At 37.6% G+C, this 144,179-nt stretch overlaps 2 protein-coding genes across 2 annotated transcripts in view; one reads left to right on the top strand and one right to left on the bottom strand.

The window, feature by feature from the left end:
• Naa80 (N-alpha-acetyltransferase 80) overlaps positions 1-20,267 on the bottom strand; it is a 43,652-nt gene extending 23,385 nt beyond the window's left edge. Inside the window, exons 1-2 of the mRNA XM_090370155.1 lie at positions 20,076-20,267; positions 11,754-11,890 (exon numbers count right to left, since the gene is read on the bottom strand). Coding sequence (XP_090226281.1) covers positions 11,754-11,890; positions 20,076-20,167 — 229 coding nt within the window. The 5' untranslated portion in view covers positions 20,168-20,267. The remainder of the gene's footprint in view (positions 1-11,753; positions 11,891-20,075) is intronic.
• Positions 20,268-50,516: 30,249 nt separating this feature from the next.
• On the top strand, positions 50,517-134,765 carry LOC150088434 (damage-control phosphatase 1-like). The gene is made up of 5 exons (XM_090370774.1): positions 50,517-50,596; positions 62,587-62,692; positions 96,658-96,890; positions 115,032-115,200; positions 133,934-134,765. The coding sequence occupies exons 1-5, from the start codon at positions 50,532-50,534 to the stop codon at positions 134,699-134,701; spliced, it is 1,341 nt and encodes a 446-aa protein (XP_090226900.1). The 5' UTR covers positions 50,517-50,531; the 3' UTR covers positions 134,702-134,765.
• The last annotated feature ends 9,414 nt before the right edge of the window (positions 134,766-144,179 follow it).

Here is a 144,179-nt window from a genome sequence, read left to right as displayed (position 1 = left end):
GTTGCCCTCTAAGACCAAGGCTATGCAAATCTTTTAAAATGCCAAATCTCGAAGTTGTATAATATACCTTCTCCATGTCAAAGAACACTGACACCAAGTGTTCGCGTTTTAGGAAAGCATCCCGGATGGATGTTTCCAGTCTAATTAAATGATCAAGAGTGGATCTGTTTTTTCGGAAGCCGCACTGGATGCTGGAGAGAAGATCATTCGATTCCAAATACCACACCACATTAATCGAAAATTAACCATTCTCTCCAGGATTTTGCACAGGCAGCTAGTCAGAGCTATAGGATGGTAATTAGTAGGGAGTTTAGGATCCTTTCCTGGCTTCGCAAATGCAAGCACAAATGCCATGCGCCAGGAATCCAGAAATTGCTGTTTTATATAGATTCTGTTATACAGAACAAGCAGGCGATCCATAGATGCAGGTGACAGATGCTTAAGCATTTCATAATGGATGCCATCTGGTCCAACAGCACTTGCCTTGGAATGATAGAGAGCTCTTTTTAGTTCCTGCAGAGTGAAAGGCAGGTTGTAGGGAAACAAGCCTTTCTGTGTGAAATTTAGTGTCTTTTTTATGTTTCAGGACCAGAAACTCTGGGGAATAGGATGATATCCCAGAGATGTTTGAAAATGTTTCCCCAAGGGCATTGGCTATTGCAATGGGCTCTACAATAGTGCATCCATTATAGTCTATGATCGATGAAGGGTGGGATGTACATTTTCCCTTCATTTTTCGGATTTTATCCCAGACTACCTTAGAGTTGGTAGACTGGCTAATAGATGATGTAAAACGGATCCATGATTCCCTTTGACTCTGACGGCGAATGTAGCGTACTTTGGCTCGTGCACGCTTGAAGGCTATTAGATTAACAGTGGTAGGATATCGGCGGAATATCCCCCATGCTTTGTTTTGAGCCTTTTTTGCTGCTGTGCATTGTGGATTCCACCATGGCTTGGGAAAAGGTGGAAACCGGGCAGATGTTTTCAGTATGGTATTCGCAGCTGCTTGGACGATATTTTCTGTAATGTACGTTACTGCATCATTGATAGGCTCCTGACTGACGGTACTGAGGTCAAAACTTGCCTGATGTTGGAAGGCAGTCCAGTCAGCCTGATCAGTCTTCCACCGTGGTAACCTGAAAGGAAAATATGGTCTCCCACTGTGTAACGAGGTTATCACAGGGAAGTGATCACTTCCGTATGGATTCTCCTCCACTTCCCAAGTGAGTGAAGGGAGTAGAGAAGGGGAGCAGATAGAGAGATCAATGGTAGAAAACGTACGGGTAGGCACGTGGAAGAAAGTGTTTGTTCGTTTAGCATACGCTCTATGACTCGTCCCCTTCTATTGATGTTAGCACTACCCCCACAGGGTGTTATGTCCATTAAAATCCCCGAGAAGTAAGAAAGGGGGAGGCAACTGCGTTATAAGATCATCAAGGTCTTCCTGGGAGATGTCAGTCCCAGGTGGCAAATAAATTGAACAGACAGTTAACAGAAATCCCACTGTAAGGCAAATTGCAACAGCCTCTATGCCAGTTATAATTAGCAAGGGCTGAACTGGGGTCTGGTTCCCCACAAGGATAGCCACTCCTCCATGAGCAGGACCATCCACAATTCTGTCCTTACGGAAAAGTGTTATATTATGCATGGTTGGGTTATCATTTGCCTTTAGATAAGTCTCCTGCAAGCAAAAGCAAACTGGCTCGTGCTTTTGCAGGAGGGCCTTGATGTCATCAGTATTTCGCCGGAATCCACGACAATTCCATTGTAGGAATTTAGCCATTATTTTGGCTTGGTGGGTCCGTCAGGCGGCTTCCGAGGTGCTGAGGGCTTACTTTTGTCAGTCTTGGATTTATCTTTTTTGGGGAAGAATGGACGCTGTCCCGTGTCCATTTCTTCCTCCGCAAAGAGTTCCAAGACTGATTCTACTGATTCAAAGAGTTCCAAGACTGATTCTCTGGTGTTACGGGTGGTTCTTCCAAACTTTTTAGCTTTTCTTTACCACTTTGTTTTGGTAGTGGTGGAGCACTAGGAGGTACAGATATAGGAGTAGCAGCTGACTGGGTTTTTGTGGTGGGCTTTTGTGAACTTAATAAATAGCGTGCAATCGGCGTGAATGACTCTCTTGGTGGTACAGTCATCTCTGTTTGTGTACCGATAGTGCACTTCGCAGAAACCTTCTGAGCGTATGAAGGCTTCCCGCTATTTATTGTTGTATGCATTTTCTAGCCTCTGGGTAGGATATGTTAAGCTCCGTTTTTAACTTTTGTATCTCCTTTTCGTCCTTCCACTGCTGGCATGCTCGAGAGTATGCAGGGTGCTCTCCTTGGCAGTTAATACAGTTAGGCTTAGGAGCTATACATTCCTTGCTCTCGTGATCTTTAGCACCACATCGAGCACAGGCAGGGTTGTGACAAGCTGTTTGTGAGTGGCCGTACTTTTGACATTTAAAACACCTCAGTGGGTTTGGAACGTAAATCCTCACTGGGCAGTTTAAGTACCCTGCCTTGATGGAACTTGGAGGCCTTGGGGTGTTAAATGTTAGGATGACAACTCGGGTAGGGCCGAGATTCCCATCCTTTTGCATGGATATTCACTTGACAGCTGTTATTCCTTGTTCTTTTAATTCAGAGCAGATCTCTTCTTCAGAAACGTGAAGAAGATCCCACTCTGATATGACACCTCGTGAAGAGTTCAAAGTTTTGTGAGGGGTTACGATAATGGGTATTCCCCCTATAGATGTGGCTTTCAAAATTTTTTCTGCTTGATTTGTGTTCGATGCTTCAATTAGAATATCTCCAGAACGCGGCCGTTTTACAGATTTGGGTGAACCTGCCATCCCTTCTAATCCTTTCTGGATAAAGAAAGTTTTCCCGATTGACTGCTCTCCGGTGGAATGGAGAATGAGGAAAAGCGGTGTCACAGTTGGTGTTTTCTCCTCAGTTCTGGATCTTTTAGCAGAATTGCTCTCCCTTTCTTCCGACGATCGATTAGGTAGGGGCATTGTTGGGGCCCCAGAAAAAGAGGGATTTAAATTACTCATGAGAGTAAAGAGAAAGTGTCTGATGCCTAAGTACCTCACCCACCACGGAGCCCTATGAGGGGACACCCACTCGTGAACTAGCAGGTACTGCGTACACAAATGGGACGCCGAGTTCGCTTAGGAGCACCATACCCATGTTACCAATAAGTTTTTATCCCGTCCCAGGACCATAGGGAGGGAGACTTATTGGAACACAGTTGACCCTAGCAGTAAAATACCACCCACCGATTGATCCCAGTCGGGCCGGTCCGGGACCTCCCATCTTGACAAAGCAGGGGCCAAAGTGGTGTATTAAGGCTGGGCCCCTCAACCACCAGGTTCCCCCTTTCCGAAATCCACGGGTCGGGCGCACGGCTGCACACGCCGGATTCCAAAGATGTAACCCTGGAACCAAGGTATGGGCGTTAGATCCCAGTGATGCTAGTCTGGAAGTCCAGCAGCGTCACTGGGAGTCCCCTCCCATGTACAGGTGCCCATGTCGAGGGGGGCCGCACCTCAGCTCAAGCTGGGGGGGAGGAGGGGAAGGCGAGAGTTTTTAAGAAATGGAATAGAGCGGGAAGGTGTTTATTAAAAAAATATATATATATATATTTTTTGAAATATTATTTATTAATACTGAAAAACCGTAACAAACATCCAATTAAATACAAATTAATGTGACTTTTGCTAATGAACTTCTTGAGCGAGTCTCTCAACATCATGCGAGTATTATAGTTCATGTTCAAAAATATTTGCTCGCAGAAATACGTCAAACCAAAAACTGAGAGAAGTTCAAATGCATATATTTTCAAATTTATATATGGGTCCAGTAAGCTACTCCATGCATCGAACACAATTTGGTCGGCATTTTAAACTCATCTATCGCCGTCCATTTGTGTAGAATTGCAAGGGCAGCTGTTTGCCTCTCCAAATCCTGAGTTTAAGTTTTAAGGCATTTTAGTCTTGCACTCCACATGTTCTTGATTTTTAAGTCCTCTTAACTCCATTTCAAATTGTGTTTCATGTGAACTGTAAAGTTACAGAACTGCAGTTACATGTTAAAGAGCTGCATGCCGCAGATTGCCGACTCCTGTCCTATGACGACTTCTTTTCTTCCTCTTTGTGTGTCGGTTGCTGAATGACGTTTCCGAAGCAGCCATGAATTGAAATATTTTGCTGGATCGAAGTGGGTCAGCCGTGGGCCTACAATTTTAAGAAACAGTAGTGAAGAAACCGTTTTTCATCAATGAAGCGCTGGTTGGGCTGGCGATCAGATTCATTTGTGAAAATCATTGTTCACATTCACTCGATGAAATTGGTATCGTACTCAGAGTTCTTCAAATGATTCAATTCTTCTGAAACCTTCTTATGAATTAAGTATACCCGAAATCCACGAATTGCATCTCTTTCATTTAACTTCACTTTCACTAAATGCCAACAATTCATGTTTAGAAGAATTAATACCTTCGTAGTCCTCGTTTTCCTTCTCTCGTCATCAGTATTGTCACTAGTTCTTAAATTTGAATTTTTTCTTTCCTTTTTTTTTTTGAAACTGTCCAAAATGTCGGTGTCATTCGGATATTCAGGTACTGTGATCATGTAAACAGAGATAAGGAAAATTTATGGAAAAATGTGGATAACGCACTTTCGCGAAACAACAGATGATTACTTATTGGGGTTAAAGAAAATCACTCTTCTAACTAATTCTCGAACGGGGCGTTTACAGTTGACTCACAAAGGTGTCCAACCGAGGAAAATGAACTAAAACAGCATTTTAAATTTAGCTAATTATCTAAAAAATTCGCAATAAATGTTTTGTTCAGTAAATGTAATTGTGTATTGTGCTTAATGAAATTTTCGAATATTTTCAATTTTACTTTTACATTACATTTGTGCAAGAAAGCAAGCTTATGCAGCATCAGCCAAAAAAAAAAACAAATAAATAAATAAATAAAAAATAACCACTTCCACTTCACCCCTCTGTTCATTCGAAATACCTGTCCAGCTGAGCCTTAAACTTATTTAGGCTATCAACCTCCACAACAAGGGATGGAAGTCTATTCCAGCAACCAACCACCCGCTGGCTAAAGGCAAATTTCCTCACGTCTATCCTACATCTGTCTTTCCTCAATTTGAATTTATGCCCTCTCGGGTGATGAACAAGAGGAAGAATCCCATCAGCACTGAGCATGCTCAAACCATTCAAAGCTTTATACACCTCTATCAGATCACCTCGCCGGTGCCTAGTCTCCAGACACTGTAATTTGCAAAACGTAAGCCCTTCTTCGTAAGAGCACCCCTTTGTTCCCTTAACTAATCTTGTTGCCCTTTTCTGCACTCGTTCCAGCATCTCTACATCCTTCTTGAAATGAGGCCTCCAGACCTGTATACAGTACTCTAGGTGCGGTCTGACCATTGCCTTATACAAGGGAATAATCACCTCCTTATCCCTGCTAGAAAAATTCCTATATATCATTGACAATACACCATGAGCTACTCTTGCAGCCCGTCTGCACTGCTCAGAAAACTTCATATCTGCCTGCACAACCACCCCCAGGTCCCTTACATTCTCTACCACTGTCAGTGTAGTACCACAGAGTTGATACGTTGCTCTGGGGTTGCTGTTTCCCATATGTAGTAGTTTACATTTGTCAATGTTAAACTTCATTTGCCACCTCTCAGCCCATCTGCTCAACCTTTCCAGATCCTATTGCAGTAGCATAGTGTCAGTAGTGTCCTTGACAATCCTGCCAACCTTCGTATCGTCTGCAAACTTGGACATTAAGCTTGATATACCATCATCAATATCATTTATAAATACAGAAAACAATAATGGACCCAATACTGAACCCTGAGGGACTCTACTAATAACATTAGTCCACGATGAGCAGTGTCCATTGATTACCACTCTGTCTCTCCCCCTCAACCACCCCTTTATCCATAGCAGCAATTTGCCTCCAATGCCACACTGCTCCAATTTGTGCAGCAGTCTTCCATGTGCAACAGTATCAAAAGCCTTTCTAAGTATATAAAGATCCAAGTATATAATATCAAAGTTATTCCTTGCATCCAGTTCTTTTGTGACTGCATCATATTGCAGTCACAAAAGAATATTGCAGTATCCAATCAAATTGGTCAGGCAAGACTTCCCCTTAACAAAACCATGCTGTGTCTGAGCTATAACTGAAGCCTTGTCTAGATGATCCTGCAGTGCTTCTTTAACTAGTGCCTCCATTAATCTTCCAGGAACAGAAGTTAAACTAACAGGTCTATAATTACTTGTGTTGCCCTTTGATCCTCCTTTGTGAATTGGGGTCACATTTGCACATCTCCAGTCCATGGGTACTTCCTCTGAGTCCAAGGAAGCTCTCATAATTATGGCTAAGGGTTTGCTTACTTCCTCTGCTGCTTCCTTTAATATAACTGGATAGATCCCATCCAACCCAGGTGCCTTTCTTGTATTTATCTTTAACAATTTTTCCTCCACTTTACTCTCAGTTATTACAAGATTCTCTAGCTTACTGCCAGAGTTGAATACACCTCCGGCATTCCCCTCGCTGAATAACTCCTCATGTGTGAATGTCGATGCAAAATATTCATTCAGTTTGTTAACTACCTGAGCAGGATCATCAACAGTTGACCCATCGATATCAAGTGGACCAATCTGATTCATCCCCTTCCTTCTAGAGTTTACTTAAGTAAAGAACTCTTTGCTGTTTTTCTTTGCATCCCTTGCCAAAGATTTCTCGTAATCTGCCTTCGCCTGCCTAACCTCCTTTGTAACTTGGTTACAGATCAACTTGTATCTATCATAGGCTTCTGTGTCACGTGTTAATTTGTATGTATCCCATGAATTTTTCTTCTCTGCCATATGTCTTATTAGTTCATCTGACATCCACTTAGGCCTAAACCTTGAACAATATTTCTTAGTTGGTATGTAAAGCCTAGTAGCTTCCAAGATAAGTTCTTTGAATGCTTCCCATTTTGAATTTGCTGTTGGTAGCATCATCAGTTGGTCCCACTGTACAGAATTTAAATACTGTCTCAGTCCATCGTAGTCGCCTTTACGAAAGCAATAACCCTTCCCTTTACCCCTAATGGTAGTTACCTCTTTGAGTAAATCCCACTTCAGCACACTGTGATCACTGCCACCTAGTGGTTCATTTACCTGCAGATTCTTAATGCATGAAGGATCACTACTGATAATCAAATCAAGAATATTACTCCCTCTAGTTGCCTCCTGAACATGCTGCTGTAGAAAACAATCATCCAATAAATCCAGAAAAGCCTTGCTAGTGTGCTAGTGATTTACTGGCCCACTCTATTTCCCCGTACAGTTTCTTATTATACTCATCAGAGTCATTAGGCCTGTAGCACACTCCTACTCTCAATTTTGATCTCCCAATGCTTATGTCACACTAAACTGACTCGACACTGCACTGTCCAGCAATGTCGACTGGCTTCACTTCCTTGGATTTTATGTATTTCTTGACTAATAGCATAACTCCTCCTCCCTTCCTATCTTGTCTATCCTTTCTGTAGACATTGTACTCCCCAAATTCCAGTTCTGCATTCCTTAGGGGATTGTGGGGATTTCAGAGACGTGGTGTCACACACCACGTCTCTGAAATCCCCACAATATCTGCCTTTGATGTTTTGAGCAATACCTCAAATTCATCAAATTTATTTACTAAACTCCTAGCATTGGTGTACACACAAGTATACATGCACCTGTTCTTTTTCTTAGCTACCCTAACACAATCTATGTGTTTATTTGTACCCCAATGATTCCCAGGAGTCTCTGAAATATCCTGCATCTTATTTTCCAGGCTGCGGCTCATTCCAATAGAAGCAGTGCAAGAATCACTTTCAGCTCTGCCAGTGGCTACTGTTAATCTATTAGTCCTTGTATCCCCCCTACATGCAACAAGATACCGAAAATGTAACACACTAAAGAAATCTAACTTTGAATTTTTTTGAATATGGCCCCTGTACAGGAAAAGGTTGGACACCACTGCAGTAGAAGGTGGGCAGAGCCCATTGGGAATACACCTTGATCTGCTCACTCTTGACTAGCGCGACTCCTCCATATGTGGGACAAGTCGACCACGTGATAGGTTTTACCAGGTACCACTAAGTTGTAGAATGCTTTAGCTCTCTTAATTCACGCAGCAACACTAATTGCCTGAAGGCCAGAAATGCGAACAGTTCGTACCGAGTCAATTCTCTCCTAATCCGTTCGCTATATGAAAATTTTCTTCGCTCAACGAAAAATATTTTAAATGTAAATTCCAAGGGAATTCAAAATAATTCTCTATAAAAGCACTTTATTAAACGGAGGTCCGACTGAGTAATTTAGAATTATAAAAACGGTTATACAATTTTATATAGAAAATATCAAAAGCACTGCTGCTACCCATATGCAGTACTTTACATTTGTCAATATTAAACTTCAGTTGCCACCCTCAGCCCATCTGCTCAACTTTTCTAGATCCTGTTGTAGTAGTGTACTGTCATTACTGTGATTAATAACCCTGCCAACCTTCAAACAGTCTGTAAACTTGGACATTAAGCATGATATACCTTCTAAATGGTGAGGAGCTGAAAAAAAGACAGTAAAGGGCTGGCTTTAACAGCAAGATTTATTACTATTCTTCGATATATAACCATAAGCTATGACTGGAGATACCATCATGATTTTTTAAAAATATATAAGTATCAGTTTAATAAACTATTTTATATAAGAGTTCAATCATAAAATTATCATTATCAGCCATATGGTGCAAGGAAGCCTGAGGCTTACGCTGCACCAGCCAAAAAAAAAAAAAAAAAAAAATTTCCCTATTACCCTGAGAGAGAAGTAGAAAGGAATCACCAAAAAAGAGAAGAATGATGATATCCAGCTCAGGACCCTGGGTGTGCCAAGCCCATACTCACCAGATGTGAGTCCCTGGGGGTGTTGAACAGTATCTAAACAGCAGAAATAGCATGAACTATAATGGAGAAAATCTAAGAAGCATAATAACATCTGGCCTGACCTGTTCACATAAATTTCAAGACCTACAATAATATGACTCTTCCAAAAATTTTAAAGTATTATTAATCCAGTAATTCAAGTACAGTATTACTAAAATCAAGTACTTCGGCTATTACAATCTTGAAAAATAAATAATGAATTCTGGATATTTCCCTATTTTATTTATTTTTTTTTTTTTTACAAAGAAGGAAAAAATTGTAATAATAGTTGGTCTGTGGGATCCTTTTTGAGTATAACGCTGAGAAAGTTACGATTTCCAAAACTGCTTAAGTAAATCTACATATACAATTTGGAAGACAGAGTTTCAACCAACAGTCCTGCTCCACCAATTAATGTGAAATAGATATTTTTCTGAGGGTATCTGCCAGATTAGGCATCACTGCTGCCAGGTGCCAGCCTTGTGCCAACCATCTTGAACTTGTCCTAAAAATGACAACCAAATAATGTGACATAACCACTGTCCTGGAGTTTACATTTCAGATCGTGATTTTATCTATGCCTACTGTCTTCTTATACTTGCTATTTTTCATACCTTTCCTACCTCGATATTTGACCCAGCATCCAAAATTTCTACTATTTCAATCTTTTCTTATTCTTCAATGATGTCTTTGGCTCCTTCATTTAACAATTCAAAAAAGTATTAACTACACACTTTAAAATATCTTTATCATTTTTCCTTACCTTAGTTATAATTTTTTCCACCTGCTCTGACATTTTTAGCTAAGTACCAAAGCATTTTGTTTTCCATGTCTTTCTCTAAATCTCCCTCAGATTTTTCTTTATTTTATTTATTCTACATACTTTAGCCCTCTTGCACTTTTCATTATAATTCAATAATGGCTTAATAGTTTTTTGCCAAAATAAAACTACTAAGCCAATTTTTTTATAATATATTTTTTTTCATTAACTTCTTCTTTAACTTGAGTCTACCATGGCATTTTGAATTTCTTGCCTTTACAGACCTTCTCTTCACATATCCCCACTAAGGTACACTTAAATTTTTTTCCATCTAAAGTCACGTTAGCATTAGGAATGTTTTTTTTAGCAAGAAGGTTCTACATTTCATGATTATTGCAAAATCTGAGAGTTTTTAATTTTTGTCTGTTTTAATATTCAACCTTTTTTTTTTTTTAACACGTATTTTGGCACTAATTTCCACTTTCATTTACACAACACAAGATAATTATCACTTCCAATCTCAAATGTTCTTTATACCTTTGTATCTTCAACCAGTTGTTTAAGATCTTTTTTTTTTATAATAAAATATAGTCAATTGTGCTTTTCTTGTTTCTATTATGTTCCATCCGCGTAAACTTGTGGCAATTTTCATGCTGAAAACTGTATTAGTAATTAACCTTCCATCACTTGTGTCCTCAATTTATCATGATGCCACCTCAATTTAGTATGATACTCCTTTTTGTTTTAATTATAAAAAAAATTTAGCTTTTTTACTGAACTGAAAATGGTGATTTATTAATTATGGTTTGCTAAACCCAATTAAAAAATATTGAACAAAAATAAATGAAAGAAACCAATAATTTTAATATAGTTTAAAGTATATTAATTTAAATTTAAATTTTAAGTAGTTTAACATAGTTAAAGGATGATTAATTTACCGTGGGTTTTAAAATAATAATACTGAAGATGTATTTAAAGTAGTTTAATATGGTTAATATAGTTTCAAGCTGGGAGATCAATAACTGGAAGGTCATTGATCTCCCAGCTTGAAACCGAGATGCTCATGTGGTTTCTGGTAGAAGCATGAATATCTCTATTTTTGTCAGCTATTTACATTCAGCAAGCAAAATCAAAGCTCTATGGCAATATTAGTCACCTGTTCCTGGCATCTCACAGACATCAAGTGGGAATGGGAATTGCTTAGAGAAAAAAAAAAGAAAGATGCCTTTGCTTGCCTGGTGTCCATTAAATGCCACACAAAAAATTAACGTCTCATAATTCAGAGTATATCAAAATGAAAACAGAAAATACTATATAACCAGGTAGAGATACTGGTGAACAAAAGTTACTGGGAGGATTTGATTTCATTTACAAATTTAAAAAAATAGCAGAATAATTTAAAAAGTGATGCCTATCAGATGCCATACTAGCAATGGAAAGTTAAGAGAATACAGCATTCACAAAATTTCAGTAGTTTTTTATCACCATTGTTACATTTATTGTTCTCTCCAAATTTTCCTAAACAAAAATATCAAAAGTTTGAAATTGATATGAAATATCAACTCCAAACCAAAATCCAAAGATAGTGCCCCATTCAACTTCCTAGCTAAAGAGTTCTTTAGCTAGGAAGTCCTTTGATATATTGAATTATTTAAATATAATGACATATTGAAAAATTGGGATATATATGAAAAATACTGTCAGACTTCTATTTGTTTGATTTTATGAATTAAATTGCTTAAAAAATCTTTCTAAAAGAGCTAAATATAAAATTTCACAAAATCTATTCAATGTTAGTCAAGGTGTTACATGTGGACAGAAGGCACACTAAAGCTAATAGGCATTTAGGTATTTGTAAACAAATCTAAAAATAGATGCCAGCTTTTTTCTGAAGTGACTATCTCCTAAAGAAAATTTTTCTTTAGATTATGTAAAAAACTTCACATTATGTAAAAAATCAAAAACTAAGATATTCTATTTTTTTAAATAAAAACAAACAAACAAACATCCTACCAGATTCAATCCAACAAGTATGTGGACCTTCAGATACTCGGGAAAGTCTGCTGTGTCCTATAACTAAATTGTTTTGTTTTTCAATCAGTATAAGTGATACAGGCAAATTTTTGTTCGACTTCTCCAAACTGTGACATCTGAAAATAAATTATATATATATATCTTGTCTAATCATATTAGCATTTATCAATATGAGTGTAGGTATCCTTTTATAGAAGATTGTTTTAAAGCTTTTTTTTTTGTAGGTAACATATTTAAGTGACACTTTTAATTAGTGTTAGTATTGCCTCTATCATTTTGGCAGGCAATTTATTCCAATAGTTTACAATTACAAAACACTGTCAAAGGGTGTTATATTATTAGAAGGAAGAGGGTTTTTTTTTTGCTGTTACTATTATAAGATTGCTTCCTTGTACCATTTGATGAGTATTAATGATAAAGCTTACTGATTTTACAGAGGTTCACAGTAAAAAAAGAATGAAGAAAAATCTATAGGCTAAGCCAAATAATTTTAAATTAAATCAAATTAATATAGCTTGGGACATCCATTCTTATGACTTTTTTCATGTAATAATTTTTTAAAAGTTAAGGCTTATAGCTTAAAATTTTGTTTCTAATATTTTTAACTTGCATAAAATGTAATAAATAAAAATAATGAAACAAACAAAACCAACATGAAGTCCAGCTGGAAGACAAAACATCACAACAGGGACCGTATATGTCCACATATACAAAAATCTAAAGGCAACACAAATAATCAGAAAACAATACAAATACTGGACAGAAGAAAGAGTGGCCTGCCATGCACGGCAGGCCACTCAGGACAATGGTACAAATGGCAACTTGTCAATATATAAGCCTGTGTGTAAGCATAAGAGACAAATCATTTGCAGTGATGGAAATGCCAGCATTGTCAGTGAATGCCCACAAAACATGTAATAGGGCCAGATGAATCACAGTTCAGTTTGTTTAACACTGATAAATTATTATTGGTGGAGCAAACCCCACAAAGGCAATAGATTCCAAATGCATCATACCCTCTGCTGGCTGCTGTTGATGGTGGTAGTGGTCAGTGCAGGTCCTCTTGTTATTCTGGTAGTCCTCTCATGAGGATGTATCTAAATATTCTTGAAGACCAAGTTCATAATGCTCTTATTTATTCCCATGGAGTGACAAACTGTTCGAAGACAACATACCCACAGGATGCAAACTGTGTAGGAATGATGTATGTGCAGCATCAGACAGAGCCTACACAGTTGCCAGACATTAATTGCTTCTAGAATCTGTGATCTCATTTGAACAACACACCTAGGGTAGGTCTCAGTAGCTGACAGATCTAAAGGTCATTCTCAAAAAGGTGTGAATTAACATTCAGGGGCACCTGTGCACACCTAGTTGAATACATGTCACACATGATTACTGCTGCTGTAAGCAGAGCTAAATATAGACCTATATGCTATTAAGTTTGTTCATAACATAAAGACTGAAAACTGAACAGAAGTGAGAACTGCTTGTTGGTCACAGCTGACAAAGAATTTACATGTTTAAATAAGCCACACATCACAAAATGTTCTTCATCTTTTTTTAAGTTTCCCATAGTTATGAACATAACTAATATATATAACTATCCACTGCAATTAATGTGTGCCATATGTGGCAGCTAAATCACCAACTTTTAAGCTTGGACCAAAGCCCATTTAAGCATTCTTTGGGCTTGAGACTCTAAATCAAGCATGTAAAACTGGCACATGTGGTTTTGTTATGTTTTAGTTGTCTGTGGCAGTAGTACTAGCAGCAGCAGTGTACTATGTTGTGTGGTCAAGTATGATCCCAATTCTGTAATCTTGGCAGAAAAGACTGTATACAGGGTGATTCACTACCAGTGCGACAAACTTGCAGGAGGTGTAGGGGGCACAAAGACGAATCGGAAGCACATAGCATTGCAGGGTCCGAAATGCCTTCGTCGTGCGGTAGAGGACGTTGAACGGGAGGTTGCGTGAATAGCGATCCCGCTGGAAGTCAGCATTTGCGAACCGGTTCCCGAGGCAGTACGATGGACGAGTATTCAAACGTTGAAATGCCCGACATGCACCTCGCGTATGGAGCTGCGGACTGTAACGGGCGCGCCGCTCTGCGCTTGTACCAGGAGCGTTTCCTGCACAGGCGTGCTCCTCATCATACGATTTTCGCACGTGTGCACAGAAGGTTACGTGAGACTGGTTGTTTCACGAGAGGTACCATGAATCGAGAGCGAACGACGAGGACGCCAGACAATGAGGAGAATGTCCTACGTCTTGCAGAAGGCAATCCGAGTACGAGTACTCGAGCGATAGGCCAACAATTGGGTATTTCCCAATCCATTGTATGGAGGATACTGTCAACAAACCAAATGAGTTCATACCATCTGCAACGCATCCAATCATTGGAGCCTGTGGATTATCCACTCCGGAGGACTTTTGCTACAAAAACGGTTCACAAATGCTGACTTCCAGCGGGATCGCTGTAATGCGACCTCCCGTTCAACGTCCTCTACCACATGACGAAGGCATTTCGGACCCTGAAATTCTATGTGATTCCGATTCGTCTTTGTGCCCCCTACACCTCCTGCAAGTTTGTCGCACTGGTAGTGAATCACCCTGTATGTGATAGCGAACATGCCAGGCATATCCAAATGACTGGTAGGCTGCATACAGTCCTCAAGTGTTGTTGTCTCTTACAGATTATGTTAAACCCATATGATTCTTAAAAGAGAAACATTAATATAAGATTCATAAACTACAAGAGCTTTCATAAATATTGCTGGTCATAAGAATGCATATTTTTATGTGGTGGATGAGGGTGCATAAAAATATTTTGCTACATCAGTGTGTTGTGTGCATGCTAGTACAGCTTAAGACTCTTTTGTGTTTGTAAATTTTCCTGATCTTCTTTTGTTTTTTTTTTTTTTAATTTTCCATTTAAAAGACAATTCCAGTTATCTGGAATTTCATTTCTCAAATCTTTTCACTTTCTTTTTCCACCTAAATTCACTGAAAGCAGTTGACACATTTTAGCATTTATATGTTAGAAACAGAACTATCACATGAATATAATAAAAATCTTAATTTAACTTATATAAAAGCATTATGAATAAGGCAAGCTGTGCATTAGCTGAAGGTTGTTTTTGTAACAATCTATTTATGTTAATGACATGTTTGTAACAATTTGCTAGAACTGTTTTTTTGTCTTGATGCAATAAATGGATACTGACTGAATGTTGATTGATTGATCCAATTATCATTTTTTGACAATCAAGTTTCCATAAATTGTAATAATCTGAATCAAACAAAAAACAAAAAAATGAACAAGGACATTATAATGAATATGCTCCATAGAAACTAACAGTCAGTGATAAATGCCCTTCAGATTGCTATCAGATTGGCTAAAATGCAAAAATAATTGGATTAAAACCAATTTACATGTTTGATGAAAATACAGAATCTTTATCATTACCATTAGTAGTTGCAAATGATGCAAGAATACAAGCTTATACAGCATCAGCAGCCAAAAAAAAAGACACCTCCCATTCCATTGATTCATTCCCTCAATAGTTTTGTCTAATTCTTCTTTGAATTTATTCAGGCTATCAACTTCCACAATAACAGATGGAAGTTTGTTCCAGCAATCAACTACCCACTTGGCTAAAGGAAAACTTCCTCACGTCTATTCTGCAACCATCGTTCCTCAATTCAGTTCTGTGTCCCCTCATGCATGTAGTCTGAGCAAGAGGATTGTTTGTTTGTTATTTGGTTTTTAGGAGCATTAGCAACTAAGGCCATATTGCTCCGGGATATGCGGTGGTCATTCCCTGACCTTTCCGCATTCTCCGTATTTGGTGGTGACGGGCTCGAACCCCGGTCTAATCAAGAAGCGTGTGCTATGCACTGGAGCAAGAGGAAGAATCCCATCTGCACTGAGATTGCTCGATCCATTCAAAGCCTTAAACACCTCAATCAGATCACCGATGTGCCTAGTTTCCAGACACTGCAATTTGCAGAACTGAAGCCTTTCATAAATGATATTTTCAAATGACATCAACGAAGGGATAAAAGCAGTGTTGAAAACAGAGCATTTGCACACAGGGGGGTGTAAACTTTAGGGGGTACATGTAGTATATGTGTATATTTTTTATTATTATTTAATATTTACAACATATGTATATGTTACAAACAAATCTGTATATTTATGAATGTTATATGAGAATATGAGAAAACAAAATAGGAAACAAAAGGAAATATTTATTATTTAATATCTAAATGCTAATAATCAGTTCACAAAAACCACATTACTGACAATAATCACAGTTTAATAATATGAAAATAACTGATTAAAATTTGCAAAAAAAAAAAAAATTATACAAATTATAATCAAACATGCAAGTACATACAGTATTGTAATAATCTTATTCTTCTTTGCATGTGTATCAGTCATTTCATTTATTAATTTTTCCAAAAACTCATTCGGGCCCTCTTAAGCTTATCTTTATATAAAAAAGATTATAATAAAAATGTATATTATATAAAATGTAATAATATAATAATATAATATATATTATATTAATAATATAATAATATAAAATAAAATAATATAATATAATATAAAATAATATAATATAAAATAATATAATATATATTATATAAAATGTATTGTTTATAGGCTGCGACCAAACCGTCTTGTTTGCGGTATACAAAAGAAGAATTAGCCATAAGTAGACTCGTGCTGTGAAAAAAAAAAACACAAATACAGTAAAGGTAATCTGAAAATCATAAAGTGAAACTGCCAACAATTGAATTAGTGCTTGCAGTAAACTCCCCTCTCTGTCCAGACATTTAGCACTTCTTTTGAAAGCCGCGGGACACTTTATAATTATGATAGCATCTGTCAGGAACCAATTCATGCAAACCTGTTCACGGCCTGCGATCTTGTTTGCGATATACAAACAAAGAATCAGTTGCAAGTAGACTGTTTGTGTGAAACACTATCAAGAGATGGTTTGTGTGAAAATAAAGGGAACCTGAAAACCATAAAACAAAAATGTGGCTTTTAGTTACAATGCATGCGGCCAGAAATGTTGCCCATTTAATTATTTTTACTGGTGGTAAGAGTACTGCACCTTGGGGAACACTGCTTTAGTTGATGTGATTTTTGTATTGTTTATTTGACATAAATTTTGTGAATTCGTATCTTATAATTTCAACACTGTGTAAACTGATAAAATGGCCCCTAAAGAGTGCAGTAAGAAGAAAATTTCAATTAAACAAAAAATGTGGTGAAAATTTAAGCATCCAGGGTCTTGGAACGAATATTAAAATAAATATTACTATTTTTTGCTGGTGGGGGGATTTTATTCCACAGGGGTGAAACTCACACCACCCCAGATTCAACACTGAATAGAAGGCCTGATGTCAAAATTTGTAATGAAATAAAAATTGGCACGAGTTGTTAATGATCAGTGTTAACTAGCAGTGCTCCTTCAGGATGACTTGAATGACCTCAGAGATGGTAAGAGAAATGGCAGCTATGTTTTAATGCTGCTAAATGCAAGGTTTTACACTTGGGGAATAGAACCCCACAAATAAACTATACACATGGTGGGGCTGAATTATAAATAGTGAAGGAAAGAGATCTGGGAATTACAATACAGGCAGATATGAAGTTTTCTGAACAGTGTAAACAGGCAGCCAGGAAAGTCTTTGGTGTCCTATCAATGATCTATCAAACACTATCCTGTATAGATAGGGAGGTCATAATCCCACTGTATAAAGCAATTGTAAGCCCACATTTGGAAAACTGTGTTCACGTATGGAGACCTCATCTGAAAAAAGACACTGAGCTTCTTGAAAGGGCCCAAAGAGACTTGAGGAAAGACTCCGATTATGTGGGCTACAGAGCATGGCAACCAGGCACCTCAGAGGTGACCTGATTGAAGTTTATAAAGCTCAGAGAGGGATTAGTAAAATTAATGAAGCTAGAATTCTCACTGTTATAATTCCAGAACTAGGGGTCATAAATTCACATTAATTCAAATTCAAAGGTCAACTGGATAGTTACCTGTACGAGGAGGGAAGCATATAATTTGTATTTTCTCATCTACTTGGTGGGTTTTTGGCCAATGCAACAAAAGCCTGTGGCTTCCTTGCACTATATAGCAAATACTATTCCTTTCTTGGTAAGAGCACCCCTTTGTTCCCCTCACTAATCTTGTTGCACTTCTCGTTCCAGCAGCTTTACATCGTTCTCATTTTAATGAGGCCTCCAGACATTTATACAATACTCAAGTTGTGGCTTGATCATTGCCTTATACAATGGGATAATCACCTCCTTATCCCTGCTAGCAAAATTCCTGCATATCATTGACAAAACCCCATGAGCTGTCCCGGCAGACTATCTGCATTGCTCAGAGAACTTGATATTTGACTGCACAATTACCCCCAAAGTCTTTTTCATTTTCCACTACTCTGAGTGTAGTACCACACAGATGGTGCATTACTTTGGGATTACTGCTACCAGTATGCAATACTATACATTTGTCAATGTTAAATTTCAGTTTACATTTCTCAGCCCGTCTGCTTGTCTAGATGAAAAGTCGGATCCTGTTGAAGTGGCATACTGTCATTCCTGTCATTAATCACCCTCCAACCTTTGTATCATCTGAAAACTTGGACATAAGCTTGATATGCTTTCATCAATATCATTAATAAAAGTAGAAAACAACAATAGACCCCATATACAAAAAGGGACTACCTTATCCATATTTTTGCAAAAGATTTGCTGCTTTACCCTCCTATTTACTCTTACTTATTTTTAAATTTCTTTTTCTTCCACAGATATGGATAAGTATAGAAATGCAGTTTTTGATACATGATCAGGTGTAGACCCTGATGAAATACCTGATTATGTATCAATATTTATTTTTAGCTTGCATCAGATTTTAAATTTTGTAATTTTCTCCCCCCCCCCTTTTTAGACCTTTAACCAAATTATCCCACCCATATTAGCATTAGCATTAGTGGAGGCATATGATGCAAGAAAGCAAGCTTATGCAACATCAGCCAAAAAAAAAAAAAAAAAAAACCGCTTCCACTTCACCCCTCCGTTCGTTCGAAATACCTGTCCAGCTGAGCCTTAAATTTATTTACGCTTTCAACTTCCACAACAAGGGATGGAAGTCTGTTCCACCAACCAACTACCCGCTGGCTAAAGGCAAATTTCCGCACATCTATCCTGCATCTGTCTTTCCTCAATTTGAATTTATGCCCTCTCAGGTGATTATTCTGAGCAAGAGGAAGAATCCCATCAGCACTGAGCATGCTCAAACCATTCAAAGCTTTATATCTGATGCTTGCTATTACTTCATATATTAAACTGATCATTTTTGCTTTACAGTTCCCTTCTCTCTAATTGGCTATTCAATTCAGCCTATAATTTTATTTAATCCATTATATCATAGAATATTCACATTATTTTTCGCCTTCAATATTTCCAATTTCTGCTATCCTATTAATTTTGGCATTTTGTGTAATTTACTCGTCTTCTCACTTTTCAGTAGATTTATTACTTCTACCTCATTGCATAAATATATATATATAAAGGAAGGAATGATAATCCTTCCTTAGTATTAGCATTTCTCTCATACATTAGATAAGACTGATTTAACTTTTTACTCTCCACGTTTACAATAAATTAGTATTGCTAATTATACAAAAATAAAAAGCTGACTGGGGTCTCTGTTCAACTAATTGTGTTATGTGGGTTTTAGGAACTTTAGCAACTAAGGTCATATTACTCCCGGGATATGCGGTGGTCATTCCCTGACCTCTCTGCGTCGGGTGGCCATGGGCTCGAACGCCGGTCTAATCAAGAAGCGTGTGCTACGCACTGCTGCTGCTCCTGCCCACCTAGCTACGGAGGCACCTGTTCAACTAGTTCTGCTTTCGCTGACAAGATGCATCTTTGACTTATCTTGTCGGGAATTCAATGTATAAGAATTGTGCAACTTGCAACAAATAATGCTAGAGGAATGATAGATGCAACCTACACTTCAGTGTTGGTAGCAAAGGGAGGGGTTGTTTGCTTAGATTAATTAAAAACATTTTTATTAATAATACATACAAGAAGGTATACGTTTAATTTAAATAGCTGTTGACGTTCAGCATTGGTAATTACTGCTTTTTTTCTTTTCCTATCTTTTTTTTTTGTTTGTTTTTGTTTAATGAAATCATGCATCACTTAATGTTTCTGCTGCAGTACTGAGAAATGTATATAACAAGTAACGTTCGACACCTCGCTGATGTGCTCCGCTTCCACTGTTCATTCAGTAAATCGCAACACTGCGTCAGGTACTCTGGATACTCATGCAATTCTAAGAGTTCCATTTCCGCATAAATCGCCAACAAATTTACATCAAAACACAAATGTCTAACAATACAAATACCGAAAACATCCAATGAAACTTCAATCCGAGAGAGTAGTACCCTTGTGGAAACTATATGTACCACTATACACAAAATGTCACTTCAGAGAAACTGAAGTCGGAGCTCCATATAACGAAATCGATAGTTCGCTTAAAAAAATTCATTATACAGAAATTTCGTTAAAAAAAATATAACCTTTTCAACGATGAAAAATACTGCATTTCAATTCACAAATACAGCAAAATATGGGAAATAAATCAGAAATAAGTGGGAATGAAAAAATTTTCTAACATTTAAAAACAATTTATTAATACACACATATTATGTATACCTATATTAGTACACTTTTAAGAAGTATGTCGTAAAATATTTGGTTAATTTTTTGTTGTGCTTTGTATTTTAGCATTAGCATTAGTAGAGGCATATGATGCAAGAAAGCAAGCTTATGCAACATCAGCCAAAAAAAAAAAAAAAACAACAACTTCCACTTCACCCCTCCGTTCGTTTGAAATACCTGTCCAGCTGAGCCTCAAATTTATTTAGGCTATCAACTTCCACGACAAGGGATGGAAGTCTGTTCCACCAACCAACTACCCGCTGGCTAAAGGCAAATTTCCACACGTCTATCCTACGTCTGTCTTTCCTCAATTTGAATTTATGCCTTCTCAGGTGATTATTCTGAGCAAGAGGAAGAATCCCATCAGCATTGAGCATGCTCAAACCATTCAAGGCTTTATACAACTCTATCAGATTTTACTGTACATCGTTCATAAAAATGTTCGCATTTGTTTAAGCACTCAAATATATTTTCTGGCACATTTTCTTCACACTGAAAGCCTCGACGCAAAGTTTCAAATGCTGTCAACATTTCACGCTTGGAAGGTTTAACATTGCCCCAAGTTTCATACAACTCATAATCGATATTCTCACTAGTTTTTTCAATGCTCTCCAAAATGTTGGAGTCACTTGGATATTCAGATACTATGACATCGTTATCAACTCCTAAAAATTCTTCAAGAACAATTTCCCTACTGATCAAACCTCTCGCTTGGAGTTCTTCTCAAGATTACTCAATATACTGTAGTAGTTCATCCCTCTCATTGCTGTTAATTGGCGTTTTAGCAAAACCTGCTTTTGCGAAACTATTCTTAATCGTTTTTTCCATCACATACTGACTCCAAACTTTTGCCAACTCTGATATGCACATCCGCAAATTTATAACAGGATCTATAGGTTGGTTGGTTTCTATTCTCAGTATCATTTTTTTTCAGTATGTGCCTTCAGTAGTGCATTTTCAAATTCTTGATAATGCCTTAGTCCATTGGCTGCAGTTTAGACGAGGTATTCGTAGGGAAGAAAACAAGTTTCACACTTGTAAGTTTCGAAATTACCTAGTGAAGGTGGGCAGGACAGTTGTCGACAATCAAAGCGATTTTTCTGTTTTCTTTCGTCATCTTTCTACCAAAATTTAAAATCCACTGTTCAAAAATTTCACTTGTCATCCAAGCTTTTTGTTGTTGTCGTCGTCCAACTCTAACGACTTTACTCCTTTAAAACATCGGGATTGTTTACTTTTGCCTATTACCAAAAGCTTCAGTTATTCATTACCAGCTATATGTGCACCAACCAAGACTCTCCTTATTTTTACCACCTTTAAAAGTCAGTGTCTTGTTCGGCAAACATTTAAAAATTAGACCTCTTTCATCAACGTTGAATATGTCTTTGGGCTCCTAGTCCTCCATATTTTTTTTTTTTTTTTTTTTTTTTTCAAAATTGTTTCTTTCCAATGGTGACAGTCTTCTTCAATTAAAACCCCACTTTTAACCAGAAATAACTTTTTCAAGTAAGCCATGGCGCTTTTTAAATTTGTTCAGCCAACCAGAACTAGCTTGGGAAGTTTAATGTCCGAGAAAAGATATGTATTCCATAGCCTTTTCTTTTATTAATGGCGCTGATATCGGCTCTTTTTGGTCTCGAATCAATTTCACCCACTTAAAAAGACTTCATATGTATCTTCATACAGGCATAATTTCGCACGCTTCCGACTGGGATCCGTTTCCTCAAATAGTTTGAGAATCGAACACGATTTTCTGGATGGCTGACACATTGCTGGCAGGGACACCAAATTTTAAAGCGGATTTCTTTTTTTTTTTTTTTTTAAAGTCGCGATGTAGTGGAAAAAGTGGAAGTACTTGATATTACTTAATAGTAGTACTTGATAGTCGTTGTTGTTGTTGTTTGGTTTTTAGGAGCATTAGCAACTAAGGCCATATTGCTCCGGGAATATGCGGTAGTCATTCCCTGACCTTTCCACATCCTCCGTATTTGGTAGTACTTAATAATAGACGTAGTGGAAAAAGTGGAAGTGCTATTAAGTACTTCCACTTTTTCCACTACACTCAAGGATTTCCTCTAACGGTTACTCGCACAGCAGCTAAACAAAAACTGATTTAGGGACTACTTGTACCTACCATACTGAGATATGTGAAAATTAGTGAAAGTGTGGATGATTCATTTCTGCAAACAACAGATGAATTCCGGGATAAAGGCAAATCACTCTATCCTAGACTCAGTGGTTTTCAACCGGGGTACCGCTGTATCCTAGGGTGCCGCTGTACCCTAGGGTGCCGCAACAACATTCCAGGGGTACCACGTAATTTGGGTTTAAGTTACTCAAAATTATTTTTTTTAATTTATGTATTAATTTCATTATAAAAAAGTGTACGGTATATTTTGAATTTTGTGGTGATCTATAATTGATTTTTATTTAGAATAAAATTATACAGTACATATATAATTTTTATTATGAATTGTAATTTTGTTTATAGCTATATTATTGTAATACCTATCATATAACAATTTTTAAACATATATATATATATATATATATATATATATATATAGAGAGAGAGAGAGAGAGAGAGAGAGAGAGAGAGAGAGAGAGAGAGAATCGGTTCTAACAGGAAGAAAATTGAGTAGGGGTGCCACAAAATAAAATAAATTACTTAGGGGTGCCGTTACTAAGAAAAGATTGAAAATCACTGATCCTAGTTCTCTAATAGGGTGCTTATAATAGAAAACAGGTAGACCAGAGCCAATGTCCGTGCAGGGAATATGCTCTAACCTTTGCCAATGGTGTGGAACACATAGATATATATCTATGCTATTATATATAGATATATAATAGCAGTTGACTAGCGCGACTTCTCTGTACAGTAAAGGCTTTACAAGCAACACTAAATTGTGAAATGCTCTTAAGAATTAAACCCTTTAGCTATTAAAAGCTAAAGTGATTAATTTTTAATCCTTTTAGCTTTTAATTTGTGCATTCTAAGCGTCAGCTCTATTGCTTAAAGGCCAGAGGTGCGAACGATGCGTACCCAGATCTCTCGAAATCAGTTCGTTATAGTGTACAGTATAGTATGTCGATGTCAAATGGCACCAGGGGTTCCCCTTATTCCCCCATCTCCTCATTTCTTTTATTGTAGTTGAACCAGTTCACTGGAAAGAGCAGAGATTTAAAAGTTCGTTATACGGAAACTATTTTCAATGTAATGACCAAAGGGAAATCAAAAAAGTTCGCTACAGAGAAAAATTCACTGTATGGAAGTTCGTTAAAGAGAAGTCCGACTGTGTTTAAAATAAAACTAACTTAAAACTAAACTGAAACTTTTACATAGTTAAAATGGAAAGTATCATTTCTAGATTAAGTTGTATTTTCGAACTTTAGGCTTACGACGATATGCCTATGTAAAAAACCAGTTCTGTAAATTTTATAGCCATTTCTTTGGAAAATCTGAACGATCCATTAAACAAGTGGTTTCAACCGGGATGCCACGGTACCCTAGAGTGCGGCAACAACATTCCAGGGGTGCCAAGTAATTTGGGTTTACCTTACTTAAACTTATAATTTTTTTTTATTTATTTATATATTTATTTCATTTTAAAAAGGTACATCCTTATCTTACCTACGTGAGATAGGATTTTCTGTGCCTACTACTATAAAAACTAACAAGACGAAAAGACTACAAACGATTAAGGAAGAAATGAGTCCATGTCTCTCTAATATTCCACCTAATATCAAGATCTGAGAATCACACCAGGCCCAGTTATCTCACTGAAAAGTTATATAAACCAAATGTTTAAATACCTTCCATTGTATCTTTTTAATTTTGTGTTGATCTATAAGGACGTTTATTTAGTATTTCTATATAAAGAATAAAATTAGTATACATAATTTGTATTATGAATTGTAATTTTGTTTATAATTATATAATTTTAATAACTATCATATAATATATACAGGGTGATTTACTACTAGTGCAACAAACTTGCAGGAGGTGTATGGAGCACAAAGACGAATCGGAATCACATAGCATTGCAGGGTCCGAAATGCCTTCGTCATGCGGTAGAGGACGTTGAACGGGAGGTCGCGTGAACAGCGATCCCGCTGGAAGTCGCAAATGCTGAATTCCAGCGGGAAGTCGAACTGGCCGATATGCACGTCGCGTATGGAGCTGCGGACTGTAACGGGCGCGCCGCTCTGCGCTTGTACCAGGAATGTTTCCCGCACAGGCGTGCTACTCATCATTACGATTTTCGCACGTGTGCACAGAAGGTTACGTGAGACTGGTTGTTTCACGAGAGGTACCATGAATCGAGAGCGAACGACGAGGAGGCCAGACAATGAGGAGAATGTCCTACGTCTTGCAGAAGGCAATCCGAGTACGAGTACTCGAGCGATAGGCTAACGATTGGGTATTTCCCAATCCACTGTATGGAGGGTACTGTCAACAAACCAAATGAGTTCATACCATCTGCAACGCGTCCAATCATTGGAGCCTGTGGATTATCCACTCCGGAGGACTTTTGCTACTTGGTTTCTTCAAAAGAAACGGTTCGCAAATGTTGACTTCCAGCGGGATCGCTGTTCATGCGACCTCCCGTTCAACGTCCTCTACCGCATGACGAAGGCATTTCGGACCCTGCAATGGTATGTGATTCCGATTCGTCTTTGTGCCCCCTACACCTCCTGCAAGTTTGTCGCACTGGTAGTGAATCACCCTGTATATTTTTAAATATCTTCTTCTTGGATTTCTCGATTGTATCAACAGTTACCTTCTACCTAACTTTTCATTTTATTCAATTTTTTTTATATATAATTTAATTTTCTTCCTCCACTGTTTTCTGTCCTCCCAGTCTCCATTCTTCAATTTCCTCTTTTCCATAGCCTCACTGCCTCCATCCATGTCCTTCTAGGTCATCCTCTCCTTTTCCTTCCAAGGGGTGTCCATTCTTTTGCTTTTTTAGGTAATATCTCTTACCCCGTTCTCATAACATGTCCATAGTGTTCTGTTGTGTCGATGATGTTTATTTGAGCGTCCATTGCTTTTCTTATGTCTACATTCCTAACCCTTTCGAGTTTAGATTTTTGGGCTGATCTTCTCCAAAAATACATCTCCACTCTAGCAATTTCTTCACGTCCAAATCTCAGATCCGTATAGTAAGATACTCCGAAAAATTGAATTATATAGTAATCGTTTGTTTTTGGAAGAATGTTATTGCTATATAATATTGGATTCAACATTCCCAAGACCTTTCTTCCCTCATTAATTCTCCTTGTAATCTCATCTTCGGATGAACGATCCATCTACACAGTAGCTCCTATATATTTAAACAGCTTCACATTCTTTATTTCTGCTTCATTACACTCAAAATATCCCATGCTGAATTCATATTATTATTATTATTATTCCTCTTATATTATTTCTCCCTCATTGGGGGATCCACCTCGTGACGGGTATTGCTGCCAAGTACATATGGTAGTTGTTCTTGTGTCTGGTGTTATTGTTGGTCGAGGAACTCTCTGACTATCCTACATGTGTTCAGGATTGCGACTTTCTGGAGTTCCTTGTAGCTGTTCCTGGGAGCCTTATTGCCTCTAGGCTGTTATGTAAAGCTTTTGGCACCATACCTGTGGTTGACACGATGATCGGGATGGTCGTTACTTGTTCCATATGCCACATCTCTTTGATCTCCTGTCTTAGATTCGTGTACTTCGTATGTTTTCCCCATGAGTTTTCTGCAGTTTGCCTGTGTTGGGTACCGCTATGTCAATCAGATAGGTAGTCTTTTCCTTCTTATCCACAAAGGTTATGTCCGGTCTGTTGTGCAAGATTGTCCTATGGCAATCTTGCGTTATTATGGCGCGGTACCAGTACGGCCTGTGGGTTGGGGTCTCTAGTACTGCCCGTTGTTCGTACTTGTATTATGGTACACTTTCTTTGGTCAACTGGTATTTCCTCGATAGCTTCTGATGTATTATCCTTGCTACCTGATCGATGAGTGTATTCAGTCTGGGTGATTATCTTGCATCCGGCAGTGATGTGTTCGATAGTTTCTGAGGCCAGGTTGCATCGTCGACATGTATCATCGGACACTCCGAGCTCCTTGGCATTGTATTTTCTATAATTTCTGTTGTTTATTACCTGGTCTTAGATGGCGAGCAGGAATCTTTCGGTCTCGGGGAAGAGCGTCCCGCTCGTGAGCCATGCATTGGAAGTTTTATCCATGTGATCTTGATGGAGATCATTGTAGTGTCTGCTTTCGAGTGTCTTCTCTGCCCATCTTTCTAGCTTCGTTTGTATCTCCTGGTTGGGGGAACTCCTCGATTTGGTTGAGTGTGAGTATACCGCTTGTCTATCTTTCGAGATTCGAGTATTGGCATTCGAGGTGAGCGGACGCGCTTCGTCAGGGCTCCTCAGTTAAGTTGATTGGATTACTGTTGATTCGTGCTTTTAAATATTTGATTTATTTAGATATTGTTGGATTATTTTGTTATAGGTTTTCCTGTAACAGTTTGATTTTAATAATATTATAGATATAATTTTTTAAAGTTAATTTTCATTGATATTTAGCTAATTTTATAATGGTAGTTACGAGATCTGCCTTAAACACGTCACAGGGTATCGTGACTCACACGGAAATAGCCGATGGCGATTACCGGGTGAGTCATGATTTAATCCGTTGAGGAACCTGTGGAATGTTTTCCAAAGTCGACCTGGTGACTAACCATAGCTCACCTGGGGATTCTTTCTTTGTAATCGATGTAAGGAGTGCACCGATCTTAAATTACAATTTGGCGCACTGATGGAACAATTTGAGTCCATGAAAAAAAGGTGCTTGCCTTCGAGAATAATGCATCTGGGAGCTCGTCAGGGACTCAAGACTCCAGCAATCTACCAAGTGATGCACACCCAATTCGGGCCTCAAAACAGAAAAACCAAGTGCAAACTACTCTGGTTAAACAGAACATTGTTTTATCAGGAGACTCCATTGTCAGGAAAACTAGGAATATTTTTTGTAATAAAGATAGTTGGAGTAGAACCAGGGTTGTCTGCCGGAAGCAACTATTAATGATGTCACCAATTGTCAGATTTTAAGATTAAGATTGTCAGATTTTAAGGGGAGTAAAGTGAATATTATTATTCATGTGGGGACTAATTACATTAAACAAACAAGATCTGACCATTTATTGGAAAAATACAGGACCATGCTGAGGAAATGCCGCAAGCTAGGCCACAATGTCTATGTGTCTGCAATTCTGCCCAGATACGATAGGAGGGATTATATGTTAAAAGCCTTGTGAATTAACTCAAGACTTGAAGGAATCTGCAAGGCTTTAGGGGGGAAATCTCTATCAGCATGGCCCACACTTGTAGGTAGAAGGAATTGGTTTTGTAGAGATGGGATACACTTAAACAAAGGTGGTGCAAAGGTTTTTGCCAGTATTATTGATGATACCTTAAAGTTTCAGGCAACCTGCTAGTTAGGAGGGGATGTGGGTAATACTGACAGGCGTGTATCTGATAATATTGGTCAAAGTAAGTCTTGCACATACCTCAAGAGTTCTTATCTGTTACCCCAACTAGGCATATTATCTAGATGTTCTGGGGGCAGAAACGTTTCATGTGAGCGGGTAGCTAATGCCAGGGAAGAGAGCCTAAAAAACTTAAAGTGTTGTGTTAGGGTTGTTAAATATACAAGAACAGTAAGTTTTAATTGTTTATATAGTAATGTTAGAAGTGTCGTCAATAAAATGAGAAATTCAAACTGCTGGTTAAAACAAGTAACGCGGACATAATCGGGCTTACGGAGACGTGGTGCCACCCGGAAATTGGGGATGATGAGTTTCAGTACGGCTTGCATAATGTATTTAGGAAGGATAGGGTAGATAGAAGGGGTGGTGGGGTACTGCTTCTTATCAGAAGCAGCCTGAGTTCGACGATAGCTCCCCGGATTCAGATGTTTCACATGCTAGTATAGAATCTGTATGGTGTGAGATAGTTGGAAACAAAGGCATAATGCGAGTAGGAGTAATCTACAGACCAGGTGATTGTAAAGATTATGACGAAAGCCTCTACATGCAAATGGAATGGGCAAGTAAGCGTCAATGTCTTATTATGGGTAATTTCAATTTTCCTCTAATTGATTGGAGAAAATGGCAAGGAAAATCGACATGGGGAACAAAATTTTTAAATCAACAAATAGAATATCCTAGACCTCATCATCACCCATAAATCAGATAACATAACAGGGCTAACAGTAGAGAAACCAGTAGCAGGAACTGATCACGGAGTTCTACGGTAGATCATGATGATGAGAGAGGTATCAGTAATAAAAGGCAAAGGAATGGGTTTTAATTTCAGAAAAGGAAATTACGATGCCTTAAGGTACTACATGGCCTCTATTAACTGCGTAGATATTTGGGGAGAACAACGTCTACAGAAAGGATAGACAGGATAGGAAGGGGGGAGGGGTTATGCTATTAATTAAGAAACACATAAAAACCAAGGAAGTGAAGCCAGTTGACATCGCTGGACAGTGCAGTGTGGAGTCAGTTTGGTGTGACATAAACATTGGGAGATCAAAATTGAGAGTAGGAGTGTGCTATAGGCCTAATGACTCTGATGAGTATAATAAGGAACTGTACAGGGAAATAGAGGGGACCAGTAAATCAGAGTGTCTTATAATGGGAGATTTTAATTTCCCAGATATTGACTGGAATTTGGGGGCTGGTTACACACACACTACCAGGGCTTTTGTGGATTTATTGGATGATTGTTTTCTACATCAGCATGTTCGGGAAGCAACTAGAGGGAGTAATACTCTTGATTTGATTATCAGCAGTGATTCTTCATGCATTACGAATCTGTAGATAAAGGAACCACTAGGTGGTAGTGATCACAGTGTGCTGAAGTGGGATTTACTCAAAGAGGTAACTACCATTAGGGGTAAAGGGAAGGGTTATTGCTTCCGTAAAGGCGACTACGATGGACTGAGACAGTATTTAAATTCTATACAGTGGGACCAACTGATGATGTTACCAACAGCAAATTCAAAATGGGAAGCATTCAAAGAACTTATCTTGGAAGCTACTAGGCTTTACATACCAACTAAGAAATATTGTTCAAGGTTTAGGCCAAAATGGATGTCAGATGAACTAATGCGGCATATGGCAGAGAAGAAAAATGCATGGGATACATACAAATTAACACATGACACAGAAGCCTATGATAGATACAAGTTGATATGCAACCAAGTTACAAAGGAGGTTAGGCAGGCGAAGGCAGATTACGAGAAATCCTTGGCAAAGGGATGCAAAGAAAAACAGCAAAGAGTTCTTTACTTATGTAAACTCTAGAAGGAAGGGGATGAATCAGATTGGTTCACTTGATATTGATGGGTCAAGTGTTGATGATCCTGCTCAGGTAGCTAACAAACTAAATGAATATTTTGCATCGACATTCACACATGAGGAGTTATTCAGCGAGGGGAATGCCAGAGGTGTATTCAACTCTAGCAGTAAGCTACAGAATCTTGAAATAACTGGGAGTAAAGTGGAGGAGAAACTGTTGAAGATAAACACAAGAAAGGCACCCGGGATGAATGGGATCTATCCAGTTATATTAAAGGAGGCAGCAAAGGAAGTAAGCAAACCCTTAGCCATAATTATGAGAGCTTCCTTGGACTCAGGGGAGGTACCCATAGACTGGAAATGTGCAAATGTGACCCCAATTCACAAAGGAGGATCAAAGGCTGACACAAGTAATTATAGACCTGTGAGCTTAACTTCTGTTCCAGGAAAATTAATGGAGGCACTGGTTAAAGAAGCACTGCAGCATCATTTAGACAAGACTTCAGTTATAGCTCAGACACAGCATGGTTTTGTTAAGGGGAAGTCTTGCCTGACCAACTTGATTGGATACTATGATGCAGTCACAAAAGAACTGGATGCAGGGAATAACTTTGATATTATATACTTGGATCTTAGAAAGGCTTTTGATACTGTTGCACATGGAAGACTGCTACACAAATTGGAGCAGTGTAACATTGGAGGCAAATTGCTGCTATGGATAAAGGGGTGGTTGAGGGGGAGAAGACAGAGAGTGGTAATCAATGGACACTGCTCATCGTGGACTAATGTTATTAGTGGAGTCCCTCAGGGCTCAGTGTTGGGTCCATTATTGTTTTCTGTATTTATAAATGATATTGATGATGGTATATCGGGCTTAATGTCCAAGTTTGCAGACGATACAAAGGTTGGCAGGGTTGTCAAGGACACTACTGACACTATGCTGCTGCAACAGGATCTGGAAAGGTTGAGCAGATGGGCTGAGAGGTGGCAAATGAAGTTTAACATTGACAAATGTAAAGTACTACACATGGGAAACAGCAACCCCAGAGCAACGTATCAACTCTGTGGTACTACACTGACAGTGGTAGAGAATGAAAGGGACTTGGGGGTGGTTGTGCAGGCAGATATGAAGTTCTCTGAGCAGTGCAGACGGGCTGCAAGAGTAGCTCACGGAGTATTGTCAATGATATACAGGAATTTTTCCAGCAGGGATAAGGAGGTGATTATTCCATTGTATAAGGCGATGGTCAGGCCACACCTAGAGTACTGTATACAGGTCTGGAGGCCTCATTTCAAGAAGGATGTAGAGCTGCTGGAACGAGTACAGAGAAGGGCAACAAGATTAGTGAATGGAACAAAGGGGGGCTTTTACGAAGAAAGGCTTAAGTTTTGCAAATTACAATGTCTGGAGACTAGGCACCAGCGAGGTGATCTGATAGAGGTGTATAAAGCCTTGAATGGTTTAAGCATGCTCAATGCTGATGGGATTCTTCCTCTAGCTCAGAAAAATCACCTGAGAGGGCATAAATTCAAATTGAGGAAAGACAGATGTAGGATAGACGTGCGGAAATTTGCCTTTAGCCAGCGGGTGGTTGGTTGGTGGAACAGACTTCCATCCCTTGTGGTGGAGGTTGATAGCCTAAATAAGTTTAAGGCTCAGCTGGACAGATATTTTGAAGAACGAACAGAGGGGTGAAGTGGAAGTGGGTTTTTTTTTTTTTTTTGGCTGATGCTGCATAAGCTTGCTTTCTTGCATCAAATGCCTCTGCTAATGCTAATGCTAATGCTAATATCGCACAGAGGATGAATACAATTGAACTGTGGTATGCTTTTAAAACATTAATCACAGATGCCTTGAATGCGTATTTACCATTAAAAAAATACTCCACGAGGAGGTTTCCAAGTTGATGAATAGTGAAGTTGCCACATTACGTGAGCAGAAAAAGATGGCATGGAAAGGTTACAGAGCAATAAAAAGTACTGAAGCCTATAACAGCTACAAGATGATCTGTAATAGAGCCACAGAAAAGGTTCGACAGGCAAAGGCAGTTTATGAGAAATCACTAGCAAACAGAGCAAAGAGGGGGGGGGGGGGATAAGGAATTCTTCACATATATAAATGCCAAGAAGAGCAGGACAAACCAGATCGGACCTTTAGGTAAGGGAAAGGGGATAGTATTAAATACACCAGCTGCCGTTGCAGGTGAACTCAACAGTTATATTGCATCGATATTTACAAATGAAAAACCTTTTGTGGCAATGGGAAATTGTGGAAGCGAAGTTGAAAAATATGTAATTAATGATTTGAAATTTCGCAAGATTATTTAATGAAAAAACTTTCGAGCCTACAGGGCCAGTAAGACTCCTGGAGTTGATGGAATATACCCTATAATCTTAAGGGAGGCGGCAAGTGAGTGCATTGAACCATTGAGGCAAATTATGCGAGCATCACTAGACTCTGGGGAGATTCAGTTGGATTGGAAAAGTGCAAATGTATTTCCCATACATAAGGGTGACTCTAATAGTGAAGTGGGAAATTATCGACTTGTCAGTCTGACTTCAGTGGTAGGGAAAATCATGGAGGCAATGATCAAGGGTGGAATTCAGGATCATTTGGATAAAATTGAAATTCTCAAGGATACTCAGCATGGTTTTGTAAAGGGAAAATCATGTTTAACAAATCTGGTTCGCTATTTTGAAAGGGTCACTCACGAGCTGGATTTAGGGAATAATTTGGACATTGTTTATTTAGATTTCAGCAAAGCTTTTGACTCATTCCCACATGAGCAGTTGCTTTATAAGCTGGAACAGGTAGCAATCACTGGGAAAATCCTTAGATGGATAGCAGGATGGCTTCAGGGCAGGAGGCAGAGGGTTGTGATAAATGGCTGTTCCTCAGATTGGGTTGATATAAGAAGCAGGGTTCCCCAATTATCAGTATTAGGACCACTGTTGTTTTTAATTTTCATAAAGCGACATCGATGAAGGGATAGAGGGTGTGATATCTAAATTTGCAGATGATGTTAAAATTGGTAGAGTAGTTAATGATCACTGAGCTTCTTCAGAGAGACCTAGATAGACTTCAGGAATGGTTAGAAAAATGGCAGCTATGCTTTAATCCAACAAAGTATAAGGCATTACATCCGGGAAACAGTAATCCCAAAATAACTTATTCACTTCGTGGAGTTCAACTAAACCCAGTACTGGAGGAAAGGGACTTGGGTGTTACGATACGGTCAAACATGAAATTATCTGAGCATTGTAAACACGTTGCAAGGAAGGCCCATGATGTCCTATCGATGATCTACCGAACTTTTGCAAATAGAGATAAGGACGGGATAATTCCATTATATAAGGCTTTTGTTAGACCACACTTGGAATACCGTGTTCAAGTATGGAGACAGCACCTAAAGAAAGACTTCGAGCTTTTTGAAAGGGTGCAAAGACGGGTAACTCGCCTGGTGAGATCGGCAAAAGAAACTGGACACCTTAGAGGGGATTTGACTGAGGTGTTTAAGGTTCTGAGAGGCATCAGTAAAATGAATGAGGACGAAATTTTCAAGATTATAAATGATGCTAGAACTAGGGGACATAAATTCAAGTTACGAGGGAAAATATTTAGATTGGACTGCAGGAAGTTTTATTTTAGCCAGCGAGTTAGAAATTACTGGAATAATTTGCTACATGGGTGGTAGAGGCTGACAGTTTGGGAAAATTCAAAGGTCATCTGGATACTGCCTTCTGGTCAGGGAAGCGCATAGGATGATAGGTTTAATTTCCTTTTCTTTTATTAATTATTATTATTTATTATTTTTTTTATCATTATTTTATTCTGTTTTTTTTTTTTTTTTTGGCAGGAGCAGCATAAGCCATAGGCTTTCTTGCACCATGCGGCCATTACTAATACTAATACTAATCTTCCTTATGGCCTGGTGGAATGCTGCAGTGTGTTTCTGGAAGTAATAAGTAATCCTTCAGGTTAATTATCGCTGTCTTCTGTTGTTCAATGAGGTCTATCCCGCCCGTTCCTCCTTCTTCCCGGGCAATTGTCAGTCTCTCCACGGCAGATCTCGGGTGATGTTGGCGGCTCTTGGTCATCATTGTCCTTGTCTTTCCTCATGATATCCTCCAGCTCATTGTTAGTCCAGTCTATGACACCGAAGGAGTATGTTAGCACTGGGACTGCATAAGTGTTTATGGCTTTAACTGTGTTCTCTCCATTCAGCTTTGCTTTTGGTAGGTTTCTGAGCATCTGATGGTATTTTTCGGTCAGGCAGGCCTTTATTTCCTTATGCTGTAACTGCTGAGTCTGCATCATTCCCAGGTATTTATAGGCCTCTCCATCTGCGAAGGCTTCTATCTCTTTACCAGTCTGCAGCTGGTAGTTTCGGTTGACTAATATTCCCTGGTAAAATCCGTGGGTCTTGCACTTGTGAAGACCAAATTCCATCCTAATATCATTGCTGAATTCTTCGGTGATCTGGAGAAGTTGCTGGCGGTGCTTCACGGTTCCCGCGTAGAGTTTGATATCATCCATGTGGGTGAGGGGGTACAGGTTCTTCCTTCCTTCTTTCAGGTTATATCCGTACTTTCTACTGTTGAGTATGGTGGATAGCGGGTTAAGAGCTAGACAGAACCACAAAAGGTTAAGGGCATCTCCATGAAAGATTCCTCTCCTGATGGGGATTGGCCTGGATGTGATGTTTTCGACCTTAATGGTGGTACTCCATTTCGCCATCGTTTCTCCTAGGAAGTTTGTCACTATCGGATTGACTTTGTAGATGTTCAGCACCTCTATTAGCCAGCTATCAGACACGGAGTCGAAGGCCTTGCGGCAATCGATGTAGCCTGTGTACATGCTGCGGCGCTTCTTCTAGGCTTGCTCCATAATCGTGACATCTATGGATAATTGCTGCTTGCATCCTTTGCTCAGCCGCTTGCATCCTTTCTGTTGTTCGGCCATTATGTTCTGGCTCTCGAAGTGGTTTGATATCTTCCTGGTTATGCAGGTGGTTAGGATCTTGTACATTATTGGGAAGCATGTGATTGCCCTATATTTCGCTGGGTTTCTTCTATCTTCGTCTTTAGGCTTCAGATATGTCATTCCTTCAGTGAGAAACTTCGGGATTGTCTCTGGGTGAATGACATATCTTCGTCTTTAGGTTTCAGATATGACATTCCTTCAGTGAGAAACTTCGGGATTGTCTCTGGGTGCCTTATCATTCGGGTGAACTGCTCTGCCAGATGTTTGTGTGTGCAAGTGAGCTTCATGTACCACTAGTTTTGGACGTTATCTATTCCTGGAATTCGTCAGTTGTGAGAGTTCTCGATCGTCTGTTTTACTCCTTCTTTCCGAATCTCCCACCCTCTCATTTCTTCTACATCCTTGGTTTTCTTGCGTTCTAGTTCTATCCAGGTGGCTCGGCTGTTATGTCTTAATTCCCTGCTCCATGTCTTTCTCGAGAACTGCTCAATTGTGTTCTTCTTTTGTGGTCCGTTCCCTTCTTTCCCATCTTCTGTGAGATTCCTGTAGAAGCCTCTTTGGTTCTCATCGAAGATTCGGTTGTTTATTTTTCTCCGGGAGCTCTCTTTGTATCGGTGTAGTTTCTTGCTGAGTGCAAGGAGGTTCTGCTTCAACGTGTCCAAGTACTCTCCTATTCTCTGATTTTTTGTCTCATGTTTGTTGTGGACGCTGTCTGCTTGAATATGTGTTTTTTTTTTTTTTAATTCCTAGTGTGGGCAGCCAGGATGCTGGGAAGATGAGACCTATCGGTATTGCACTCATCCTATGGGTGTGGAGTTCGTGCATTGTGCACAGACAGGAATAGTTGATCCAGACTCTGCTCTTGGGAGGGGCACCCGGAGGCAATCGCCAATTTTGGTATTTGCTTCCCCGGTAGCAGAGTGACTTTTTTTTTCTTTTATTTACTATTGGTAGATGTTCTGCTTGATACTGATTATACGGTGGAGATGGACTTTAAGTCTAGGTACCACCTTACATACATAAATATACAATGTGGACGCTGTCTCTCTTGAGGATGCTCTCCAATTTTCGAATTAATTTCTTACTCCTATTACCCCGTTGGTACTGGGTCAATTAGCCTATCCTGACTCTTAATTCTTCTATCTTCTGCTCAAGTCTCCTTTCCCAAGCTGGTGGTTTCTTCTGTTTTCGGTTCGTCTGCTGCTGGTCTCTCGCCTCCTCTTCCATTAATCCTTGTGGCTGCTACTGCAGCACAATACACGGCTGTTTGGATGGCCTCCAGTGTTGCACCATTGCTGTCGACGTAATGCGGTATTATGTGCCAATTCAGGTGGTCTGTGACTCTCCACAAGGTTCTATCTGGCCTCTGATTTGGTACCACATGAGTCTTTGTGGGGTCCATTCCTGTTAGGGCCTTCTTCCACTCGTCTTTAATTCTGGATATCATGACCTCGTCTGTTTCCACTTCAGCTGCTGTGGGTTTTATTTCCTCTTGCTCTTCCTGCTCTGGTTCGTGGAGGTATGTTTTTCCTCCCCTGGTTCCATATTCTTTATCCTTTGTAGTTGATCACTCAAGTCCTGCTTGAATTTTTCCAAGATTGCAGGAAGTATCAGGTTCTTCGTGATGATGGTCCTTTTCTCGTCCGCTATTCGCTGTTCGGTGACCTGAATATCCGGGAATCGTTCCAGCCACTTTGTATGTAGTCTCGCCCTATAAGTTTTCATATCAGTCTCCAGCTTCGTTATTTCGTAGTATGCTTGCATAATGTACGTATTCATTTTGGTGCTCCACTTCATGCGTTAGCGTTTTCTCCCTTCCTGGGTGGTCACTAGAACAATTGCGCAGGAAGCACTTCCAGTTGGTGGAGCTGAATAGTCTTGCTCTTTTCTTATTATTATTAATTTGTTAGATAACAAATTTGTATGGAAAAACTGTTGTATATGAAGAATTACAACTTGTTGTCAAGAAATTTAATTTTCCAAACAAGTTCATTTATTGTAAACAAATTCTTTTGATGAAAATAAATTGTATTGTATTGTATTGTATTATTATTATTATTATTATTATTGCTCTTATATCAAGAAATTTACTTTATTATTATTATTATTATTATTATTATTATTATTATTATTATTATTATTATTATTATTATTCGCCATATGGTACTAGAAAGCCTGAGACTATGCTGTACTAGCCAAGAAAAAAATAAAAATAAATTTTGAACTACCCTGAGAGAGGGAGAGAAAAAGAGTCACACTTAGAAAGAAATCACCAAGAAAGAGAAGAATGATGTTATCCAGCTCAGGACCCTGAGTTTGGCATGCGCATTCTCACCAGATACGAGTCCCTATATATTCCGTCTTATTAAAATTTATTGTCAAACCCCATTCTCTATATTGTTACAATAGCTTTCTGCACATATAGTCAGCATCCTCCGCAATCAGTACCTGGTTATCTGCGAACAAAAGGTATGAGAGGTAGTTGTTTTTAGCCCACCCATAATCCCATTGGTCTGCATCTTTGGGACCAAGCCTCCAGAGTAGCTTCGAGGTACAACTTGAATAACGTGAGGATAAAAAGCACCCCTGTAGCAAGCCTTTTGGTGTTTCGAATTTCCTTGATATTTCTGACCCAATTTTAATGCAGAAAGTGTTATTTTTGTCTATTTTTCTAATTATGTCGATCAGTCGTTGTCGTATTGATATTTTTTCCATGTCACTCCACAGTATCTTTTTGGGACACTGTCATATGCTTTTTAATATATTTAAAAATATATTAAATACAAAAAGTGAATCCGATCTAGCAGGCAGAAAATGGAGCAGGGGGGCCACAAAATAAAATAAATGACTTAAGTGTGCCATTATTAAAAAAAAAGCTCGAAAACTATTGCATTAAAGTTGTCAATCTGTGGCGCTTTCTTACTGTTGAGACTTTGAGACATTTTATGAAGAGCAGAATGGGAATGGGTGGTTTCAAGAGACCTTGAAACGGAATGGACGGTGAAAACCTAAAACCTAATGGCTGAGGAAACGAAAAAATCTTGGTTTCCCAAACTGTAATGCAATGTCAGATCTCTTTCTTCCGAAAGTTCAATATCAGATTACTAAAAGCTTACTACTTGCTTGACGAAATTAGCAGAGCATATAGAAAATGTGATGTAATTCGTACAACTTGCGATGAAGTGTGACAAAATTTCGTATGGCGGTGTACCATAGAATAATGATTAAATGAGGGAACAGCTGAGGAACAGTTCAATATCAGATTACTAGAAAAGCTTACTACTTGCTTGACGAAATTAGTAGCAGAGCATATAGAAAATGTGATGTAATTCGTACAACTTGCGATGAAGTGTGACAAAATTTCGTATGGCGGTGTACCATAGAATAATGATTAAATTAGGGAACAGCGGAAACTTCGGACGGGTATAAGGAACATTTATAGGGATTGTATAAAAATTAGCAAAAAGATCACGTTACAGAAATCGATGCTAGAAGCTCGAAAATATGGTCATATGACATCAGTACTACGTGTATTGCTTCGTATATACTGTATGTACAGTGCATGTGTTCTGTGGTCGATTTCTGTTTGCTGGATAAAAAAGCCGAGTTTTTCCGGGAGAAAAACAAACCATGCTACTCTTGCCTGAGATCAACTAATTCAGCCACGTTGTGAAAAAGGCCCATAAAAATTCTTCACGTCATCCATGGGATTCAAACTTAGGTCTTTTCCACCCCGTATGGACGGCAATTCTACCAATTGTGCTACTTACAAGGGCCCTAACAGTCGTGAACCATACTCGATATAAGGGTGTCTATAAAATTCTATGATTACAGATCCCATTCTTCTGCCAGCGCAGACAGTCTTAACTCATACAGTTAACTAGACGTTGACTGTCGGCATGCAATGTGACGTCCAAGGGTTCTCCAAACATGTTCGATTGGATTTAAATCTGTGACCGTGCTGGCCACGACAGTCGTTGAATATCTTCACTTTCAAGATATTTCTCCCCCACTTGAGCGCTATGTGCACTGGCGTTCTCCTGCATGAAAAGAAAATCTGGGCCAACTGTACCCCTAAAACGTTGCACATAGGGATCGAGGATCTCTTCTCGGTATCTCTGCGCAGTTACGGTACCCCTATAAAAAAGTAAACAGGGGTGCGACCATTGATCATTATTCAGTCCCACGCGAGAACAATACCTCCACCGTAAGTGTTCCTTTGTCTGATGTTGGAGGATGGTACCGCATTCTTCGTTGTCTCCAGATAAAATAAGATCTAGAATCTGTTTGTAAACGAAAACGGCACTAATCAGAGAATAAACCTGTACTCGATTTATCAGGGCTTCAAGTCACATATTCATGGTGCCAGTTTTTATGAGCTCTGCGATGGTTTGGGGTTAATGGGATACAGACCACTGGCTTCTTTGCGAAGAGTCCACTTGAATTGAGCATTCTGAACATAGTTCTGTTAAAAATATTTTCATCTGTGGCCGCAGCAATCTGAAAAGACAGTTTAGGACATTGTAGGGTCCCGTCTTGCTGTCCCAGCCAGATAGTGGATTGTTCTGGTTGATGCAGCCCTCGGACGACCTTGGCCAGCTCTTGTAATGGTTCCTGTCTGCTGAAACTGCTTCCATAGTGGCAAGACGACACTGCATGACACATTAAGGTAATATGCCATCTCCACCTGAGATTTTTCAGCTTCAAGCCGCCCAATGGCCTGCTATCTCAAAGAATGAACTAAACGACGATGACTTGCCATCCTGAATAATGGAGATGTGGCTATCCCAATGAACAAGCCTAAAAGAAAAAAAAAAAAACTGGAATGAAGTGTGTATTTTTATAAGCATGAATAATTTTCATAATGTGAGTCTCTATAAGGTGGCAGGTCGATTTCTATTGGATACTCGGAATTTGCATGCCAAGATGCTTATCTTATCAAATATTCGCCTTCGATGACACTGTTACCGATAACATATTCATGATAAACATTTTGCTCTGTTAATTTTATACAGCAGAGTATTATAAGCTTCTATTCAATTAATGTTATAATATTAAATCTGAAATAAATAGAGAAATTTGATACCTCATGTTTATTTGTATACAGATTTAGAACTTATATTAATTTCAGTTAAAATAGCAAAGTCTTAAGCGAAAAAGTGTAGGTCATAAATTAAGGGTATGCAAAAAAATTAAGTAATATTGTTTTTAAATAATTTTCAAAATAATTTCATGCAAGGGTGTATCCAGGCAGCGGCTATAGCATTCTTTATGATCAAGTAAGATATCATATTAGGGCTACCCGAAAGCTAATTCACCTGCTGATGTGTATTGTCCATAAATTGCGTGTGTTTCTCTGGTCGGTTTGCCTGTTTTGCTGAAAGAGAAACCAAAGTTTCCGAGAAGGGCAAACTTTGTTGTCCACGCATGAGACCGACTAACTCAGCCACAGAGTGAAAAAATAAACAATAAAACCCATAAAAGTTCCTCACGTCATTGACGGGTTCAAACCTCGGGCCTTTGCAATTCGCTGCGGGGATAGGCGATTACAACCACTGTTGAACCCGAGCAGACTACCTTTATGATGAAACTTTTCTTTCGATGGATGTCGATTTTTAATTTCTACATAATAATTAAAGCTTAATGATTTCCTGAAACACTGCTTTAGTTCCCCACTCTCAACTTTAGAAATTCCTGAAATCACTCCTAATTTCAAAGCAAATATTAAATTAACGAATTTTTTAAAATTTTTACCGTATCTTTGACTTTTGTGTTATTTATATACATATTTGTCATTTTTATTTTTGATATAACTATTAATAAAAATTTTACATGTAGTTTGACTTATACTCACTTAATAAATAAACACTTCTAAAAAGAGACTACTCTTCTTATTCTTCTTTGATGCCAATACTTCCCACTTCCAATTTGCAAATATGCATTAATGTTATAAGCTAGTTATTATAATTTCCTTTATTATTCAGGGGAAAACAATTATTTGGAAAGCTCTAAACACATTGTCCTAATCTGAACACTTAATAGAAATTGTTTTTTTTTTTTTTTTAGCAGAATTCATAATTCAACGTATGGACATCAGAAATAACTTTGCCCTCTTGGGTAGCACAGTTGGTAGCATCGCCGTCCTCCACACACCGGATGGAAAAAAACTTAAGTTCAAGTCCTGTAGATTACGGGGGAGTTTTGATGGGCCTTTTCGGAACGTGGCTGAGTTAGTCGGTTTCATGCGAAGGCGGCATTGTTTTTCTCCGGGAAACTTGGGTTTTTCATCCAGCAAACAGAAAATTCACCTAGAACATACGCAATTTACAGTCAATATACACGGAGTAATACGGCCTTAGTCGCGATTGCTCCAAAAAACTACAACTACAACAACAAATAACACCAACAAGCAGTGAATTTTTAATTGATAAGAATACTATGATGTAGTGATGACTGCAGGAAACCCATTCTGAGGATAGCTTTTGAAGTCCTGGAGAAAGAAATAGAAAGGGTTGGGTTGAAAGTAAATGAAAATAAAACGAAGTTTATGATTATCGGTGTGTGAGAAAGAGAGAGAGAGAGAGAGAGAGAGAGAGAGAGAGAGAGAGAGAGAGAGAGAGAGAGAGAGAGAGAGAGAGAGAGAGAGAGAGAGAGAGTACCCAACAGATCTGACAAACAGTGAAGCATACTTCAAATATTTGTGAGATATGATTCAACATGATAGCAGTAACACTCCAGAAATTCAGTCTCATCTTAATACTGGTAACAGATTCTATTTTTCCTTGCAGAAAAATGATCACAACTTCTCTCTAGAAGAACGAAATTAGTGTTATACAAAACGGTGGTACGTCCTGTAGAGACTTATGCTAGTGAAACATGGGTGCTTAAAAAGAAGGACGAAAAAACTTTAAATGTATGGGAAAGGAGAAAAGGAGAAAGTTAAAGAAAATCTTTGGCCCAATAAAAGTCAGGGAAGAGTTTAAAATAAGGACAAACCAAGAGCTGAAGGAACTGTATGGAGAACCGGCTGTAGTAGGAGTGGTAAAGAGCTCAAGTCTTAGATGAGCGGGCCACGTGATACGAATGTAGGAAAACAGATGGACAAGGAAAGCAATGGAAGAGCAACCGGAAGAAGAAAATTGAGAGGAAGACCGAGAAGGAAGTGGATGAATGACATAGAAAACGACCTACGACGACTTAGGGTGAGACAATGGAGAACAATGGCCAGGAAAAGAGACAGCTGGAGGAATATCATTAAGGAGGCCAAGGATTTACAAGTACTGTAGCGCCGTGGAGTAAGTACTACGAAAGGCACAACCAAATATATATTATAAAATATTTTATATATATTTGATTGTGTCTCTCTGACAAACTGCTGTATATTGTATATATATATATATATATTTTTTTTTTTTTTTTCTTTTTATTGTAGCTGTACTTTTCACACGAAGCCTTCCCCAACAGTACTATTTCGAGGTAAACAGTAAGTCGACTTATGATGTGCTCGATTGAAAAGCTCCAGATTTAAAAACCCGCTATATCTATAGGTAGAGTTAAATATGTAAGTGTATGCCTAGCAGTTAGGTATTAATTTCTTCTATTCTTTAAAAGTATTCATTTCAGATAGCAGAGATAAATCTTCAATTTCAAAATTGGTCTTGGATATTTATTATTGTTACTCGATTATTGTTACTTTAGTAGTTTTTCTATATAATATTGGGGTAGATACCCTGTAGTTTACCCATAAAATTAAACTACATGCATAGTGTAAAGGAATCATTTTAATTTTATCTCGTATTGTGGCTACCTTCACAATGAGATATTAGGTATTGCACTACTTAGAATAAGTAACGCTTCTCTAGTAGAAAAGACTATTGTTACTCATCCTTAAGTGTAAAGTAAAGTGTGTTTATGGTCAAACGGCACCAGGGGTTTCCCCCCATCTTCGCCTAGTTTACATTGTGGTGTGATACAGTTCACTGTAAAGGCCAGAGATTTAAAAGTATATGGATCTTGAAGTGTGTGATGTCGTGTACCGTTGTTCTTCTGGCTATTTAGCCGCCAGACCCCTGCTGAGGCCCGACGTTGCCCACACTTGGCCCCGTGGAGGCAGACCAGGTACCCAGTAGTTGTAGTTTACTCTGGCAGGTCCTGCCATCTAGTTTCCTGATATTTCAGTGGCTAGAACCTAAAAAAAAAAAAAAAAAAAAACGTTTGCGTGGGTTGATCACTAGATTGAAAGACCGAAATGTGAGCGAACTTAATTTGGAACTATTAAATTTTGACCTGTGGGATATACGCTGGCGAATAGATAGAGAGAGGAGACTGAAGACTGGGGGGGAGAAAGACAGAAGAAATGGGGTAAATAGAGAAGACGACCCCACTCATCCTTAAAGTGTAAAGTGTAAAGTGTGTTTAGGGTCAAGCGGCACCAGGGGTTCCCCCATCTCCGCGTAGTTTACATTGTGGGTGAACCAGTTGACTGGAAAAGCCAGAGATTCAAAAGTGTATGGACTTTGTATACGTGTGATGCTTTGTACTGTTGTTCATCTGGTCATTTAGCCGCCAGACCCCTACTGAGGCCCGACGTTGTCCCACTTTCGCCCCCGTGGAGGCAGACCAGGTACTCACTAGTATATAATTCACTCTGGCAGGTCCTGCCACCTAATTTCCTGAGATTTCAGTGGCTAGGACCTAAAAAAATAAAATAAAATAAAATAATAAAAAAAAAAATAAATAAAATAAAAAAAAAACGCGTACGCGTCGCGGGGAGCGCTAGAAGTCCAAAATGTTGGGCAAAATTAATTTAGATTGGTGATTTTAGATTGTCTGGGGCATGTTCAAGTTGCTGTCAGATAGAGTGGGGTGAAGGCTGAAGACTGGGAGGCAGATAGACAGAAATATGGAGCCGAAAGGAAGGCAACTCCAGTTTACAGTGGGGCGTGCCCATGCCCCACCAGAGGGAAGAAATAGGGTGGCAGGAGGGAAGGGGACAGCAAACTGTCCCCTCCCCACTCTGCCAGGAATAGGTAAGACAGTGAGCCAAACAAGGGAGCTGGCTCAAGTTGCCAATGTGGCCTGTGTGCATGAGTGGGATCAAACGAAACCGTAGGGTCAGGTCCACACCATCCAGAAAAACTTGAGGCCCAGCAGAGGCGATCCAATGTTGGTTTGGCTGAATAGGTTTTGCAAAATGTCACAGTTGGGAGTCATTCATGGGACTGTTGTCCCGTCCGGTAGTCAATGTTCTGGGAAGTGGAGTTTTCTCACTTCTCATAAGAGTTCCAGTTTTGTCTTGCATGAAGGGTCAAGCAGTGAAACCTGTCATCTAGTTGGGAGTCTCTGAGAAGCTTTGTTTGACACATCTATTCGAAGTTTGCAGGCATAGGAATGGTCAAGCGTCTAGCATACAGGTTCTGGGCAAACTTGGTGAATGCTATATATGAGGCTTCATCTTCCAGTAAGTAGTGTTCCCGGTTTTTGGGATTAAGGCGCACTTGGATGATTAATTCAACACGAAGATCTTCATAAAATTCGCAGTCATACATCTGGTGTCCCCAGGTCTCCACAGAGCCACATGCACACATTGGGTTGTTTTCGAGTCCGAGAAGGTGTAATTCGTGGCGGATCGCTCCATGTCCTGTTAGGAGATACGTGCTGTACAATCCAGGGCAAAGCCATACCGGATAAAAAAGGTAAAGTGCAGCCATTATCGACCCACTGCAGGATGGAAGCCTCCTCAACAATTCATGCTGTGGGAAATGGACCATAATCTGCCACGCTGGTCCAGTGCGGGTTGGCAGATCGACCGTATTCAGCAGTCAGGGGCTTGAACCCCGGTCTACTCAAAGAACGTGTGCTACTGTACTCCCGCTCCTGACCACTCGGCTACGGAAGCCATACCGGATACTGTGGGTATATTTGTTGTAGATCGGAGAGGAACCTCCACGTGACTTCCCTTTTTGTGGAGGTCGTTGAGCGCTGCTGCCATATTGATCGCAAATAGATCTGGAGTCTTTTCTTCTCCACTGTCCGATTTGCAGTTGGGTCTGTGGTGTGATCCTGGAAGGTAGTTGGATTTCCGCGTCTAAGCTGCTGTAACATGCCTAGGCGAATCACTTCAAGATCAAGAGGGAGGGTCCCAGTGAGTACTTGCAGCGCATGAGTAGATACAGTGCGGCACGCTCTGGTGATGGTTAATAAAATCGGTCGGTGAATGATGTTGAGTAGCCGACGATTTACCGCCGTAGAGGCGGTAAATCTAATAGCAAGTTCGGGGCATACTCGGCCACCTTTTTACCAGTTCCGGTTCAAGCATGTCCAGTCCTGGGGTGCCAGACACCAGAAGCATATGCAATCGCAGGGATAATGGCTGCTTTGTAGAGTATTGCTAGGGTTCTTCTTTTCAGCCCCCAGTCGCGGCGGGTAATCCTGGCAAGCATGACAGCGTAGTTTTTCATTTTCTTCCGGATGTATTTTAAGTGGGGTGTAAATGATAAATTTTGGTCCAGGATCACTCCTAGGTACTTGAGTTCTGTGGCCAACTTGATCGTTCTGTTGTAGATTTTTATCTGCGGTGGTCTGGTAGGAGTTAGATATCCCTTTATTAGAATAGATTGGGTTTTGGTGGCAGAGATATTAAGGTGATGAGTTTCAGTCCACTCTCTTAGTGTAGAAAGTGCTGAGTTGGCAAGCGTTTCCAGTTGTGCCCTTGAATCAGCTGAGAGGATTAGGGAGAGGTCATCTGCGTATGCGAGCGCTTGCACGCCCCCCCCCCCCCCAAGTTCCAGGGAGAGGAACTCATCCAGCATGTAGTTCCATAGGAGGGGACCCAGTACAGAGCCCTGAGGACAGCCCCTGTGTACCTGGCGTTCAACCTTGCAGTAAGGAGCCTGCACTAGGATCTTCCTATTGTTCAGGTAGCTCTGAATGCATCCATATAGGTTTGTTGGCAGGTTGGCAGCTCTTAGTCTTGCGAGGATGCTCTGCCACCAGAGGGCATCGAACGTCCCTGCAAAGTCCACAGAGATGAGAGGAAGGTATTTGGCAGTTTGACGCGGCATTCATGATATATTCTAGTGCATCCAGAGTGGATTTCCCCGTTTTGAATCCGAATTGTTTGTCTGTTGTTAAATTTGCTGCAGTGTAATGTACTTCAAGCCTCTGTCTAAGAAGTTCCAGGACCTTGCTGAGTACAGACAGACAGACAGAAGGGCTATAGGTCGGTAGGACTCCAGTATATGTGGCTGCTTTGATGAGTTTTTTATGATTAATTTTAGGCTGGCTACCTTCCAATCCGAGGGGAACCAGCCTTGACGAAGACAGTGGTTATATAAATCTAATAGCAAGTTCGGGGCATACTCGGCCACCTTTTTACCAGTTCCGGTTCAAGCATGTCCAGTCCTGGGGTTCTTTTGTTTTTTATTTTTTGTACGGCAGTTTGTAAATCTTGCAGAGTGAATGGTTGTTCCACTCGGGCCGATTGGTAGGTTTTGTTGGCGTGTCACAGCTGATGCTGTTGAGGTGTGTTGTCCTCTTCGATGGGTTTGAAGGTGGCATTGAGAATGTTGTTGACGGTGTCGTGCCAGTTGTTGGTCATGGTGCCTTGTGGGGTGATGGTGGAGGGCGTAACCTCTCCCCTTGGTAATTTGTTTGTGGTTATTCTATATATGATGCTCCATGGGTCTGTATTGCCGACTGTGGAAACCAAATGCTCCCAGGACAGTTTCTTCCGCTGCCTGATCATCGCAGTGTAGTTATTCCTGGCCTCCCTGTATTGTTGTCTGAGGGGTTCAACTCAGGAGGTGGCCAGAACCGCCTGGCTCTTTGGAAGGTACGTCTTTTCCTTTTCATATCTCTCCTAAGTAGGTCAAGTTCCTGCGACCACCATGGCACAGCGCCTGCCCGGGGGAACACTTCTCCGGATCGACTGGTCTGCTGCTTGTATTATGGCGTTAGTGACAGCACGCTGGTATTGATCGGGGGTTTGGTTGTTGAGATTATTGGAAAATAGGTTCTCAGTGTTCCTAATTATGGCTTCTTTAAAGTTGTTCCAGTTGGCCTTGTCAACGGCATATCTGTTGAGTTTGTAGCTGTTTGTTGGAGCCCGGTGAAGCGATCTGTGCATCGTGAAGGTGATAGCCCTGTGGTCTGAGGAGGTCCAGTCTTCCTGCGCCGTCCAATCATTCAGGTGCCCAGCAAGGGATCTGGTAGCCATTGTTGCATCTATAGTGACCTCCCAGATAGTTGAACTAAATGTGGGGAGATTGTTTGGTCGATTTAGGACAACGAAGCTGCTGTTAGCCAGGAATTCCTCCACATATTGGCCATTCCTGGTTCCTCGACCTTCAGGAGTCTCACTATGCCACAGTGGCGAACGACAGTTTAGGTCCGCAGATACGAGGCTCCTTGAACCCAAAAGTTCCGTTTGTACTTGATTTAGGTATTGGATGGCTGGTTGGATGTCTGCTCCTCGGTGGCAGTACAGAGAGATGATATATAGCTCTCCCAATGGAGTAACAATGCGAGCGCAGGCCGCCCACTCCGAGCACAGGTGTGTTATTCTTGTTACAGTTATGTCGGGATTCCTGACAGCCACCGCAGCCCAAGGGGTGGCACCCTCTACCTGAACAATTTTGTAGCTGAGTGGGTAACCCCGGACAGCACCCGCGCAGGTGTAGGGTTCCTGCAGCAGAAGGATGTCCAGATTCTCTTCTTCAGCGTTTTGTCTAATTTGACCAGCTACGGCAATAGCCCGCTGCGCATTCAGTTGAAGAAATTTGATACAGTTGTTATTGTACCTTTTAGGGAGAGTTCCCATTCATCCTTAGTGGGCACCACTTCCCAGCCGACCCGGTTAGCTGGGTGGGTAAAGTGCCTGCCTGGCAACCCAAAGGTCGCGGGTTCGCATCCCGCCTCGGGCTTGGATATTAAGATGGTGCTATAAAAATGTTTCATTTTTATCCCTTTTGGCTTGCCTATAAGATGCAATCTTTGCTTTAAGATCCCCCTATATTTCTGTCACTGCCTGTATGTGTAAGACGATCGGGAGAAGGCTGTGTTTTACTTTCGTTTTCGCACGTACAATTGCCACAGCACCAGGAAAAGCAGTCGTGACACATTACACCACAGTTACGTGTCCGCTAGTTGGTAGCGAGAGGTCGTTATTCGTGATTGTTGTCTGGAAATAGGTAGAAATGAACAGACTTTGCATCTTGTGATTACCGCTGGACAGTCTAGAGACGCAACCCAGTACAAATATGAAATTCCCATTTGCCTCTCATGAATTCCATTTTGATTGCGTCAGATTTCTTTTCCCCACGAAATTAGCCTTTTGACCAATACGAGGATTCAAAACCCAAAAAGGAGGAACATATATATATGGACAAGGGGAAAATGAAAGAGAGTCGTCATGGAGACACAGTGTTGGTGGTTGTGGGATGTAAGACGGAAGAAAGCAGAGAAAGGGAGGAAAACGAAGAGCATCAGGAAAGTCAGAAAGAAAAGGAGAAGCAAGAAAAGACGTTCCTGAAAACCGTAATCGATGGACTGCTGCTTTGAATTATCAACCCCTGACGAAACCCAGAGTCTACGGGTAAGTCAACCTTAGTTTTGATAGTTAACCTAATGAATTAGTCCAACAGACATTTCTCCTCCTAGGTATACACTATGATGAATGTTTATTTTTTATCGCACTTAGACCCAATTTGAATGTATTATTCATACTTAGAATGTATTATTAATGCGACTCATTATTAAAAGTAGTACTATTAGTTATTATTAAACTCATATGTCATATTTACACTAACACCTAAATACTTGGACAGGGAGATGTTCGTCGATTCCGCAGAGTACGAGCAGTGGTTATCGGCCAAAGATTACACGAAGAACATAAACCAAATAACACACATGTAACATAGACATTTTAATCTATAGCCACGGTGTAGAGGAGTATTGAGTTTTACTACCTGTTATTATTCGTTAAGTTACCATTCCTAAGTGTCCTGTAAGATATACGTTTGGGTTTAATAAATCATGTTTTATTTGTTCATTTTGCTTCCTAGCCATTCTCGTGCCCCGCCCTATCCATAGCATTAATAATAGAAAAAGAACCACCATTTGCGGCCGCTCTGGAGTCCAATCACCTTGTAGGACCCCTTAGTGGAAATCACAACGCATTCTTTTGTTGCTAGTCTATTCTCCACGTCCTAGCATAGGTCTTGAGGGCACGAGACTTTGTCCTATTATAACCGACTAGTTGATCACATAAAATCCAGGTTTCCTGGAATGCCAATATTAGTAATAGAACTTGTCTGGTAACTTTTTTTTTTTTTTTTTTTGAACAAATAAAACATGATTTAATAAACACAAACATATATCTTACAGGACACTTAGGGATGGTAACTTAACGAATAATGACAGGTAGTAAAACTCAATACTCCTCTACACCGTGGCTATAGATTAAAATGTCTATGTTACATGTGTGTTATTTGGTCTATGTTCTTCGTGTAATCTTTGGCCGATAACCACTGCTCGTACTCTGCGGAATCGACGAACATCTCGCTATCCAAGTATTTAGGTGTTAGTGTAAAATTGACATATGAGTTTAATAATAACTAATAGTACTACTTTTAATAATGAGTCGCATTAATAATACATTCTAATAGGGTCTAAGTGCGATAAAAAATAAACATTCATCATAGTGTATACCTAGGAGGAGAAATGCCTGTTAGACTAATTCATTAGGTTAACTATCAAAACTAAGGTTGACTTACCCGTAGACTCTGGGTTTCGTCAGGGGTTGATAATTCAAAGCAGCAGTCCATCGATTACGGTTTTCAGGAACGTCTTTTCTTGCTTCTCCTTTTCTTTCTGACTTTCCTGATGCTCTTCGTTTTCCTCCCTTTCTCTGCTTTCTTCCGTCTTACATCCCACAACCACCAACACTGTGTCTCCACTACGACTACTCTCACACGATGACGACTCTCTTTCATTTTCCCCTTGTCCATATATATATGTTCCCCCTTTTTGGGTTTTGAATCCTCGTATTGGTCAAAAGGCTAATTTCGCGGGAAAAAGAAATCTGACGCAATCAAAATGGAATTCATGAGAGGCAAATGGGAATTTCATATTTGTATCGGGTTGCGTCTCTAGACTGTCCAGCGGTAATCACAAGATGCAAAGTCTGTTCATTTCTACCTATTTCCAGACAACAATCACGAATAACGACCTCTCGCTACCAACTAGCGGACACGTAACGGTGGTGTAATGTGTCACGACTGCTTTTCCTGGTGCTGTGGCAATTGTACGTGCGAAAACGAAAGTAAAACACAGCCTTCTCCCGATCGTCTTACACATACAGGCAGTGACAGAAATATAGGGGGATCTTGAAGCAAAGATTTCATCTTATAGGCAAGCCGAAAGGGATAAAAATGAAAGCATTTTTATAGTGCCGTACTATCCTGTTGGGTCTCACGGCCACGATACACGAAGAAACCAGGGAAAAACTGTTCCTTCGTGTATTGCTCACATCAAACCATAAAAAAAAAAACAAAAAAAACCACATTCCAGACAGTGCCGTCTTAGTAGTGGTGAAATTTAGCAGTTTTTCTATTAATATTCACAAGAGGGCATACGTGTTAAAGATGGCTTCTACGAAAGCCGGCGAGATCTCTTTCGTTCCTGAGCCGTTATCAGCGAAAGATAAGAAGTAAGTCATGGAGTTGTATTTCACTAGCAATATAAATTTGAATTAAAAAAATCAAAATATTGCTAGTGAAATTCATATTAAAGGATGAATTTCTTATTGCACGATAAATACCAGCTTGAAAACAACTCGAAATAAGTTGCGGCTGACTGCTGTATATTGTATATATATATATATTTTTTTTTTTCTTCTTTTTATTGCAGCTGTACTTTTCACACGAAGCCCTCCCCAACACAATTATTTCGAGACAAACAGTAAGTCTACTTATGATGTGCTCGATTGAAAAATCGTGGTTAAAGTGAAGAACTTCCTTTAGAGGGTGCTCGGACTCATATGAAATGTAGGATGTTCCCTTCAGTTTTTCATCACTAAAACACAAATTGGTTACTTGGCATTGCAATATAAAGACTGGACTGGTATCTTACAGCTTTCGTTTCCATGTCGCTAATTCAAATCCAAATTCATATACAATACTATGTTTTCACGTCCCCAATTGATTTAACGCACTTCCAGCTCTAACTTGTTTGGAGAATACATTGACGTCATTATCGTTGCCCTGGCAACAGATCGGTTCAGTGTAGTAGCGGGAAGTTAGATTTTGTAGATGTGTTAGTTTCCTGCGGTCGTGAAGTTTTTTTGTTTTGTGACTACTTTTGATATTGTCATATAATCTATATTTGATTATTTTCATCCGGTGTTTTCTTCTGAGAAGAACAAAACATTCTCAAGCTCATGAAGTAATTAATCCATGGATTGCATTTTAAATCAAAGAATCTAAAGAAAAAGCACTTAAGAGTATTTAGCACTTGACAATTTCTGTGTGATAGCAGGTTAAAACCCAGTCATTGCCGTGTTTTGGCACAAGCCAAATAAGCCATTGCTTGGGTCCTAGCCGTTTGGAGGCCCCACTTTAGGAAGGATGCATATCTGCCGGAATGGGTGCAGAGAAGGGGAACCAAATTGATAAAGGGAACAAAATGGTGCAATTACAAAGAAAGACTTCTGCAAATTGTAGCATTTGGAGACTAGGCACCTGTGGAGAGATCTGATTGGGGTGTTTAAGGCCTTGAATGGATGAGTAAGCTAAATGACATTCTTCCTCTTGTTGAGACTACACACATGAGGGGGACACAAATTCAAGTTGAGGAAAGATGGTTGCAGGATAAATGTTTGCCAGCCGGTGGTTAATTGTTGGAAAAGGCTTCCATCTGTTGTTGTGGAAGTGGGTGATTTGAATAAATTCAAGAAGTAGACAAATTACAAATTTTTGGAGAGGATTCATGGATAGGTAAAATATGTTTTTTTTTTGGCTGATGCTATATAAGCTTGCTTTCTTGCATCATTTGTCACTACTATTACGCAAACATCTGGGTCTAGCAAAAATGGCTTGAATGCCAGAGTTAATTGAAAAGATGCAGGATTTATTATCAATGATCTGAATGATTTCAGAATATCTGTGTTAATATTATAGTTGAATGTGAAACCATCAACAAATAATAATCCAGGATTTGAGGAAAATGAAAGTCTGTGCATGGTTTGTTCCACATTTGTTAATATAGACAATCAATGACCAGCACAAGTTGAACACTGCTGAGAACTAATTGAGGCCACTGAAAGCAAACCCAGCTTTCTGAATTTGATTGTTACAGATGATGAAACATGGTGTTTTCAGTATGACCCCACAAAGTGTAAAATGGAAGTCACAAACTCTCCCAAAGCCAAAAAATTTCATCAAGAAAGGTCAAAAATCAAACCATGCTTGTCACTTTCTATGATAGCAAGGGAATTGTTCGCAAAGAGTTTGTGCCGAATGACCAAAGTGTTTCTGCTGTCTTACTATCTGTATGTTTTTAAATGATTGTTGCACAGAATCTGTCGTGTGCAACATCAGTATGGAGAAGATGGCAATTGGTTCCTCTTGCATGACAGTGCACCAAGCTACAATGCTCTCATTGTTTGGGAGTTTTTGGCTAGCAAAAAAGTCTATGTACTATTGCACCTAATGTATTCACCAAACTTATCCCTATGTGACTTTTTTGTTCTCAAAACTCATGGCACCACTGAAAGACTGTTCAGGGAAACTGCTAGTTAGGGGGGGGGGAAGGGTAATTTAGATCTTCATTTATCTGGTGATATGGGTCAAAGTAATGCTTGCATTCACCTCATGAATTCTTGTTTCTTGTTTGTTGCCACAACAGCCGATGTCGATAAGATGTTCTGAGGGTAGCAATTTTTCAAATGAGAAGGAAGATGTAGCATGGGATACAAACTTAAATAACTTCAAGGGTTGTGTCAGTAGTAAACTGTAAAAGATTACCTAGTCTGAACTGTGTCTACAATACTGTCAGGAGTGTTGTCAATAAAATGGCTGAATTTGAACTCGTGGTTAGGACAACTAATGCTGATATAATAGTGCTAGCAGAAACATGGTGCTGCCCGGAAATTGGCAATGACAAGTTCAACTACATTATGTATTGTTAATTTACTCATACATGGAATCATTATTTTTTTCTAGCATCAGTCTCATTTTCTATTTGCTGAACTATTTATAATTACACAAAGAAATGACTACCTATGATGCTGGGTTTTGGCACTCATATACTTAAAATCACTGCTAACAACAGCTGTTAATTCGCATAAGTGTATCGTATGAAATACATGTTTGATTTTAGAAATAAACCCAGATACATGATCAGCGAGATAAAAATGATAAGGTGAATATAAAATTTAGAACCCAAATAAATGGAAAAAAAAATCACAAAACTCAGCAAAAACTTACTAGTTTTCCAGAGCTGAACAGATGTATGTTTGATTCCAGTCTTGCCAGGTCTCATTGGTTACTCTATCTTCATGAAAGAAATATCTAATAAGCATTGATTTTTTTTAATCCTCTATTAAGAGATAAATGAAATCAAACACTAAAGATTGGTTTTTAATATGAACCATGGTATTAAAAATCAGTCACAACAATGTGATTGTTATTTGAAACAAAAATAAATGAAACAGCAACCGTTTAAGGCAGCAATGGTTGATTGTTTTATTTTTGCTTCAGATAATGTCAGTGACAGAACTACAAATTCTGCCCCCTAAAGATTCACAAATGCCCACCCCCACTATATACTCTTTAGAACCATGCCAACTATTCATCTGGGCTTTCCAAGACTTTTGTCCCCCCCCATAAGGATTGGCCAAAGGTATGGCAGTTTTGTCCCTGAATAACAGTGATGTTCTTATGGCAGTATTTTAATATCATGGGAGATATTTCACAATAATTGGCTTCAGTTCTCTGGAAGGAGAGCACCAGTAATTTGCATATAAATTTACCATATTGGTCTTTTTATTAATATGGTTGCAGGATAGATGTATAGAAATTTTTCTTCATCCAGCAAGTAGCTGATTTTTGAAACAAACTTCTATCTGGTGTTGTAGAAGTAGGTAGTTGGAATAAATTAAAGGAAGAACTAGCCAAATCGTTAGAGTGCAGGTAATATCAGCCAATTTTTTTTTTTTGTTATATTATCTGTCCATAAGCTTGCTTTCTTGCATCATTTGTCACTATTGCTACTAATAATAATACATATTTCATCTGCAACACTCAAATTTTTGATTTAGTACTCCCCACCACTGCTCATTATGTGTTCTTTGTATTTATATTACCTATTTTTTTTTTATATATTCACACTATACCTGACTTATTCTCTAAATTAGTAATAATGTATATTCTATATGTATATATATAGGGTGTCCCAGGAGGAAAGGTCAGTATTCTAGGAGGTGAAAGGATAGGTCATTTTAAGCAAAAAAGTTCATATAAACATGTGCCATATCCCAAATGGTTTCGAAGATAGAGCTACTTTAATGTACATTTATTTTGAAATTGGCACGCAATATTTCCCTTCTCTCCCATCAGACTGTGTAATTTGATTGTCAGTTGCCAGTTATCAGTTGATGTGTTGACTGTAGAAGTGAATCAGTGAGTAGCATCAGTTGTCAGTTCTAATTGTAGAAGTGTTTGCTAAAAATGCCACACATTTTTACTAATGCTGAATATGCAGATATGCTGTATGTTTACGGCTTCTGCAATGGTAGTGCCCCTGTTGCTGTTGAAGAATACTGTCGGCGCTTTCTTACACGTCAGATCGTAGAGTGTTTTCCAAAGTTTTCAACACATTGCACGAAAGTGGTATGCTTCCCAGTGCTCAAGTTTCATCAGAACGAGGACGTCAAGAAAATGTGCAGGAACGGGAATACATTCTGAACATGGTTCAGCATAGTCCTACAATTAGCACACAAAGACTTTCTGCACGTCTCGGTGTTTCACGAACACGTGTATGGCGAACACTACATGAAGAGAGCTTGTACCCATTCCACCCACAGCATGTGCAAAATCTTCACATAGGGGACAGTGCCATGCGTCTTGAATTTTGTCATTGGTTAAATACAAATCGTGAAGTGCTTCCGTCAATGCTATTTACTGATGAAGCCACGTTTACCCAGAATGGAATCAACAACACACTTAACACTCATCGATGTTTGCATGAGAATCCACATGGTACAGTGGAAACAAATTTCCAAGTTTGTTTCTCAATCAATGTGTAGTGTGGTATGATTGATAAGCTGTTGATAGGTCCCGTTATTTTAGAATATCGAATGACAGGACACAGTTACCTTCAATTTCGGCAAAATATGTTAGGTTAACAACTAGAGGACTTGCCTTTGGCCACACGGTGTGCTATTACTTTCAGCATGACGGGGCCCCTTCCAATTCTACCAGACGTGTGAGGCAACACCTGGACCGAATTTTCCCTAATCGGTGGATTGGTTGTGGTGGCGCCATTAACTGGCCACCAAGTTCCCCATTAGATTTTTGTTTATGGGGTTGAATGAAGAGTGAAATATACAGAAGAAAGCTGGATACAAGAGATGATCTGCTAGCTTGCATAATGGACACTGTTGCCCATATAAAGGAACGTGAAGATACACTTAGACAAGCAGCACGCCATGTTCTCATGAGAGTAGAAAAGTGCATTGAAGTTGATGGTGGCATTTTTGAAAATTTATTATAAACTGTTCCAAATTTGTCACTTGAAAAATAAATATTCAAATGCCTCTATCTCGGAAACCATTCGGGATAGGGCACATGTTTATATGAATTTTTTTGCTTAAATGACCTATCCTTTCACCTCCTGGAATATTGACCTTTCCTCCTGGGACACCCTGTATATAATAAATAATGGACAAGTATTGGAGAGAAAGTGAGATGTTAGGTATTATGGACCAGGGGCACTGCTTAGGCAAACGAACCCCACAAACATAATGTATCAATAGTGATATATTGAAAGAGTGTAGGAGAAAGCTGATATTATTGAATTTACGATACACACCAGAAGGTTAAAAAGAGATGAAGTAACACTACTATAAAGAACAAACAGAAATGGAAATGATATAAAATAAAATGAGATAAGATAAAACATTGCTGCATTACTCACAATTTCAGTGCTTTCATTAGAGGTCATCTGCCGAAATTATGAGAAAGAGGGAAAATGCAGAGGCCTACATATTGCCCTCTTCCTCATAATTTTGGCTGATTCCATCTGACGAAGACATTGAAATTGAAATACAGCAATGTATTATCTTATCTTATCTCATTTTATTTTATATTTTATGTTATTTTACTTCATTTCCTTTTCTGCTTGTTCTTTATAGTAGTGTTACCTCGTCTCTTTTTAACTTCTTCAATTCAATAATATTCATTAATATCAGTTTTCTCCTACACTCTTTCAATATATCACCACACGCGCACTCACACACACACACACTCACACACATGTGGCTGCATATATATGTACACACATGTATATATGTGGGTACATATATATGTTTATATGTTGAATAGAATAACAAGAAAGTGGAAACGAGGAAGCAGAAAAATTGAAAAAACAAAAAAAAAAGGGGATATAGTCCAATGCAGTCAAAGGCAACAAATGCTAAACCTATGCAGAGCATGGACAATAGAGTGGAAAAAAAAAAAAAAAAAAAAAAACAGGGAGATAGAGAGTGATAGAAGGGGGATAGGAGGCAACAAAAATATGTATAACAAGAGATAAATAATTATAAAATTGACAAATAAGGATGTTGCCAACCAACTTACAAAATCAGCTTCTTATTAGGTGTCAGGGGCCAGAATTGCAAACAAAATAGAAATGATAACAAGTGTTGCTATTTTGCTTGTGATCCTGGCCATTGACACTTGATGAGAGGCCGGTTTTGTAAGTTGGATGGCAATATCCTTATTTTGTCAATTTTGTAATTATTTTATCAGTTTCGTAATTATTTATCTCTTTTACTTTTTTTTTCTTACCTTCTGTCCCCTTTCTATCACACTATTTCACTCATTTTTTTTTTCCCTAAATATATACACTGGTGTTCAAAGAAAGTGCATCACCTAGGAATTTCATATTTCTAACCCTTTTTCACGATGGTATGTTACATTAATGACTAGCATCACAAATAGAAATAGAAATAAAAGATATTTATTAATAGTTAAGGCAAAGTTAAGTAATATTTGACAGGTGCTCTCAAAATATTCCAAAATATGCATTTGCAACCTTTATCAACAGTTTGGTAAACACGACAATTATGGCTGAAATGTTATCAGAAGCCCTCAATTTGCTTCAGTTTATCATTTTAAATGGAAAATAAAATGAAAAGTTCACCAGGTGCAAACTAATATTTAGTTGAATCGCCTCTGGCTCTGATGACAGCAGCACACCGTCAAGGCATTGACAAGATCAATTTCTAAAGATAATCAATTGATAGTTTGTGGTTCCAAACATGAATTATGGCTTCCTGAAGTTCACGAAGGGTCTCTGGTTTCTTTCTGGCAGCTGCAGATTCTGCACGATGCCAATGGATCTTCAGAGGATTCAGGTCTGGGCTGTTTCTCGGTCAGCTAAGAGTTGTAATGTACTATTCTTCCAACCATTTTTTCACCTGTAACAAATGTAAACATGTTATTGTCAAACCTTTAATGCAGAAATGAAGCTAAAGTAACTACAGAAGTGCCTACTTAAACTTTTTGCCTGATGACAAGGAGCAGAGTCATCCTGAAAGATGCTTTTTACTTCGTTAGTTGTTGATGCATCGGCTTCTGTGGCCATAATGCACCTCCCAGAGTTTTTGCATTTTACTCTGATCCAAGCCTGAGGCGGAATTCGAACCCGTGACCTTTGGGTTGCCAGGCAGGCACTTTACCCACCTGGCTAGCCTGGGCGGCCTGAAAGATGCAGTTACTTGGCTGGTTGAAATGGTCTCTAATGGTTGGCAGCAATTTGCTTTCCAATATAGCCAGGTATCCATTGGCATTTACGGAACCTTTTATAAACTGCAGGTGACCTACTCCGCAATACGAAATCCACCCCCCCCCCATATCTTTTGGCTGGTAGGGAATTTCACTGTAGACACCATACAGTCTGGATGGTATTCTTCACCATGTCTATGGTGAATCATTTGCTCCCATCAGAGTCATGCAGGTTGAATTTTTTCTCATCCGAGAAAATAACTGACTTCCGCTGCTCAGGGGTCCATTTGACATGCTCCTTACACCAAATTAATCAAGCCTTTTTCATTTTTTGTGTGAGGAGGGGCTTCTTCTTAAGGTTACAGGCTACAAGTCCATTTTTGAAGAAGCATCTTCTGACTGTTACTGCATTTGCTACCACTCCTGTACATTCTTCCCATTCTCTTTTCAGCTCAGACGAAGAAGCTTTACAGTTTCAGTTTTTAAGGCATAAACGCTTCAAAACACAGTCCTGTTTTGGCGTAGAGACTCGTTTGCATCTGGTTCCTTTTTTCCTATCAGCAGAACTAGTATTCTTGAGTTTGGAAAGAAATCTACTCACTGTCAACTGATTACAAGACACTCTATAAGCAATATGAAGGGAAGAACATCCTTTCTCACTTAAAGCAACAGCACTCTTTCTTCGTGGCGTCAACTGCATGTAACTCGCCATCCTGACACAAGCAAGGAATGACTGCAACTCTTGCTGAGCATGCTTATATAGTTGAAAGTAACAGCTGATGCAATATTATGTCATCACCTACGTGTGTCAATCTTATCTGATGTAATCTGTAAGAAATATTGCCATATGCTTACGTTATTTGGATGACAATTACAGTTTAAAGGGGTGGCGCACTTTCTTTGTACACCAGTGTGTATGTATATATATACAGTAAACCCCCGCTATTCGCGGGGGTTACGTTCCTGAGAAATGCCACGAATACCGAAAACGCGAATACTCAGTTATGGCTCCCATAGTAATAAAGGGGTTCCGTTCCAAAGTACGAAATATATAAGAAAAACTAGTCTAAAATTTTGTCTATGTATGTATTATATGTACCTTCATAATATGACTGTGTACATAGTGAAATGCAAGCATATGGCATCGAAATGAAAATAAGAAACAATTTAATATTACATGTAATATTTATTAGAAATTTCAAACAAATCTTTCAAACCAGCACCTTTGCTAGCTAAAAAACGTATCCCGCCAGTGCTATCACCAGTTTCGCTAAAGTGTTGATAAAGGAGTTTTGCCTTTTCACGAATTATGAGTGAACTTATGGAATTTTATTTTGAGTTCGGTCTTCTATCCACAGATTTAAAGCTTTTTCCATTTTTTCTAATTTAACATCACGAGTTACAGAGCAAATGTTTGAAGCAATTAGCGCATTTTCACGGACACTACGGCGGATTTTTTCTTCCGATTTCTTGATTGATCTTACCGTTGACTCATTGATTTTATAATGTTTTGCTACTGAGGAGACACTTTCACCATTAGAAATTTTATCTAATAACTCAATTTTATTCGCTAATGTCATCACCTTCTTTGATCTTTTCACATTTACCTTGTTATTCGTAGCCATATTTTTTACGGGTTAGAAAGAACTTGTCCAAATAAAGTCACTTTCTTCCGTTAACACACTCGAAAAAGTCTGTTTTATACTGCAAAACGGTAGATTTATCACTTTTGTAAGCATATCAATTTATAAATTGATAAATTTATTCAATTTAAAAGCATATAAATTAAAAACAAACGACGAAACCTCCCATGGCAAGCGCATAACACATACTGAACAAGGATTAGCGAGAAACATCCACGCTCGCGATTTTGTCACCCCTCTTCCCCCACCCACTGAGCGCTGTTTTGACCGAGGAAGATAATTTTAGCCACGCCCATGTTTTTTTATGGCGGAAAATGTTCATGGCACTTTAAAATTCACATTTTTTTAGGTGTCATTTTATATTAAATCAGCGACAGCGAAACCGCGAATACAGATACCGCGAATAGCGAGGGTTTACTGTATATATATATATAAATATTTTTCACTTGCTTGGCTTGCTGTATGACTGACATGTTTTTCATTTATAAATAAATTATATATATATGCAGTACTTTTTTTGGGATGGCACGCGATGGTACAGCGTACCAGCACCTTTATTAACAGTGACGTGTGACATTTGGATGCAGTGCACTTCGAAATTTGTAATATTCCATAAATTTTTTTCACGTGTTTACCTACTATTCAAATAAGCTTAAAATTATTTAACTAAATTTGCAATTTTTACTGTCTATTTTTAAGATATTTTCTATATAAAACTGTATAACCATTTTTATAATTCTAAATTACTCAGTCGGTCCTCTGTTTAATGAAGTCCTTTTATGGCGAATTATTTTGAATTCCCCTTGGAAGTTACATTTAAAACAGTTTCCATTGGGTGAAGAAAATTTTCGCATTTCTGGCCTTCAGGCAATTTAGCCAGTTAGTGCTGCTGTGTGAATTAAGAGAGCTAAAGCATTCTACAACTTAGTGGTACCTGGTAAAACCTGTCGAACCACCTGTCCCACATACGGAGGAGTCGCGCTAGTCAAGAGCGAGCAGATCAAGGTGTATTCACAATGGGCTCTGGCCCACCTTCTACTGCAGTGGTGTCCAACCTTTTCCCGTACAGGGGCCATATTCAAAGTTAGATTTCTTTAGTATGCTACATTTTCCATGTCTTGTTGCATGTAAAAGTAAAATTGAAAATATTCAAAAATTTTATTAAGTACAATACACAATCATATTTACTGAACAAAACATTTAATGAGAAATTTTTTGATAAGTAACAAAATTTAAAATGCTGTTTTAGTTCACTTTCCTCATGGGCTGTAAGTTTGGACACCTTTGTGAATCAACCGTAAGCATTCCGTTCGAGAATTAGAAAAGTTATTTTCTTTCTTTAACCCGACAAATAATCATCTGTTGTTTCGCAGAAGTGCATTATCCACATTTTTCTGTAAATTTTCCCTATCTCTGTTTACATGGTCACAGTACCTGAATATCAGAATGACATCGACATTTTGGACAGTTTCAAAAAAAGAAAAGAAAAAAAATTCAAATTTAAGAACTAGTGACAATACCGATGATGAGAGAAGGAAAACGAGGACAATGAAGGTATTAATCCTTCTAAACATGAATTGTTGGCATTTGGTAAAAGTGAAGTTAGAAAATTGTCAGTTAGGTTACAGTTAAATGAAAGAGATGCAATTCGTGGATACCTAATTGATAAGAAGGTTTCAGAAGAATTGAAGCATTTGATGAACGCTCTGAAAACGATACCAATTTCATCGAGTGAATGTGAACGAGGATTTTCACAGATGAATCTGATCGCCAACCCAACCAGTGCTTCATTGATGACAAAAAAACAGCTTCTTCACTACTTTTTCTTAAAATTGTAGGTCCACCGCTGACCCACTTTGATCCAGCAAAATATGTCAATTCGTGGCTGCTTCGGAAATGTCATTCAGCAACCGACACACAGAGGAAGAAAAGAAGTCAGCATAGGACAGGGGTTACCAACTTGCGGCTTGCGAGCCACATGCAGCTCTTTTAACATGTAACTGCGGCTCTTTAACTTTACAGCTCACATGAAGCACAATTTGAAATGGAGTTAAGAGGACTTAAAAATCAAGGACATGTACAGTGCAAGACTAAAATGCCTAAAACTGAAATTGGGGATTTGGAGAGGCAAAAGGTTGCCCTTGAAATTCTACACAAATGGATGGCGATAGATGATTTTAAAATGCAGTCCAAATTGAGTTCGACGCGTGGACCCATGTATAAATTTGAAAATATTTCCATTTGGACTTCTCTCAGTTTTTGGTTCTACGTATATCTGCGAGCAAATATTTTTGAACATGAACTATATTAAAAATAAATCAAGAAACCGTTGTCCGAACAATACGAGCATGTTTAATTACAACATACTCACATGATGTTGAGAGAGACACTTGCTCAAGAAGTTCATCAGCAAAAGTCACATTAATTTGTATCTAAATGGATGTTTGTTACGTTTTTTCAGTATTAATAAATAATATTTCAAAAAAAATATATATTTTTTAATAAACACCTTCCCACTCTGTTCTGTTTCTTAAAAAAAACTTTATTATGAAATTATTTTTACTTATGTTATTATTTTTTACTTATTTTTTTATATACTTGAATAATAAATTTATGCTTAATAAACTGTGTGTTAATACACTTAATTTGTTGTTTTTATTCTAAAAACATTACTACTAAAGTAACAATATCAGGAAAAAAATTTTTCAGAGTACTTTTCACATCCTTTTAATTTAAAATTTTTCCTGATAGCAAAGAATGAGTACCGGCACCTATTTTTTTTTGCAAAAAAAGCACGGTATATATGTATATATTACTTTCTGTAAATGAAACTTTCGATAAAAATTGAAAGTTTCAATTGGTTTTTATTAACCAGTATGTATGAAGTGAGAGTATAGAGAATCCCACCTCAAGCAATAATAATTACTTGCACTGAATGCAAGAAACAGAAAAATAGTCAATTACTAAACATCACCCACATAAAGTGCATGTGAAATTTTTTTCTTAATACCAACCACATAAGCCGAACCTTTCTGTATTTTTCTTATTAGGAGCTTTGCTTATTTAACCGTGAAAGATCGCTTACCAATAATTTTAACCAGGGTGATTGATGTAATGTTCAGGGAAAGAAATGAAATAGCAATACTTTATGGAGATGTAAGTATTTAAGAATAATAGTTATAATTGGCTTCTATTTATGCCTTTTATTGTAATAGTAAAAATAATTACTGTATACTGAAGCTGAGAGAGAGTTCAAATTCTGAATGTTGTGTATGAGGTGCGGCTATTAAATAACAAGACTGCACATGCAGCCTTGTCACACCTTGTTGCACAAAGCACTTGTCACACCAAGCACCACATGTGAAATATAGGCACAGCAGCTGACTGAACTCTTCTCTAGTTGTCTACCAAGTCAAGTTCCAACACACTCATTCCCTTCACAGCGGAGATGGGATTCCCTTCACAGTGAGATAGGTTTTCATTACCTTGGTTTTTTGCAGTTTGCTGGAAAAATGACAGATGAAAGAATTGAACAATAAATCAATCTCAACCTTTTAACGAAACTAAAGAAAATACGATGAGAAAGTTATGAGTTGTTATGTCAAGTTTATAGGGAAGATACTATGTCAAGAAGTCACATGTTTGAATGGCATAAAAGATTTTTAGTAGGAAGAGAGAATACAATGATGAATGACCAGGTCATCTGATATCCATGAAAAAAACTGATGAAAATGTGGACCAGGTAAGGATGTTGATTAGAAGTGATCACCATATAAGCATTAGAATGGTTGCATCAGAACACAATATGGACAAAATAAAAGTTAGACAAATTTTAACTGAAAATTTAGGCATGAGAAAAGTGTGTGCCAAGATGGTGCCAGAAATTTTGAATGAAGATCAGAGAATGAGAAGACCAAGTTTTGAAGATGTATTGAAAAAAAAAAAAATTGAAGAAGATCTGGTCTTTCTGAGTACTGTAATTACTTGCAACAAAAGTTGGCTGTTCCAATATGACCCAGAAACTAAAACAATCAAAAGACAAAACAATCCCCCAAACCAAAACAAGCAAGGATATCAAAAATGAAAACCATGCTGTTTGTTTTATTCATATTAAAGGAAGAATTAAAAGATGAATACATCCCAGAATATACCAAATCAGATTATCAATCAAACATACTACACTGAAGTTCTGAGAAGGCTGTGCAAAAAAAATTCCAAGGAAGAGACCTGAATTGTGGAAGGATGGTTGGATTCTCCATCAGGACAATGCACTAGCACACAATCTGGTCACTATTTGCCAGTTTCTGTCCAGAAAAACAAATCCCTGTGACCTAGACCTTTGTGATTTTTCTCCCCTCCCTGAACTGAAAAGTGTACCTTATGGAACTCATTTTCAGTCCATTGAAAACACTCAGAAAAAAAACAACTGAAGTGTTAAAAGGAGATGGCTTCCATGAAAGTTTCTGTGCCTGGAAGAAGTATGTGGAACACTGTGTGCAGGCCGAAGTCGATTATTTTGAAGGGGATTGATTGCTTGCAAGGTACAAAATATTTCATTATATTATTTTATTGCAATAGTCTCATTATTCAATAGCCACACCTTGTATTTGTTTAAAAGTAAATGTATGTTAGTGTCTTCATGATTTTCTAACCCGAAATTCTGTGCTGATCATAGAATTCATCTGAAATCACTTTCTTTGATTTGCTGTACAATTTTCAATAAAATTGTAAAATATAATGTCATAACTAATAGCAACAACTTCATTTTCCTGTTAATCACTCATTGAACCCAGTGGCTTTTGTCCTTACACCCACCTGTCTCTTAAATCATTTCATGTGTAATTTTACTAATTGGAGTTTTATTTTTACTTTTAATGACATAGTACTAAAATTTAATGACCATATGTAAAGAAATTTATTTACAAATAAATTAAAAATATATTCTGTGTATTTATGTGAAAATTCAAAAAAAAAAAGCTGAAATCTGTTATATATTAAAATGTTCTTGTTTATACTCTGGCATGACCACCAGGTCAGAGGAGTTTACATTAAATCATGAATACAATTGTTAATCATAGTTAGCAGTCACATACTTGAACCGCAGTCCATTTTCAAATAGCATGTGCTGCTTTCCTCTCACTCCTGACCATTCAGCTGTGTCATTGTAGTATGTAAGCCCTTTCTATTTTTTTTTTTTTTTTTTTTGCCATGAAAATTCATGATTAATTATATATTTAAAGTCATGTTAGTTGACTTCTTTTCTTTTTTTTTGCATTCATCTTTTGCATCTTGCCTAGTGGTGTGTTTCAGTAAAATCTGCATTAAGAACCGCTGTATACCTTTTAATTCCATTATATTTGCTCTTTTGACATTTAATTACAGTACAGTAAACTGTATAGAATGTGGTAAACACAAAGCCAGAACTAGGCTATCTTATGCCTGGGGCAAAACTGTTATAGTACGCTTCCATTATATGCAGGTAGTCAATCTTTCAGTAGTTCAGCTAGGGTTGTCGATGCCCAGGGCAACATGTCATTGTGATAGATAATTTCTTCAGTTTTCGCCCCTGAAGCTCGGCACCCAGGGAAAATTCACCCCTCTGCATCCCCCCTTACTATGCCCCGTGCAATCTTTATGAATTTATAAAAATTACTATTGCAATATATTTTATATAAATTACAATGCAATATACATTGTTTTATACTGTGTATATCTCTATTATATCTATACTATGTTTTACTGTGGTAAAACAAGTTTCTATTTAAGTGTGGTCACACGCTATGTTTATCTAATATGACCATGTGGTACTATGCTTGATTTCCATATGTAACGTATTTATGACTATAATTAAAAATAGCTCTTGCTATTTTTAATTATAGAAAATATGCACTTTAGTCAAGGCATAAATAAAACTGGCACTCACCTCATGATCCGTTTAGTTGTATGAATTATATAAAAAAGGGGGTATGGGAAGGCCTCAGATTAAAAATTAAATCATAAGTTAAAAATCTTGGGTAAAAATTAAAATTAAGCTCAGAGCAGGAAGAGGTGCACCGCGTCATCCTCTAATTGTCAGTTTTAAAATTGAAAGTTATGATTAAATGAGAATAAGGCCGATAGTCGTGAACAATGGACTTTCATTAAAAACATCTTCAGTTGGCACTAAGGAAATAAAGGGTAGAGAATCGCTGTGAAGTTTAAGTACCCAAAATGTTTTGCTGATGATGTTCTATTAATTGGAGACAAAATTTACCATCAACAATCTCTTTATTATGTTTAATTCAATACATCCCAGATTAAAATATACCCTGGAATTAGAAACGAATAACATAATTAATTTTTTCAACTTAACCATATATAAAATGGGCAGGAGACTAGGTACAAAAATCTACAGGCAAAAAACAAACACAGAAAAATACCTACATTTTCATTCTCATCACCCTCTGTGTATAAAAAAATCCGTTCTTTATAATCAAATCTTTAATGCCTTAGAATATTGCCATTCACAAGATGATTTGGCTTTTGAGTTAAAATACCTCATGGAAAAGTTTACAGCTAGGTAATATCCAGTCAAATTAATTTAACAAACTATTCTAGCAGTCCAGGATAAAATTCTTATCCCTAACAATCCTGTTATAAAAAGGCCTAACATTTCAAATACTTGTGTTGTCCTCCCTTACCATTGTTAAATCGCCAGACGTTTACGTCAAGTTTTCCCTAACACAGATATTTTCTTAATTTTCTCCACTTATAACAAATTAGGAACTCCCTTTAACAAATACAAAGAAACCCATGTATATGACACGGGAGACATTAATAATATAGTTTATCTAGTCAATTGCCAGTCAAATTTGCAATGCATGTTACATCGGGAGTTACTACCAACAAATTTGGATCATCCACTACCGCAAATACACATGCATACTACCACGTTAATAGTTTCTGAACATGTCAAGGAAAAACCCCGAGCTCTCACAACCATAACACCTCAGTTGATGCTGCAATTACCATTATTAAATTAAATTCAAGCTGCAAGCTCCTTCAATATGAAACTCTCATAATAGAATGGTGCCGACTTAACACCAGCCTTCACGTCCCCAAACACCAAACTTCCGGCTTCCCTTTCCCCAATTTAGAATCTCGCACACATTAAATTACCACATTCTGCAAAACATTTTGGGTACTTAAAGTTCATGGCGATTCTCTATCCTTCATTTCCTTAGTGCTAACTGAAGATGTTTTTAATGAAAGTCCATTGTTCACGACTATTGGCCTTATTCTCATTTAATCATAACTTTACAGTTTTACATTTTAAAACTGACAACTAGAGGATGATGCAGTGCACTCCTCCTCTAAGCTTAATTTTAATTTTTAATTTTAACCCAATGTTTTTAACTTATGATTTTAGTTTTTAATCTGAGGCCTTCCCATACTATACTCCCTTTTTTATATAATTTATGCAACTAAATGGATCATGAAGTTGAGTGCTGGTTTTATTTAAGCCTTAACTAAAGTACATAATTTCGGTAATGTATTTATGTAATCGTAGCAGAGGAAAGGAGACACACACACAGTGTCGAAAGCTTCTGTATTTTGTTTTACTTTATCAAAAGAAGCGAACGGGGCAAAGCCCCGTAGTATTCATTAATAAAAGTAATTTAAATAATAAAATGAATATAACAAAAGAAATATATCAAAAAAAAAAGAAACTTAAAATATTTGTTTATATCTACAGAGAATTTAATTCTATATAAACTACAAAGAAAGTACATATAACTACAAATAAATTAGAAAACCAAATTGTTTGTTTATATATCTAGTATAAAATCGCTCCCCTGTTGGTATTCTCCACCTTGTTGCGGTGGGGCGGCTTGCGTGTCCCAATGACCTGGAGAGCTAAGTCGGCGGTAGCTTAGCTACTGGTAGGGCCTCCCAAGCCGGACAGGTCAAAGGTTAGAGGCCAGACTAAGAGAGAGAGAGAGACCCCAGCCCTCCAGGTTGTGGGTTGCTGCAACGGGCTAGCACCTTTTTAATGTAAAAAATACACAAATGCTAAACGATCTACAAGTGAAAATGAAAATGGACTGCACTTTCGGAAATGACTCAGCAAACGGAAAAGGACTGATTTTGGGATGTTGGAATATTCAAGGCCTTTCAACTAAAAGAAACTTTCTTCCGGATGAACTGCAAAAACTCAAGTTAGACATTGTCGTGTTATCAGAGACAAAGAAAAAGGGATGTGGAGAGGAAATAATGGGAGAATACTCTTATTGACTACTTTAAGTAGTCAATAAGAGTGAAAGAGCAAGAGCAGGAGTTTCTATTGCTGTTAAAAATAAATTGAGACACAACATCAAAAACTGGCAATTTATTAATGAAAGAATGAGTTCATTGGAACTGACAATGTATGGGAGAGAAATATGTATTTTGGGAATATATGCCCCGACTAATGACACCGCTGATACCTTGAAAGATGAATTTTGGGAGGATCTGAGGGAACTAATAGAAAAAATCTCTAAGAACAAAGAGATATTTCTAATGGGAGATTTCAATGCAAGAGTAGGAACTGAACAAAATAGCAAAGTTATTGGAAGATTTGGAGAGAAAGAGAGGAATGACAACAGCAGAGATAGACTATGCAATCTTTGTGAACAGTTCGACTTGAGAATAAACAACACATTTTTCCAACACAAGGATATCCATAAATATACTCGGTCACAGGAGACAAGACAAATTAGATCAGTTATAGATTACATTATTTCAAAAAATTCAGGGACATGTGTATTAAAAGATGTCAGAGTTTATAGAGGAGCCAAATGTGGATCTGACCATTTTCTTGTTAAAACAACACTGAAGTGGAACTGGATTAAGAAAATATGTGGGGACAACCAACAATGCAGGGAAGGAGAAATGCTACAAGTGGATCAATTTAACGTTGACCTACTCCAGGACGACAGCATTAGAAACAACTTCACCCAGAGACTGGATGCTGCAATTAATTTGGCGCCTCCGTAGCCAGGTGGGAAGGAGCAGCAGTGCCTAGTACACGCTTCTTGATTAGACCGGGGTTCGAACCCGTCACCACCAAATACAGAGGATGCGGAAAGGTCAGGGAATGACCACCGCATATCCCGGAGCAATATGGCCTTAGTTGCTAATGCTCCTAAAAACCAAATAACAAACAAACAACAACAGCTGCAATTAACATAGAGATAAAAGGTAATACTGAAGAAATCTATGAATATTTAAAAAATACTGTTAAAAAAATAACTCATGAAATCCTAGGCAAAAAGAAGAACCAAGGACCAAAAAAGATCTGGATTACAGAGAAAGTAAGAGCTGTTGTGGAGGAAAAGAAACTTGCATATCAGAAATGGCTGGGTGATCGGAATGATGCATATAGAAACATTTATGTTGAAAAGAAGAAAATAGCCAATCAGTTGGTAATAGAAGCGAAAAATGAAGAATGGGAAAGGAAATACGCAACTATTAATAGCAAATTGGGCTTCAAGCAATCATCGGAATTGTGGAAGATCCTTAAAGACTTGAGAAAACAGAATAAACACAACGCTGGTCTGCAATTAATACATTTGAAAAACTGGAAGGAGTACTATGAAGGACTTTTAAAAGAAGACCGGGAAGAGTTCAAGACGATGAAGGATTTTGGTGTAGAAGACTCGGGCTTAAAAGTTTCTGTTAGGGAAGTGGAACTCCTGCTAAAGGAAGGAAGGAATGGCAAATCACCTGGACCTGGAGGAGTTTACATGGAACTTCTGAAATGTGGAGGTAGAGGAGTAGCTGTTCTGATACAAAAACTGTTAAATAGTATAATGAGAGGAGAAGAAATACCGAAAGAAATGATAACAGGATATATTACATAAATTTATAAGAAGGGCGACCAGAAAAGCTGTTCAAATTACAGAGGAATATGCGTCCTGAACCCGCTGTTAAAGATCCTTGGAAAATGGATCAGGAACCATATAGAATCCCGAATCGAGGTATCAGAAGAACAAAGTGGTTTTTCAGCCGGGAGGTCATGTATAGACCATATCTCAACGTTATGACAGATCCTTGAAAAATGTCAATCAAAAGGAAAAAAAATCTTGATGATTTTCATTGACCTTGAAAAGGCATATGATAATGTTCCAAGAAAACTCTTATGGGAAGCACTGAAAGAGGCAAATATTGATGGACAACTGATTAACATTATTAAGGCAATTTACAGGAATAATAGATGCAGAATTAAAGTGGGATCAGCTTTGTCACCTGAATTCCACACTTCAAAAGGCTTATTACCAGGTTGTTGCATGTCACCAACACTTTTCAAAATTTATATCAACATCTGCCTAAGATCCTGGTCAAAAAAATGCAATAAAATGGGATTTCCGATTAATAAGAACACCTATATTCACAATTTCCTTTTTGCAGGTGATCAGGTGGTGATAGCACAAGACTTAGAATATGCGAAGTATGCATGTTGTCAATTGTTTGAGGAATATATACAATGGGGTATAAAAATCAATTTTAGCAAGACTGAAATGTTGTCTTCAGGACCAGGACACGTTCTAAATATTGCAGGTTTTAAAATCAAACAAGTCGATAAATTCAAATATTTGGGATCAATCTTACAAAGTGATGGATCATCCCAAGCAGAGATCGGTAAGAGAACTGCAGACAGCAGAAAGGCTATCGGCATGTTAAACTCTGTTCTGGGGAGCAAAAATATTCTAAATAAAACAAAGAAACATATTTCAAACGATTGTACAAAGTCTTCTATTGTATGGAGCAGAAAACAAATTGCTCTCCACAGAAATGGATTTTTGGAGATGCTCAGCAGGAACTTCTAGAAGAGACAGAAAACGGAATGAAGACAAGGGAAAAAATGGAAGTGAAAAAGACTATTATTGACACCATCAAAGAAAAGCATCTAACATGGTATGGACATGTAAAATGGATGCAAGAAAAGAGATATCCAAAGGCTATCCTGGAATGGATACCTCCTGGAAGGAGGAGAAGAGGAAGACCTAGATGGATGGAGTACAGGAGTTCATGACAGTCCGAGGCTTAACCGACCAAGACACCCTGAACTGCACTTTATGGCGGGAAAAAATTCCTAACAAGAAATAACTTGTAGGCTGAGGAAACCCATTGTAAATGGAAACACTTCTCTTGAAGAAGAAGATAAAATCATAGAAACAAAATATTACAAAATACAGTACTTTTAACATTATAACATAAACTAAAAATATGCAATATAGGTGTATTATTTTAATTGAATTTTTTTCACTTTGAAGGACCTTTCGCGAGATGCTGCTGTTACAGGCAGGGTAAGAAAAATTCATAGCGCTATTTCTATATTTCGATAAGATTCTATTAGACAGTACTCATGAATGAATTGGAGAAGTTGTAAAGGAGTTACAGATTTTATATCCTGCAGAATTGATAAAACATGATTTTTCAAATATCTGTTGAACTATCTGATGCATTTAAATGTTTGCTGTATTTTAATGCAAGGTCAGAAGCATCCTTCTGCAAGTCAGATTTATTAATTAATGCAAGTGAAATTCCAAATGTAAAATCAAAATCTGAAGAAATAGTATTCAGTTTTTCAAATCTAGTGTGTAAGCCATTAATAAGAACATCCAAAACATATTTAATTTCAATACAAAATTGTTGTTCGGCAAATAAATTTAAATTGTCTGAAGATTTGTCTGGAAGTGTAACTGATATATCCATTTTTTTGCTACAGTAGCAGTATATCCGAAAATATCTTGAAATTCACTTTCCTGTATTTCTTGGAGTTTTTTTATCAATTAATTGGCAAGAGTTGTATATGCAAAGCTTTGTAGCTTGCAATGATTTTTTTACACAGTCAGTATTATGAAGAATTTTATTCCATATAGCCAATCTTCATAGAAATGGATAGTCTATTTGTAAAAGCAGACAGCAATACTGATAGTTCTGCATTTGCAGACGTATCTTCAATATTAATTAAGACTTCGTAAACTTTTGTTATTTTTAAGAACAAACATTTTATAACTCGTTCTTTGGATGACCATCTTGTATCTGTATGTCCTTTAAGTGAAACTTCAAAGTATTCATTAAAATTTCCCAGTGACTAGTGGAACCAGAAAAAAAAGAAAAGAAAATATTCTTTGAACAACGCCAAAAAAAACTTATCATCCTAGACGTTACTGATGCTGCATGTACACTGGCTAAATTAAGACTACATGCTGAACATGGTACAAACATGGCAGATTCATTTTTATTATTATTATTATTATTGCCTGTATGCCTTATTTTCCCATCATATTGTCCCCATTATCGTGTCCCAAGCCCCTTCATTTTTAATGTCAAGCCCATCCTTTTCTAATTTGGTAAAAAATTTTGTCACCAATCCAATGCATTTTCTTTACTTTCTATAAAATCAGTGAAACTTTCTTCTATTGATATTTTTCCATTAATTATTTGGGACATTTGTTCATCATGTGATAACTCTGGTGTGCTATCAATTAACAAGGAGAAGTATAGTACTTAGCTTTTTTCATTTTTGAATAATACTGGTCCGAATTTCATTTCAAATTAAACATATACGTAAATTAGTCTTGAATTTTATGCCATAAATAATTCACAGTTCCTTTATGATAATTTGAAATTTGTTCTGCTAGTTTTTTTATTATAAAGACTTACAAGTTCAATGATATTCCAGCTTTCGGATTCCTAACTATCTCATTTGAACCACTTAAAACAAGACTGTTTTTTTTCACAAAATAACATTGTGTCCAAATAATTTTTAAAATTCTTCTCCATTTTTCTTTCTCTGTTAAAATTGCTTTTTATAGAACATCATCAATAAGTCCAGAATTTTTTAGACTCTTTTCCCTTGATTTCCATTCTAGAAAGTGTTCATGGTATTTTAATGAATTTTTGCGATTTGGAATACATCTATATAAGTGTTTCCAACAGGAAAAGGCTTTCTATGAATTGATTAGTGAAGACACAGCCAGTATTTTTATTAGTTCCAAATAAAATGCATGGAAAACAATACAAAGATTTAGTTTCTTTCGAGTAAAACAGCCAATTTCTCTCTAAAATTCACCTAAGCAAGTTTTTATTTCAAAACCACCCAATAGAAAATCCACTTCCATCCTCAGATAAAGATGATGAAATCCTCATCTTTGCCTTGATCCATTCCGTTTTCTATTAAAAAGCATCTTATTTTGTCAGAAATATTTGATAGCCAAGATGCAGGATTATTTAAGTTCAGCATGATATGATTATTATTTTCATTTTCTACAATCTGAGCGGACTCATACTCTGACTCAATTTTCTGGTCATTTAATTCAGAATTATTATTATATTATAACCTGTGTTGCTCTACAATTTTCTTCAGCTTCAGGAATGACTGAATTGCACCTAACAGGGTATTCTTTATTTTGGTCAGTGATCTCCACTAGTTCAAACCAATTTTGAAAATTATCTGACAATTTCTTTGCTTCTTCTGCCCTCAACTTCTTCTTTCGAAATTTTGCCCCACTTAATCGTTTGGACATATGATTCTTACTTATAAATTTTAAATTTTTAAAGATTTTTTTATTTTAATTAAATTTGGAGCACAATCAAATAAATAACATCGTTTATTTTAGATATTTATACTAGGATGAAACAATTTTTAAAAATGCTGTTTTTTAAACAGCATTTTAAAAATTGTTTCATTCAGGCATATGCACAAATTTAAATAAAAAAAAGACAAACTCGATAATACATTATTTTAAATGGGAGTTTGCTCAAAATCTGCATTTTTGTAGTATAAAAAAGTATTTTAACAAGAAAAATGTACTGCTCAAAAATTAACAAGGGGAGCTCTTTACTCAAAAAAATTAACAAGGATAAGCCCCCCCAATTTGATTACTGTGTCAAAAACTCATTTTGAAAATGAAACAAAAATCGAATTCTAAAACATATATTTTAAATAATTAATAATTACATATAATGTTATAACTAATAAAAAAATATATGGTTGCAGTTCAATTTAGATGACTCTCATCAACTGGTGCAATACCACCACTTTGCTTATTGGAGGCTTGAAGTGGTGGTTGTTTTTTTTTTTTTTTTTGTTATTTGGTTTTTAGGAACATTAGCAACGGGATATGTGGTGGTCATTCCCTGACCTTTCCGCATCCTCCGTATTTGGTGGTGACGGGCTTGAACCCTGGTCTAATCAAGAAGTGTGTAACGCACTGCTACTCCTTCCCACCTGGCTACGGAGGCGGAACCCATGTTTAGTCTCCGGATCTAAGTTCCGACCAACTCTTCCCCATCTCTTCCATCATGCAGTATGACTGATGACTTTTGAGGTTATGATGAACATCATGGCAAGATCTAATCATCTTTACATTTTGAGGGTACAGCTCTAAAACGGTGTTTTCATGCCGGCCGCTAGGCCCCGAGTGCCACGCGATTTTCTTCTTGCGAATATATAGTGCTCTTCCAAAGTGTTATAGTTTTGTTTCTTTTCTAGCGTCACCTGTTCTTTTGTTTACTTCAAGTGGTTCTGTATTTTAAAGGTCAAAAAGTAAGAACCAAGAAAGGAAATCCACCTTTCTTTTTTATTCTTTATATCGATTACTAACCCTCTACTTACTTCAACAACCACTTGGTCACTGGCGGCACCGCTCCTGCCTCCACGTGACGGGGCCAGTAACCTGGGGATAAAACAACCCCCAGGACTAAAAGGAGCAGAGATGGAAACAAGTGATTTTCCACGTTTAGAGCCAAAGAACTCTCAACCAACACTCACAACACTGACCACGACTTCTCTCTCTCGAAGAGAATGAAGAAAGACATTGGCAAATGGGAATTACCAACATTCCTGATAATACATTCTCTGTCAACACAACCTATGGGCAATCTCTCCCCCTTTATTATTCAGAGATGCCTTGAACGTGCCGCAGGTTCACCAAAAATGGTAAAACTTCTCCAATCTGTAGATTTATTAATAGAGACCACCAATTCTCAACATTCTGAACTATTAAGTCTGACATCCTTGAGTGGAATCCCAGTTCAAATTGCACCACATACCACCCTCAATTCTTCAAAGGGAGTGATCACTGAAAGGGATCTATTGAACGTTCCTGAAGATGAAGTCCAGGAACTTAAAGAACATAAAGTCACTCAGGCAAAGAGGATCATGATCCAGAGTATAATTTTAACTTTCAGTTCTCCAAATCTACCAGCTTCAGTCAAGGCAGGATATTTAAACTGTTGTGTTTGGCCATATATTCCGAACCCCCTAAGATGTTTTAAATGTCAGAAATTTGGTCATTCCCAGACAGCATGCCGTGGAGACACAACATGTGCAAACTGTGGGTGTAAAACTCATACAAACAGAATGTAAAGCTTCAACCCCACAGTGTCCAAATTGCAAGGGCAACCATCCGGCATACTCCAAAGACTGTGACCTCTGGAAGTTGGGGAAAAAAAATACAAAAGTATAAATTTGAAAATAAAGTTTCCTACCAAGAGGCGGGAAAACAAGTAATCCAAAATGCACTTATGCCTCTGCTACTTATAGTCACCAATCAGTAGCATGTCAGACAGAAGTGCCCATCCCTCCAGACACATTGATCTCAGACCGGGCTCGATCAGTCCTCTTGGTCCAACATCCATCTCCATCAAAGGCAGTCGATCAATGCAGTAATATACCACTGACAGTTCCATCCCAGAGACTTCCCCATTGTCAAGCAGTGGAAAATTTGAAAAAATTAGATCCAGTTGAGGTGAAGCAGTCTCGCTCCAGATGATACCAACAACTTAGGAGATCTGCTTGAAATATGTGCAGATGATGATATGGAAGAAAGCAATGACTCAGGACGCCCAAACTTTTCAAGAAAAGAAAAATCAAAACACAACAGATATAAACAAGCCACTCACAAAAAGCAGACAGACCCATCTTCCACTCACAAAACCAAATAATGGAACAAATCATACAATGGAATTGCAGAGGTTTTCGCAGCAATATTGATGATATCTATGAACTAATTCACCATTACAATCCTGCTGCCATATGCTCACAAGAAACGAATTTAACAACAAAGATATCTATTTCGGTCAAAAATTATATACTATCTACAGACAAGATCGATCTAATGCTAACAGCTCCCCATGGAGGAGTAGCCGTACTCGTGGGCTCACGAGTCCCTTCCAGACACATTCCATTGCAAACACAATTGGAAGCTGTTGCCACCCATGTAGTAATTGGTATCACTCTGACACTGGTCTCAATTTATCTTCTGCTGAACAAATCATATACAAATCACCAACTGGAAAATCTTATTTCTCAGTTACCTTTGCCTATTTGTTTATTAGGAGATTTTAATGGATATCATCCATTATGGGGTTCTCTGGTCTCAGATGGATGTGGTGAATTTATTGAAATGTTACTTGACAGAGAAAATCTGACACTATTAATTACTGGCTTACCGACATATATCCATTTTCCTACTGGGTCAACCAGTGCAATAGATCTGTCAATTTGCTCTTCAATCCTCTTCCCAACTATAGAGTGGGCAGTACATGACAATCCTCTAAGCAGTGACCACTATCCACTGATCTGTAGTATTCAAACTACCCATTCCAAACAAACTGAAACAAAAACAAAATGGAAGTTTTCCAAAGCAAACTGGACGAAATTTACCAGTCATGTATCTTTTGATGATGACATCATAGAGTCTTCTGCTATTGACACTGTCACCGATCATATCACAATGCAGATACTAACAGCTGCAAAAGCCACCATCCCACAGTCTCAAATAAGGAACCATCGGCATACTAATCACTGGTGGAATGGTGATTGTAACAAAGCGAAGGGAGAAAAAAACACAGCATGGAACACCTTCTGCAAACATCCCACCACTGCCAACCATATTAACTTCAAGAGACTGAGAGCCAAAGCTCATTATATCCGGTGGAAGGTGAAAAAAGACTCGTGGATAAAATTTGCCTCCTTAATCAACAAAGATACTGATACCCGAATAATCTGGGAAAAAATAAAGAAACTAAATGGTAAATATTATATGTTGCCTTCTCCTATTATTAATTGTAATGGGAAGGAGATCTCATCTGCTGATGAAATTGCCAATGCCCTAGGAACCGTGTTCTGTGAATTGTCCCCATCAACTGCATATCAACCATCTTTTCAAAAAAATGAAAGCTGAAGCTGAGAAAAGGAAACTGAACTTCAAAACTACATGTCATTTACTCTATAACCAACCATTCACAATATCTGAACTGGAAGAATCCATATATACATCAAGAAATAGCTGTCCTGGCCCTGATGGAATCTACAATATAACGATTCAGCACCTCAATCAGAAATCACTAATTTCATTGCTAAACTTTTACAATAGGATATTCTCAGAACATGTATTCCCTACTTCCTGGCGACATTCTTATGTAATAGCCATACCTAAACCTGGAAAAGATCATTCGATTCCCAACAACTGTAGACCAATTTTTCTAACCAGCTGCCTGGGTAAGACTTTGGAAAAAATGGTTCACCATCGACTCACCTGGTATGTTGAATCCCAAAACATAATCAGTAATAATCAGTTTGGCTTCTGGAAGAATAGATCTTCCCTAGACCTCATGACCAAAGCTGAATCCAACATAAGAAATGCATTCATCAGAAATCAACATCTTGTCATGATATGCCTTGATAGAAAAGGCCTTTGTTACCACATAGTGCTACAGTATCCTAAGAGATCTCCATCCTATTCTTATGAGAGGACAGTTACCATATTTTATTCAAAGCTTCCTTCAGTACAGATCTTTCCAAGTGAGGTACCGGCAGGTTTTATCTCAAACATACATTCAAGAAGGAGTCCCACGAGACTGTTCTTAGTGCCACTCTGTTTGCAATATGAATAAACAACATCACAAACAGCATTCCAAACACCGTTGACTTGTATCTCTATGCAGATGATCTTACCATATCCTGCCATTCCCAGAATATGAACTATATTGAGAGGCATCTACAAATATCCATTAATAACGTTGAATTATGGATGGTGCAGAATGGATACAAACTGTCAAGCCACAAATCTGTAGCCATACATTTCTTCATCAAGCACAGAATGCCTCCTGAACCTGAGTTGCACTTGGCCAATCATCTTCTACCAGTTGCAAACAGTATTTGCCTCCTAGGGCTAATTTTAATAAGAAGTTAAACTTCCAGGAGCACATCAAGTATCTAAGAACCACTTGCACAAAGAAAATTAATGTACTCTTGGTCATCTCCAGTACATCTTGGGGTGCCGATCATTATACCCTGCTCCACTTATATAAATCTTCAATTAGATCTCGACTAGATTACAGAGCACCTGTTTATGACTCTGCTAGGGAGAGCACCTTGGCCCATCTTGCACCCATCCAATACTCTTCTCTTAGGATAGCCCTAGGTGCATATAGAACATCGCCAGTTCAAAGTCTTTATGTTGAGGCTAATGAACCTCAGTTTAGCATCAGAAGAAAGATGTTGCTGATGAACTACTCAGCTAAAATTAAAAGCCTACCTACTCATCCTGTTCGGCCACTGCTGCATAATCCTCAATGGAAAACCTATTATGCTAATAAACCTAGTACAATTCGGCCTACTGCTATCAGACTGCAGAATCTAACAGAAATCTGGAACATTCAGCTTGATAATACCCTCAGAGAATCAAAGATCCAGATTCCCTGTGGACTAACTTCACACTTTCTTCTGATGAATACTTTGAGCAATGGGGTTCTATAGCAAATATTAACATCCAACAACTACATATTGCTCACTCACAAAAGTACTCCCACTTTACCAAGATCTATACTGATGGATCAAAGTCTGACAATTGAGTGGGTGTAGCTGCTGTCTTCCCTAATACAACTGTTTCTATTTTACTTCCAACCAAATGCAGCAGCTACACAGCTGAGCTCCATGCCATTAAGCTTGCTCTGGAAAACATCTCGCTACTGTCAGTAAATAAAACTATAATATATACTGATTCAAAAAGTGCTCTTTTAGCTTTGAAAAGCACTTCCCCACCTAAAAATCCTTTATTAAAGCTCATAAAACATAAGCTGATGCACCTTCATGAGCATATCAGAAAACTGTTATCTTTTCATGGATCCCTGGCCACAGTGGTATTCCAGGAAATGAATGTGCAGATAATGCTGCTAAGCATCCTTCCATCATATCCTCAACAAATGACCTAGTTCCATATCCTAATTATAGACATAATATACGAAGAACATCTATGGAACAATGGATGCTTCTGTGGAAAATGCAATCAAAAAACAAGCTATTTCAAATAAAACCTGAACCACGATTACGGACTTCTAGCCTTCGTAAAAATAGAAAATAAGAAGTAATCTTAGCCAGAACTCGTATAGGTCACACATCTCTATCTTTGATTATACCGGGGTTCGATCCCGTCACCACCAAATACGGAAGATGCGGAAAGGTCAGGGAATGACCACCGCATATCCCAGAGCAATATGGCCTTAGTTGCTAATGCTCCTAAAAACCAAATAACAACAACAACATCTCTATCTGCTTACAGGAAATGATCCTCCGCAGTGTGCACACTGCTTGCAACCACTTACAGTAAAACATATAGTCCTTGAATGTAACTTGTTCAGCAATGCCCAACGAATGTCTTTTAGTTTCATTCCAGATGTACAGCAACCTCTCTGTCTCTGAATAGCATAATAGGTAAAACAGGAAATCTCTCTGAATTTTTTTTCTATTTAAAACAAATAAAAATGTATAACCGTTTCTAACTGCTCACCGTGCAGTTATCATAAGTGACTCAATTAATTTGGGAGGCACAATATGGCCTAAGTAGCCCTTGCATCAGAAAACACCGCAACAACCGCCTGACGCTAGTTAGTACACCGGATCAAACCTATTGGTAACTCTTTAGGAGGCTTCCGGATTAGCTAGTGTATAATCTTGCTACCTCTACTCTGCCAGATAGTGACTGGAGGGAGTCCGAGTAATGTGTATACGGGGGGTGCATTGTCGAGGCCACGTTTTGTCAAGGATATTCTTACCATGTGTACGCCGTATCCAAAAATTTCATTACTTCATACAGCATGGCCCTCCCACTTTTTCTTACTATTGAATACACCATGAATTGTCAAACTAATAGAGTAAGCTTATCAGCGAAAAGATCTAAACCTCCCAAACACTTCCTAGTTCATTTCACAAATATACATGGTCTCAATTCTAATCTGAACGATGTCATTTCCACTTGCAGTCTGCCAAACCCCATGTACTTTTTCTGACAGAATCTCAGTTATCGGTTGATTCAAATACTGCTCATCTCAGTTGCCCAAATTATTCGCTGTGTGATTCCTTTTGCCTAAAAGGTGGTACTTGTGCATATGTCTGTTCCGATATTCCCTGTCAGAGAATTGTTAATTTGGAGTCTCCTCTTGCTTAAAATCTCTCTACCTCATTTTGTCAAATTCATCTGCTGTCTCTACTGTTCTCCCAACTCCACTAATCACATGGAGCTCTTTGACTTCCTCTCTTTGCAACTTGATTTTCTGCAGTCCAACTTTCCTAACAGTGAGGTAATTTTCCTTGGTGATTTTAATGTTCACAACTCCAGCTGGCTTCCATTTTCTAGTCACACCAACCCAGCTGGTTGAGATGCTGAGGCTTTTGCAATTTCTAATGATCTTGCACAGATTGTACATTTACCTACAAGAATACCAGACAATCCTAACCATACAGCCAACACGCTTGATCTTTTTCTCACAAACAACCGTTTTAAGTACATGGTCGAAGTGAGTGGTCCTCTTTAGGTACCTCAAATCACAACTTGGTGATTGTCTCTTCTGCAATAGAGACTTTATCTCATGGCTATTCCCAACCTCGTATTGTTTGGCATTACAAGAATGCAAAATGGGATGACCTGCAAGATTTCTTTTCTTCTTTTCCTTGGTCAGACTACTGTTTCAAAACTTCTGATGTCAACGTTTGCTCTGATCATGTCAGTGAAATTATTCTTGTAGGAGTGGAATTCTTTATTACACACTCCACTTTAAAATCTCGTCCTTTATCTAAACCTTGGTTTTCCAATAAATGTGCTAAAGCTGTTCAAGAGAAGTGTTGCATATCGTAATTGGCTTGTTTCCAATTCTTCAGTTTCATTTTCTGCCTACACCAAAGCTTGCAACATTAATCAGTCCAAACTAGATTTTGAACAGGCTAAGAGTAGAAAACTTGCTTGACCTGCTAGCATCCCATTTTTCTTCCAACTCATGTATTAATGATCTTGGTAAAACACTTCCCACCATTCCTAGCATGCTCCATTCAATGCCTCCTATGGTCTTCCGTCAAAAGGATGTCAGAAGGATTTAGATGAATCTTGATGCTAAGGAAGCTCCAGGTCCTGATGGTATTTCTCCACTTATTCTCAAAACCTGTGCTCCTGAACTTACTCCTGTTCTTTGCCGCCTTTTTTCACTTTCTTATTCCAAAGGTGTTTTTCCTTCTACTTGGAAATTTGCTTGTATCCAGCCAGTTCCTAAAAAGGGTGACAAGTCCCTCCCATCCAATTATTGTCCGATTGCAATTACTTCTACTCTTTCTAAAGTAATGGAGAAATCAATTAACCGTCAACTCTTAAACTACCTAGAAACCTTCCGTCTAATCAACGTTCACCAGTATGGATTCCGTCAATGTCGATCCACTTGTGATATTCTGGCTTATGTTACCCATTTATGCAAATTCAATGGAAAAGTTTGGTGAAACACAAGCAGTTGCTCTTGAAATCTCAAAAGCTTTCGATTGTGTTTGGCATAAAGGTCTTCTAAACAAGCTTCCATTTTATGGTTTGCCAACTGTTTTTTGTAATTGGTTATCCGGTTTTCTCTCTGATCGCTCACTGAGTGATGGTAGATGGCTCTCTGTCTTCTAATTTCTCCACTAATGCTGGTGTCCCCCCAAGGTTCAGTTCTCTCCCCCACTCTTTTCCTCTTGTATATTAATGACCTTCCTCCATTGACTGGAAATCCTATCTGTAGTTTTGCCGATGATAGCACATTGCATTCCACTTTCCATTCTGAAAAACCTTGCTCTGCTCAATCAGCTTCAACTTCTCGAATATCAGCTACCAATTCCTTAAATGCTGATCTCCAGGTAATTCTCCAGTGGGGAAAAGACAACTTAGTTGATTTCAATCCTTCTAAAACTCTTATTTTTTTGTCTTATATCTTGCAAAAAGGATTCTTCTGCACCTGTGCTTATCTTTGGTGACCTCCGATTTCTAGGGAAAATGATATGTCTATTTTGGGGATTACTCTGACTTCTAATCTCTCTTGACAGAAGCACATTACAAATATTGCTTCCTCTGCATCTAAAAAACTTGGTTTTTTCTTTCACTCTTGGCGTTACTTTTCTTCCAAACAGCTGTTCACTCTGTACAAATTTCAAATCCGCCCTACCATGGAATATTGTTCCCGCATCTTGGGCGGTGCCCCCAAACCTCTCTCAGGCTTCTAGATTCCATTCAGAAGAGGGCAGTTAGGTTAATTAATGACTACTCTCTAACAGAATCTCTCCACTCACTGTCTCATAGACGTACTGTTTCTGCTGCATGCCTTTGCTACAGATACTTCCATGGGCACTGTTCTTCTGAATTGGCTTCTATAATTCTCGCTCTCTCTCTTTCAAAACAGTCCGAACATGTGCTGCCACCAGCCAACATCCATTTACTGTCCAATTTCGAACTCACAGAACCAACTTTCCATCTTCCTCTTGGCGCCTCCGTAGCCAGGTGGGAAGGAGCAGCAGTGCGTAGCACACGCTTCTTGATTAGACCCGGGTTCGAGCCCGTCACCACCAAATACGGAGGATACGGAAAGGTCAGGGAATGACCGCCGCATATTCCCGAGCAATATGGCCTTAGTTGCTAATGCTCCTAAAAACCAAATAACAAATAACCAATAACCATCTTCCTCGTTCATTCATTCAACTGCTATTTTCTGGAGCAACCTTCCTTAATACGTATTTCCTGAAAATTACAGTGTAAAGAAGTTCAAGTCTAATGTCAACAAATAATTTCTTTTGGCTTCTCAACCTCCAACCCAAGCACAGTACTAAATACTATATGTTCTAATACCTCTTGTGTTTGGAGTTTTCATAAAAAAAAAAAACTAAAGAAAATCAAAATGCATAATAAAAGAAAGGTTTGTTATAACAATTTTTTAAAACTTACTTTTTTAATGTAGGGATGAAACAACTGAATAACAAAAATTGAATTACACTTTTATTTATTTTTACCTGCGACTACTCACACTGTAGCATTTGTGCAATTCAAGCAAAATACAACTGCCAACTGGCTAGCACTGGAGAATAAACCAAATTGCTCAGAGGTGTGACATCATAGAACGGACCATACTTTATAGAAGTTTATAATTGGAGATTCTGTGTTATTTTTGAAATTTGTAAAACACTGTTCCTCCCTGATATTTTTTTCCGTAAGTGATCATAAATCCTGAATTTAAATTTTTTTTTCACTCTTACAAAATCACAAAAATTTCTGGAATCATAAGTAGCATGTACAAAGATAATGCAGTATTTCTTTAAATAAATTTTTTTTTTTTTTTTCATTTTAAACAAAAACACGAGTTGACCAGAAGCTATTATCGATATCAGGATTACTCCTTAATCTTTTGACTGGCTGTAGAAAACAGTTGACTAGCATGACTTCTCAGTATGTGGGATAGGGGGCTGCATATGTTTTACATTCCACTTCCATTGCTTAAATTGCCTCAAGTCCTGAGGTGGAAACAAAACATACAAAGTTAAGTCTCTCGTAATCCATTCATTATATGGAAATTTTCTTCATTCTACAGCAAAATTTAAATGTAAATACCAAAATGAATTCAGAAAATTCGCTATAAAGAAGTTCATTAAACATAGGTCTGACTTTAATTAAATCAAAAATGAAACAATTTTAAAATATATAACTGGTTGACTGCGCCCTTAAAAATGCTGCACATGGGGCTAGCGCCCCGCTTGCCCCACCCTAGTTCCGACTCTGGGTAAGCATCTATAGTACTCCCTTATGTAGAAGGTCACAAAGCTGAAACCTACAGCATTGGTGACAACATAATCTCACTATTATCGGTACTTTATTTGTATATTTAAACCAAACTATCCCGATTTGTCTGTTTAATTATATACAATCTTGCAAATTGGTTTCTCTGTAAACAATGTCTCAATAAGGAAGCATATTTGCTATAAGAAATTGATAGTTTGAAAGTTTACTTTTGAAGATCTTGAAAAATAAATTTGAAAGCAAAACTCGCAATGAATTCCCAATAAATTTTTTTCATCTGATGAAGAAGTAAATAGGGCAGTGATTAAAAAAACCCACACAACCTGTATTTTTTTAATTACTTCATGCCTTTCTGAGCCTAAACATAACTTTAATTCAAAGTTAAGATTTTATATTTAGCTTATAAGTCAATTTTAAAATTTTAGATGATCTTTTAGTGCTCAAAGGTTGACTTATATGATGGAATATATGACAGAATACATAACATATGGTTGAATTCCTCCACAGCTGACTTTCAAATGCAAAACATCACTGATAGAAAATAGAAGCTTGTGAATTGCATGAAAAATTTTAACTAATGGCCCAGATAGGAAAAAATTAATATTAATTGTGTAAGTGAAATTTCAGAATGTTTTCATTTTTGTTCTTAAATACTGGATATCCAGAGGCTAAATATTTGCAATAGTGACAGGTTCATAATATCACTCAATGGTAAGTGCAGCAAACTTTTGTATGAAAGTTGGCTGCACTTGCCTAGAGATAGCTTTGATAGAATTTAGAAAATCTCATACTGCATGGGAATTTTTTACTATTGGCACAGAGGAATAAAAATTTAAAGCTAGTCATCATCTTATTCTACCAGTAAAAATGGCATCACTTTGCTGTTTGCCGACTAGAGTGATGTATGACATAGCATGGATGCCAATGGACTTATTGTGCAGAAGGAGCTCTAATAGCAAATGAAATTAAATTTGTTGTGGTAATTTACATGTTAATATAATATATTCAGAAGATAAAATGAAACCCCATTTATTGAATAAGCATACCAGCCAATAAAATTATAAAAATTTTATTGGCTGGTATGCTTATTCAATACACACACACACACACCCATCGTTGATAAGTCTCGTTCAAGAAATGAAGTTGCTAAAGCATGTTGTGGCATTACATTTTTAGGTTTTATCCAGTGTTCATCATTAAGGGTGTATTTAATATATGTGTGTGTGTTTATAATCCATGTATCATATTTGTGTTGTATACACAGGTCATAACAAAGTCTAATGAAATTATTGAAGGCCTAGATAGGCCTGACATAGTTGTGTGGTCAGTGCAGGACTGTAGTAGCACATGCATATGAGTTCACTGTAGTTCAGATCCACATAATTCCTAATATAGTTTAGGATTGTATTCGTTGTCAAAATGTCATGAACTCCTCTAACCTAGTGGTTGTGTTGAAGTATAAACAGAACACTTTTAGGCCTAATATAACCAAGTGATCAGTGCAGAAGTGCAGTGGCACAAGTATGTTTGAGTTGATGGTTCTAGCCCATAAGACTTCTGACTGGTTAACGATTATATTCCTGTCAAAATGTAAACTCTACTAATCTATGTGATTATGCTAGAGTATAAGCAGAATTTTTTTTTTTTTTTTAATATTGTTGGTCTGAAAAATGGCAGTTAAAGTATATTGGTAAATTTTATGATCTACATGTATGTAATGGTAATATCAGTTTATCTTATTACTTGGGAATCTACAAACTTAAGGCAGTTGTTTGTTAGTAAAAAAAAAAAAAAAAAAATACATGGAATTTTTTGCAATCCAGTTTATTCAATAATGTACAAGAAATTGCTAGTAGGAACGAAAAAGCAATTATTCCATTAAATAAAACCTTAGTTAATCTTGAGTATCGTATGCAGATTTACATACCTCACATATATTCCTATATATATATATAGGGATATATATAGATACTGCCCTATTATTAATATCTGGACACCGGCAGAATTATTTAACAAGTACAGGTTACTGTTGGAAAAAAGCCGTGAATTAGGGTTGAATTTGAAAGTGTCTGCAATTCTGCCCACACACGATAGGAGGGAGTATATAATGAGAGCCTTGTTGATCAATTCGGCCCTGGAAAGATTGTGCAAGTCTCAAGGGGTAGAATTTTTTTCAGCCTGGTCTGTACTTGTTAACAGGAGAGACTGCTTCTACAGGGATGGGATACACTTAAATAGAAAGGGTGCAAGAATATTTGCTGATGCTATCGAGGCAGTGTTAGGTGGGTTGGAAAACTGCTAGCTTGGGGGGATACAAGGACTAATAGATTAACAGTAGCCACTGGCAGAGGTGAAAGTGAGTCTTGCACCGCTTCTATTGGAATGAGCAGCAGCCTGGAAAACAAGATTCAGGATATTTCAGAGACTGCTGGGAGTCGTTGCGGTACAAGTAAACAAATGGGTTTTGTTAGAGTAGCTAAGAATAGGAACAGGCGCATGTATACTTGCGTGTACACCAATGCTAGGAGTTTGGTAAATAAATTTGATGAATTTGAGGTATTGCTCAAAACATCAAAGGCAGATATTGTTGGAATATCAGAGACGTGGTGTCACGCAGATATAAGGAATGCAGAACTGGAATTTGGGGAGTACAATGTCTACAGAAAGGATAGACAGGATAGGAAGGGAGGAGGGGTTATGCTATTAGTTAAGAAACACATCAAATCCAAGGAAGTGAAGCCAGTCGACATCGCTGGACAGTGCAGTGTCAAGTCAGTTTGGTGTGACATAAGCATTGGGAGATCAAAATTGAGAGTAGGAGTGTGCTATAGGCCTAATGACTCTGATGAGTATAATAAGAAACTGTACAGGGAAATAGAGTGGGCCAGTAAATCAGAGAGTCTTATAATGGGGGATTTTAATTTCCCAGATATTGACTGGAATTTGTGGATTGGTCACTCACACACTAGCAAGGCTTTTGTGGATTTATTGGATGATTGTTTTCTACATCAGCATGTTCGGGAGCAACTAGAGGGAGTAATACTCTTGATCTGATTATCAGTAGTGATTCTTCGCATTAAGAATCTGCAGATAGAGGAACCACTAGGTGGCAGTGATCACAGTGTGCTGAAGTGGGATTTACTCAAAGAGGTAACTACCATCAGGGGTAAAGGGAACGGTTTTTGCTTTCGTAAAGGAGACTACGATGGTCTGAGACAGTATTTAAATTCTATACAGTGGGACCAACTGATGATGTTACCAACAGCAAATTCAAAATGGGAAGCATTCAAAGAACTTATCTTGGAAGCTACTAGGCTTTACATACCAACTAAGAAATATTGTTCAAGATTTAGGCCTAAACGGATGTCGGATGAACTAATGAGACATATGGCAGAGAAGAAAAATGCATGGGATACATATAAATTAACATGTGACACAGAAGCCTATGATAGATATAATCTGGTCTGTAACCAAGTTACAAGGGAGGTTACGCAGGCGAAGGCAGATTATGAGAAATCTTTGGCAAAGGATGCAAAGAAAAACAGCAAAGAGTTCTTTACTTATGTAAACTCTAGAAGGAAGGGGATGAATCAGATTGGTCCATTTGATATCGATAGTTCAACTGTTGATGATCCTGCTCAAGTAGCTAACAAATTAAATGAATATTTTGCATCGACATTCACGCATGAGGAGTTATTCAGGGAGGGGAATGCCAGAGGTGTATTCAAATCTGGCAGTAAGTTAGATAATCTTGTAATAACTGAGATTAAAGTGGAGGAGAAATTGTTGAAGATAAACACAAGAAAGGCACCTGGGGTAGATGGGATCTATCCAGTTATATTAAAGAAGGCAGCAAAGGAAGTAAGCAAACTGTTAGCCATAATTATGAGAGCTTCCTTTGACTCAGGGGAGGTACCCATAGACTGGAGATGTGCAAATGTGACCCCAATTCACAAAGGAGGATCAAAGGCTGACACAAGTAATTATAGACCTATGAGTTTAACGTCTGTTCCAATAAAATTAACGGAGGCACTGGTTAAAGAAGCACTGCAGGATCATCTAGACAAGACTTCAGTTATACCATACTGTGTCCGAGAATTCAGCTCGGACACAGCATGGTTTTGTTAAGGGAAAGTCTTGCCTGACCAAATTGATTGGATACGATGATGCAGTCACAAAAGAACTGGATGCAGGGAATAACTTTGATACTGTTGCACATGGAAGACTGCTGCACAAATTGGAGCAGTGTGGCATTGGAGGCAAATTGCTGCTATGGATAAAGGGATGTTATTGTTGTTGTTTGTTATTTGGTTTTTAGGAGCATTAGCAACTAAGGCCATATTGCTCCGGGATATGCGGTGGTCATTCCCTGACCTTTCCGCATCCTTCGTATTTGGTGGTGACGGGCTCGAACCCCGGTCTAATCAAGAAGCGTGTGCTACGCACTGCTGCTCCTTCCCACCTGGCTACGGAGGCGCCAGGATAAAGGGATGGTTGAGGGGGAGAAGACAGAGTGGTAATCAATGGACACTGCTCATCTTGGACTAATGTTATTAGTGGAGTCCCTCAGGGTTCAGTGTTGGGTCCATTATTGTTTTCTGTATTTATAAATGATATTGATGATGGTATATCAAGCTTATGTCCAAGTTTGCAGACGATACAAAGGTTGGCAGGGTTGTTAAGGACACTACTGACACTATGCTGCTGCAACAGGATCTGGAAAAGTTGAGCAGATGGGCTGAGAGGTCGCAAATGAAGTTTAACATTGACAAATGTAAAGTACTACATATGGGAAACAGCAACCCCAGAGCAACGTATCAACTCTGTGGTACTACACTGACAGTGGTAGAAATGAAAGGGACCTGGGGGTGGTTGTGCAGGCAGATATGAAGTTCTCTGAGCAGTGCAACCATGAGCTACTCTTGCAGACAGGCTGCAAGAGTAGCTCATGGTGTCTTGTCAATGATATACAGGAATTTTTCTAGCAGGGATAAGGAGGTGATTATTCCCTTGTATAAGGCAATTGTCAGGCCACACCTTGAGTACTGTATACAGGTCTGGAGGCCTCATTTCAAGAAGGATGTAGAGCTGCTGGAATGAGTACAGAGAAGGGCAACAAGATTAGTGAATGGAACAAAGGGTTGCTCTTACGAAGAAAGCTTAAGTTTTGCAAATTACAGTGTCTGGAGACTTGGCACAGGCGAGGTGATCTGATAGAGGTGTATAAAGCCTTGAATGGTTTGAGCAACTCAATGCTGATGGGATTCTTCTCCTTGCTCAGAATAATCACCTGAGAGGCCATAAATTCAGATTGAGGAAAGACAGATGTAGGATAGATGTGTGGAAATTTGCCATTAGCCAGTGGGTAGTTGGCTGGTGAAACAGACTTCCATCCCTTGTTGTGGAAGTTGATAGCCTAAATAAATTTAAGCCTCAGCTGGACAGGTATTTTGAACGAACGGAGGGGTGAAATGGAAGTGTTGTTGTTTTTTTTTTTTTTTTTTTTTTTGGCTGATGCTGCATAAGCTTGCTTTCTTGCATCATATGCCTCTACTAATGCAAACAGCTAACCTTTATTTACAGGAAAACTAATGATGTGTGTGAAGACTGATATGTGTTTAAACATTCTCTGATATTTTTTACCATTCAGCCTTTAAAGCTGCAATCAAATTAGCTCTGTTTTGGACAGTCATTTCTCACCAGCATCTGATGATCCATTTCCCCCAAGAGGTTGTCTGTAGGATTAAAGTCAGAGCTCAGGGTTGGCCAGTTGCAGTTTTCAACACTCGTGTCCTCAAACCAGTTCATGACAGTGCAAGTTGTACAACATTGTGCATTGTTCTGCTGATACAAGTATGGGCCTTCCCCAATGTTCTGCCACAATGTAGGTAACGCATTATTGTCCAGGACATCTAGATAGATCTTTTGGACATTCGTAATTTTATCCAAAACAACCAAGTATCCCGGGCTAAACTATGAAAAACAGCTCCAGACACCATCATGCCCTCTGCAAAACTTCATTGGAGATGATACAGTCTAGCAGCTAGCTTTTTCTGACAATTCCATCACAATCAGGTATAGCCATCAGACTGATAGACATGTATTATGGGCGCCTCCATAGCCAGGTGGGCAGGAGCAGCAGTGCATAGCGCACGCTTCTTGATTAGACCGGGGTTCGAGCCCGTCACCACCAAATACGGAGAATGCGGAAAGGTCATGGAATGACTACTGCATATTCCCGGAGCAATATGGCCTTAGTTCCTAATGCTCCTAAAAACCAAACAACAACAACATGTATTATGTCACTGAAGCACAGCATTCCATTGGTCTTTGGTCCAAGGATGGCAGACCTTACACCAAGCTAGATGGTATCTGGCATCAGTTGGGGCGATTAGTGGCTTCTGGACAGCTGGACAACAGTGGTAACCCATATCATGTAGTGTCCTGCACACTATACTAGTACTGACACATGTCATAAGCATCTCATTGAGGACCTGTGTGTGCTGTAACATCAACCTGCATTTTGAGAGGATGATTCTTTGCAGGGCTCTCTTGTCATGTTCTCCCAGCTTTGGAGGTTTTCTGGATTGTTTTTTGATGGTTTCAGTACCAGTCCATTTCCATAACACATGACCACTCATCAATCTAGGGATCTTCAATGTCATGAAAATGTCACATATAGACCAATTGCTTTTGTGATACTGTAATATCATTCTATGCCGTAAATCTGTTAACTCCATCAATAATTGCATCTTGCATTCACAATTGTAATACTCACCCCTCGAAGGACATGACCAATTGTTAAGGGAGGGATGTCTGACTATTAATGGTAGGGCAGTGTGTATGTATATATATATGTGTACACACACAAGTTAGCTTTGTATTAGCAACATCAACATAATACTTCACAAGATCAGCTTTTGCCCATGCCCATAATGCAGCCCATACATCTTGGCATGGACTCCACAAGGTCTTTGGGTTTCCTGTGGTAGTGCCACCCATGCATTGCACAATGTATCTGCCCAGTAATGCCCACACACGTCAAGTGCAGATGGTCATGACATTAAATGTCATTTTCCATTAGATCCCATACATGCACAGTTGGGTTGAGTTTGGGTGAGTTGGGTGGCTATGGGAAGATGGAGAATTAGTTGTGATGTTCCTGAAACCAGTTAGCAACCTGCTTGGTCTTGTGGCATGGCATGTTGTCTTGTTGATGGACACTGGAGTTTTCTGGATGCACTGTCACATGTAGAACCAACAGTGTATACTTGATTGGCAACAATAGAAGGGTAGGTGTTCCCATCAAGCCGTTGATTAACAATGAAAGAGGACCCAGGAAATACCATGAAAATAATCTCCAAACTATAATACCACTGCTCCGGCCTGCTGAACACCAGCAGTGCATCCAGGTGCCATGGCCTGCCTCATATTGCTTTCTCCAAATCACCTATTTGCATGATATAAGATGTATTCAAGTTTTTAGGTCTCCAAATTCATTTCTCTTAAGATATACAAGATACGGAGGTGACACTTGTCTCCTTTTCAACATGATCTCCTATAAGCTGCACACCTGTTCTTCCAAGCTATGAAGGCGATGGCAAAGCTTCCCTTGGAGGTATGTTCAGCCTGCTGGTAAATGCAGAAGCAGCTGCTTGTCTGCTTGGAAATCTGCCACAACGAGCATCTTTCATCATTGGAAACAACCAAAAGTCACTTGGTACAAGGTCAAGCAAGTATGGAGGATGTGAGATAATCTCAGTGTTGTTTTCTTTAAAAAAAAATTTGCACATTTCCAGAATGATAGGGTGAAGCATTGTTCTGATGGAAATGATTCAGTCTGTGTGGATGTTTTTCTGGATGGCTAGAAGGAATTTTTCTTCAGAACTTCTTCATATTAGTTTCCTGTCACTGTAGTACACATAGGTACAAAATGTGTAAAATGTCCATCAATATCCTAGAAAAAAACAACGATCATTTGCTCTGCACTTGCAGCAACACAGAACTTTTTGGGCAGTGGTGAATCAGTGTGCTTGCATTGGACAGACTGATATTTTGTTTCTAGATTGAAGAGTGGAATCCATGTCTCTCATCCATCATGACAATTGTGGAAAAGAAAGATCTGTTCACTGCAGCATCCGAAGTGAGCATCGCTTCACACAAGTTGACACAATTGTCTTTTTGTTCCTGGGAAGGGTGTCTTGGAACCTACCAAGCTGACACCTTGCTCAATCTGAAGGCTTCATGGAGTATAGTATGCACAGATCCAACATAAATGGCGCAGCTATTGCAGTTTCATCCACTGTTGACCTTTTGAAGTCCTGAGAGGAACATGAAGGACGGAAGTCCCTCTTAGGACTTCCGTCCTTCATGAAACTTACTTAACTACGAACATTTTTCACATCCATAAGGCCTACAGGACACATTCTGACATTTCCCAATGGATTCCTATTGGACTTTTCTTGGTGAGATGCAAAAATAGAATAATCACATATTCTTGATGAGTGAAGGATGCCATATTAAGTATTATAAAAACATAGTATACTGCTTAGGGCACTGCAATCAATGTGACATACTGCATTGTGCTGCCATTTTCTGAAAACATTCAGAACTAATTGGTAGTTAGACTAAAAGCAGTCCACACATATACTTCAGTTATTTGAAGACCTTATAACTTGAACGCACCTCGTAGAGTTGGTAATGGGGTTCATCAGACCAGACAACAGATTTCCACATGTCAGTGGATCATTGTTAGTGCTGACATGCCCATACATGGTACAGTTTCTTATGTCTTGCAGTGAGCATGGTTACCAATGACAGCTGTCAACTGCCATAGCTTATATGAGCTAATGTCTGGAATAGCAAGAGCATTATCCACATAGTTCATGTGGAGGTGCCTCCGTAGCCAGGTGGGAAGGAGCAGCAGTGCATAGCACACGCTTCTTGATTAGACTGGGGTTCAAGCCCATCACCACCAAATACGGAGGATGCGGAAAGATCAGGGAATGACCACCACATATCCCGGAGCAATATGGCCTTAGTTGCTAATGCTCCTAACAACAACATATTTATGTATTAAATATATATCGTTGAGAACACTTGTTCATGTAGATATTGGTATTCTTACACTGTGCCAGCTAGTTAGCTGGGCCACTTTGCTTTGTCACTTCTGTGTTATGAGATGAGAGACACAATGGGCATAGACCACACATGGTTGTCCTTCCTATGAGACCTTTGGCTGGTTGTTCAATCGCTGTTGAGCCAGTCACAATAGACTCGTGACACCACAACAGGTGCACTTAATCATGTTGGCTGTTGTTGAGATGGTAGCACCTGCATATCTTGTCCCCCCCCCAGTTATTCTGCATTCGAAGTCAGAAAGATCTTGATGCCAGTCCATTCTTCCTAGCAGATGTAATTAAATCTTATTTAAATTTAAACAGGTTTTTTAAACTGGGTTCAACAGTTTTTTTTTTTTTTTGTATTTTTGTCCCTTGGAAAGCTGCCCCCACCTCCTTTTTTCTTTTTTTCTTTTTTTTTTTTTTTGCATATCAAAGTAAACAGTATACTGGGTGACTGCTTACCTACCTATTTAGAGCGGCACCTCTGTAGCCAGGTGGGCAGGAGCAGCAGTGCGTAGTATACGCTTCTTGATTAGACCGGGGTTTGAGCCCGTGACCACCACATACGGAGGATGAGACAAGGTCAGGGAATTACCTCACATATCCCCGGAGCAATATGGCCTTAATGTTAGAGTTGTCTAGAGCAGGATCTAATGGAGAAAATGCAATCGTATTTGGTAGGTTTGGTTTTCTGAGGATGTGAAAGAGTATTGAATTAAATAATTTTTTCCAAAATCATCACTAGGAAAAGTTTCCAGTGAATAATTTACATATTTAACTCTATTTATGCCTAAATATGGAATAGAAGGCTTAACCTACCACACATGAGGATGCCATCTGTGGTAGGTTAACAAGGATGCTATCTCTGGTAGGTTAACAAGGAGCATAGTGCATCTCATGCCTTATCGGAGGGTGCTTTGATTGTGAATTTCTACTACTAGAATGGAAGCAGTACCGCATTCAGATGTTTGGGATTTGGACCTCTCCAGTGGTGCTTCATTGCACCATTGGAGAGGTCCAATGGCATCATGTAATGTCAGAAAAATGATTACACGGGAGCAAAACCATGAAGAGGATGCAAACCCCTTAAACTAAGAGTGGGTTGAGGTTATTGTTTCTGTGTTTGTTGGGAGATCCCTGGACAGTGGTCCCAGTGTTGGAAATAGAAGATAGAACCAGTACACGTAGAGTAGCAAGACTGCTGGGTATCCTGTTTATAACAGTGTAGAAGGTGTTGTATAAGGTTTTTGCAGTTTTACCTGTGCAAACTCCACTGTGAACAACAGTTGCAAGCAGTTACAATTATTGATGTTGAAACTTGACTGATATTTACTATCAACTTTTTGTTTTAGATGGAACTTGATACTGAGTGGCCATGGAGAATCCTTTGGGAGAGATTTAGGTCCATTCATTCATTCAAGTCCCTTATGTGCACCTAAGGTCACTAGTGTGGTTTCCTAGCTGCCTTCATTATGAGAAAATTCTTTTTTAAAACCATCCTGCTGGACCTGTAATGTGTTCAGTTTCAACCCAGTGATACAGAGACATATTTGTGACTGTTTGTTCATTCCACAACTGCAACAGCAAGGATGTAAGATGGAGCACCTCCATGTATTGGAAAATCTGTACAAGAAATACAGCAGCATTTTACCACTGAAAGATTATTCAATCAACCACTCAATTTCCACAGCATGTCTGGCTCAATTACCTGACCTCACTCCTTGTAGCTTTTGAAATCAGGCTACTTGAAGAACAGTGCATATTGTGGCAACATTTCTGACCTAGCAACACTGAAGGATAGCATAACATGCATGTGAGAAGTATTGCCCCTGATATGTTACATTGTTCACTTGACCATCCCATTGCTTAGTTCAGTAATATGCTTGATCACATTGATAACTACATTAGCATTACCATTAGTAGTGGCATATAATGCAAGAAAGCAAGCATATACAGCATCAGCCAAAAAAGGGAAAAAAAAAACAAACTTCCCATTCACTCCAAAAGCCTGTCCAGCTCTTCCTTTCAATTTATTTAAACTATCAATTTCCATAACAGCAGATGGAAGTTTGCATTTATCCAGCAATCAACCACTTGCTGGCTAAATGCAAATTTCTGCACCTCTATTCTGCAATTGGCTTTCCTCAGTTTCAATTTATGCCCTCTCAAGTGCATAATCTGAGCAAAAGAAAGAATCCTATCAGCATTGAGCTTGCTCAATCCATTCAAAGCCTTAAACAACTCAATCAAATCACCTCGCAGGTGATTTGATTCAGGTGTTTAATCTCCAGACAATGCAATTTGCAGACTTTAGCCTTTCTTGGTAAAAGCACCCCTTTATTCCCCTCGGCAATCTCGTTGCCCTTCTCTGTACTTGTTACAGTTCCTAAAATGAGACCTCCAGACATGTATGCAGTACTCAAGGTGTGACCTGACCATTGCTTTATACAAAGGGATAATTGCCTCCTTATACATGCTAGCAAAGTTTCTGTATATCATTGACAAGACCCCGTGAGCTGCTCTGGCATCCTGTCTGCACGGCTCTGAAAACTTCATATCTAATGGCACAATAACCCTCAGGTCTTTTTCATTCTCTACTGTCCTGAGTAGTACACACACATTTGGTATGTTACTCTGTAATGTGTTTAGTACTTTGGGGTTATTGCTACCCATATGCAGTACTTTGCATTTTTCATTGTTAAACTTCAGCTGCCACCTTTCAGCTCATCCGCCCAATTTTTCTCGATCCTGTTTCAGTCACATACCTTCGTTAATGTCATTACCAACTCTGTCAACCTTTGTATCATCTGCAAACATTGACATTATGCCTGTTATACCTTCATTAATATCATTGATAAATATAGAAAACAATGATGGTCTTAACACCGAACACTGAGGACTCGACTAATAACATTAGTCCACAATGAACAGTGTCCATTGATTACCATTCATTGTCTTCTCTCGCTCAACCATCCTTTTATCCATAGCAGCAACTTTCCCTTAATGCTATACTGCTCCAGTTTGTATAGCAGCACTCTATGTGCAACAGTATCAAAAGCTTTCCTGAAATTCAAGTATATGATATCAAAATTATTTTTTGCATACAGTTCCTTTTTCACCACATCGTAGTATCCAGTAAAATTGGTCAGACAAGATTTCCCCTTAACAAATCCATGCTGTGTTTGCCTGCAGTCTTGTCTAAATGATCCTACATTGCTTTTTTAACCAGTGACTTCATCAAGGCACATATTGAATGCTGATGTTCTTGTTTATATTTCAACCTGACTACCACATCAGCAGAGTTGAGAGTTAATTATTTACTGTACTCCTACAGTTGACCATTCATATATGTCAAGCCATGATGGATCGAGTATCACCACTTGGAACAGGTGATAATTTACCATTAATGCCATGCTAATGTGCTTGACAAGATTTATGCCACATGTTATGCGTTGCTGATAAGGTTGTTACATGAAAACATCAAAAAAATAAAATGAAAATATTACCATAGTGGTGTTACTGATTGTTCTTCAATTACAGTATGCACACCCACACTGATCATGCAACAGGATAATTGTTCACAGCAAAATTTTCTACTAGTCGTGATTTTTGGAACTAATTTTGTTTCTCGTGCAATTTTATTTTGCATCCTTCAAAGAACATACCTGCCAAATTGGTTGTATTTCCTCCATTAGATCATAGCTCCAAACAGCTCTAAATAGGGATACTTTTAACTGTAACCACCCAGTATTTAAATGTTTTTGATGTGTTTACTTCATATGGCTTGTTAGTGTTGTTCCTACAGATTTATAAGTAAAAATGTAAAATTTTACTAGAAAAAATTCTTTTCATTTTCTGAGTTTTAACTGATATGATTTTCTTATTTTAGGAAGCTCGGGAAGAATCAAAAGAAGTTACAGGTAGACTGTCAAAATTAAGAAATGAACTGCAAACAGATAAACCATTTATTCCATTAACTAGTGATGCTCCAGATGTAGAATTGTGGAATAATTATCTAGCTGAGCAAGTAAAATTCTATAGTGAGGTTCGTTGGTTTCAGTCAGCGTGGCTGTATGCAGAATGTTACATGTACAGAAGAATAAAGGAAGCATATGAACTCAGGTATACTAAAATAGCAATATTCACATATTCTGCAAAAATGTGAATATTTTTTATAGGTTAAGTGTATGAAAGCGATACTATGGCAAGCATTTGTAATGAACTTCAGGATAATGACATGGTAATAAACGTTCTCCTCATTGCAGGTAATAGTTTACTATTTGCAGTATAGTTCAGTTGTGTTTGATTTTACCTCCAGATATCATGGAGAATATTATGATTGTTGCTGTTGAAAGGAAGTCACCACGACTTGAGTGGGCTTTCCATTGTGATCCTGACAAATGTGTAGGGGACCAGATTTGAAGATTTTGAAATGATGAAGGATAATGAATCCCCATGGAAACAATTCTGTAATTTAAAGATTGTCAGTATCATTAAATTAATTTTGAAAATTTATTTTAATTTTCAAAATTAAAGAATGTGACAGTTTTAAAAAGTGATGGATATCTAACCGTTGTCAAAATTAATTTTGAAAACTGTACCAGTTTAACATATTTTCAAACTGATCTAAAACAAATGATCTTTAATATATTTTCAAACTTATCTATATCCTAGCTTTATCTGGTAAATATATCATTAAATAAAAGACCGTGAAATGATTTGGTAATCAGGCATCCAGTATCAATTAAAGGTCTTTAATTTTAACTCAAACGAAATTGAAAACTCAAGTACATCAAGCCATATATATATATATATAAAGAATTTCCAATGTGAAGAGTGGCAGCTACAAGGGTTTACCATTCTTGGTTCAACATGCCTTGAAAATATAAAATGTGAAGAAAAATTATTAGAAATGCAATAGAAAAAATCCTTAATAAAGCCTGTTAAATTATGGAGAACAGTCAAATCATATTTTTATACAAAACATCAACAATCATCACATCCAACTGTGACAAAAACAGATTATAATTTATGAATTGGATTGTTAATAGTGTCTCACTGTCATCGAGGTCTCATTAAATTGCCATTTAGGTTGTGCTCTCACCCACCCCAACCTGTTGAAAGCTTTTAAAGCTTCAGGAATTCATTCAGATGTAATGGGAGAAATTCAAAAACGTTTTGCGACTTGGGTATTAAAGGTAATGTCCTCTGTCGTTCCAGTCCCCACTGGCTAAGCCACTGTTGTGTAAACAACTCACCCTTCTCTAAGGCGCCTCCGTAGCCAGGTGGGAAGGAGCAGCAGTGCGTAGCACACGCTTCTTGATTAGACCGGGGTTCGAGCCCGTCACCACCAAATACGGAGGATGCGGAAAGGTTAAGGAATGACCACCGCATATCCTGGAGCAATATGGCCTTAGTTGCTAATGCTCCTAAAAACCAAACAACAACAACAACAACAACAACACCCTTCTCTACTGGCTAAGCCACCCAACTACAAGTCTCTTCCTCCCCACCCACCACTTTCCTTTCCTTCATATCCACTTCAAGTTCCACTTCATATCCACTTCAAGCTAGCCGAGTGGGTAAAGTACCTGCCCGGCAACCCAAAGGTCGCGGGCTCGATTCCCGCCTCGGGCTTGGATCAAAGTACTGCAAAAACCTTGGGAGGTGCAATATGGCCACAGAAGCCGATGCGCCAACAACTACCAAATCAAAAAAAAAAAAAAAAACCACTTCAAGTTGGCTTCTGAGAAATCCTCATTCCTGAGAGATCGGCTGTTGATACCCAACAACAGACCAACCCAAATATCATAGGACTGAGGATGTGCTTTCCTTTGTCCCTTCTATTTCCAAGGTCTGTAGATTCTCTGTAATAAGATATCCTAGTGAGCTCTCTAGCTTCTGTGTTAAATTTTTTTACTGTATGCTATCTGTTAAAAATTTTTTAGCTTTACTGTGTAATTTGCTTTTGAGTTAAAATGTCCACTGAATAGGTCTCCCATCCAGAGATCTCACACACACACCCACCAGAGAGGGTGGGTGTGTGTGTGTGTGAGAGAGAAACCAATACATGTGGTTTGATTAATACAACTGTTGCTAGCACAGTGAAGTGTTGTTTATGTTTATATGCAGCGTCTGCCCTTTTATAAGCATATTCTATACATTTTTCATGAAAAAAATAATGATAAAATTCATTCTCAGAAAAACTTCATCTGCCTTTCAGGTACAGTGTGGACTTTCCATTGACAGCAGTGGAACTGTGTTTTGTGAGATGGTAATATGTGTAGTGGCTCTAATACTTTACTGATAGGGGACCTCAATAAAAAAAAAATTTATAGCAACTTGTAAGCCTAAACAAAGTTATTAATGCAGAACCATATATAATATTTTTATCTCTATAATGCCAGCAAATATAATTATAATTACCAAAAAAAAAAAAAAAAATCCTAATCCTCTTAATCAACAGGAGAAATCCAAGGTAATAACTTTTTGTTTAACTGTCTGCTGGCATGTTGGTGGCAAATGACTACCAAAACTTTAAATTTGAAAATAAAAATAAAAATACCTGTTAAAATGATGCCAGTGTAAATTTTTTTTTTCTTTCATTATTGGTTTCACTTTTGATCTGTATCATTAATTGTTTTGTTATACAAGAAGTCATAAAAAAAATTTTTTTTAAATGTTTTTTAGGCAAAGAAAATGTTTTTTGAGCAAAGCCTAAAAAACATTTCATATTATTTCATATATCTTATTTCATATAATGCATGAAATCATCAAGCATTCTAAAACAGGAATTTAAAATTAGTGACTCTTTTATTGTCCAGTCATTGAATGTGCTGGCTCCATGTTTGATTATAGTGTCCCACAATACTGATGAGTCACTTGCGTCAAATATTGCGTACATTTATTGTCATTATCCAACTCCAGAAGTTGGCAGGTTTTTCAGTTCATATTTATTTAAGATTTTGCTCACTGACAGTAAAGATAAACACCCACATGCAAGCATTAGTTAAGAATTTCTAAAAACATCTGTAAAGTGCATCAGAAGGGGCTCTTTTATAAAAAATGAATTAAAAATATATATTTTGAATATAAAAAAGATTTTTCACAGTTGTGTTCATAATGGTGGGACTGTTAGTAATCCTGGGTATAACCTCCATGCACAAGCACATGGTGGGTGACCACCCAGGTGTGAACCAACGTAAGCAGGGGTCGAGGTGTGGCACCCACACCACATGGAGGAATGCCGCCCCTCTATGTTACCAGGCAGTACTAGGTGGTAGATGACTCTCATCAACCGGTGAAATACCACCACTTTGCTTATTGGAGGCTTGAAGTGGTGGAACCCATGTTTAGTCTCTAGAGCTAAGTTCCGGTCAACCCTTCCCTATCTCTTCCATCATGCAGTATGATTGATGACTTTTGAGGTTATGATGAACGTCGTGGCGAGATCCAATATTCCTTACATTTCGAGGGTACAGCTCTAAAACAGTTTTCGTAGGCCGGCCGCTAGTTAGTACACCGGACCGAACCTATTGGTAACTCTCTAGGAGGCTTCCTGATCAGCTAGTGTATAATCTTGCTACCTCTACTCTGCCAGATAGTGACTGGAGGGAGTCCGAGTAGTGTGTATGCGGGGAGCATTGTCGAGGCCACGCTATGTCAAGGATCTGGGTATATTCTTACCACATGTACGCCATATCCAAAAATTTCATTACTTCATACAGCATGTCCCGCCCACTTTTTCTTAATATTGAATACACCATGAATTGTCCAACTAATAGAACAAGCTTATCTGCGAAAAGATCTAAACCTCCCAAGGACTTCCTAATTCATTTCACAAATATACGTGGTCTCAATTCTAATCTCAACGATGTCCATTTCCACTTGCAGTCTGCCAAACCACATGTACTTTTTCTGACAGAATCTCAGTTATCGGTTGATTCTACTACTGTTCATCTCAGATGCCCAAATTATTCGCTGTATGATTCCTTTCGCCTCAAAGGTGGTACTTGTGCATATGTCTGTTCCGATATTCCCTGTCAGAGACTTGGCAATTTGGAATCTCCTCTCTTTGATCTTCTCTGGCTTAAAATCTCTCTACCTCATTGTGTCAAATTCATCTGTTGTCTCTACCGTTCTCCCAACTCCACTAATCACTTGGAGCTCTTTGACTTCCTCTCGTTGCAACTTGACTTTCTTCAGTCCAACTTTCCTAACAGTGAGGTAATTTTCCTTGGTGATTTTAATGTTCACAACTCCAGCTGGCTTCCGTTTTCTAGTCACACCGACCCAGCAGGTTGAGATGCTGAGGCTTTTGCAATTACTAATGACCTAGCACAGATTGTTCATTTACCTACAAGAATACCGGACAATCCGAATCATACAGCCAATACGCTTGATCTTTTTCTCACAAACAACCCTTCTAAGTACACGGTCGAAGTGAGAGGTCCTTTACGCACTTCAGATCACAACTTGGTGATTGCCTCTTCTCCAATGGAACCTTTATCTCATGGCTATTCCCAACCTCATATTGTTTGGCATTACAAGAATGCAAAATGGGATGACCTGCGAGACTTCTTTTCTTCTTTTCCTTGGTCGGATTACTGTTTCAAAACTCCTGATGTCAACGTTTGCTCAGATTGTATCAGTGAAATTATTCTTGCAGGAATGGAATCCTTTATCCCACACTCCACTTTAAAATCTCGTCCTTTATCTAAACCTTGGTTTTCCAATAAATGTGCTAAGGCTGTTCAAGAGAACAATGTTGCATATCGTAATTGGCTTGTTTCTAATTCTTCAGTTTCATTTTCTGCCTACACCAAAGCTCGCAACAATTGTAAAGCAGTTATTAATCAGTCCAAACTAGAGTTTGAACAGGCTAAGAGTAGAAAACTTGCTTCTTGCCCTAATGGTAGCCGAGCATTCTGGTCTCTTGCCAAAGCTATTGGCCGCAACTTTTGCCCATCTCTGCTTCCACCTCTGTCCAAACCAGATGGTTCTGTTGTCACTTCAGCCAAGGATAAAGCTGACCTGCTAGCATCCCATTTTTCTTCCAGCTCATGTATTAATGAACTTGTTAAAACACCTCCCACCATTCCCAACACGGTCCATTCAATGCCTCCTGTGGTCTTCCGTCAAAAGGATATCAGAAGGATTTTGATGAATCTTGATGCTAAGAAAGCTCCAGGTTCTGATGGTATTTCTCCACTTGTTCTCAAAATCTGTGCTCCTGAACTTACTCCTATTCTCTGCCGCCTTTTTTCACTTTCTTATTCCAAAGGTGTTTTTCCTTCTGCTTGGAAATTTGCTCATATCCAGCCAGTTCCTAAAAAGGGTGACAAATCCCTCCCATCCAATTATCATCCCATTGCAATTACTTCTACTCTTTCTAAAGTAATGGAGAAATCAATTAACCGCCAACTCTTAAACTACCTAGAAACCTTCCGTCTGATCAACGATCACCAGTATGGATTCTGTCAGTGTCGATCCACTGATGATATCCTGGCTTATGTTACCCATTTATGGACTACTTCAATGGAAAGGTTCGGTGAAACACAAGTAGTTGCTCTTGACATCTCAAAGGTTTTTGATCGTGTTTGGCATAAAGGTCTTCTAAACAAGCTTCCATCTTATGGTTTGCCAACTGTTTTTAGTAATTGGTTATCCAGTTTTCTCTCTGATCGCTCACTGAGGGAGATGGTAGATGGCTCTCTGTCTTCTAACTTCTCCACTAATGCCAGTGTCCCCCAAGGTTCAGTTCTTTCCCCCACTCTTTTCCTCTTGTATATCAATGACCTTCTTCCATTGACTGGAAATCCCATCCATAGTTTTGCCGATGATAGCACATTGCATTCAACTTTCCGTTTTGAGAAATCTTGTCCTGCTCAATCAGCTTCAATTTCTCGAAAATCTGCTACCAATTCCTTAAATGCCGATCTTCAGGTAATTCTCCAGTGGGGCAAAGACAACTTAGTTGATTTCAACCCTTCTAAAACTCAGTCTTGTCTTATATCTCGCAAAAAGGATTCTTCTGCTCCTATGCTTATCTTTAGTGACACTCCAATTTCTAGGCAAAAGGATATATCTCTTTTGGGGATTACCCTGACTTCTAATCTCTCTTGGCACAAGCACATTACAAATATTGCTTCCTCTGCATCTAAAAAACTTGGTTTTCTCTTTCGCTCTCGGCGTTACTTTTCTTCCAAACAGCTGCTCACTCTGTATAAATCACAAATCCGCCCTGCCATGGAATATTGTTCCCACATTTGGGGTGGTGCCCCAAAACCTCTCTCAGGCTTCTTGATTCCATTCAGAAGAGGGCAGTTAGGTTAATTAATGGCTCATCTCTAACAGAGTCTCTCCACTCGCTTTCTCATAGACGCACTGTTTCTGCTGCATGCCTCTTTTACAGATACTTCCATGGGCACTTTTCTTCTGAATTGGCTTCTATAATTCCTGCTCTCTCTTTCAAAACAGTCCGAACACGTGCCGCCACCAGCCAACATCCATTTACTGTCCAACTTCAAACCCACAGAACCAACTTTTCATCTTCCTCATTTATTCATTCAACTGCCGTTTTCTGGAACAACCTTCCTTCATACGTATTTCCTAAAAATTACAATCTACAGAAGTTCAAGTCTAATGTCAACAAATATCTTCTTTCGTCTTCTCAACCTCCAACCCAAGCACGGTACTAAGTACTATAGGTTCTAATACCTCTCGTGTTTGGGATTCACATAAAAAAAAAAAAAAAAAAAAAATAGACTGAAAATAGTTTGTTTTAAGAAGTGAACAATTTTGAATTATTTTTTGCCTTTATTACAAGTACAATAATGGAAAAGGTCTGCCAACATGCTTGCTCATGTGATAATTTTATTGTGCCTAATAGAGGGTTAAAAGTTGTCGCCAAACAATGACTTAACGGTGACAACTCATCTTTAATTTGCTCTTCTTTAAAAAGAGTGCTGAAACACCATAGTTGTAACATAAATATTCAGCATATTAATGATGTGATCTGATTTAAATAAAAACTATTTTTGAAGTCACAGACACAGAAGTTCTGAATTTCTAATGAAATTACTATTCTGATATGATTCTTCATCCACAGAATTAGTCAACATAGTGATAATTCTACTAGTTCCATAGAAGAATTCTGTTTGTGTGTGTGTGCAGTATTGGTTCTATTTTATATGGTGCACATACTCACTAGGTGAAGTGCAGCTTAGGAAACACAATTCTTGTGGTAGTTTAAGTGATCCTGTTCGTATACTAGAATACACTATACACTACAGATGTAGAATAGATGTGCGGAAATTTGCCTTTAGCCAGCGGGTGGTTAATTGCTGGAACAAACTTCCATCTGTTGTTGTGGAAGTTGATAGGTTGAATAAATTTAAGGAGGAACTGGACAGGCATTTGGAGGGAATGGTATGATTTTTTTTTTTTTTTTTGGTTGATGCTGCATAAGCTCATACACATGCTATCTTGCATCACATGCCACTACTACTACTACTATCCTAGTCATAGGAGACACCCCTCTGATTGCATTAAATTGTGTGGGATTAAGAGTAAGTAAATATTGTGGTTCATGAAGGTTTAGCAGTAAACTTGGAGTTTGTTTAAAACATATACATCAAACAATGGGCACATGGGAGGAACTGACAGAGTTTTAGAAGGAATGATAGTTGGATGTAATGTGAGGAAATAACTGTGAATGCCCTTAAACATTCCCAAGCCATCAATTGGAAACAGTGAGTCCAAGAAATTACCAGATAGGAATAAAATACCTACTGATAAGAGCCAATGCACTTTGAAACATCTTATTACCTGAGATCATTATCAGAATGTAGAGAATCTCAGTTTCAAGGTGCAAGGAGACACAGATATGCTTTCCATGACATAGACAGCCTCATACCATAAATTTTTACAAAAGATATGCAACCTTCAACCAATCGTAATTGTTGATCATAACTACAAGTGGTTTATGATAATTTTTAGGATAGGGTATGTCGTTTGTAGTTTGCACAAGAGAGAAATAAAGTTCAGATATGCTATTATGAATGCACAAGAACTTATTAATGAGTTTTCCCATTCTAGTAGATATCTACTCTATCTCCAAGGTAAAAATCGTCATTGGTACCAGGGTGAAAAGTTCTTCTCTGCCAAGCTGTAATAACATATTGTTTGAAGGCGATATGTGTGTCAGGAGTACACCTATGTGTAAACACTCCTAGCTCAAAAACATTCTAAATTTGGTATCAGCTAATTTAGTTGTTGAACAGTAAACATCAGCCCAAAACCTACTTGGATGTTTTGGACAGTTATGTGCTACCTATACCATGTACTGTGGAAATGAGCCTCATCAGTGTCAGCACAACATTACTTCATATCATACATACCTCTAAAAGTTGAATTAGCTAGCTCAGAGCCTGGACCTCAGTCCTGTCAAATTACTGTTGGGACAAACTGGATTAAGTTGCAGCCAAAATGATCTTCTTCCACATCAGCTCTAGCAGTTGATTTAAAGTAGAAATGGAAGCAAATTCTGACCTGCCAGAAACTGGTAGATAGTATGCCCAGGAGGGTTTAGGTTATTCAGGTCAAAAGTGTCCCTGCTATGTATTGGAATATACATAGCAGGGACACTTTTATATTCTAATATATATTCTACTAGAATATATACAGTGGTGAGCTATAGTGGGCTTGCCACTGTATAAAAGTGTCCCTGCTATGTATTGGAATATACATAGCAGGGACACTTTTATATTCTAATATATATTCTACTAGAATATATACAGTGGTGAGCTATAGTGGGCTTGCGAGAGCCCATTGTTATTTTTTTTGAAAATTTGCGAGCCCATTGTTGAGATGATCATTTATTTTACAAATGAAATCCTGAATGCAATTATTAAGTATCCAGAGCCAAAACTTTGTTGGGATGAGTGGGGCCCCAATCCCAGCATTTTAATGGTGCAATCGATTGGTTATGTATTTTAAAATTGCTTCATTTTTGATTTAATTACAGTCCGACTTCTGTCTAACGAACTTCTTTATAGCGAATTTTTTTGATTCCCCTTGGTAATTACATTTAAAATAGTTTCCATTGAACAAAGAAAATTTCCATGTAACAAATGGAGTAGGAGAGACAACTTTGTATGCATTGTTCTCACCTCTGGCCTTTTGGCAATTTAGGTAATTAGAAAGCGTGAATGGGATTACCGTTTGGATTACTGTTTCACAATGTTAGTAGTGTCCATAAAACCTATGCAGTCACATACCGAGAAGTCACGCTTGTCAATCTGCTTTCCATAGCCAGTCAGAGAATTAAGAAGAATCCCGACATGAATAATAGCTTCTGGTCAATCTGTGCTGTGGTTCCCTGTTTGTCAGAACCACAAACATATGCCTGTTTGTGGTTCTGACACACAGGCATATGTTTTTCGGAGAAGTGAGTGATCCATGCCTTCCAGTAAATTTCTCCTGTCTATGTTTACATGGTCACGGTAGCAGAATATCCGTGTGATTCCGATATTTTGCACAGTATTCCAACAACTAGTGACAGTAGCAACGTAGAGGGGGGTGGGATTTAGCCAACTAAGATATATAAACTTTATGAAGATGAAATGTTGGCAGATTTTGAAACTATTGAGCTTTTCACAGTGTAGAAAATGTTCTAAAATATAATGGCATGCAGGCAATAATTAAAAAAAAAAACTGCATTACCAATCTTCAAAAACTAGCGCGAATTAAGGATGATTGCTAAAGAACTTGATGTGGAAACTATAAAGATCGGTTGTGTGTTTGGGACACGATGGGCAGCTTGTAGCTTGCCGACGGCAATTGCGGGTTGGAGGAATTATCCCACTTTGTGCAAACATTTTGAATCAGAAGTTAAATATTCCGGATTATTAAATCGACTTTTAAATTTGGAAATTCTTAAATTAGCACTAATGATCGACATCCTGAAATAGCTCTCTTACCTTTCAGAAGCTTTACAGAATCACAATGGTAAAAGCATATAAATTAATAATATTCGAACTATCAATGCTATTGCTAATTTGAAAAATTCTGAAGGAAATTATGAAGCTAAAATTGAGAGCATGTTGAAGTGGAAAGAATTTGAAGGAATCAAAATCGAAAGCAAAAAAATTACCCCGTGACAGTTTATTAAATGCATTGTTTTATCCTTAAAGCATAAGTTATTATTGCAACAGAGTGATTTTACATTAAATAACGAAAATGACGATACCATTGAAAGAAATTTTAAACATATACTACCCGAAATCGTGGGATGTGAAAGAACTTTTGTCTCGGTGGCAAGATGGTGAAAACCGAATAAGAAATTTGTTTTCTCATAAAATATGAAATAAAAATTAATGATTTTAGAAATTTTGTCAAAGACAGTTTATCTTTAAAATCGAGCTAAATTCTCTTTTCAATTAAGAAAGCCAGACATATCTTTGAAACCATTGCGATTAGCTGTGCTGAAGCTGAGTGAGCTTTCAGTGTAATAAATAATATTGTGACAGTTAAACACGTTGCAGATTATGATGACCATACATCTAAATGGAAAACCATTGCTTCAATTTGATCCAGATCGTTATGTCAAATCATTCCTCTGTAATCATCGCTCAGCTATTTGAGCAAAGCAGAAGACCGACAACAAATATTAACAAAGAAGTAATTTGGCAATTTTTAGAATAAATTTTTCTTGAATATTTGTGAAATAACTTTTTTTTTTTCATGTAATCTATGATTTTTGTGTACTTTTTCTAGAAAGTTTGTTTCTTTTGTAATATTTGTTTTTATATTGCGGAATGTTTTGTGATAGTTTTTGTTATTTGTGATATAGTAAATATTTCATGTTATTTTATATTCCCAATATTAAAATTTTATCATGAAAAAAAAGTATGCATTATATTTTCCTAGTTGTTAAAAAAAAAAAAAAAAAGACGAATAAAAAGTTGTGTGTGTGCCGAGCATGCATGGTGGATGGTTTATGCGAAACATCCTTCGAATTTCTTTTAGGTATTTTGATTTGTATATATCGATTACGAAATAAAAGAGCTTTTTTATTGTAAATATTTTATTTCTCATTCACAGATTTTCATAATTTATAGAAGACAAGATACAATGAATTTATGATAAATAAAGTAAGAGATGTATACTTGTGAGTGCAACGTATCTAAATATCTCTGTAAAATAGTACCGATTGATGTACCAATCTTGTAGTTGAAGCGACATACGAAGTGTTAGGGGCACCTAACAGTGGAATATAATGAAAATGTGAGACGAAAAAAGAAATAATTGACAAATATTTGTATTGTTGCAATCATACTTACTGCAGTAGTAACTTCAGGAAGCATGATTGTGACGTCATACCATTCAAAAATTCTAAAAATTTAGAACTCCAGACACTGTCATATCCAGTTATCGTCATAAGGCGAGGAATGGCGACCAGGTTTTTGTTTGTTTGTTTTTTTTTTAGATAGACCAAGGAACGTTTTACACATTCACTTATATGCATGGTTAAGGGGGTAACAAGCCGCATCTGTCCACCCCCTAAATCTGCCCCTGACTCGAGATATCATACCAGTCACTAAAAATGTGTCAAGCGCCTAATCACACTACTAGTAATGCAAGCGTAGGAAGCGCCTCTGGTGAAAGCCATGGATGATGTGATTTCCGTGACTGATCAAATTTACTGGGTAGGAAGTCTGAAAAACTGCGAGCCCACTGTTAAAATATTCACAGCTAACCACTGAATATATAGTAGCAAGACTACTTACTCAGGATAATACTGACTTCTAACTCTTTTTGGCATAAGTATGTTTAGTACAGTCAAACTTGGTTATAACGAGCATCAAGGGACCGACAAAATTTCCTCGTTATAACCGTTACTCACTATTTCAGTGATACTGAGATGGGAAAACCCCTGGGGCCATTAAACAATGAAAACTTTATATCAGTGATGAATTGGTTAATGGCCCCAGATAATTACAGATAATTAATGGCCCCAGATAATTAATACAAATAATAAACATATTTGTATTAATTTGCTTGTATAAGTATAATTTATTTCTCTGTAATTAAAAAAAAATTCTGTAATAATACACACAATTTCAATTAGTCTTTATTTATGAATCTTAAAATTGATATTTGTTTTAAAGATTTCAGCTTGATGTTTCTTAAGTTTCCACTTAAAACATTCAATGCGTTAAAAAGTCTTATTACTTGCCTCACTTCCTTAAAAAAAATTGACTTGTCCATTACACCTTGAGCTTGTGAGATTGTCGGCACTGATTTTGATTCACTTTCAGTTGTCATCATATCATCATCACAATCATCGTCGTTATCACTTTTGTTTTTGTTGAGCACAGCAACCACAGTGTCACTCTCCGTAGGAAGACCACTAGTTAATAAGTTGTCATCGAGTCGCAAATTCATTCATCGATGTTGTCTGTATTAAAACCTACAACATTGTTATGTAGCAACCATTCAGATAATGGTAAGTTGTTTTCTTCATTTCCATCTTCTTCATCTACAATTGAAATTTCATTTGAATTTAATTTTTATTTCTTGAAGCAGTTCAATATGGTTGTTGGGGTAATGTTGTTCCATGTATCATTCAATAAATTTAAAGCATCCGATATCGATATAGACTCGTTAAGTTTCTGTTCTTTTTGACTGATCAGATGTAGGACTAGAAATATTTTATAAAATCCTTTCAAACTCTTGATTACACCTATGTTCATTGGTTGTAAAATTGATGTTGCATTGGGAGGCAGAAACACTAACTTAATGTTGGATAACTTTTGAATCTGGGGATGTGCAGGACAGTTATCAACTAACAAAATATTTTTCTTTTTTTTTTTGAATAGCTCTTTATTCCAATCATTTACATATTCCCAAAAAATATCAGAAGTCGTCCAAGCTTTCTTGTTTGCAGTATAATCCACAGGAAGTTTCCTTACGTTTTTGAAACACCGAGGTTTTAATGGTTTTTCCGATAACAAACAGTTTTTTTTTTTTTATCAGTTACTGTCATATTTGTGCATACGAGCCTCTGATTTTTTTCCACCAACACATTTTTCCCCTTTGAATTTAAATGCATTGTCAGTTTTCAAATTATTAAAAAGTCCTGTTTCATCAGCATTGTAGTAGTAGTAATAGAGGCATGTGATGCAAGAAAGCAAGTGTATGAGCTTACGTAGCATTATCCAAAAAAAAATAATAATAAATAATTTCACACAATCATTTCCTCTAAAAGTTTATCCAGTTCCTCCTAGAATTTATTTAAGCTATTAACTTCCACAACAACAGATGGAAGTTTGTTCCATCAATTAACCGTCCGCCGGCTAAAGGCAAATTTCCGCACATCTATTCTACAACTGTCTTTCCTCAATTTCAATTTATACCCCCCAATATTTGTAATCTGAGCAAGTGGAAGAATCCCATCAGCATCGAGCATGCTCAAACCATTCAAGGCCTTATACACCTCAAGGGCGCCTCCGTAGCCAGGTGGGAAGGAGCAGCAGTGCGTAGCACATGCTTCTTGATTAGACCGGGGTTCGAGCCCGTCACCACCAAATACGGAGTATGCGGAAAGGTCAAGGAATGACCACCGCATATCCCGGAGCAATATGGCCTTAGTTGCTAATGCTCCTAAAAACCAAATAACAACAACAAACAAATATACACCTCAATCAGATCACCTCGCAGGTGCCTAGTCTCCAGCCGCTACAATTTGCAGGACTTGAGCCTTTCTTGGTAAGAGAACCCCTTCGTTCCCCTCACCAGTCTTGTTGCCCTTCTCTGTACACTCTCAAGCAACTCTACATCCTTCCTAAAATGAGACTTACAGACCTGTACGCAGTACTCAAGGTGTGGCCTGACTGTTGCCTTATACAGAGGGATAATCATCTTGTTTTCCCTGCTGGCAAAATTCCTGTATATCATCGACAATACCCCATGCCCTGCTCTCACAGCCTGTCTGCACTGTTAGAAAACTTCATATCTGACTGCACAATCACTCCCAGGTCTTTTTCATTTTCTGCCACCCTAAGTGTAGTACCACACATTTGGTACGTTTCTCTGGGTTCATCATCAGCCATTTTCAATCCACTGCAGGATGAAGGCCTCTCCGGCAACTTTCCAGTTCCTTCTGTTTTGTGCAATGGCCATCCATTTGCTACCCACAAACTCATGAATTTCATCTGTCCATTTCCGTCGTTGTCTTCCAGGTTTTCTTCTAGCTCCTCTTGGGTACCATTCACTTATTTTTCTAAGTCCATCTGTCATCTTGTCTTTGCACTATATGTCCTGCCCAAGACCATTTTAGTTCTTTAGTTTTGATAAGAATGTCCTTTACTTGAGTTTGCTGCCTAATCCATGTGTTTCTCTTCTTATCTAACAGTCTGATTCCCAATATAATTCGTTCCATTCTTCACTGTGTAGTTCTCTCAGCTTCTCTTCCATTCTTTTGGAAGAGAAGCTTTCTCCACCATGACTTATGGAAGTTTCACTTCCATAAGTCATGGTGGGGAGTATACATTGATTCATTATTTTACGTTTCAGACAAACTGGGATTATTGCTCTTCAGTATGTGACTATATTTCCTGAATGCTATCCATCCAAAATTTATTCTTCTCTTGACTTCCAGCCATTTATCGTTATTACAGCTAATGACTTGTCTCAGATAAGTATATGACTCCACCTTTTCAATTACTGCTCTTTTATTCATTATATTCCTTTCTGTGGCATACTTGTTCATCATCACTTTTGTTTTAGCCATATTCATCCTTAGTCCAAAATCCTTACCAACTCTGTATAACTGATTAAGATTTTCCTCTAATTCTTTGGGATCGTGGCTTATGACCACAGTATCATCTGCAAATTGTAAATGGTTTAGGTACTCTCCATTCACATTGACTCCTTTCTGTGACCAGTCTAATGTTCTGAAAGCTTCCTTAAGGGCAGCAGTAAACAACTTTGGAGATATTGCATCTCCTTGTCGAACTCCTTTCCGAATTTTAAATTTGCTACTGTCTTTGTCTAGTCTAATAAAGGAGATAGCATTCTCATATATTTTCTTCAAAATCATAATATATGGGGTATCTATGAGGGCTCGAAACATTGCCTTATGCTGTATGGAGTCAAATGCCTTTTCATAAACCACAAATGCCAGGCATAATGGTGTTTTATATTCATTTGCTTTCTCCATTAGCTGTGATATTACATGAAGGTGTTCCCTAATTGAGAATCCTGTCCTAAAGCCAGCTTGCTCTTTCAGTTGATTCTCATCAAGTATTCTTTCTAATCTGTTAGTAATGACGCTTGTGAACAACTTCTGATTTATCTCCTTTCTTATGCAGCAAAACTATGATTGCATTTTCCACTCCTTGGGTGTCACATCTTTTCTAATGCATTTTGTGAAGAGTCTTGCCAGTTTTTGTGCCATGTCTCTTCCTCCCAATTTTAACAACTCTACAGTAACTTCATCTTCCTCCGGGGCTTTCTGATTCTTCATTTTCTTCAACGCATATTCTACCTCATCCGGAAGGATATCGGGTATGTACATATGTGTTACTAATTTGCGACCCATCTTCCCCATTGCTGGCATCATCCCCTCACTGCTTGTATAATTCTCTACAGTTCTCTGGGGTTACTTCTACTCATATGCAGTACTTTTCATTTGTCAATGTTAAATTTCAGTTGCCACTTCTCAGCCCATCTTCCCAAATTTTCTAGATCCTGTTGCAGTAGCACAACTGTTGTAGATGTCTTTGTCATTGAAATCGCTCCTGATTTCTGGCCAAACATAGTTAATCCATTCATTTGCCCTTATTGGAACTGCAGATTGAGATTCTCCACTAATTTTTGCGTAAACGATGTTATGTCAGTTACACACAAAATTGTCGAATCCAAATTGTTTAGCAAATTTTTCTGCTTGAGCCTTCAAGCTCGAACTGTCTATTGAAAATCCAGCATTTCTTTGTGTGGCAAACCATTGAAGCAATGCTTCATCAATTTTTGTAATCTCACGCTTTCTAAGTTTGTTTTTCAGTCATGTTCTTTTCCAGTGCTTGATATGTAAGCATCTTTATTCTTCCACAGTGTCGATACACTTGAAGAGGACTTTTTACACACTTTAACATTTTTTGCACTATGTTCTAACTCATGAATAATTTTGACTTTTTCGCGAATCAAGAGACACTTTCTTTTGTTAGAGACATGTTTCCGATGGAAGGGTTCATTTCTAACTGATTTTACTTTAAAATGATAAAGTAATTTGCATACAATGTTCTTAGAAATCCCGAAATAAATCTATGGTTCAGTGAATACAACACAATCTGTAAATAGGGTAATACGACAAGTGGAATGCTAATGCACTGTTGTATAGCCTGCACCCCCTGAAGGACAATGTTATAAGCCGACTGCTAATCTGATGCAGGTGGTCATAAAGCTAAGTTGCCCTTTTCGTTTTCGTCTATTCTAAGAATTGGGTTTTATCGACCAACCGAGCAATTAAGAATTTTTGCGTAGTTACCAAAATTTGTTTGGTATATCCATGTAGCACACTTGTTATAACAGTTAGTGATTGTATGGGAATATATGTAAATTAAAATCATCATGGTTTTTTGCTCGTTACAGCTGTGATCTCAAAATTTCCGTCCTCTTTATAACCAAGTTCGACTATATATCATAAATATTGCTTCCTCTACGTCAAAAAATTTGTTTCTCTCTTTCACTTTCAGCATTACATTTTATTCTAAACAGATGTTAACTCGACAACTCTCCAGTCTACCATGGAATAATGTTCTCAGATTTGGGGTGGTATCCCTAACACTAGTCTTAAACCCCCAACATTCAGTCATCATAACTAGATGAGGCATATGTTCAGGCTTGCTTGGAAGAAAGATGTAAAATTACAGCTACCAATTCAAAAGAACAGCATTCATGCCTTTTCTGGTGCCTCCATAGCCAGGTGGGCAGGAGCAGCAGTGCGTATCACACGCTTCTTGATTAGACCGGGGTTCAAGCCCATGACCACCAAATACGCAGGATGCGGAAAGTCAGGGAATGACCACCACATATCCCCGGAGCAATATGGCCTTAGCTGCTAATGCTCCTAAAAACCAAATAACAAACAAAACAAAAAATGCCATTTCCGTGAATGCTATTTGTTTGAATTGGAATCTGTAATTCCGCATCTTTCTTTCAACTCAGCTGAACTTATACCTCATCGAGTCAACGCATAAGGTTGACTAGATGAGTTCCCCTCAGATTCTTAAGCTGAGCAAGAAGAAGAATCCCATCCGAGTCAACGCATAAGGTTGACTAGATGAGTTCCCCTCAGATTCTTAAGCTGAGCAAGAAGAAGAATCCCATCAGCATTCAGCTTGCTCAACCCATTCAAGGCCTTATACACTGCAATCAATCACCTCGCAGGTGCCTACTCTACAGGCACTGCAATTTGCAGAACTTAAGCCTTTCTTGCTAAGAGCACCCCTTTGTTTCCCTTCACCAATCTTGTTGCCCTTTGTACTCTTTCTAGCAACTCTACACCTTCCTTTAAAAAAAATAAAAGTGGTAAATTTTTGAAATTTTGGCTAAAAGTTGAGGTATAAAATAATGTACTGTAAAACTGATTGGCAAACTCCATCAAGAAAAGTTAAATGCTGTCACGGGCTTAATATTTCCACTTCTCTTAGTGACATAGGTCTGAATTTACGGCTGTGAATGCTACACACTTATAGCAGTAATGAGCCATATTTTTTTATGCATTGTTTATTTCATTTCATTTTGTTTATGTTTTGGTTATTTATTTCATTTGTTCTCATTTATTTATTTTATTTCATATTGTATTTCATTTGCTATTTTACTTTCTCATCTCTTATTCTCACATTAAGATATAGTGAAAGTAAAAATGTGTGTAAAACTTAAAACAAAAAATTTCATAACTTAGAAAACACTTGAACCACAAAATAAGTAAGCAAATTAATGCTGATAACAAGGTTATAGGTAGGTATAAAAAATTTCACCCCTGTTAGTCACATTATCTGAAATATATGATTTTAATCTTGATGTGGTAGCTCTTTATTGTAACTTTTAAATCCATAAACTCAAAAGCTTAAAATTTACCTACAGTTAAAAGGAACTTAAGTTTTAGATAATTTAATCTCTATTTTTCACATTGTTACTTAAATACATACTAAATAATAAGTTAATTATTATTTCAGTTATCTTTCATTTTTATAGCAAGTATCTTAAGAATTTTGATCCATTCAAGAAACAGAAAGAGGAAGCACTGCTGACATCAATGAATGGAATAACAACTCTAGCTTCAGCACTCCATAATGCAATTCGAGAAATTGAAAATAGAACCACTGAAGAACGAGCATTTGTTAATTTCATCAAGTTTTTAGAGGTAATTTTTCTTTATCAAATAATATCAGACATGTTATGTAGTTTGTTTAGATGTAGCATCATATAATATATATGTAGGCTATACAATTAGAAAATATGAATTGGCGAGATGCATTTGTAGCAAAATCCTGTTAAAACAAACTTCTCGTGGATGCACAAATCATATCATTGTACCAAAATTTTGTTCTAGTGGTCATTACTGAAAATTATTTCAAAAGAATCATTATTTGTTGAGTTTCCTGATATTATAGAAGTAGCAATTTTCTCTCTCTCTCTCTTTATTTTACTTATATATCGACTTTAACATCGGTAATAAATAAATAAAATGGCAAAATACATACACTAACAAAAATAAAAATATGTTGTTTACAGAGTATTATTTAGAAAACATCTTTTATAAGAAATACTATGCATTCAGAAATACAGTACAATAGATATGATTTATTGTTTCTTTTCACATATTAAAAAGTCAGTTTTTGCTTTTAATGTTTTAACTTTTTGTTTGATGTGCAACTGAAAATATAGAGATTCAACTTGCAATAAGTTGAGTTCAATTACTAATTCTAACACCTTTTTTGCCAAACTGAGTGAATCTTTTTTATGCGGATGTTTTTGAAAAATGAAAGACTTGAAATCACAAAAGCACAAGGCCTCATTTGTTACTCCTCTTCCGTATCTGTTATTTTTACATTTTCTTCAATTTGAGATTTGAGCATTTAGTTTATTTTCTTCAATTTGAGATTTGAGCATTTAGCAAAAAAAAAAAAAAAAAGCAGATAACCATTCAGAAATATGGAAAACCTAATAGGGATGATACTGAATTCTTTTACTACATCTTTTAAAATTTCTATTTCAGTGTGGGCTTCACAATGCCATAATAATTTTCACATTAAGTTTTTATTTTGCTGGAATGCATTACATTTTAGTTGTAGGTAGATTGTGAAAATAATTCATTGTACTGAATTTTTTGTCAAAACTATTTTGCTGAAACAAGACTTAAAAAAGTTTGTTACAAAGTGCTAGTAATAAGGAAAACTAAGACTTAGAAACATATTTGTTATAGTGTAAATTTCTTAAAACAGTATTTATTTTAATGAAATTTTACTGTATATGCATATACCATATCCCCAGGGCCAATATTTTTACATATTTACACAAGAAAAAGAAGTGCTGTTTTCATGCTGGTTTAGTGGGAATCTTTTTAGGCATATTAGCATTAGTAGAGGCATACGATGCAAGAAAGCAAGCTTATGCAGCATCAGCCAAAAATAAAAAAATAAATAAAAAACCTCCTATTTCACCCCCCCCCATTCGTTCCAAATGCCTGTCCAGCTCACCTTAAATTTATTTAGGCTATTAGCTTCCACAACAAAAGATGGAAGCTTGTTCCACCAATCAACTACCTGCTGGCTAAAGGCAAATTTCCACACAGCATTCAGCTTGCTCAACCCATTCAAGGCCTTATACACCGCAATCAAATCACCTCGCAGGTGCCTACTCTCTAGGCACTGCAATTTGCAGAACTTAAGCCTTTCTTGGTAAGAGCACCCTTTGTTCCCCTCACCAATCTTGTTGCCCTTTTTTGTACTCATTCTAGCAACTCTACATCCTTCCTAAAATGAGGCCTCCAGACCTGTACACAGTATTCTAGGTGTGTCCTGACCATTGCCTTGTATAACGGGATAATCACCTACCTGTCCCTGCTAGCAAAATTCCTATACATCATTGACAAGACTCCATGACCTGCCCTGGCAGCCCATCTGCACTGCTCAGCAAACTTCATATTTGACTGCACAATTACCCCCAGTTTCCACTTCCCTGAGTACCACAGAGTTGGTATATTTCTCTTCGGTTATCACCACCCATATGCAGTACTTTGCATTTGTCAATGTTAAACTTCAGTTGCCACTTCTCAGCCCATTTTCCAAACATATCTAGATCCAGTTGGAGTAGCATACTGTCTTTACTGTTGTTAACAACCCTGCCTACCTTTGTATTATCTGAAAACTTGGACATTAAATCTGATATACCTTCATCAATATCATTAATAAATATACAAAATAACAATGGGCCCAACACCGAACCCATTTATATATGCACCCTTTATATATGCATAAAGTGCCTATTGCCTTCATCATGTGCATCTGCCAATCCACCTGCATATAAAAACTTGACTCCTGTTGGATGGATTTTCATAAAATAGTTTGGCTTTTTCAGAAAGGTTTCTCAGACCATGCTAAATTTCATTAAAATCAGACCAGCAAGAATCTGGCAGTTTTCTTTGTTGTTGTTTTTTTTTTTTTTTTCTCTTTTTATACATCTCACATAGATTATCTCTATTGTCCTGTATATCATAATTGAAGACTGGATTGTTTCTTGCTGTGCAGTGATAGGAGAAATGAGTGAGTGAGCGAGCAAGCAAGCAAGCAAGCAAGCAAGCAAGCAATATGACAGATCCATAGAAATGAAATATCCTTGGTTCACACGTAAAAGTTGTTGCTTTTTTTTTGTTATAAATTATGAATTATTACCATTTACTATCATGCCTAAAATTAAACATGCTGCTCATATTAACAAACTTATTTCTTATTTTTATACTATGTTACATGGGCATATTAGACATTTGAACAAGGCATTATAGTACAGGATGTTATAAAAAGGTTTTAAAATAAAATTTTTCTTTATATCCCTCCCTGTTTTTATATAGACAAAAACCTGTTAACTGTAATGTATAAGAGATATAATCCACTTAGAATTAATGATTAACCCTCTGCGGTCATGACAACTGTGCCCATTAACATTTCCAGTTATGGAATTTGTTTTCTTGCTATTGTTATACCACCTATTTACATTTCATACAGACACTCTGAGAAGCTAAATCAATGTTTATCGATGTTTATATTCAATTGTTAGTGGTAGGTTGTATTGTTTTCCTGTAGTTCTCTTTCAGTCAGATGTGGTGCTGTGAACATTGGCCTTTCTGATTATGGAATTTGTTTTCCCACTGTACTGGCTCAATTATTGTACTGCCATTTATTTATACTTCTTATGAACAATCTGTAAAATTAAATAGACATTTATATTCATTTGTTAACAGCTGGCAATATATATATATATTTTTTTGTCTTCTTCAAGTCCAATGTTTCAAGTGGTGTGACCATTGCCATTTCTGATTATAAATTTGAAGTCTCCTAGTGTGCTGGCTCAATTACTGCACTGTCATCCATTTATACTTCATATAAACAATGTGAAAAACTGAGTCAATGTTTATATTTAGTTTTTAATGGCAGGTGGTGTGTTTTTTTTTTTTTTTTTCTCCAATGCAGAAGTCACAGAATAAATTATACTCTTTGTTAGAGTGAAGTATTTAGACAAGCCATTAAGATCTCATAATGGCCTTTCTGTGCCAAAATTGTTAGACCTTTCTGAATAAATTGGGGATAAAAAGGAAACTTGCAAATAAGATAGTTTCTGACTGTTCCCATATGGTGTGGCTGAGTTTTGATTTTCACTATCTGAACTAAAGGAGTTTTTTGATGTTATTATCAACATGGGACTAACAGAAAAATTGATATAAAGAAATATCTGTCTGAAGCAGGGCTCCCACTCACAAATTTAAAAAAAACTTAGATTGCAACTTAAATAAACCCAAAAAAAACCTAGTTTTCATCATATAGTATAGCAACACAAATAAGATAAAACTTACCATGCAAAAATATCTTTTATTTAATTGTAATCAGAATTTTCATCCCATTCAGTTCCCTCCACATTTATTTTTTGAAGTTCTTTCATTTTTTTCAAACGTTCTTCGTATCTTTTATGACAAGTTCCGTGTATGACTTCTTTTTCCAATTCTGATTTAGGTTTGCATGTATAGCAATTTTGATTAGATCTATTTATCGCCTGTTGTGCCATTAGTCGATTTTTCACAGTTTCTGGTTTAAGGGAGTTTGTGGCTTTTGTTTTTATAGGGTTTACTTGGGAGAAGATTCTTTCTATGCTTGCCGAAGAGTGAGGTAAAATAGTTAGACTGGTCATAAAGTTAGATAAAATCTCATATTTAGAATTATTAAAGCCATCTTTTACATTACGTAACAGATACCAAAACTCAGGGATGGTTTTGTAAGAGAAATCTAAATCTTGATTTAAACGAAATGATCTCCATTCATCATCTAGAAGATCTAGTTTGTCTTCAGAAACAAAGTGAGGGAACTGCATTGCTAAATGGAAAATTGAGCATGGCGAATTGGCACAATCATGTATCACTGCTGGGTCAAGAACATTGAGACTGGCGATAATTCCATCATTTAGAGGAAATCTTTTTCTGATTTCCATACAAAGTTCAACAAGAAATTTTAAACAATCATTTTTAAACCTGCTTTCACTGTCACCAAGCGGTATTGAATTTAATAAGGCCATGCAACGGCCTCCCAAATATATTTTATTCAGAGGTTTATGATTTATTGCATTGCTTGGATCAATTTCAACCAGCTTGCACGAAGTAATGACTTCTTTTATGAAAAATCTAAGAATATTTTTATACTCAATTGAAACCATTGAATGAAGTAAGTGCAATCTGAAATGCTCAGATTGAAATTCAATATTCAGGAAGTTTATTTTCTCCAGTACATATCCTAAAAACAACAACATATGCTTAGTTCCTTTGGTGATCATAGTATTGTAAATATTCCCTGCACCATCGATTTTATCAATTTTTGATTGAGACTGAAAATAAAGAACTAACGCATCCCACTGCTCAATAATAATTTTTATTACATTGCCACGGGATAACCAACGTGTTTGTGCTAATTTGGGGATTTTATGCTTAGCAGTATCTACAACATCTTGAATCATTTTGAACTCGTTTAATCTTTTACTACTATGGGAAAAATAACAGGAGATATCTTTTATAAATATTTCTAGATATGATGGTAGTACCTTGACTGAATGACTAGCGCATAATGCAAAAGAATGGCAAACACATCCCATTATAAATACTGATGGTACATCCTTTTTTAGCAATGACTGGAACCCACTCTTAGTACTCATCATAGTGGCACGATTATCACTATCAAAGCCAACGAGATTACTTATTTGAATGTTTTTTTCTATGAAAAGATCTTTTACAGCTTGATAAAGCCCTTCTGAAATACCATTTTCAACACAAACAGTGTCAAGTAACACATCTACAACATCAAGTTTTTGAATATCAAAATATCTAAAAACAACAGCTAGAACTTGTGATAAAGATAAATCTGTACTTTCATCTATTATCATTGAAAACTTGTTGTTTCTGCATATGTTAGAAATGTATATTTTTTCATGATAGGCTATGCCATCTTGTATAAGATAAGAGACTTTAGTCGCCTTCATCTGAACTTGTTTTGCAATATTGCTATTATGAAATGCTTTCTTACATGCTTCTATAAGGTGATCACATTGCGCAAATGGAACATTATGCTCAGAAATGAGTGCAGCAATTGTTAACTCTGCCTTTGCTACGTCTTCATTCTCGTAGGTTTACGTTTTGTGAAGAACGTGTCTAACGTTGAACTTGTCTTAGCAATATTTGCACTTTTTTTTATGTTTAACTGTATTTTTATGCGCTAGTAACATCGATTTATTGGCATTCTTTAATTTCATATCACAACAAATACAGTAAGATGCATCTTTTTCATTACTGTCTTCTTTCAACCCATCCTTTAATTCCAGATCTTCTAACCATTCATTTCTAAAATTTTGAGTATACCACCGTTTACGCAAAACATAAGCCTTTCTTCTTACGAAGAAAGGCTTAAGTTTTGCAAATTACAGTGTCTGGAGACTAGGCACCAGCGAGGTGATCTGATAGAGGTGTATAAAGCCTTGAATGGTTTAAGCATGCTCAATGCTGATGGGATTCTTCCTCTAGCTCAGAGGAATCACCTGAGAGGGCATAAATTCAAATTGAGGAAAGACAGATGTAGGATAGACGTGCAGAAATTTGCCTTTAGCCAGCGGGTGGTTGGTTGGTTGGTGGAACAGACTTCCATTCCTTGTGGTGGAGGTTGATAGCCTAAATAAGTTTAAGGCTCAGCTGGACAGGTATTTTGAACGAACAGAGGAGTGAAGTGGAAGTGGGTTTTTTTTTTTTTTTTTTTTGGCTGATGCTGCATAAGCTTGCTTTCTTGCATCAAATGCCTCTACTAATGCTAATGCTTACTCATCTTTCTCTGTGGGGAACAAGTTTCAGACATTGTGGGCAATTTGTGGGTATGGCTAATTAGCAATTATCTTATTTAAAATGTTCTATAAAATGAAAAATAAATCACTAATCCATTAACATAAAATAGAAATAGTCACTACAATTTAAATTTATTATATCACATTTATGTAGTATACACATAAATGTAAAAATCACCCCAAATAATGCAATAATACCACGAATGATCACAAAAGACTGTGCAGTAAAGACCGCCTTCCGCCTGCTCAATAGGCTGCACATACATGTTAGTAGCACGATCATGTATGCTTATATGTATGAACATGTAAGCGTAATTTCATAGTGTAGAACCCTGCGAAAACTTTGAAATCCTTTTACATTTGTAGTATTTTGTACAAGCACTTGAGATATTACAAATTATGATTAGAATATAAAATTAAGAAAATTGTAAACTGTTATTAAATGTATTAAATTGTATTGTATTTACAAGAAATAAAAATAAATTTTGACTTAAAATTAAAAATTACCGAAAAAACCCAGATAATGAGATATTTTTGTGAAAAAAACCTATCAACCCAGATGACAATCAAAAAACCCAGATCTGGGTGGAAAAACCCAGGAGTGGGAGCCCTGGTCTGAAGGATGAATAGACAGAATTCAATTTTTCAAGAATGTATTTAGGAGGAAGAGATTGAAAAGATATTTTAATACCAATTTTAAACACACACACCAACCGTTTATGACTGGTTGAATAATGAAATAAAATAAAATAAAATGATAGAAAAGACTGTAAAATAATATTTACAAAAAACTTTTAGTCATTTACAAAAAACTAAACTATAACAAAAGTAAAATAAGTAAATAAGTTAAAATGCATTAAAATATAAATATAAAAGCGATAAAAAGACGATAAAAAACACTAGAGCTTTCGGAGGTGTCTTCCTCCTTCCTCAGTAATAGTGAGACTTAAATGACACATCCTTAAATACCAGGTTCACGGCACACGTGGATGACCAGTCGCATACTCAGCATTCCTTTCACTTGTACCGGAACCAGAAGTGGACTGGACACGTGGAAAATTAAAACGTTTGTCTCTTGTCAAAACCACCGCCTCAAAAAGGGGGTGAAGCCTAACTCCCCTGTCTCTGTTTATACTATTGTTACCAGAGGATCCAATCCACAGACTTTCCAGCCACTTGCGGTCCCAGAATCTATGCGCCCGGTCAAGGATGACAGCGTTGTCGGGGGAGATCTGGTGTTGTTTTTCCCAATAGTGCTCGGCAATGGCGGATTTGTTGAGCTCTGCGGTCCGTATCGCTCATGAATGTTCTCCCAGACAGTCCTTGAGATGCCATCCTGTCTCCCCCACGTAACATTCCCCACAATCCGGGCATGTGATCTCATACACGACCCCACTACTAGAATCCCTAGTAATGGGGTCTTTGACCTGTGACACTACTGTGTGCAACCTCCGGCCCGGAAGCTGCACACAACGTGTCTGAAAGTCGCGAAGCATCCTCGCAATGCGATCTGACAGGCCTGGATAGTAGGGAACATACACTGTGGTAAGTGGTACAGGCGGAACTACCCGATTGGGCTCTTCCTCTCTGTTGTATTAGCAAGTTACCTGAACATATTGCTAATCAAATTCGTGTTAAAGCTGTCGCCATCCTGGGCCAAGCAAAAACGATTGCTCCAAATCTTACTCCGAAACAGAAGAAAGCGCTAGAAGAACTTAAACGGGACGAAGATATTATAATCCTACCAGCAGATAAAGGCAGATCAACTGTGGTATTAAACAAAGAAGATTACCACAAGAAAGCGTTAGACTTATTAGGTGATAATTGTACGTATAAGATTGTTCACAGAAACCCCTTGGCTAGCTTAGAACAGCGTGTAAATAAGATGCTACTTTCCTGGCTAAAGATGGAAAAGATTCCAAAGGACAAGTATTGGTCCATGCATGCAACAGGGTGTCGACTGCCCAGATTTTATGGGTTACCTAAGACACACAAGGAGAATGTTCCATTACGGCCCATAGTTTCCTTCATTGGTAGCCCTACGTATGCTTTATCAAAATATCTGGCGCAGCTGATTTCCCCGGTTGTGGGGCGGTCCGCGTTGGTCATTGGAGACAGTGCGGAATTTGTGAACTTTGTAAGGAGTCAAGAAATAGGGGAGGACGAGATGATGATGTCATTAGATGTTACATCATTATTTTCTTGTATCCCCATAGCCCATGGGGTAGAATCTGTAAAGTTGGCTTTACAAAAGGATAATACTTTAAGTGCTAGATCCCACCTAAACATAGAAGATATATGTGGTGCTGTTGAATTATGTCTTTCTAGTACAACCTTGGTTTTCCAAGGAGTGATGTATAAACAGGTTCACGGTACAGCCATGGGTTCTCCAATCAGCGCCATTGTTGCAAATCTGGCTGTGGAGGAATTTGAGAATAGGGTTTTCGCAAGATTGGAGTTCCCTATGCGTAAGTGGAAACGATATGTTGATGACACGTTTACTATTGTAAGGAAGGGGAGAGAGGAAGATGTGGTCTCGTTTCTCAATGGTTTCTCCCCCTTCATAAAATTTACCTCGGAGGTAGAAATAGATGGTACCCTCCCATTTCTGGACATAATGGTATATAGGGAAGGCCCCAGACTTAGAACTAAGGTTTATAGGAAACCAATGTGTAGGGGCCAGTACACACATTATAGGACGGCACAGACTGTCCAACATAAAAATAGTGTGGCCAGAGCACTTTTGGGTAGGGTGAGAACGCATTGCAGTACCCCTGAGGAGGGGGAGAAGGAAATTAGGCAAATCACGACGGATCTTATGAGGTGCGGTTACCCCCAGAGGGTCATTGATGAATACAACAGAGAGGAAGAGCCCAATCGGTAGTTCCGCCTGTACCGCTTACCACAGTGTATGTTCCCTACTATCCGGGCCTGTCAGATCGCATTGCGAGGATGCTTCGCGACTTTCAGACACGTTGTGTGCAGCTTCCGGGCCGGAGGTTGCACACAGTAGTGTCACAGGTCAAAGACCCCATTACTAGGGATTCTAGTAGTGGGGTCGTGTATGAGATCACATGCCCGGATTGTGGGGAATGTTACGTGGGGGAGACAGGACGGCGTCTCAAGGACCGTCTGGGAGAACATTCACGAGCGATACGGACCGCAGAGCTCAACAAATCCGCCATTGCCGAGCACTATTGGGAAAAACAACACCAGATCTCCCCCGACAACGCTGTCATCCTTGACTGGGCGCATAGATTCTGGGACCGCAAGTGGCTGGAAAGTCTGTGGATTGGATCCTCTGGTAACAATAGTATAAACAGAGACAGGGGAGTTAGGCTTCACCCCCTTTTTGAGGCGGTGGTTTTGACAAGAGACAAACGTTTTAATTTTCCACGTGTCCAGTCCACTTCTGGTTCCGGTACAAGTGAAAGGAATGCTGAGTATGCGACTGGTCATCCACGTGTGCCGTGAACCTGGTATTTAAGGATGTGTCATTTAAGTCTCACTATTACTGAGGAAGGAGGAAGACACCTCCGAAAGCTCTAGTGTTTTTTATCGTCTTTTTATCGCTTTTATATTTATATTTTAATGCATTTTAACTTATTTACTTATTTTACTTTTGTTATAGTTTAGTTTTTTGTAAATGACTAAAAGTTTTTTGTAAATATTATTTTACAGTCTTTTCTATCATTTTATTTTATTTTATTTCATTATTCAACCAGTCATAAACGGTTGGTGTGTGTGTTTAAAATTGATAGTATGAATAATTCCAACCTCAGAGGCCTTATTGCAGATAAGATATTTTAATGTTGCATCTTTGCCCACCCACAGAAGGACAAACAAAAGGAATTCAAGTAGGTGTTCCAAAGTAAAAAATATTTTCGATTATCTGGATGGAATCTTTTAATATTTTCTTCCAGCAGTAAATTTTATATCAGAGCTTTTAAAATGTTATGCCATGCCATTTTGTATATTGGCTCATGTAAACCCAAAAAAAATAAATTTGAACATCATATTTCAAATATTAATTTTTCTGATCTGGACTAGAGAAGACATGGAGAAGACAGTAAAAATAATGCTGGACTGCAAAGGGTTAATTTTATAAAAATATGATAAAGCACATATAACAGAATATGCAGGGTGATTATAAAGTCCTTAGCTATTTTTAAAAAATAAGAACCAAATCCTTTCAGACCCAGATACATACAATCCGACAATACATATAATATTACCAAACATATAAACAGACTTGATATTATTTTAAGAAACCTAAGGAAAAATAAAGAAATCAACTTACATACTTTGCAACAAATCGGTATACGAAATAACATTCTTTCGCACATGTTTGGCATCGCCAAACTGCATAAACCCAATCACCCACTAAGACCGATAATTTCTTTTAATAAATCAGCCTTTGTTAATCTTTCCTCCTTTCTGGTTAAGATTATTTCCCCCCTTACAAAATTTTCTAAATTTAAAGTTAATAATACTATCCAACTATTTGAGAAAATAAACCCCATTATTATTTCCAACACAGGTAATTTAGCATCTTTCGATATAGTATCCCTATACACCAATGTACATCTACCAACCGCTTTACAGGCTCTACGTGATTTCTTAACCAATGACAGCACCCTAATTAATCGTACCTCTCTCTTGATCAATGGCATATTTGAACTTCATTTTTCTTAGATGCTAGACATTTTCGTTTCAATAACCAAATATATCAACAAACATTTGGTTTACCTGTTGGATTGAGGATCTCAGCTTCCCCCCCCCCCCCCCCCCCGTCCGAAATATACTTAGCCCCTATAGAAAACCAAGTTTTACAACCTTACCCTACAGAGTTAAAATTATATACACACTATGCTGATGACATCCTTATAATTGGCAATAAAACTATAATTGATGACATTTTTATAAAGTTTAATTCCTTTCACGATAGATTAAAGTACACTCTTGAATTGGAGGAAAACGGATATTTAAATTTTGTAAACCTTACCATATATAAAGCTGATACTGAACTCAGAACTAGAATTTTCAGAAAAAACACTCACACCGGAAAATACTTACACTATGAGTCACACCACCCTTTTAGCACAAAAAAAGCTGTTCTGTACAATCAAATATATAATGCCATCAAATACAGTTCAACACAAAACGACTTATCTAACAAACTTCAATATCTTACAGAAAAATTTATATCCAGGAAATACTCTTTACAGTTAATTCAAAAAACTATTTCCAATGTCCAAAATAATATTAATAATCCATCTAAACATAACACACACACAACAATTTATGCGTAGTTCTTCCGTATCACAGTGACCTGGTTAGACAGTTTTGTCGAATATTTGCAAATACCGACATTACACTCATATTTTCAACATACAATAAAATAGGATCCATGTTTAATTCTTATAAAGAAACTTATAAATACCAAATCTGTGATTTGAACAATATAGTATATTTAATAAAATGCCAGGAAAAATGTAATGCATGCTATATCGGAAGCACTACTTCAAAATACGGCTCTACAAATACACGAGCATCCTATCATTATAATAGCTTTAGAACTGGACAAGCAAATACAGAACTGACTTTACATGTACAATCCCATAACCACACACCTTTAGTAGATTTAGCAACCCTCATTATTAAATTACAATCTAGCTTCAGAATTTATCAGTATGAAGCCCTTATCATAAAATGGTTTTGGCATCAATCTAAATTAAACATATTAAATGCAAAATTACCCTACAACCTCTCCCCGGTCTGGAATCTCACACACCTGAGATTCCCACGTGCATCAAAGAGCATCACGGGAACTTAGAGTTCTTTTAAAATACACTAATACCAACTGAAGATGTTAATAACGAAAGCCTGTCGTTACGGCTATTGGTCTCTTGATTATACTCTCACAGTCCCAATTCTTTTCATCTTTAATTCATGACAACCAAGGATGAAGACGTGCACTTCTATTTCCTTGAGTATATTTTAACTCCGTTTCAAAAATTTAGGCTCATCCATATTAAATCCAATTTTTAGTCTATTCCACCTTATTCACTCTAACTGCAGGTTATATTAAGGTAAGTACTGAAAATTAAGCTATTGCTGCTATTTATTAAGTCAATCAAATTGGTACCCTAAGGAATCCTACAGTTTATCCAATTGTCAAAATAAGAACAGTAAAATGGAGTATTTAGAAAAAAATTTTTACACAGTCAGGCAAAAAATTTGATAGTTTTTTTAAATCAAAAAAATATTTCCAATGCTCACCACCAGATGATGAAGATTCACACATCAAGTTACTATTACAGCATATCAAAAGGCCATTTTACATTATTATGTACTGTGCAAAAAAAATACTAAACTACATGCAATAATATGTACTATGTAGGTAATATATGCTGCTGCAGTACTAAGCTGATGTACCTGGGTGGTGAGAGAAATAGCATTTAATGATCATTTGTGTCGAAATGATTAGTTGTGAATCCCTCTGCCCTATGTAGTCATGCTGGAATATAAACAGAACTTTTTTATTATTATTGTTTTCTCTCTATTAGTTTACTTTTTTGTGAAAATAACTATAGTGTTACTGTCGTTGGCTTTATGTCGTTCTCAAACATGTAACATGACCTAACTCATGAAAAATTCTAACATGATTATGAGATTTGAATAAATAAGAAATCTCTGTAATAAACCACAAAGTATGCATCCTCTGGCTCAGCTGTAAGTTGTATAGATTATTGAATCTGCTGATAAACAAGCTACCTACAGTTCTCACAGCACTTCATGTGCACACACACACACACATGCATAGATTATTGAATCTGCTGATAAACAAGCTACCTACAGTTCTCACAGCACTTCATGTGCACACACACACACATGCATATGTGGGTGCAGCTTCTCAAACTTTTGATGTTTTATGAAGAAGGTACTCGTTCGCACTCACCATTATTTCTATAAAATCATAAGGATGTATCAAACTAAACATGTGGCTTTGAGAACTGATTGAAATGGAGACATAATCATGTTAGTAAACACATTCTAGACTGATAAAGCACAATTTTCATTGAATAGAGGCATGAACACTCATTTTTTTTGCATTTGGTTCTCGTGTAACCGACATCATTTTCAGGAAGCCCCTTCCTATTCTCCAAAGATGAGTGTAGAGTGCAGTTTTACTGCGTAATTTATCCTCAAATTATTCTTTTTTTAAAGGTCCACTTAGAATGGAAAACACAACCATCACAAGACAACATTATATATCACTATTAGAAGATTATATGAGAGTGCCTTCAAGATGCAATCTCCATGTATGATAGAGCACCACCATCACTCAACCAGTTTCCACTCTACCGCATGAAACATTTGTACCTGATAAAATGATTAGTAGGACTCTCCCCATTGCTTGGCCTCCATGTTCTCTGGACTTGACTCCTGCAGATTTTTGACTATAGAGATATTTAAAATGTTTACAGAGAGCTATTTAGCTATCTAGTCTTACAGAGAGCTATTTAGCTATCTAGTCTTACAGAGAGCTATTTAGCTATCTAGTCTTACAGAGAGCTATTTAGTCTTTAAAGAATAGTATTGGATGTGAGGTTTCAGCCATCTCTACATGCTTGCTGCTGACAAGTGTAAACAGTGTTATTCCTCATCTAAATGAATACTTATAGGACAGAATGGTGCACCTGTAGTAAATCTTTTCTGTACTGTGTTTTGTATTACAATAAAACCTTGATCCTTTGTTAGTCAATGTTGGAATTTTTTTTTGTTTCTCTATCCAAAATCTTAATGAAGTATCCAAAACACTTCATTAAATTTTATACTGGATTGTATAAAAATATTTTCTGTAAGGTTTTTTTGGGCTTCTTTACAGCTTTTATGAAAGTCATTTCAGAATAGCTATGGAATTTGTAATCATACTGTACATCAGGTGCTGAAATGAAACATGAAGGCATTGGCTGCTGGTCAAGACTGGTATGGAGTGTGTGTGTGTACAAGGTACTTCAGCATGTGTGTACAAGGTACTTATGTACCTTGTACACACATGCTGAAGATGTATGTATAGGCAGGGACATCAATAGGAGGGGTAGAATAGATCTCTGGGAACTTTTATGAATTAAATACGTTTAAAACCAAAGTAATGAACCATACAATTTCTCTGACAGGTTCACATAAGAACTGTTGGGAGTAGGTATATTTTTCTCTAAGTTATGCCCATTTTCCTTGTTATGTGCAGTCTTTCTTTCATTCCCAACAAGTTTGTGCTTAGAGGTGATACCTGTTTTGAAGATCCTTCCAAATCTGGACCAGTTTTAGGTTTACTGCTATTAAAATAAAGCAATTTATTGCTTTATTTCAGTAGTAGTAAAACTAAATATGCACAGTTGGTATAAGAACTCTGCCACTTGTTTGATGTTTGTCCTTGACAAACACTTGTGAAAGTGTGCCATACTCTCCAAACCTACAGTGTCATTTTAACAGATTTGGGGTATCCAACTAAAACCCAAAGTAGGATATCATTCTTTAATTTCCACAGTAACTCTAGTGTAACAGAAAGTCTGATTTCAACTGAATTCTGATTTCACCTATTTTTTGCATGAATTAGGATTCTACTGAATGCACCCTATCCTGCAATTCTATGATATGTTTTATACACATTATATTTGTGTGTTGGTAATATTGCAGCTGTCCTATCTAACATTAGGTGTATGGACTAGTCCCTAACATAAAGCTGTCTATCTTTATAAATCTAGTAAAAATACCATTATTGTAGTAATTTTCTCATATACTTATTGAAAATAAGTATGAGTATATCTCATATTATCAATCCACTGCAGGATGTAATCCTCTTCAATGATTCATGTTGAGGGAAATGGACCATAATCTGCCACCCTGGTCCAGTGCGGGTTGGCAGATCAACCATATTTAGCAGTCAGGGGCTTGAACCCTGGTCTACTCAAAGAGCCTGCACTACTGCACTCCCACTCTTGACCGCTCGACTATGGAGGCATTCATATCCAAGTGATCAGGAGCAGGAGTGCAGTAGCCCGTGCTCTTTAAGTAGACTACTAAATACAGTCGATCTGCCAACCCGTGCTTGGCAGATTATGGTCCATTTTCTTCAACATGAATTGTTGAGGAGGCTTCCCAGTCGATTGATAATGGCTGCAGTTTACCTTTACCTTTTATATCTCATATACTTATTAAAAATGAAAACTGGAATCATTATTAGAGGCTGGACGACACTGGGTAGGTGGGATCAAAAAGTTTCAGGACTGAGTTTGTTAAAAATGTCAGAACGTTGAATAAGAAAAAAAATTTTATTTTTATTTGTAATCAGTAATTGCTAGGATATGGGAAGACTAAAATGGCGATAGTAACGAATGGGCCTGGTGTACTGGGGTCCATGTTTGAGAGGTTGAAAAAGAGACTCGTTAGTCTTGAAAGCTACTGCCTGTTACTTATTATTATATATTTTATTATTACGTTAAACTGGGTTATTATACGTATCTATTTTTTCTCTCAAAATGGGGATTTTAAAAATAAAATAATCTGTTTCCATGAACAAAGGTTTATTTTTATATGTTGTTGATGCTGACTAATTTTGTTTATTTTTTATATGTTGTTGATGCTGTTTTAGAATATTGTGTTTTGAACAAAGATTTCCTTTTGCTCTTTGATGAAAAAATCAGGAATTTTAGAGGGATTATTCAAGCATATGCTGAAAAAGTGCTATCAAGAGAGGATATTTGGATGATATAAGCACTTAAACAATGGATACTCAGTTATTGATGATGCTTAGAGGTATGGAATCCTTGTACATCTGCAAATGACAAATTTGGCTCCTGCATTATTATTCACGACACTCAGAATAGACAATTGAAGACATAGCAAATATATCATAGTTGCTCGGTCTGCCTATCTGATATTTTAAATATGAAAAGATTTTGACACCAGCTGGTATCATAATCTTTTTATATTTACATGATCCCAGCTGGTCGAGCTGCTTTTGCTATTACTAATTTGTAGACCTCACACAGCTTGTTTGTTCACTTACCAGACAATCCAAATGACATGCCTAACACCCTTGATATTTTTCTGACTAATAACCCTTCAAGGTATACAGTTAATGATAGTGGTCCTCTAGACAGATCACAACTTGGTAATGGTCTCCTCCCTGGTAGAGCTTCTCTCTCTCTCTCTCTCATGTGGCCATTCTTCTCCTTGAATCACTTAGCATTTTGCATTATGAGAATGCAAAATGGGATGAGCTACATGAATGGTTGGACTACTGTTTTAAACATTCTGATTCCAATATTTGCTCAGATTGTCTGAAATTATTATGGTAGAGATGAAATCATTTATTCTGCATTCTATTTTAATAAATTTTGCACTGATACTGGTGTTTCCAAAGGTTCAGTTCTTTCTCCTACTCTTTTCCTCTCATATATTAATGACCTCCTTCCACTGACTGGAAATCCTATTCTTAATTTTGTTGATGATAGCACACTATATTGTGCCATCCAGTTTGAGAAACCTTGTCCTGCTCAAACAGCCTCAATTTCTCTAATACACACCAATTCCTTAAATGCAGATTTGGTAATTCTCCAGTGTGGCAAAGAAAACTTGGTTAAATTTAATCCTTCTAAAACTCAGTTCTGTCTTATTTCTTGCAAAAAAAAAAAAAAAAAAAAAAACTGCTCCTATACTCATCTTTTATGGTACTCAGATTTCTAGACAAGATATATCTTTATTAGGGATTACATCAACTTTTATTCTCTCTTGGAGAGTGATAACTACTCACTGTACAAATCTCAAATTCACCTTACCATGGAATATTGTTCTTACATTTGAGATGGTGTCCCCAAAAACCTGTCTAAAACTTCTTGACTCTGTTTGGAAGAGGGCAGTTAGGTTGTTAATTAATGACCCATATCCTACATAGTCTCTCCATTCATGCTCTTGTAGACATTCAGTTTTTGTTACTTGCATTTTCTTTAAATACCTCTACGGGCACTGTTCTTCTAATTGGAACGTGTAATATTTTTAGTGTTTAACTCCAAACTTACAGAGCCAACTTTATCTCTTTCTTGTGTATTCCTTTCTACTTCTGTGCACTGGAACAATCTTCCTTCACATGTATTTCCTGAAAATTATTACCTACAGAAATTCAAGTCTAATATCAGCAAGTGTCTTCTATCTTTTAAGCCTTCAACCCATGCATGATACTAAGTACTTTAAATTTTGATACCTTTCATGTTTGGGGGGTGTTCAAAAAAAAAATGTTCCCAACTTTTTAACAGCACATTGTGATCCAGGATTTAAAAAAAAAATAAATAAAAAATACTGAAAATGAAGTGTATTATCTTCATAGCCAACAGATGAAGTTTCAATTGTGTAAATTCTATCAATTCTGAAATTCTGATTGACACATCTAAGATGAAGTTATGCTAGAATTATTTTTTAACTATAAAGGCATGATTCATTTTGAATTTATATCAAGAGTTCATGCTGCAAAAAAAAAAAAAAAAAAACTATTTACTTAAAATTCATTAAGCATCTGAGAGATGCAGTCAGAAAGAAGGCCAAATCTGTGGGCAAGTAAAAAATTGGAAATTAGCCCTTCGTGTAAATCCATAATTTTTGGATACCTTTCCAAATGCTGTAAGGTGAGTAAGAATGGTGTTTTCACTGTCTTACAACACTCTCCTTATTCACCTTACCTTGTGCCATGTGACTTATTTTTTCCAAGCTAATGAACTCATTAAAAGGATGATTTTCAGTGAAGCAGAAGTTATGCCAGCTATGACAATAAATGAATGAACAAGCAATTAAGGAATGCTCAGAAATGGACATTGAAGAATGTTTCTTTGCAAATATATAACTAATGGAAAATTTTGTAAATAGCTAAGGCTGTTATTTTGAAAAATTAGTGTGTAATTATCCATAAAGGTTTTACTTGTTTAAATAAATATTCAGTCCTGGAACTCTTTGATCCTACCTTGTATTGCCTCAAGATTTCAAATTCTGTATTGTTCATAATAACATTGCAGAACATGATGTCATATCTTTCCTAATTTTATATCCCATGTAAGTAAATTTTTTTTTATCTCAACACAGAATTCTAACTTAAAAAGTTTCCTTGGCTATATTTTGTGCAAACGAGTCATAGTCGCAAAAGATGAAACACAGTGAAATGCCATTCTGAATTTATATTAATTTAAAATATTCATAATTACAAAAATGCTTATTATAATCCACTGTTTAAATAGCTTTTCAGATTACATTTCAATAGTGTTGTTAATGTCATATATCGTTGCAGTTGCATTTAGGGATCATGATAATAATGCAGATCGGGTAGTTTACCATTGAACATTGTATTACCTCACATGTAATATTGCATTCTGCTTTCTCATGTATATTCTGTTGAAATCAATATTATAAATATAAAGTTTGGTGGTTTTTTTTTTTTTTTTTTGGTTTTTTTTTTGTAGGTGTGTCTATGGGGAAATAAATGTGACCTTACCATATTAGCTGCCCAAGAAAATATGTCATTTTTTACGTTTGAACCATTATCACAGCTTCAGAAATGGAGAAAGAACATTTTAATAAATGATACAAACATACTATGGGGTTTATTAAAGGGAGTTAACAAAAAGTATAGTGGAAATGTTAGGCTGGATGTAGTGCTAGACAATGCTGGATTTGAGCTCTTTACAGACTTGTGTCTCCTTGAATACCTTCATGAAACTAAGCTAATTGATGTGGTTCACTTATATGTTAAACAGATGCCTTGGTTTGTATCTGATGTCACAGATGACGATTTTGTGGGGCTTCTAAAAACATTACAAAATTCTAGCAATCAAATTGTTTCAGAATTTGCAAATAAATGGTTCATGAATATAGACAGTGGAAGATGGGTGATTGAAAAAGAATATTTTTGGACTTTACCATATGATTTTAGTGAAATGCCAAAGATAGATCCAACTTTATATGAGAAACTTAGCTTATCCAATCTTATTATTTTTAAAGGAGACTTGAATTACAGAAAATTAACATCAGATAGACAATGGGAGTTTAATACCCCTTTCATTGTTGCCTTAAGAGAGTTTTTGCCTTCATCGCTGTGTGCTCTAAGAACACTTAAAGCTAATGTAATAACTGGGTTAAAGGAGAAACAAGGAGAAGAAATAGAGAAGACCCATCCAGCATGGCTAACATCAGGAGACTTTGCTGTAATTCAGTGTGCCCTGAAAAATTAAATTAAATTTTTTATATGCTTTTAAATTCTGCTATTCTAAATTATTCTGTTAATATGTATTATAATTGATCTGTTGAAAGTAAATTTTTGTATCCTGTATGTATACTATGTTAAGACAGTTTCAGACAAATGAATTATACATGAATCCATTATGAAACACATCATTCACTGTTTCTGCATCTGTTCTGTTTTTCATTGAATAGAATTAAAATTACTTCATTGTTACATTCTTTTTCTTAGAAATATTATTTCACTGAAATGAAATGTGATAAAATATTAGACAATTAAATGAATTGTTGAACATTTATGTCATTAGAGTATTGGATTGATGATGTTTACTGTATTTCTTTTGCAGGTTATAGTTTTCTTTAAAGGTAAGTATGGATATGGACCAGTATTATTTAAAATAATACTGATCCATATCCATGTACAAGCATAACTCAAGTCTCTTGCCTTGTAGCTAGTGAAAATTGTCCACTTTCAAATTCTCTGAAGATAGAATTTTTTATGGGCATTTTTCACATTGTGCTTAAGTTATTCACTGTCATGCAGGTGAGAGATTTAATTTTTTTTTATCTGAAATTCAGGTTTTTCATTCATCAAACCAATGATGGGAATACATACAATATGCTGACACAATGTGCTGACACTTCATGAGAAATAATGAGAGATACTAAAACAAAATCAAATCACTTTTTTTCTTCTGTCTGTCTGTTATTATACCATTTTTGTGGCAATACTTAATTTTCTTGTGTTTTGCACTGAACAATCATATTATGTTTAAATATCTATGCTCAGTGACATATATATAAATGTTATATGTAGTTCTAAGAAAAGTGGATAACTATGATTAGTCTGACTTCAGTGGTAAGGAAAATCATAGAAAGCAATGATCAAGAGCACAGTACAGGATCATTTAGATAGAAAAGGAAACAGTGTGGTTTTGTAAAAGGAAAAAAAATAATATTTAACCAAAACCTGGCTAGCTATTTTGACAAAGTCACTTAGAGGAAATAATAAGTAACTATGTAGGAAATAATTTTAACGTTGTTCTTTACTTGGTTTCAGCAAAGATTTTGACTCAGTCCTGCATGAAAGGCTACTGTAAAAGTTGTAACATGTTGGAATCACAGTAAAAATCCTTAGATGAATTGCAGTGTGGAAATCAAATGGTTTTCTTTAATGGTTGCTTTTCAACTTTGGCTAACAAAAAGTGGAATCAGTACTAGGACCACTGTTGTTTTTGATTTTCTTGAATGACATCATTGAAGGGGTACAGGGCATTATGTAAAAATTTTCAGATGATGTCAAGGTTGGTAGAGTAGTTATTAATCAGCACACCAAGCCTTGAAACCTTCCGTTTGATCAGTGATCACTAATATGGATTCCTTCTGTGTCGATCCACCAGTGATATACTGGCTTATGTTAGCCATCTTTGGACAAATTCAATTGAAAAGTTTGGTGAAACTCAGGCAGTTGCTCTTGACATTTCAAAAGCTTTTGATAATGTTTGGCATAAAGGTCTTCCAAATAAGCTTTCATCTTATGGATTGATGACTGTTTTTTGTAATCAGGTACCCAGTTTTCTCTCTGATCACTTGCTGTGGGTGATGGTAGATGACTGTCTCTTTTCTGACTTTTACTCTAATGCTGGTATTCCCCATAGTCTTTCTCTTCTTTCTCCAACTCTCTTCCTCTTGTATATTAATGACCTTCTATTGACAGGAAATCTTCTCCACAATTTTGCTGATGATAGTCCATTGCATTCCACCTTCCAGTTTGAGTAACCTTGCCCGACACAAACCGCTTCAACTTCCCAAATATCCACTACTAATTCCTTAAATGCTTATCTCCAGTGGGGCAAAGATAACTTACTTAATTTCAGTTCTTCTAAAACTCAGACCTGTCTTATATCTCACAAAAGGGATTCTTCTGCCCCTATGTGCTTCTTCTTCTACGATACAGATTTCTAGACAAGATCAGATATCTCTATTAGGGGTTACCCTGACCCTGACTTCTAATCTCTCTTGACATAAGCATATCAGAAATATTTCTTCCTCTGCATCTAAAAAACTGGGTTTTCTCTTTTGCTCTCAGTGTTACTTTTGTTCTAAACAGATACTCACCCTGTACAAATCTCAAATCTGCCCTACCATGGAATATTGTTTTCACATCTGGGACAGTACCCCCCCCCCCGGTAACATCTCTCAGGGTTCTAGACTCCATTCAGAAGAGGGCAGTTAGGTTAATTAATGACCCATCTCTTACAAAGTCTCTCCACTCTGTGTCATAGATCTCTGTCTCTGCTACATGTCTTTTCTATAGATACCTCACTGTTCTTCTAAATTGGCTTCTATAATTCTCCCTCTTTCTTCCAAACCAGTCCAAACATGTGCCTTAACCACTCAACATCCATTTGTTGTCCAACTCAAATTCAAAGAATCAACTTTTCTTCTTCCTCATTTATCCCTTCAACTTCTATTTTCTGGAACAACCTTCTTTCACATGCATATCCTGAAAATTACATTCTACAGAAATTGAAGTCAAATGTCAAGTATCTTCTTTCTTCTTCTTCTTCTTCTCATCCTTCAAGTCATACATAATACAGAGTACTGTAGGTTCTAATATCTTTTGTATTTGTGGTTTTCATAAAAAAAAATGCACTTCAAGATGACTTTGACTTCAGGTAAGATGGTCAGAAAAGTGGCTAGGGGAAGAAAAGGATTTGGGAGTTAGGATATAGTTGAACATGAAGTTCCCCAAGCAGTGTAGACATGTGGCAATAAAGGTTACGGTGTCCTATCAATGATTTATCAGAACATTGGCTTGAAGAGATAGGTCATAATTCCATTGTATAAGGCAATTGCAAATTGGAATTCTATTTACAGATATGGAGACCGCACCTAAAAAATGGCATTGAGCTTCTTGAAAGGGTCCAAAGATGGGCATTGTGTCCCTGGTGAGTTTGCCAAAAGGGTGTCCATATGAGGAAAGGTTTAAAATATGTGAACTACAGAGCTTGATAACCAGGCACCTTAAAGGAGACCTAATTGACATCTATAATGCTCTTAGAGGAGAAAATAAAATGAATGAGAATGATATTTTCACTGTTTTAAATGATTCCACAATTTCTCCAAGATTTCTCTTGCCACAATTTCCTGTACTTTTGGCAACTCTGTCCTCATTTTGAGAGGTTGACTGACACCCACTTCTTTGGTCATTGAAAATATCCTTGCTTCCATCTTTGAACTACTTATTCATTCAAACACATTGGTACGACTTAATGTTTCTTCGCCATAAACAGTTTTTAATATTTCATATGTTTGTGTTGCAGAATTTCCCTGTTTAAAGCAAAATTTGATATTTTTTGCTCCTTTGCAAAATCATAACAGAACATTAAGCATTAATGTTCTGTTATGTCCAGTAAATTGTCCAGTAGGCTGACAGCAACCTGTCAGCCTACTGGACAATTTCTGTACCACCATCTGAAACATACCAACCATTTCTGCTTATTTTCAAACTCATTGAACATGACTGAAACAACAGCAATCCCAAAACTTCATTGTTCCACTTTGTATGAAGTTAAAATTAATAATTTTGTTAATTTAGCATGGCAATTAATATTATCATAATAAACTGTAATACTTTTACATTTTACATGTAACATTGTTGAAGTGCAAGGACATTGCAATGAAGCATCAATATGAACTGTGTTTCGTTTGCTCATGCTCTGCTTATTGACATTGTGTTGTATTGTTCTTGTGCCTAATTAAGGCAAACAATTTGTGATCATTGAAAAAAAAAGTGTCAAAAACTTTTAGCATGGCAATTAATATTATCATAATAAACTGTAATACTTTTACATTTTACATGTAACATTGTTGAAGTGCAAGGACATTGCAATGAAGCATCAATATGAACTGTGTTTCGTTTGCTCATGCTCTGCTTATTGACATTGTGTTGTATTGTTCTTGTGCCTAATTAAGGCAAACAATTTGTGATCATTGAAAAAAAAAGTGTCAAAAACTTTTTCTCCCCCTTCAGTAAAATGCTTATGAGTAACTGCATTTATAAAGAATATTTGAAGGAATATGCATTTAACAACAGAGATTGCCTTGACAAGGAGGGCTTTCAGGCAGCAAGTTTATAGGGAGGTGGGGGGACGTCTGGAACAATGTAATTACTGTTGGTTCAGGGCTCCCACTACCTTATTTTTAGGATCTAAAATACTTGCTCCAAGAACCCCAGAATATTCATATTTAATGACAAAGTTCAATGCAAACTACATGTAACATTTTGAAGTAGTAGACATGGTTGCTGTACTGATGAAAGCTCATTTTAAAAACAAGAAAATGTGCAAAATTGCAGAGGCAAAACTAAAAATTCTGGGCCACCCTATGAGATAAACAGGACCACCTTTGTTCTTTAATAGTTATGCTGACCCAAACATCTGTTCCCTGAATTTTTGGACACTGCCACAGCAATAGGCCTGGTATGGTAGTTTTACCACTGCAAAATTAGTAGTGGCAATGATGCAAGAAAGAAAGTTTATGCAGCTTCGACCAAAAAAGCTTCACCTCATTTCTACATCCCCTCTAATGATTTGGCTAATTCTTCCACAATACCAGATGGAAGTTTGTTCCCACAATCACTCTCTGGCTGAAAGCAAAGTTTTACACATCTGTCTTACATCCCTTCTTTTTTAATTTAAAGTTGTTCATTTATGTGTGTCAACCATGTAAGAGCAAGAATGCCATCACCATTTAGTTTATTCATGTAGAACAGTGTCAAAAGCTTTACTGAAATTATACAATATCAAAATATATATGATATCAAAATTAATTTTTGCATTCTAATTTCCAAGCAATGCAATTTACAGAACTGAAGTCTTTCATGGTATAAGTACCCTTTTCTGCAATTAACTAATCTTGATGCTCTTCTCTTCACCTGTTCCAACAGATCCAGATCCATAAAATGAGGTTTCCAGGCCTGTATACAGTACTTAAGATGTGGCTTATGCATTGCCTTATATGATTGGATAATATTCCTGCTGGTAAAATTCCTGTGTGTCATTGACAGAACTCCATGAACTGTACTAGCCGCCTGTCTCCACTTCTCACACTACAATTACCCTTCAGCTTCTCTCATTCACTACAACCTTGAGTATGGCGAAGAATGAGAGAAGATAATATGTTGTTCCAGAATAACATACAACCGTATTGGTATATTATTCTAGAATTACTGCTGGCTGCTCTTATGCAGTACACTGAATTGATCAATTTTAAATTTCATATGCCACTTCTCAGCCCATCCATTCTTGGTCTTGTACTATTAACAAAAATAAATAAATTTAATGTTTATACTTCGGGACAACCACACAGTCAGAGGAGTTCACAAGAAACAGAACCTGAGAAACAGCACTGTATTTAGCAGTCACAGGCTTGAACCCCAGCCCCTCAAAGCACATGTACTTTTTAGCATTACTTAGTAGAGGTATATGATGCAAGAAAGTAAGCTTATATAGCATCAATCAAAAAAAAAAAAAAAACCTGCTTCACCCATCCATTCACTCCAAATGCTTGTCTGGTTCTGCATTGCACTTACTTAAGTTTTCGACCTCCACTAAGACAAATGGAAGTCTCTTTCAACTGTCAAAAACTCCCAGGCTAAAGGCAAATTTATGCACATCTATTCTTCAGTTGCCTTTCCTCAATTTGAATTTTATGTTCCCTCAGGTGAGTAATCTGAGCAAGAGGAAGAATCCCACCAGCATTGAGCTTGCTCAAACCATTCAAGACCTTATACACTTCAGTTAGATCACATCACCTTACAGGTGCCTAGTCTCTAGATGCAGTTTTCAGCACTTAAGTCTTTCTTAGCAACAGCAACCTTTTGTTCTACTCACCAATCTCGTCCTTCTCTGTACTCATTTCAGCAGCTCTACATCCTACCTAAAATTAGACCTGTATGCAGTACTGTTAACAGGAGAGACTGCTTCTACAGGGATGGGATACACTTAAATAGAAAGGGTGCAAGAATGTTTGCTGATGCTATCGAGGCAGTGTTAGATGGGTCGAAAAACTGCTAGATTTGGGGGGGGGGATACAAGGACAAATAGATTAACAGTAGCCACTGGAAGAGGAGAAAGTGATTCTTGCATTGATTCTATTGGAATGAGCAGCAGCCTGGAAAATAAGATGCAGGATATTTCAGAGACTGCTGGGAATCATTGGGGTACAAGTAAACATGGGTTGTGTTAGGGAAGCTAAGAAAAAGAACAGGTGCATGTATACCTGCGTGTACACCAATGCTAGGAGTTTGGTAAATAAATTTGATGAATTTGAGGTATTGCTCAAAACATCAAAGGCAGATATTGTTTGGATTTCAGAGACGTGGTGTCACACAGATACAAGGAATGCAGAACTGGAATTTGGGGAGCTTCCCTAACACAACCCATGTTTACAGGATAGGAAGGGAGGAGGGGTTATGCTATCAGTTAAGAAATACATAAAATCCAAGGAAGTGAAGCCAGTCGACATCGCTGGACAGTACACTGTCGAGTCAGTTTGGTGTGACATAAGCATTGGGAGATCAAAATTGAGAGTAGGAGTGTGCTATAGGCCTAATAACTCTGATGAGTATAATAAGAAACTGTACAGGGAAATAGAGTGGGCCAGTAAATCAGAGAGTCTTATAATGGGGGATTTTAATTTCCCAGATATTGACTGGAATTTGGGGGCTGTCACTCACACACTAGCAAGGCTTTTGTGGATTTATTGGATGATTGTTTTCTACATCAGCATGTTCGGGAGGCAAATAGATTGAGTAATACTCTTGATTTGATTATCAGTAGTGATTCTTCATGCATTAAGAATCTGCAGATAAATGAACCACTAGGTGGCAGTGAACACAGTGTGCTGAAGTGGGATTTACTCAAAGAGGTAACTACCATTAGGGGGTAAAGGGAAGGGTTATTGCTTTCGTAAAGTCGACTACGATGGACTGAGACAGTATTTAAATTCTATACAGTGGGGCCAACTGATGATGTTACCAACAGCAAATTCAAAATTGGAAGCATTCAAAGAACTTATCTTGGAAGCTACTAGGCTTTACATACCAACTAAGAAATATTGTTCAAGGTTTAGGCCCAAATGGATGTCAGATGAACTAATGAGGCATATGGCAGAGAAGAAAAATGCATGGGATACATACAAATTAACACGTGACACAGACGCCAATGATAGATACAAGTTGATCTGTAACCAAGTTACAAAGGAGGTTATGCAGGCGAAGGCAGATTACGAGAAATCTTTGGCAAGGGATGCAAAGAAAAACAGCAAAAAGTTCTTTACTTATGTAAACTCTAGAAGGAAGGGAATGAATCAGATTGGTCCACTTGATATCGATGGTTCAACTGTTGATGATCCTGCTCAGGTAGCTAAAAAAATAAATATTTTGCATCGACATTCACACATGAGGAGTTATTCAGCGAGGGGAATGCCAGAGGTGTATTCAACTCTGGCAGTAAGCTAGATAATCTTGTAATAACTGAGAGTAAAGTGGAGGAGAAATTGTTGAAAATAAACACAAGAAAGGCCTGGGGTGCATGGGATCTATCCAGTTATATTAAAGGAGGCAGCAAAGGAAGTAAGCAAACCCTTAGCCATAATTATGAGAGGTTCCTTGGACTCGGGGGAGGTACCCATGGACTGGAGATGTGCAAATGTGACCCCAATTCACAAAGGAGGATCAAAGGCTGACAAATAATTATAGACCTGTTAGTTTAACTTCTGTTCCCGGAAAATTAAGGGAAGCACTGATTAAAGAAGCACTGCAGGATCATCTAGACAAGACTTCAGTTATAGCTCGGACACATCATGGTTTTGTTAAGGGGAAGTCTTGCCTGACCAATTTGATTGGAAACTCTGATGCAGTCACAAAAGAACTGGATGCAGGGAATAACTTTGATATTATATACTTGGATCTTAGAAAGGCTTTTGATACTGTTGCACATGGAAGACTGCTGCACAAATTGCAGCAGTCTGCCATTGGATGCAAATTGCTGCTATGGATAAAGGGGTGGTTGAGGGGGAGACGACAGAGAGTGGTAATCAATGGACACTGCTCATCGTGGACTAATGTTATTAGTGGAGTCCCTCAGGGTTCAGTGTTGGGTCCATTATTGTTTTCTGTATTTATAAATGATATTGATGATGGTATATCAAGCTTAATGTCCAAGTTTGCAGACGATACGAATGTTGGCAGGTTGTCAAGGACACTACTGACACTATGCTAGTGCAACAGGATCTGGAAAGGTTGAGCAGATGGGCTGAGAGGTGGCAAATGAAGTTTAACATTGACAAATGTAAAGTACTACATATGGGAAACAGCAACCCCAGAGCAACGTATCAACTCTGTGGTACTACACTGACAGTGGTAGAGAATGAAAGGGACCTGGGGCTGGTTGTGCAGGCAGATATGAAGGTCTCTGAGCAGTGCAGACGGGCTGCAAGAGTAGCTCATGGTGTATTGTCAATGATATATAGGAATTTTTCTAACAGGGATAAGGAGGTGATTATTCTCTTGTATAAGGCAATGGTCAGGCCACACCTAGAGTACTGTATACAGGCCTGGAAACTTCATATCAAGAAGGATGTAGAGCTGCTGGAACGAGTACAGAGAAGGGCAACAAGATTAGTTAATGGAACAAAGGGTTGCTCTTACGAAGAAAGGCTTAAGTTTTGCAAATTACAGTGTCTGGAGTCTAGGCACCAGCGAGGTGATCTGATAGAGGTGTATAAAGCCTTGAATGGTTTGAGCATGCTCAATGCTGATGGGATTCTTCCTCTTACTCAGAATAATCACCTGAGAGGGCATAAATTCAAATTGAGGAAAGACAGATGTAGGATAGACGTGCGGAAATTTGTCTTTAGCCAGAGGGTGGTTGGTTGGTGGAACAACTTCCATCCCTTGTCGTGGAAGTTGATAGCCTAAATATGTTTAAAGCTCAGCTGGACAGGTATTTCGAACGAACAGAGGGGTGAAGTGGAAGTGGTTATTTTTTATTTATTTATTTTTTTTTTTGGCTGATGCTGCATAAGCTTGCTTTCTTGCATCAAATTCCTCTACTAATGCTAATGCTCAAGGTGTGGTCTGACCATTGCCTTATACAAGGGGACAATCACCTCCTTTTATCCCTACTACCAAAATTTCATTGACAAGACACCATCGTTTACTCCAGCAGCCTGTGTGCACTGCTCAGAAAACTTCATATCTGACTGCACAGTTAACCCCAGATCCTTTTCATTTTCTACTACCCTGAGTGTAGTACCATACAGTTGGTATGTTACTCTGGAGTTATCACATATGCAGCACTTTACATTTGTTAATGTTAAACTTCAGCTGCCATCTCTCTCAGCCCATCTGCTCAACTTTTCTACATAATGTTGCAGTTGTATACTGTCATTGACAACCCTGCC

The sequence above is a fragment of the Mastigoproctus giganteus genome, chromosome 3, assembly GCF_048544385.1.
Source record: "Mastigoproctus giganteus isolate SK-2022 chromosome 3, ASM4854438v1, whole genome shotgun sequence".
Lineage (NCBI taxonomy): Eukaryota > Metazoa > Arthropoda > Arachnida > Uropygi > Thelyphonidae > Mastigoproctus > Mastigoproctus giganteus.
The sequence above is the reverse complement of the archived record's forward strand: the minus strand, read 5'-3'. Positions and strand labels throughout refer to the sequence as shown.

Bases quoted from the DNA above. Each gene is read 5' to 3' on its own strand.
- LOC150088434 (XM_090370774.1), top strand. From the start codon at position 50,532: ATGGCTTCTACGAAAGCCGGCGAGATCTCTTTCGTTCCTGAGCCGTTA. The intron at 50,597-62,586 runs GTAAGTCATGGA...TTTTCTTATTAG, and splicing joins TTATCAGCGAAAGATAAGAA to GAGCTTTGCTTATTTAACCG. The intron at 62,693-96,657 runs GTAAGTATTTAA...TTCTTATTTTAG, and splicing joins TAGCAATACTTTATGGAGAT to GAAGCTCGGGAAGAATCAAA.